Source organism: Magnolia sinica, chromosome 10 (assembly GCF_029962835.1).
Source record: "Magnolia sinica isolate HGM2019 chromosome 10, MsV1, whole genome shotgun sequence".
Taxonomy (NCBI): domain Eukaryota; kingdom Viridiplantae; phylum Streptophyta; class Magnoliopsida; order Magnoliales; family Magnoliaceae; genus Magnolia; species Magnolia sinica.
Window position 1 is genome coordinate 76389169 of NC_080582.1, and position 144179 is coordinate 76533347.

The 144179-nt window shown below is 39.3% G+C and overlaps 6 protein-coding genes and 1 pseudogene across 19 annotated transcripts; 4 read left to right on the forward strand and 3 right to left on the reverse strand.

Annotated features, from left to right (window-relative positions):
• The first annotated feature begins 21029 nt into the window (after positions 1 to 21029).
• On the forward strand, positions 21030 to 55860 carry LOC131217044 (uncharacterized). Of its 7 annotated transcripts, none has more exons than XM_058211737.1 (13): positions 21031 to 21416; positions 24306 to 24368; positions 26451 to 26894; positions 33815 to 33886; positions 35604 to 35729; positions 35825 to 36037; positions 43974 to 44021; positions 49759 to 49920; positions 50344 to 50505; positions 51550 to 51643; positions 52762 to 52880; positions 52998 to 53042; positions 53147 to 53434. In XM_058211737.1, exons 1-13 carry the CDS (start codon positions 21096 to 21098, stop codon positions 53222 to 53224), a joined length of 1947 nt encoding a protein of 648 aa, XP_058067720.1. In that variant the 5' UTR covers positions 21031 to 21095; the 3' UTR covers positions 53225 to 53434. The 7 variants fall into 7 exon arrangements, 3 of the variants coding, with proteins under 3 accessions (XP_058067720.1, XP_058067719.1, XP_058067718.1); XM_058211735.1 differs by lacking the exon at positions 53147 to 53434 and adding an exon at positions 55245 to 55860 and having other exon boundaries at positions 21035 to 21416; XR_009157167.1 differs by lacking the exon at positions 53147 to 53434 and having other exon boundaries at positions 21030 to 21416; positions 50309 to 50505; positions 51713 to 52880; positions 52998 to 53028.
• Positions 55861 to 62160: 6300 nt separating this feature from the next.
• Positions 62161 to 83758, reverse strand: LOC131217045 (uncharacterized). Of its 6 annotated transcripts, none has more exons than XM_058211741.1 (5): positions 83697 to 83758; positions 67959 to 68029; positions 64359 to 64544; positions 63577 to 63616; positions 62161 to 62423 (listed from the first exon to the last, which is right to left on the reverse strand). In XM_058211741.1, coding segments are annotated over exons 1-5 (384 nt in total). In that variant the 5' UTR covers positions 83698 to 83758; the 3' UTR covers positions 62161 to 62337. The 6 variants fall into 6 exon arrangements, with proteins under 6 accessions (XP_058067724.1, XP_058067721.1, XP_058067723.1 ...); XM_058211738.1 differs by lacking the exon at positions 83697 to 83758 and adding an exon at positions 83470 to 83500; XM_058211740.1 differs by lacking the exon at positions 83697 to 83758 and adding an exon at positions 69954 to 69978.
• Positions 83759 to 90040: 6282 nt separating this feature from the next.
• Positions 90041 to 111502, forward strand: LOC131217047 (uncharacterized). Of its 3 annotated transcripts, none has more exons than XM_058211747.1 (7): positions 90041 to 90375; positions 90454 to 90578; positions 93686 to 93782; positions 93889 to 93998; positions 105089 to 105163; positions 108669 to 108769; positions 110991 to 111502. In XM_058211747.1, the coding sequence occupies exons 1-6, from the start codon at positions 90156 to 90158 to the stop codon at positions 108726 to 108728; spliced, it is 687 nt and encodes a 228-aa protein (XP_058067730.1). In that variant the 5' UTR covers positions 90041 to 90155; the 3' UTR covers positions 108729 to 108769; positions 110991 to 111502. The 3 variants fall into 3 exon arrangements, with proteins under 3 accessions (XP_058067730.1, XP_058067731.1, XP_058067729.1); XM_058211748.1 differs by lacking the exon at positions 110991 to 111502 and adding an exon at positions 109286 to 109461; XM_058211746.1 differs by lacking the exon at positions 110991 to 111502 and having other exon boundaries at positions 90042 to 90375; positions 108669 to 109000.
• A 1210-nt stretch (positions 111503 to 112712) lies between these two features.
• On the forward strand, positions 112713 to 114487 carry LOC131217046 (uncharacterized). The gene has a single exon (XM_058211745.1). The coding sequence runs from the start codon at positions 113006 to 113008 to the stop codon at positions 114029 to 114031; it is 1026 nt and encodes a 341-aa protein (XP_058067728.1). The 5' UTR covers positions 112713 to 113005; the 3' UTR covers positions 114032 to 114487.
• Positions 114488 to 115298: 811 nt separating this feature from the next.
• Positions 115299 to 115409, reverse strand: LOC131217696 (U6 spliceosomal RNA; annotated as a pseudogene).
• A 10971-nt stretch (positions 115410 to 126380) lies between these two features.
• On the forward strand, positions 126381 to 130856 carry LOC131217048 (uncharacterized). Its single transcript, XM_058211749.1, has 3 exons — positions 126381 to 126690; positions 128064 to 129629; positions 130471 to 130856. Exons 2-3 carry the CDS (start codon positions 128127 to 128129, stop codon positions 130492 to 130494), a joined length of 1527 nt encoding a protein of 508 aa, XP_058067732.1. The 5' UTR covers positions 126381 to 126690; positions 128064 to 128126; the 3' UTR covers positions 130495 to 130856.
• Positions 130857 to 133178: 2322 nt separating this feature from the next.
• Positions 133179 to 135955, reverse strand: LOC131217049 (putative leucine-rich repeat receptor-like serine/threonine-protein kinase At2g24130). Its single transcript, XM_058211750.1, has one exon. The coding sequence runs from the start codon at positions 135935 to 135937 to the stop codon at positions 133355 to 133357; it is 2583 nt and encodes an 860-aa protein (XP_058067733.1). The 5' UTR covers positions 135938 to 135955; the 3' UTR covers positions 133179 to 133354.
• Between the last annotated feature and the right edge of the window lie 8224 nt (positions 135956 to 144179).

The following is a 144179-nucleotide window of genomic DNA, read 5'->3' on the forward strand; positions in this document are numbered from 1 at the left end:
ATATCTCTCAAGGTGCCATTGCTAGGCTCTTTATCAGTTGAATGTGGACTGTTGTTGCATTTATATTCTTCATCATTCATTTGCATGCTACAAATTCATAGGTTGGGATCAACTTATCGAGGAGATTTTTGGGGCATGGTTCATTCCTGGTGGGACCCAACAGATGAATGAATGGTGTGGATCCCCACACTGGAGTATGTGTATCCTATAGTGATCTTATAATTCTTTCTTCATCTCTATCCATCATGATTAACGGGTGTGATGAAAGATAGACGCCGTGGTGGTCCCACATACAAATCTACGGTAGGTATCCTACCACTATTGTTCCATGTGGTATGGCCCCCTGAATTGGGGATATGTCTGATTTTTATTTATTTTTTTATTTTTCCATGGTCAAGAATCAAGAATAGAATCTGATGGACGGTGTGGATGTTACATATATACAACATGGTGGCCCCACAGAGCTTGAGTGTTTTACTAAGATCGATTATAGCATTAGCCCCATCGGACGCGGATTGCGTCCTACCCCAGCCTGGACGGATGGGCAGGGCTGTGGGGCCCACCGTGATGTACGTGTTTTATCCACGCTGTTCATCATTTTTTCCAGATCATTTTAAGGTTTGATCCAAAAAATGAGGCAGGGACAGGGCTGAAGTGGACCACAAAGTGGAAATTGAACGTCCACCATTAAAAACTTCTTGGGAGCTGGAGAAGTTTCGGATCAAGCTGATATTTGCTTTTTAACTTCATCCACGTCTGCATGACCTTATGAATAGGTAGGATGGTAAAAAAACCATCACTGTGTCCCTTAGAAAGGTTTCAACGGTGGGTGTCATTATCACTGCAGCTTCCTTTGGTGTGGTACAGTGGAGCCCTGTACCTGCCTCATTTTTTGTTTCATACCTTAAAATGATCTGAGAAAAATGATTAACGGCGTGGATAAAACAGTTACATCACGGTGGGCCCCACAGAGCACTGCCCGGACGGATTACCGTCCGGGCAGGGGTAGGACGCAATCCGCGTCCCCCCACGTGTATCCCATCGTGTAATCAGACGACCCAAAAAGCAGACCAAGCCAATTGTCAGGTGGGTTACACATGAATTGGGTAGTTTACATTCTTTCTTATGGCGTGGCCCACCTGATTATTGGATTTGTCTGATTTTTCGTTGGTCTAATCTTCATAGTGGGGTGCACCTGTTAGAAGGGTTGGATGTCACACCTACCACGTGGACGCCAACTCTCAACGCTAAAGAAGGAAACGGATTGGCCACTCCCCCCTGCCACTAGCCCGGTGGCTGGTGATCGGTGATCTGTGGGCCCCACCATGATGTATGTGTTTCATTCATGCCATTCATCCATTTTTACAGATCATTTTAGACTTGACCTCAAAAAATGAGAGGGATTTAAATCTCAGGTGGATCACACGACAGGAAAACAATAGTGATTGGATATCCACCATTAAAATCCTCCTGAGGCCCACTGTTCTGTTTATTTGACATCCAATCTGTTGATTAGGTCATACAGACTTAGATGAAGGAAGAAAACAAAGATCAGCTTGATTCAAAACTTTTATGGGCCCCAAAAAGTTTTTAATGGTCAAAGTTCATTCAACACTGTTTCCTGTAATGTGGTCCACTTGATATTGGGATATAACTCATTTTTGGTATCATACCCTAAAATGATCTAGAAAAATAGATGGACGGCATGGATGAAATACATACATCATGGTGTGGCCCACAGATCACCGACCACCAGCCATTGGCTGGTGGCAGGGTGAGTAGCCAATCCGTTCCTGCTAAAGAAATGCCTCGCCCCTTTCCTGTTTTTATCTTTTCCATTGATCTTCGAGGTGGGCCCACCTTTTCAATGGCTTGGCTGTGATACCCAAGTCACACGTGCCATGACTTGTTGTAGTTTCAACCTTACGATGTTCACCTTGATTTCTGCATGACGTCAGGTCTATCCATCAACTGCATGTTAACATCTGAGCCCTAAATCATGCAAATCCAAAACTTAGGTGGGCCACACCAAATGGTAGAGCCTAAAACCTCTAAATACCAGAGGTGTGCCCCACCTGAGTTTAAAATGTCCTCGCTCTTGGTGTGCCCCTTCGTACTCGTGTCCATGCCAACCCAGTGGGCCCCACCAAACTGTCAGGAAAGTTTTAGTGCGCGTCTTCATCTCAACTTTTCCCTGTTGTATGACCACTTGAGTTTTGCATTGGATTTTAGGCCTGGAGACGCAGATGGACGGATTTGATGTAATGAACCATACCATAGCCAGATATAAATTTTTAACATTGATCAGACCCAAATCCAAATGCATCCGAAATGGTGGATTTTGCAATTCTATTTTGGGGTGTGTTCGGTTGTGAAAAATATCATGATATTTTGTACCAAATTAGATTGATTAATGGAAAATTGAAGTTGGAGTATAAATGTCAATCATCCTTGGCTTAGAAACAATATCGACAAAATGAGACTCATATATAGCTTTTGTGAAGAATATCTATTAGTTAAATTTCAGTTGATAAATGAAGAGTGTAGATGATACCGACATTATTTTTTTAAATAAAAAGATAGTCAACTTCAATATACTTGGTACACTCATGAACAATTACAATATAAATGGTAGCTTGATTAGCATGATAAAGTAGAACAAGAGAGCAAGCCTTGATATTGAGATTGGAGAGAAGTGAATTAAGCCAGAGAACCTTGCTAGTGTCATGGCCTATAGACTGGTATTCAATCTCAGTGGAAGAGCAAGCAGTAAATATTGCTTTCTACTTTTATAGGAAACAAGGTTACCACCAACAAAAGTGTGATTAGTTGTAGAGCAACGATCATTAAAAGAGCCAACTTAGTCCTTGTCATGGTATGCATGTATATTGAGATGACCATGTGCACCATAAAGACTATCCTTTCCAAGAGCAATCTTGATGTAAAAATAAAATAAAATTTGTGAAATATAGTTTCAAGGTGGTGGGAGCACGAATTCTTTAGAAATTGACTTATCACACTCACAGCGTAGGCAATGTTTAGTCGAGTGATAAACAAGGAAAGGAGTTCACCTACAAAATGACAGTACATTGTAAGATAATCTAAATGATCGCTTTACCAAGTGAATAACTAATAATTTATGTCAAAAGGGGACTCAAATAGTTGAGAGTGTAAGGGTTAGTGAGTTACAACAAGTCAATGACATACTTACGTTGAAATTTGAAGATATGCTTCGAAGAATGGATAGTGTTCAAAGTATTGGTATCACTATAAGTTTTGTTGGCCGAGGATAAAACAATATCGATATCATTGATAATCTTGTCGATAGAAAAAAAAAAAATACGAGAAATATCAAAGAAATATGGGAAAACTCATAAAAAATTTCAGTAAAACTTTTGGAGATACTAAAATATGTATATTTGCATATTTAAGAAAAAAAATTATAAAAAAAATGCATACATGATAAGTTTTCATTTAACGAGGGCCTAAAAGCACATGCTATCACGAGAAATCAGTCCAACTATCCCATTCATCCCATCTTAATATTATAATATTATTGATATCATCATCAACAATTGAATATTGCATACGACTATGAGCCCATAACAAAATTTGAAATGAAAATTTTTTAATAAACAAAATTTTAGCAATATCGATGCATTGACGACATTATCAAAATATCATCGATACACTGACAAAACAAGTGACACCAGAAATTTACACAATCGAAAATATTGACAACGCATTGGCGATATCAATACATTAGCAATACAAAAGCGACACCTAAAATTTACACAGTAAAAAATATTGGTGATATCGATACATTGGTGATACTTAACAATACATTTTCAATGCTTGAAATTTTTTATACTACTAATATTTTTAGTATCACTGCCTATAATATCGGTGTTACCGAACTAGAGATACGAATAATATTGAGAATATTTCAATAATATTGGGAATACTTTAAACAATGAGAATGGCATGACTAAGGAAATACTAACATCATTATCTCAAACAATTAGTATATCGTCAACATATACAGTTAGAATGGTAATATAATTACCATGTTTTTTTTACGAAATGATTAAGGCATACAATTATAAGAAGCAAAATTAGTTGAGGAATTAGAGTGATAACATGGGAAAGAAACAACAGTGCATTTAACATTACAAACAACAATGGGAAGATCAGATAAAGGATCAAACGGTGTAAGATCTGGAGTCAGTGACGAAGACTAATTAGTGTAAATAGTAGGCGAGTTGTTATCGTCACCACAAGCGGTAGCATCGAAACAATAAGACAAGTGGATGACCATGAGATATCAACATAAAACAAGGTCCATTAAATTTTATTTTTATTTTTTAAAAAAGGTGACATTCCAAGAAACATGACACCATTTGGTCAATGGATAGTAGCATTTGTATATCCTTTACAAGAGAATGAGCACCTAAGAAAAAGGCACCTATGCATTATAGGAGAGTTTGTCTTAGACAAGATTAATTAGGTGAACAGAGCAAGTACACCTATAAACCTTGGGTGATAATATAAAAGAATATAATCAATTTAAGGAGTCGAAAAAAGTAACATTATTTAACTGACTAGGACGGCATATATTGATCATACATGTAGCAACGGATACCGGTTCATCCTAATATGTTGAAAATAATGTCCATGATAGTCAAAATGGATTGAATGATGATTATTCTTTTCAGAAACTCCATTTTTTATATTTATATATATATATTTTTTTTTTTGGGGGGGGGGGGGGGGGATATTTGAAATTAAATACCAGGGTCTAAGAAAATATCTTATAAATTTTTTTTTACATATTTATTCTTTGACATTATTAAACCAAAATGTCCTTATAGGATGTACAAATTGAGTTCTAAGATAATTAGAGAAATTTTACGCTATAAAAATTACTTATGCCTTACTTTTTATGAGACTACCAAATCAACTTAGATTAATAATTAATAAATAATATAAAATAATGATGTCCAAGCATTAATACTACCGAAGCAGGTTCCACACATAATAATGTATTAATTGAAACAATTCCAAATACTTAGTTTCATTGAGAAATAACGAATTGCAAACATGTTTAGAAACTTAATAAAATTTGCAATGTGAATAAGTAAAAAAATAATCTAAATGTGGAAACAAACTATGAATGATACCAACCAACATGTGCCCAAGGCAAGTGTGCCATTGACGGAGACAACCTTCTCTATTCACATTAGCTATTGCTATAAATTGAAATGAGCTAATGCTTAGGTCAAAAAGACACAACCCGCCACTCTCATATCCACCACCAATCTTTTGCTTTGTTTGCAGATCCCAAGTTAAAACATAAGATGAAAAAACATGGTTGAACAATTAAGTTACTTACGTAATAACCTAATAAAAAAGTAAGAAATAAATGAATAAGTATGAAGGATTAACAGTAAAAATAAAAAATAAATTTGATGAGTTAAGCTAAAGATATCATTTCCCAAGTATACAAGAAAATAAGCTACCAGCTAATATAATGTGACAAGTGGATGGAAGATAAATAGGAAGTTATCCTCCTCGCTAGCCTTATGATCGGTGACCCTATAATTAATAATCTAAGATCCATCACAAGAGAAGATGAGTTTAATTAATAATACAAAATAAGTATATATAAAGGAATACGAGGATTGATAGTAAAGAAATCAATGAATTAAGGTAAGGGGATCATTTTTTTTAGTATACAAGAAAATGAGCCATCAATAAATATAATACAACAAGTGAATGAATTGTATGATAGGAAGTTACCTTCCTCACTGGCCTTATGGTCGATAGCCACAGAGTTAATAATCGAAGACTATTAGAATAAGAAGCATGTTTGGCTACATAATTGACAAAAAATACTCAAAGTGTCCCCAAATGAGCTATTTTTTAAGAATATAGTATAAAGATCGGTTGGCCTTTAATGAAGCACAACAACATATTTTGGGTTGGGAAGAGCGCACTCTCTTCAACTATAAGCAATGTTAGCCCATCGACAATACTTCAGTTAAAAGTGATGATGAAAAACATAACAAAAGCCTTTGGATGTATTAGTATCTACCTCAATGCATGCACACCTGACTGTCACGACTCACAGGGTGTGCCACGATCAACACACTTACTCATTTATCCTTTTAATGGAAAGCCTTCCACGTTTAACCTTTCTATATGTTATGAGGATAATGGAGCATAAGAAATACAATGATAGGCTTCTCTATGTATATAATTATAGATTAATTTATGTGAAGGTATAGACTCCCTCTCCAAGATATGAACTCCTTGAGGCTTAAAATGTTTGTTGAGTTTGTCAAAAAATTTAAAGAAAAACAAGTTTTTATGCCACTTACATAGATCTTAATAAATGGAAACTTGTGGTATGTAATGATTAAATTCCTTCTATCTTTAGTGCAAATGGGTATAATATAATTCTACAAACTAATCACCTTGTTGTATGCTAATAATTTATCTAGTAAGTTGATATTTACATGCTTGATTATTTCCATGTGAATATGTTCTAATAATTGCGGCCCATATCTCTTTTGTGGTGCTATACACCATAAGAGATTCACTAATCTTGGGCTTTATAGAGTGGAAGAGTCAACTAATAATCTAGTTGTCACATTTCCAATCCTCATAGGTCACATTGTTGGGAAAAGACTTCTTGCTCTCTGTTTTTGTTATAAAAAAAAAAAAAACTAAAAAACCATAAAATTTTCTATCCCCTCTCCTTTATTTGTAATATTTAAGAAAATTAATAAAATAATTGTAGTATAAGGTCTACCCAACACATATACCCATCCACTCTAACACTTCCCCTTAAGTAGAGGTGGGCATCGAGCCGAGTCGAGTCGAGGTGGGCCAAGCTTGGCTTGGCTTGTCCATGTTGTACTCTAGTTTGAGCTCAAGCTCAACATCAAAGCTTGGTTTGTTTGCCAAAGCTATCAAGTCGAGTTCGAGTCGAACTAGTGGTTCAAGTCGAGTCGAGTTTACCTCGAGTCGAGCTTGAGCTTGTTCATCAAAATATTTCGAGTCGAGCTCGAGCTTGTTGGGTGAGAGAATAATGGATTCTGTTCTCGATCCACCTCTATTGATGAAAAATTCAAAAATCTTAGGAGAATCAAAGCAAAACCCGATGAAAAAAGTCAAACAAAGCTTCAAATCGGATGAGGAAACCTGTAAGAACCTATCTGTTCTTGATCTTCTTCTGCCAGCAGAAATCCAAGTACTAAAAAAGAAACAGAGCAAAACACATCAGAAATCCAAGTAAAGAGCTCTAGCCAATCAGATCATTGGATTTCCTTGAAGCTCTAACAAATCTGAGAAGAACCCATCTCGAATTTCTTGGGTTTCTCGCCTAAGAAGTAGATCTCAAGAGATTGAAATCATACTATTGTGGAGCTGAAATGAAAACTAGTGGTGGTGGTCGGGGCGGGCGTACGGTTGGCTGTGGACAAAGAAAGAGAAGGGAAAGGGAAAGGGAAGGGGTGCGCGTGGTCGAGTAGAGACTCTAGGGTTTGTTTTTATTTTTTTATTTTTAAGTTTAAACTTAAAACTTATATTAATAATATATATATATATATATATATATATATATAATATAATATTTAACATTTAATATATTTATTAATCGAGCCGAGTTGAGCTCGAGTTCGAGCTTCGAGTCGAATCGAGTTCGAGCCGAGTCGAGTTGAAATACCCCCTGGTCGAACTTGGCTTGAACTCAACTCGAGCTTCAAATAATTAGCTTGGCTTGGCTTGAATCGGCCATTCAAGCCGAGTCAATCCGAGCTGACTCGAGCCGAGTCGAGCGAACATATACCCATCCACTCTAACACTTCCCCTTAAGTTAGCACATAAATATCATGGATGTCTAAATACAAGACAATCGAAATGTAGAAAGCTTTGGTAAACACATAAGCTAGTTGGTGCTTGGATGAGAGATATGGTGTGTGAATTAAATTAGCACGCAACTTTTCTTGAATAAAGTGACAATCAACCTCAATATATTTGGTACGTTCATGAAATATTAGATTAGATGCAATTGTTAATGCACATATTTGTTAATCACATGCATTTGTGTGTCAGTGAATAGGTTAAGCTTTTGAAAGCTGAAGAACAATGACATATGAATGATGGGGAACTACGGAAGCACACAGATGAATCAAGCAAAGTACTCCAATCGCACAATTAAGTTTAAACACAAACAATCTGAATTTTACATGGAAAAACCCATGCGGAAAAAAATCACGGCACAAAAGGACAGTGATGCACTATGAAAGCATAAACTTACAAGAAATAGAGATTACCCAATTCGAACAAGCCTAGAATCTTCCCAATCTATGCCCTTAAAACCCTTATGAATAAATTTTAAAAACCTATAACACATCTCTCTATTCCCAAATCCTGATTACACTTATATATATAGCCTCTATGAGAATCACAATCAAAATCGAAAACACATCCCGCACTTATGCAATTATGTGCGCGTGCTCAATGGCACCTTCAATGGCATCGACAGTCTGTCGATGCCATCGAACTCCCTCAATGACATTGAGAAATCACCAAAACATTACAACAAGAAAACATGAATTTTTTGAATTTTTTTATGGCATCGAGCACCTGTTCGATGACATTGAACTCTACTCAATGGCATCAACGGACTCTGATGCTCACATATTTAAGACATCAACAATAATCTCCACCATGTCTTCAATCTTCATTCTTCATGGCTCTTTTATCATTATTTATAATTTCGCCTTACATCATAGCTCCACCATCACTTCTCGTGCATCCTCCATCTTCCTTTTACGCCTTTGCCAAGCCTAGAGAAGTTACACTTAAACTTCTCTAAGAGAACCACCTTAATAAGCATGTTGGCTGGATTCACGCTCGTGTGAATCTTTTATAGAGTCATGCCTCTTCCTCAAGTACATGTCGGATAAAATGATGATGAGCATTAATATGTTTAATACGTGAGTGATAAACATAATTTTTAGCCAAATTGATTTCACTTTCACTGTCACAATTAACCAACACGACTTCCTTCTGAAGCCCCAATTGATTTATCATACCCCTCAACCATACACTTTCTTTGAATGCTTTTATCACCACTATATACTCAGCTTCAGCTATGGAAAGAACCATCAGAAACTGAAGCTTCGACATTCAACTGATTACTCCACCCACTAGCACAAACGAGTAATCAGAAGTCAGCCTTCTATTGTTCACACTGCCTGCATAATTAGAATCCACATAACCTATTAATTTGGCCCCTGATTTCTCAAAAGATAAGACGTGGTCTTGCGTACCTCGAATATATCGAAGTAGCCATTTTATTGATTCCTATTATTGATTACCGAGGTTAGACATGTATCTACTAACAACACCCATCGCATGTGAAATATCTGGTATAACATAGACCATGACATGCATCAAGCTATCAACTGCACTTGAATAAGGCACACGAGACGCGTCCTGCTTTTCTTCATTTGTTCTAAGACACTGTTTAGAAGAAAGCTTAAAATGAGCTGCGCGAGGAACGCTGACAGGCTTTGCCCCGTCCATCTCTTATTTTAATAATACATTTTTAAGATATTCCTTCTGAGATAATATATCAATACCGAAAACCCTCATTGTAGCCCCAAATCTTTCATCTCGAATGTCCATGATAACCGAGTCTTTAGTAAGTCGATCTCGAAAATGTTATTACTAACGATCAACATGTCATCAACATACAAAACCAAGATAACAAATTTTCTATCACTCACTGTCCTGTAATAAACATAATGATCATATTAACTTTTGGTAAACTTCCGACTCATCTTGAAAGAATCAAATTTTTTACACCACTGCCTAAGTGACTGTTTCAGGCCGTACAACGACCTCTTTAACCTGTGAACCTTGTTCTATGCCCCTTATAATTCAAATATTTCTTATTACTTCATGTAGATATGTTTTTCAAATTCTCCATGCAGGAAGACAATCTTCACATCCATCAATTCCAGATCGAGATCATATTGGACAACCAATGCCAACATGAATCTGATAGATACTTGTTTTACTATCGGTGAGAATATCTTAATGAAGTTGATACATTCTCTGAGCATATCCCTTTGCTACCAACATTGCCTTGTACCTATCATGTTTCTTCTTGAAGATATACCTGCACTCGATCGCTTTACGACCGACGAGAAGCTCCACCAGCTCACATATCTCGTTCTTGTATAAGGAGTCCATCTCATCATCCATCATTGCTTTCCACTTTACAGCATTTGGCTCATTAAGAGCCTCCTAAAAAGTAGATGGATCCCCCTCATCTATAATAATGGTAATGCGATATTTGAGTCATCCATGTATATCACCGGTAACTTGCGATCCCACAAAAGATGCCTTCTCACAAGTGGTGGCTCCACCTACTCTTGTACCTCTGTATGCATCTTTGTATCGGCTTGAGTATCATCTGTGTCCACCCGAACATCCATAACCAACTTTTCTGGTTCCTCTTGCTCATCCTTACGGCAAATGGATCCTTCATCAAATTTGGCATCACGACTAAGGATGATATTCCTTGTGACCCAGTCATACAACCTGTACCCTTTCACACTACCTCTATAGCCGACAAAGACATACTTTTTAGCTTTCTGGTCTAGCTTATCTCTCTCTACTGATGGTACATGAGAATAAACATCACAGCCAAACACACACAATCTTAAGTAGTTTGCCCGCTGACCACTCCATACTTCCTATGAAATTTTACAATTAATGGTTGTAAAAGGGGACCGATTCACCAAGTAACAAGTCGTGTTAATAGCCTTAATCCATAATTCCTTACCAAACCCAGCATTACTAATCATGCATTGGGCCATCTCCAAGAGAATCCGATTCATCCGCTCAGCTACACCGTTTTTCTCGGGTGTGTGGTGCATTGTGTTATGCCTTACAATCCTTCCATTTTTACAATATTGATTAAATTCATTTGAAGTAAATTCTCTACCATTATCTATCCTTAGTACATTCACCTTTCGTCCTAATTATTTTCTAGTCATCGCTTTTCATTGCATGAAGTCGATGAAAACATCAGATTTATTTTTCATAAAATAAATCCATACTTTTCTAAAATACTTGTCAATGAACGCGACGAACCATGACAACCCTCCACCAAAAACCACGGGCACGTAGCCCCCATACTTCTGAATGCATATAGTCAATAACACCCTTACATACATGTTTACTATACTTAAAAGATAACCTTAAATGTTTACCATATATACAATGCTTGCATATATTAAAATCAAAGCTTTTAAATACTAAAATTAAACAACAGTTAGAAAGTACCTTCTGCCCCGCTTGCTCATGTGGCCCAATCGTGCATGCCATATGCGTGTAGACGTGGAATCCGCTATAGACGTTGTAGGTTTACCTGATAAAGTGCTCCATATCAACCTATAAAAATTTATATTCCGTTGTGCCTTCATGATTACGAGTGCCCCCTTTGAAACTTTAAGGACACGATCAAAACCGGTGAATCTGCACCCAAGTGTCTTAAGTGCTCATAGAAATATCATCCTCCTCCTCAAATCAGGAATGTGTCTCACCCCGGTGAAGGTACGCTACATGTCATCAAACATCTCGATGCGCACCGATCCAACAACTACTTTACAGATATTATCATTGCCCATGAAGACCTGACCACCATCGCACTCATTGTAACAGGTGAACCAACTCTGATTAGGGGTCATGTTGTATGAAGCCCTTATATCCAAAATTCATTCTTCATCGAAGTAACCGGATTTTGATGCGGTGAGCACGTCACCACCGTTCATCTGTTCACTAGATTCCGCTATGTTAGCCTCCCTGGAAGAATTTTCTGAATTCTCTTTTCTTTCCTTAAGATTTGTACAAATCTTCTTCATGTGTCCGAACATCCCACAATTCCAACGCTTCAACTTCCTTTTGCCCTTGCCCTTGGATTTGAACCTCAATCGTAAAGATCCATTGTCCCGCTTATAATTCTACCCCTCATAACCAGTGCATCTATAGAAGCACCCATGCCACCGCTTTTCTTTCTTATCGTCTTTCCATGAAGAGCTAAGATAACGGTATCGACGCTAATGGTCGATCTACCAGTGTACAACGAGTCCTTTAATGACTTATACGAAGCTGAGAGACAATTCAATATGATGCATGCCTGATCCTCATCTTTCATCATTTCCTCCACATCCAGCGATTTGCAAATTATTTTGTTAAAGTCACTGATGTGGGCATCAACATCAGACCCCTCTGCCATCTTCAGATTAAATAATTGAAACTTCAAGTACATGCAATTCTAAAGGGATTTCTTTGCGTAGGTGTCTTCTAATTTTGCCTATGTATTTGCTGCAGTTTTCTCTCTTAAGGAATTGTAAAGGTCCTCGTCCTTTAGGCATAATTGGATATAGCTCTCTCTTTCCTATCCATCTTGTTCCATTCATCATCTGTCATATGATCTGGCCGCTTCTCAATATTTGCATCATCCAATCATTGTTGAACTAGGAGACCGGTCATCTTGACCTTCCATAGTTCATAGTTATTTTTCCTATAATATTTCTCAACATCGAACTTAGGATTAAAAGTCATTGATACTATGTTTTAAATTCAAACTACTTCCCAATGTTAACTCTAATACCACTTGTTGGGAAACTACGGGAGCACACAGAGATGAATCAAGCTGTTGTAAATATAACCGTCTAAAACAACAATTTTCGAGTAGTCCTCGATAGAGCTTTACACGAGTCGAGTTAGCTCGGTAATCTCACTTAACTCAACTTAAAAAAAGCTCGAATCGCCTGGGCTCGAAACTGGATTTGGACTGAGTTAAGCTAGTTTTTGGAGTTTAAAAAAATTTTGAGTCGAGTTCGAGCTTGCCCAAGCTTTTTGAAGTGTGTACTAACAAGCTAACCCATATATATATATATATATATAACACCTTAGATTTTCAGGGGCCGTGTAAGAACTCAGCTCCCGAATTCCCAGGTGTCATGGGTGCCCTAATGGGCTTCATATTTTAATTACATTTGGATGATCTCATAAACAATAGAGGATTTAGCAAGGCATGAAGCATAAGTACATCATAAAGCAGTATCAATTGCTACTAAATATAAAAATATCCAAACCACGAATTCAAAATCATCTAAATAGGGAACTAGTCCCACCCATACATGACCCAAAGCGACTAGGGCCCTGGTCCATATCCCGTGGTAGCTCGAACTCAAACTAAAAGGATCCGCTGAAAGTCTGAAAGTAGGGAAGCTCCTCTTCCCTATCCTTGCTCACCTCGCTCGGCTCGTCGAGCTCTGCCTCACCTGCATCTAGTAAAGGGTCTGGTTGGTATTTTAAAACATCGTCCCAGAGTGGGAGTGAGTAGCTAACTCAGTGGTTACTATTAGGCTTAAGTTACAATAAGCATCAACTATATGATGAATTTAATGAAAGACATACATTCACAGATCCCTAAATAGTCTTGTTAATGCATATTCATTTATTATGATATGATGGATGACCTCGCAACAACACCCCCTTAAGTGACTTTGTCTAACGATCGCGCATGACCAACACTCCCTCATTGCGACCTCAACTGCCGAGTCGCCAACCTAACTAGTGCGATGCGATCATGATCGTGTTAGTCGAGTTTTTAATTAATTCCGTTCATCCAGCATATTGGAAAAACTGGTACACCCCACGTATCATTGCCCTCAGCTGGTTGCGAGGTTAAGGCTCCTCAACGTGCGAGGCCAGGACCCCGTAATCCTTGATCCCATCGGGTTCCCCATCCCCGATTCAAGCACATGGGGAGTGCTGAGAAGAAGGATCGCTCGCGGTCACTACAGGGAGGCTCGTCACCCCAGCGTAGGCCGACAGTTCGGACACAGTATCCCATTTCACCATGTCCAGCTCTCGAGTCAGTGGATTGGTTTCAAATGGTTATCAATAAGCTTTAGTGGTTGAAGGGTGTTCTAGGTTTTATACAGGCGTGAATAGATATGGCTAACAAACATGATTGGTCAGTAAGTGAACTACACCGTGCGAGTTCAGGTGAGTACGTGATGGACGACATCGAGTACAAGCGACCCATGCAGTCCAACTATTGTTGCCCATTCGCATCTGCCCAAACCCACTGGTTTAGCCGCAGGATGGTCCTACCAACAGGACCACATTCTCCCACTTCAATTCTCTGATCAACCCAGGGGTTTATGACATTCAATAATATTCTAACAAATTTGGATTCGCCTTCTAACACTAGTAAAGTCATGCACTCATACATCAAACATAAAAATTCATATTTTCTACAATGCAACTACTAATAAAAAATACGAAATTAATTTGTGTGCATGTTAAGTGGGGTTACCGAAGAGATCAAGAGCTATACATTATTCATATTACAAACATACAATAAGTATTAATGCTAGCACAAACATACAATAAGGATTTATGCAAGTACCAACATACAACAAGGATTTTAAGCAATCATACATGCCACAAGGAAGGTTATACTAGAATCACATATGAGATGAACATGCCACTCCAAATCAAGCCCAATCATGCTGAAGAACAAATAACCAACACTTAACCATTTTATAGGATTTAGGGAGACCTATCATGTAGGGTCTTAGCTAGGTTCTCTCTATATTACTCAAGCACATCATTCTAACATTCATAATCATTAAACTCATAGTAAAATTGGTGCTAGGCCACCTAAGGATAATAATATGTACCTTGTGACGAACCACTCGATTCACGGCGCCCGTAGGGTTATGGTGTTAGGAAATCATCGTTGAAATGCCTAAATAAGCATACAAGCTTGTAAGAATTGAAATGAATTAAACACATGACCTAAACCTACGAACATAACTCAATACTTACCTTTAATTGTCGCCGGATCGACACCAATGAAGGACAATGTTGCTTTAGAGGAGATGAGAGGGTGAAGTTGTACAAACCCTTATGCTTCCAAGCTTTCCCTCTCTTTCTCTTCTTTTCTCCTCTTTCTCTTCTCCCTTTCTCTCTTTCTTTCTTCTAGGGTAAATTCGTATGGGGAAAGGGATGCCCAAATGAAACCTTTATATAATGTCAGATTTGGTGTAAACGGCCCCAAGGGCTACGTTTTTACTATACTAGCCCTATAAGAGGGTCTTTCTAACCTCTAGGGCCCACTATGGGGCGTACATATTGATATACACTGTAGGATAGTTGGCCTTAACGATGATCTACGTATGGATATGATCGGTCTGCCATTTGGATGCGCCGATCGATAGATATGATTAGAAGTCTGTTCAACGATCATCAATAGTCAATCGGGGCCGCGGCTATACGGATATGAGCAGGGAAATATCCTTACTCCACGTATGAAGTTTGGTCATAAATCGACGGTCCAAAATCCTCAACTTTGCATAAGAGTGGACGACCCAATTCACTTAAGTTTCAGTTTCTTCCTTTTGAGTATTTGCATTTCTCATGCACTCGTCCTTTGGCTCAAGTTGAGCGGTTCTGGACAGTACGTAGATCTGACTCCCGCGATGGACGTCAAGCCCAGTAAGATGGACATTATTTTATAGTTTTGGAACTAGTGACCCACTAACGAGCGGTTTAGAGCTTGTTCGGTAAATCAGATCGTTTCTGGAATGAATTAGGTATTGAGATTTCTTGTGGGTAATGATTAAGGTTTGAATTAACTATGTTCCTAGTGTGACCTATTTATAGTTATTGAAAGTGAAGATTTGGTCATAATTACTCTGAACCGTCGGTTGTAGGCTAAAAGAGTAACGAGGTTAATTTGATCTATTAATCAAGATCCGGGCCTTATCTGACTCGGCTTCGGTTAGATCTTTAATTTAGTTATGCTTGTCATGATTAGTTAGTGATGAGTCGGTCAAATTTAGGCCCTATGTGAGTAAATCATGGGGCTAAACTTGATGTTCAAGTAAATGGCCGGATTCGCTGGCTTCCTACGGTTGATTAATCGGACTTGTGCGGTTCTTTACTGGTTTCACCCGTGTATAAACTAGCATTGAGTTCTGAGAAGTAAATAATGTGTTATGATCGACCCATTTCTCAAGGACGTCCATTTCCAAGTTGAAAAAAAATTCAGGACGTTACAATATATATATATATATATATATATATATATATATATATATATATATATACATGAAAAGGTTCTATGCGATCGAGCTCATGGGAACTTCCCATGAGGTCAAGTTGTGTGGGCCCACTGTGATGCGTGTCGAACATCTACCTCATTAGTCAGATACACCATTCCATGGTAGGCCTATGGCTTAAAAATCAAGTCAATCCGTGACTTGTGTGGGCCACACCACATACAAAAGTTGAAAGGGGTTTCCCTCCATTAAAACATTCATAATCATTTGTTGGGCCCACCGAGGTGTGGTTCACAAATCCAGCCCATCAATTGTGTGTCCCACTTGTACGAGGGGTTAGACCAAGTTTCAGACACATCCAAAATCTAGGTGAGCCCCACCAAGTGCTTTTATATGTTTTAGGCATGTCTTTACATGATTTTAGATGGTATGACCCACCTAGTTCCTTATATGGCTGATTTTTGGGATATCCCATCATTTAAAGGGGACCCATTAAATGCACGGTGTTGATTGTCGACATGCATCATGGTGGGGCCCACACAACTCTTCCTCATGGGAAGTTCCCATGAACTCGACCACATAGAACCTTTTCCATATATATATAGGGAAAAGGTATTATGCGCTCAACCTCACGAGTCTATCCCATGAGGTCGAGCTGTGTGGGCCCCATTGTGATGCGTTTCGAACATCTACCCCATCAGTTAGATGCACCATTCCATCATGGGCCTAGGTCTCAAAAATCAAGTCAATCAGTGACTTGTGTGGGCCACACCACATACATAAGTGGGGAGGGGTCGTGCACCATTAAAACATTCATAATCATTTTTTGGGCCCACCAAGATGTGGTTTGCAAATCCAGCCCATCCATTATGTATGTCCCACTTGGATGAGGGTTCAGACCAAGTTTTAGCAGCATTCAAAGCTCAGGTGGGCCCCACCAAGTGCTTTTATATGTTTTAACGGTGTCTTCACATGATTTTAGATGGTATGACCCACTTGAGTTCCGTATACGACTGATTTTTGGGATATCACATAATTTAGAGGGGACCCATCAAATGCACGGTGTTGATGGTCGACATGCATCACGGTGGGGCCCACATAGCTCGACCTCACAGGAGCTTATTGTGAGATCGAGCGCATAGTACCTTTTCCCATATATATATATATATATATATATATATATATATATATATATATGTATGTATGTATGTGGGGTAGCTTGTTAGTACACACTCCATTGTTAGCCATCCCACAAGGGAATCGATAGAAAGACCTCGTAGTTGAAACGAGGGTGTCTTTGCTCGGAAGCGGATTGGCTGGTGTACCACACATCAGCTATATAGCTGCTGTATAGATGTCAGCAAGTTCTGTGATTCTCATCATGAGGTATTTGTTATATCCAAACCGTCTATCCATTCAATGAGCTCATTTTAAGGCTTGACATGAAAAATAAGACAGATCTAACTATCAAGTGGACCACACTGCAAAAAGCAGTGGGATATTGAACGTCTACCATTGAAACCCTTTTTGGGGTCACAGAAGTTTTGGATCAATATGAAATTTGTCTTTCCTCTTCATTCAAGTCTTTGTGGCCTTATGGATATATTGGATGGAAAATAAACATTATGGTGGGCCCTACGAATTGTTTAACGGTGAAAATCATTATCTCCGCTGCTATTCGTGTGTGGTCTAAATGATCTTTGGATATAATTCATTTTTTGGAAAATGCTCTAAAATGATCTATAAAAATAGATTAACGATTTAGATATAATAAATACATAACCGTGGGCCATGTAACTTTTATCTCCTTTGAATCGGAGTTGGTGGAGTGTCAGTGCTCGCCTTAGCGGGAACGGATTAACTACTCCCCCTGCCACCCGTCATTGGCTGGTGGTCGGTGCTATGTGGGCTGCACCATGATATATATGTTTCATCCATGCCGTCCATTTGTTTTTCTAGATCATTTTATTGTATGAGACCAAAAATGAGGTATATCCAAATCTCAAGTGGATCACATTACAGAAAACAATGTTGAATGGACGGCGACCATTAAAAACTTTTTAGGGGCCATAAAAGTTTTGGATCAAGCTGATATTTGTTTTTTCCCTTCATCTGAGTCTATATAACCTAATCAACATATTGGATGTCAAATAAACAGTACAGTGGGCCTTAGGAGCATTTAAAAGGTGGATATCCAATCATTATTGTTTTCCTGTGGTGTAGTCCACCTAAGATTTATATCCCTCTCAATTTTGGGATAAAGCCCTAAAATGATCTATAAAAATGGATGAACGGAATGGATGAAATACATACATCATGGTGGGGCCCACAGAGCACCGAACACCAGCCATGGGAAACGGATTGGCTACTCCCTAGCCACCAGCCTCGGTGGTCTGTGGGCCCCACCATGATGTATGTTTTTCATCCATGCTGTCCATATATTTTTCCATATCATTTTATGGTATGAGACCAAAAATGAGGTATATCCCAATCTCAAACGGACCACATTATAGGAAATAGTGTCGAATGAGCGTCGACCAATAAAAACCTTTTGGGGGCCATAAAAGTTTTGGATCAATCTGATATTTGTTTTTTCCCTTCATCTGGGCCTGTATGACCTAATCAACAGATTCAATGTCAAATAAACAGTACAGTGGGGCTCAGGAGGATTTTAATGGTGGACATCCAATCACTATTGTCTTCCTGTGGTGTGGTCCACCTGAAATCTATATCCCTCTCAATTTTGGGATAAGGCTCTAAAATGATCTTTAAAAATGGATGAATGGAATGGATGAAACACATACATCATTGTGGGGCCCACAAAGCACCGACCACCAGCCACAGGGCTGGTGGCAGGGGGAGTAGCCAGTCCTTTCCCGGTGGCAGGGGGAGTAGCCAATCCGTTTCTCGTCTTAGCACGGGACGTACCGACAAGGCTACAACAGCTATATAGCTGGTGTTTGGTCCACCAGCCAATCCGCTTCCTCTTCCCTCTGTCTACACAAAATAATAGGATATGATAAACCAGAGACAACCATATAAAGGTACAAATCACACCTTATGCACTAACAAATATCAGGCGAATCCTTTTATCGGGCATGCCCAACTAATGCATTCAGTTATTCTATCAGCTCTCTAGGCACTTCTACTCGATGGCCTCCTCACTGAGAGATTAGCTTGATTTTCATATCAAAAGATCATTACGGTACATCTCCCAATTTGTGCGGATACAATACTCTACAATGGCACATTGGTCGATAAAAATAAGCTATGTGTGTGGAAGAATTAGTTATATATATGATCATTTATAGCAAAAATGACATTTTTTATTAGTGTGAATTTTTGCTCGTGCTCCATTAATTTAAGGCCTGTAATTTGTGTGCTCTAATAACATCATTTCTACAATGCTAATCTTTTAAGACCATGGGATCCTTACTCTTGCTCGGGTGGTAGACTCTTAGGAGTTTCAACACCCGGTCAAAGGTTTAAGTATCCATAGGTGGTGAAATTCCACTAGCATGAGCGTGTAGGGGTGTGTTAAAGAAAAAACAAAAAAAATAAAAATTAATCTTTTAAGCCCATGTTTGGATTGGGTGAAAAACTAAACAAGAGAAAAATAAAATGTAATTGATAGCCTAAGTATAAAGTTGATTAGTATGAAAGAAAGGAAATAAACATCATCATCTGATTTTTCTAGAGAATTTGTGAGTATTTTTTCATTGTTTTGGTCGCAATTTTTTAAAGGAAATATCTTTTTGCTCTAATTTTACCATTTAGAATGTTACATCATTTTTTTTCTCCCATTAATTTAATTTTTGATAAAAAAGATGATTTTACTCCCCTACGGGGACAGTACATTAATCTCTTTGTCTTTTTATGTTTTACTGAAAACGACGTCGTATTCTCACGAGAAAATCATAAAATGATACCTTTGCTAGAATACCATGAGATTTTCAAAATCTCAATAAATAATTTTTTTTTTTCAATTTTTACCAAATAAGTATTTACAAGTTTAAATTAATTAATTTCTGCTTGTATTTTAATTTATTAAATTAATATTAATTTGTAGTAAATTTTTAATACTTTATTTCCAGTGACATTGTTCCAAAAATATTGCAAAAAAAAAAACTTAGTGGCAATCTCATTCTTGACAATATCTCAAGAGATTTAAAATTTGAGAGTTTTTTCTAAATATTATTGCAAAAAAATCATGAAAAAATCTAAAGATATTGATTCTAAATTAATAAATAAATAATTTATTTTAATGAGAATGTCGTGAGATGTTCAAAATCTCGGCAATATTTGTCACACTTGCCTGAAAATAAGCCCAATCCCAGCCCAGCCCAGCGAAATAGAGGATGTGCTTCAAAATGGAAAGTGGATTGCGTACTGAGTAAACTCTGTGGGGTCCATCATTGGATGCATGCGTATTATCCACGCCGTCCATTCGTTTTTACAGATCATTTTAGATTATTAGAAAAAAATTGAAGAATATCCACACCTCAAGTGAAACCTTACTAGGGCCCACAGTGATGTTGATTTGTCATCCAACCTATTCATAAGATAACACAGACATGGATGAAGGCAAAAACAAATATAAGCTTGATCCGAAATTTCTGTGGCCCCCAAGAAGTTTTCAACGGTAGTCGTTCAATTCACACTGTTCCTTGTGGTGTGGTCCGCTTGAGTTTTTTATATTTTCAATTTTTGGCATCAAGCTCTAAAACTATATTATAAAATGTATGGACGGAGTGGATAAAATATATAATCCACGGTGGGCCCCACAGAGTTTAATCATTACGCAATCCGCTTTCCTTAGAATCAGCCCTGCATTTACCACACCTTCCCGCCACCACTTCCCTGTGAAAAAAAAAACCTTATCTCAGAACACTCTCTCTCTCTCTCTCTCTCTCTCTCTCTCTCTCTCTCATGTCGTTCTGTCCAAACCCTCTCCATCTTTCCTCCTTCCTTCCACCTCTCTCCTCAAAACCCTCTCTCTCTCCAATCAAAACCCTAGAAACCATCCGATGCGCGAGGCGCTCTCAGAGGACTGGGAAGCAACGCTACCCTTCCGAGAAGAAGGAACAACAGCGCACCCGATTCAAAACCCTAGCCCCTGTTGAGAACAGAGAGGACGGAATTTGGAGGCTGTCGAAGCTCAATGTCCCTGTTGACAAAGATCCTGGGAAAGATAATCTTGGAGTATCTGATGGTCTTCTTGAAGCCATTGCCAAAGTCCTCGAATTCCCTGTAATTCTTCTTCTCCGGATATATTTTCTTTTTGGGATTGTTTGGCACATTGGATTTGGATTTTAACTTAACCAAATCCAGGATTGTTCAATCGCTGAGGTTTTCATATATCAGTTGCGTTTGGCGGCCTTGAAATTGTGTTTGGCAACCTGAGTTTTAAAGAAGGCCACTTCATATAGAGAAGAAGAGAGCATTTATGACAGCTGGGGAGGATTGCAAATCCCTGAGGTTTTCATTCTACCTGTTGTGTTTCACAAACTGGATTTTCAATCCTTCAGAATCTAGAAAGTGTGTTTGCAAACCTGGATTTTGGAAAAAGACTACTATAGAGGAGGAGAGAGCAGTTATGACAGTTGGAGAGGGTTGAGAATCTCTAGATTTTGCAACTCATCTTTTAGACAAGATCAGTGTTTTAAGTATCGACGACATCGGCCGATATTGCCCACGATATATCTTGTGTCCCACCTGTGTGATACAAAACGCACAAGTTGTGGGATATATCCCACATGTTCGATCTGATGAGCATTTTCGATTTTCAATCCTTTTTTTTTTTTTTTTATAAATCATGTTAAATCAGTGTCAAGTTGTTACAAATCCATGATTTTTCGTGAAAAATCATGGATTGAGGGCTTTGATTTCGAGATTTGGAGGAGATGGGCCGAGTTGCAGAAAATTGAAAAAAAATAAAATTAAATTCGCGCAAATTGGTTGCAATCTTTGTGTCTAAACATAAAATCAAACATGTATGTAACCTGATCTAGTGATTCTTCTTTTGCTTTTGAATGTATTGCTTGTGCTTCCACACTCTTCTTACATTTATAAATTATATGAACAGACTTTGAATATACTTGCATAAATTCAGATAGACAACGCATAGGTTAGGATCCCATACAAAGAAAACTTATTACGTGCACTTGTTTTTTGCAATGTTTTGATTTATAAGTGTGTATTGATGTCTTTTTTAACAATCACTGAAGTTTCTTGAAAATTTCGACCAAATTCCCAATGTTTCCAACAAAAACGATACATTATATGATACAACTGATATATCCCATGCAATAACCGATACGTATCTATATCCCAAGGGTGTGATACATTATGCAATACCGATATTTCGAACACTGGACAAGATAAAAAAGGGCCCTTTTGAGGATTTTCAGTCCTAGGTGAATTTGAAATCCACCAAAATCCAGGGTGCTAAACACGACTTGGGTTCAAAATCCAGGATTGAAAAATCTAATTGCTCAAAATCCCTACAAAGGGGTCGTTTGTAGATTGGGTGGCTATGCGAAACCAAACACGAGATTGGTTTTACATAGCCACTCAATTTTGGTGTGAGACTAGTCCAATTGCTTGGTGTTTTTGGCGTGCATGGTTGTACACAAGGAACATTACATGGCCTGAGAAATAGGCTGGCCCATTGAAAAGGTGGGACACGTGTACAAGGAAAAAGGAAAATGGATTGGTGTACAGTTACGGGTAAGTCACTTTAGGCAATCCTCTTTGGACGTAAGCTATAAGTCACTATAGGAAAGTTGGTTTTTGTGCTTGGGTAACTTGTAAGTCAATTATAGGTAAAAAGTTGTATATTCACACCATGTAGAGCTTGGAGTAGGGAATCGTTCCAAAATGTAATTGACACATAAGAAAGCTTGATACCAAGTACACCATTTTGTTAAGCCCATTTAGATGAATAGTTGAGCCGATTCTTATGCTAAACCAATCATCAGGTGGGTCATAAAAGTAGGTCCACATATTCAAAATTATATATAATGTGAAGCAGTAACTTAAGATAAACAACAAGGAAACAATTAAGTCATATTATGGATCCGACCAAACTGATTGAACTCTTAAAAAAGGCCGTTCTGAGGATCAGGTGGGTCATGCCACAAGCAACAGTTGGGATGGGGACGCTTACCAGTAAAAACTATGATTATTTGTGGCACCCACCGTGAACTGTATATGCCAGATAATCAAGTCAGGTGATTCTAGTGATCAGGATGATTGGCATGCAGCAAATCAGGGCATTCCAATACCCAGCTGGGCTGCACCACAACCATTAAAACCATCCAGATTGTTGGTGTGGCCCACTAGATTTTGATATTGGCCTGAAATTGGACCTAAGGATGGAAACAACAGGGACTTAAATATAGATGGATTGGATGGCCTACACAAATCGCAGTGGGCCCCGCAAACAACCATGTTTTTGCAACTGCATAGGTACCATACCTTTCGTTCTTCTTCTCTTCCAATTGGAGAAGGGGGGGCGAACCATTCAATGCTTTGGTAAAAAAAAAGCCTAAGATCTGTGGTCACTGGTGGTGGCCGGTGGTGCGCGAAGGGTTTTCTGGTTTCTGGAAGGAGAGAGAGAGGCCTGTAAGTGCACCACCTTTAAGTGACTTCCCGGTAAGTCACTTACATTTCACCCAACCTACAAGCATCCAAACAGGCCCTAGGAGAGAGAGAAAAGAATGGTGGTCTATATTCAATCTACAGGTGGCCAGCATGATTTTTGTGCCAGGGAATGTTCATGCTGGGGCCCTCACAATCAATAGGCTTATCATGTGTAAGTGAGCCGTGAACAATGTTAGCATTTCCTTTATCAAGACATGATGGCATGCTAATATGTAGGTCATTGCATAGAAAGTTCTTGTGATGTATCACAAATTCAGCTATCTAACTTAATGACTCCTGGTTGATTTTAGCAGTAACCACGTAGCCTTCTCTGCCGACCCAAAGTGGCCGGGTCAAGGCTATGATGATGACAAGCCATGTGTTGTTCTTTATATTGTGGAATTTTACGAGTAGTTTAAATGTAATTTGCTATTTATTTTCTTTCTGTTTGTGCTTCATATGAGCTGATTTGCAAAGTGATCTTCTTTGTCTTAGGTTGCTACTATGTTACCCCAAGAAGCTTTCTCCGTTGTTCGGAAATCCTTTGATGCAAGGAAGGTTGGTTCGAAAGGATACGTAAAAACAACATTTTCTTAGTAGAGAGATGCTCCAATGCTCTCAGAGCATTATAGGTTATAGTGCTCCTAGCTCCGTTGGAACACTTAGTCTAATCCATCAATCTAGATGTTCATTAGGTCCAATGGGCATTTCATGGGTACCATGAAAAAATCACACTAATCTGATTAATACTAACTTGATCAATGGCCTTAAATACGGCCAAGGTCGTTTAAGCAAAGGGCAATTCAATCCATCTATTTGTTAGGGACTATCGTGGATTATGTATTATTCTAAAGAATCGCTTTTGTCATGTATTCATAACCATCCCATCCATGACTTGGAAAAAATATGGCTATAGAAAATAAGACCTGTTCAAAGATAGATTGGATAATCCGATTAGTGTGATTTTTGTGCATGGTAGCCCATGAAATGTATTTTGAATTTATTGGATGGTTCAGATTGATCAATTGGACTGTCCTAGCGAATCGATGCAACTAGGAGCACTATAACTTACAGTTCTCCGAGAACACTTGAGCATTTGTCTCCATGGAATGTATATTATAATCATTTAGAAGATTGAAAGGAATGCATGAAAATGAGAGCTGCTGATTGTGGAGTGTTCCTGAAAGGAAGTTCTATCTTAGAGATTTACTTGTTGTCAAGATCATGTTTTTATGTCGTGGTGCACTAGAAAACTGTAAGATTCTGGGTCTTTTATAGGAAGGTATTGCCTTTAATCAATCATCATGCCTTTGCTAATGTGAATTATTGAAGTACTTGTTTTAACTGCCTCATCATTTCTGTACTCAACGGATATTCTTGTGTTGGTAGAAAGGATAAGATGACATCTATATTGCATCTATTCATTTTGTGATCCTTGCAAAATAAATATTGAATCATGTCCAGTTGCTATGCAAGTCACCAAGATTTCCCACTTTTCTCCTCTGCCCCACTTATAGGTAGCGGATGGTTGTACGATTACATCAGAGTGCTTATCCTCAGACTGTCTCACTTATAGTTCCTGGTTTTCAAATTGCACCCTAAATCACAATTTCACGAGCAAAATGCAACATCCAGACTTGGGAATGAAGTAGAGAAGAGCACAATCAAATAGAAAATGATGATCTTACCTCTAGATGTAATTCCATAGATTGCAAAGCACCTGAAATCCAGCAGACCAAAATGTCCACTTTTTGAGTGTATCCCCACGTACTTCTTCAACTTGCAAATGTTGGACTCTAGCGCTTGACTTGCTTCCCAAAGTTAACCAATCTGACTATGGAACTTTCAGCCAGACGTGGGACTTCCTGGTCCTAGAGGCTAGAGGAATTACGAATCCTGGGAGTGGCCAATCCTGGATTGGGGACTGCTGGATCAGTCAACCCTGGATTGTGCAGTAACACCTTTTTTAATGGGAGTTGTTAATCACAATTTCTGGAGTTTGGTGGTTGGTTCATGGACTCAGGAGTCCTAATCCCCGTAGGATCCAAACAAATGATTGACCCCATATTCCTGGATTGGCCAATCCAGGATTAACTACCGCAAGGATCCAAATGGGCTCTAAGGGCATAACATTTTCTTCCCCTTCTAGGCAGCATTTTCTGCCCATTTTGAGTCCCCTTCTGGAGCTATTGGACATGGTTTTCCTGTTGCTGATTTTGGCTTCATCACTAACTAAAGGTTGCCATATTTAATTAAGAAAATAAACATTCATAGGTTAAAAGAGAATGAAAAAGAAGACATTCGCTAGCTACATTTTTTACAAAGTGACTTCAGCCTGACTTTTATTTGGCATGCCCTGGAATCTTGTCTGCAGCTATTAATAAGTACTCATCCCAGTATATGATGCTGTATTGTTTGGTATTGAGATTGGTAACCAAGAACTTGGAGGTTATGCATGACAGTTCCCTTGTCTGTTCAACCTGTTTAATGGTTATGTCCCTGTCATTTATCATCAAATCTGCTATTACAACTTGATTGACAATGTCTGTTGAAACTGGTTACACTGATTTCTTCAAGCGATTGTGTTTAAATTTTGTTCTGGCACAGTCTAACTATTTTTCTTTCCTGATGTTTCTTCAGCTGTTGAAGGAGCCCAAGTTTGTATATACTGTGGACATGGATGTTAAAAAACTTCTGGATTTGGAGCCACGTACATGGGACTTTATTTCTCGGCTAGAGCCTAAACTTGGGCTTGTAGAATATATGCCTCATGAAAGAGTTTCAGATGATTTGATAAGCGTGATACATGGTTATAAAAGGATTCATACAGATATGGGGAAGAGGGAAAGTGTTAATGACATTCACTCTGAGAAATCATACAAATTCCCAGTTCCAAAGAAATCGAAAGTTGCAGTGGTGGGTAGTGGGCCATCAGGCTTGTTTGCTTCACTTGTGCTCGCAGAACTTGGTGCAGAGGTTACCCTGATAGAAAGGGGTCAAGCTGTTGAACAGAGAGGGCGTGATATTGGTTCATTGGTAGTTAGGCGGATTTTACAGCCGGAGAGCAATTTGTGCTTCGGGGAGGTTATCTCTTGATTCACATCCTTGGAACCTTCATTAATAGGTTGTCTTAATATCTTAATATTTTATACTGTACTCTTGTAATGATCCTTTTCATGCATCTTCAATATGTCGCATCTGGATATTCTTTGTTTTTTTTTATTTCCAGTATATGATGCACATTTTGTTGTGCATAACATTCACTACTCTGCAACTGCCTACCAGCAAGCACGTATGTGGCTTGTTGTATCTCATAAAAAATCTAACTGTTACTTTCATTGTGAGACTTGGTCCTCCACCATTCATTTGTTGTGCTGTTAAAATTTAAGAAATACGACCGGAGTTGAAGTGGATAAGTGTGAAATTTGTTCTAGAACAGGGTTACTTGTGTTTTCTAAGTCGTATTTGTATTACAGATGTCATTTCTTTATGAATAGGATCTTTGTGTTGTTTTTACTTTTTACATGGCTTTTACAACTTGTGCATTTTCAATGCTACTACCACAGATGTGTCTGTTAGCTGTTTTAGTTGATCCATGGTAGCATCTAGCACGTCACATTATGTGCCGCCAGCATTTTTTCCCCCAAGTGGATAATTGATCAAATCTGCAATCCTGGATCACTTTCCTCTTGTTGTTTTTTTTCTCTTAAACTTGTTTTGTTTGAATGGATGTATGTAGAAGTTGATTTTTGGAGGCTAAGTGTCTCATGGCATTTGCTAGTTTGGAGTGGAGTGTGCAATGGGGTCTAGCATCAAACTTTTCTGTAGCCGATCCTTATATTAATCTGAGGCAATAGAGAAAAGAAACCATGCCTGCTTATTGCTGCTACATACAAAATGTAAAACTTTTTGACTTTCAAGATCAAACTTAGATAGCAAATGTGCAGGACCATGGCAGACGAACAGCTAATTTATTTATTTATTTATTTTTTGCATATTAACAAATTGAAAAGATCAACAACCATCAGGAAACCTCCGTTTTTAATTGAAGTGCAATCAAGTTAAGCTTCAACCTTGTCTGGCATAGGAGATCAAACATAACAAGTAGGATCTCTTTATCCATTTCACAATGGCAAGAGATGTTTGGAACTTTTTCAAAACTGGATGTGGGATCTCTTGGATCTTCATTAAGTCCACTGGGGATAGGTTGCTGGATGGCAGTTGGGCCATCCAAAGGTTGAAATGAGATTCTTTGGGGTCTTATGAGGATAATGGAAGGAAAGAAGGAGAATATTTTTTTAGGATAATGCTACTTCAGAAGAAACCATACAAAGAAAAATTCTTTACATGCCATCAATTGGGGGTTGCAAGGCAGGATTCCTAGAGTGCGCAATGGTGGTCCTTTTAGGGAATTGGGTTGGGGATAATGTAGGCTGAAGCTAGCTTGGGCTATATGGGTGTGGGTCTTAGGATCCTACTTAACCTCGCCCCCTCTTCTGCAACAAATCTATACAAACAGGTGAAAATTTTCTTGAGAACAAGGAGCAAAGTTGTGTCCTGGGTTACTAGCTCAGCTGTTTGCGCTTCAAAGTTTTACAACCAACTAGCATCAAGCTCTCTTTTGCTTCAGCTTTGGTAGACAGTGTTTTACGAATTGTATGATTCAGATTGTATTGTCACTCAAATCACATTTCAATGTGAATCGTACTAATGTGTGTGGATCGTACAATCATAATCGTAAATCATATGATTCACAAGAATTGTATAATTCACATATGTGCATAAATCACCTGAAAAAACCAGTGAAAATTTGATTTTAAAAAAATTGTTATTTTTTTCTTTTTTTACCCATTTGTTTTTAAAAGACTTGTAAGGCCCACCTCCATTAAAATAAGCCCTCTTTTGTTTGTTTAGAGGGAGGGAGATTTTTCCTTTCAGCTTAAGAAACCTAGAGGAAAAAATTCAATATATCTTTTTCGTCGGTCAACTGAATCGAATGTCGCTTTCTTCATCGAGAATCTACATCAACATAGCTACAAAAATACATAAACTACTTATAGATTCTTTTCTCTTTTCCTTATTCCCCCTTTAGGATAACTAAGTTGAAGATATTCAATATATATATATATATATTTCTTTATTTTTAAGATTCTTTTGAATCTTAAAGATTTCTTTGCTTATTTTTAGGTTAAATAATTGTTTTTCCTAATATTTGTCTTTACTCTAGGGTTGTGTTGATTGTTCTTGAAGATGGTGAAGAAATCGAAGGCTGAGCATAATGACCCATGTGAGATTATTGCTCAAAAGTGGATGGGAACACTAACCTTAACCTCAAATGCTACTTTTGTGGTAAGATATATTGTGAGATATATTTTGGATGAAACATCACCTTGTTTGAACAAAGAAGAACATAATGACATGTTCACAAGTACGCGATGTTGTAGTGGAGAAGTTTAAGAAAATGCTGGAGATGAACTCTAGTGATAAGAAACAAGAAGAAGCCATGTATGATGTTGGAAGAGTCCCAGTTGTACATGACGTGGAAGAATTGGGTGATAGAGGAAAAAGGAAAAAGACTGTGGGTGACTTTGTTGGAAGAAATAATGAGGAAGAGGAAAATAACATGCCACTCAAAATAGAATTTGGACAAAGGAGATGGAGATAATGTTTATCTTTTTATTACTTGCTTTCTCTACGCAAATGCTTCACCATGCAATCTTGTGAAGAGTCTTTTTTTGCACTGATGTAGAAGCCATTGCTACATTTGGATTAGGGTTGAAGTTTTCCACTTATCATGAAGTGAGAAATAAAATTTTGAAGATGGGGTTTGAGAACATAGAGAAGGCAATTAAGGTGTACAAGAAAGAATGGGAAAAAACAGGATGCACTATTATGTTGGACAGGTGTACAAATGGAATGAATCAGTTTATTACCAAATTTTTCGGTTAATGATCCGAGTGGTACTTTAAAAAATAAAAAATAAAAAAATCTTTTAATAAATCCAACGTTTCCAAGAATGCGGACAATTTATTAGCATTACTAGAGTTTGTTATTGATGAAGTTGGTGAGGAGAGTGTGGTACAAGTTGTGGATAGTGCTTCTGCTTATCTAAAAGCTGTTCAAATGTTGGTGGAGAAAAATAAGTTATTTTGGTCACCATGTGTAACCCATTGCATAAATCTTATGCTAGCAGACATCCGTGATTGCAAGTTCATGTAGATACTGTGGCAAAGGTAAGGGCTATGTCTATGTAGATTATTAGCATTGCTGGGTTTTGAATTGAATGTGAAAGCATACAAAAGGCAAGTTGACTTGACCAGCCATGACATAATTTGCATGTTTTATTTAACACTAAAGATCATGCATGAGCATAGGATTTTTTTGAGGTCAATGCTTACCTTGAATGAATTGGAAGGGAACCATTTTTCCAAGACAACAAAGGGAAAGCACGTGCGTGATATAATCTTAGCTTGACTTCTGGCCATTTATCAAGTATTGTTTGAAGACTACTCTCCCATTGGTTTAGGTACAAGTTAGTTGATTCACATGAAAGGCAGGCCATGTGATACATTTATAAAGCTATTGATCGGGTGTAAGTGAATATAATGAAAATTTTGGGAGAAGTTAGGAAATGATATTTGGTGATTTGAGAAATAATCAACAAATGGTGGAATCTTAAGTTCCATAGGCCCTTACATGCGGTGGCCTGCTTTCTAAATCCAAGATTTCAATAGATCGAGAAGTTTCATGTGGATTTGGAAAAAAAATGTGCCCATATGATTGTATTGTAAGAATGGTTTCAAATTCAAGGTTAAGGGTCCTATCGATGAGTAGAATGGACAAGTTGAAAAGCCCTTATGGCTTGTTTAGAAGTGAAACTGCAAAGTTAACAAGAATAACAGAGCAACGGGTAACTTTTGAATTATTTTGCTAGTTAATTATTTGTTGACTTTGATTGGTTAAATGTCTATTTTGATTTTCAAGTTATTTAGTTTAATATTTGATTCTTTAATCTTTGTATTATATGATACATAGGTTTATGATGGGAGAGTCACGGAGATGAATGTCCAGAATTGCAGAAGCTGACCATTTGTATTTTAAGTCTAATATGTAGTGCCACTGGTTGTGAGCACAACTAGAACACTTTTAAGTAAGTGAAAAATTATTGAACTCATTTGATGGATTTCATTGTTAATTTTTATATACTTAATTAATAATTATATTCTATAATTAATGATAAAACCATATGTTCATGTAGATACATTCTAAAAAGAGAAATAGACTTAGCAACAGAGACTGAATGCTCCCATGTTTGTAAAATACAATCTTCAATTGGAAGTGCGTCATGCAAATGGAGAGAGAAATAAGGGCTCGATCCAATCTGCTCATCAAATATGGAATATGATGACGGGTGGATCACTGAGAAGGGGAATGCTGCCCTTATGTATGAATGTGGGTGAATGTTTTGTTGAGGCGTTAGAGGGTGATGATGGTGCAGGCTCTACCTCATAACCAGATAGGGTGACGTAGTCTGATTGCATTGCATGTTGTAATATAGTATTGTACTCTTATAGACTTACACTTGGTAGTGTCATTTAGTTATGCTAAACTGATAAGCATAAACTGTTTTGCACAAAAATTTCAATTATAAGTAAAGCAAAAGGAAAAGCGTTAGTTGGGGAAGAGGAGGAAGATGAATTTATTTCCAGATAAATTTTGAAGAAGAAGATGATAATGCTATTGCTAAAATTGATATTAATATTAATGATGATGGGGATGATGGTGACAACTCAGATGCGCAGAGTGAGGGCCAAGAATAGATTTATTGGACATTTTGAATTATAAAAATGAATGTACGTATATGGTCAAATGGTTTTTTCTTTTTGATTTATATAGATGAATACATGTAAAAGGGTAAAGGGTTAATCTATTGTACTTGATTATCACACAATGACACATTTTATACACTTATAGATGCACTGTATACAGTTGATCACATGATAATATCATGATTATTATTGTTTTTAGGGAGAGCTAATGCTTATTGGGTATTTTGGTTTAACACTGCTTCGCACTAAAAGCGGGCTACATCCGAGCTAAGCTTGAAGATGGAAGTCCTCTTTCTTTTCTTGAAGGTTAATCTTTCTTGGCTTTCCAGTCAGTTTGCTAGGACAGGTGGATCAGAGAATACATCTCTAATTTTGGTAGTCAATCTTGGTCAAGTCCTTTGCAAAGACTAGTGAAATGATTGATTGCTGAACTGAGATGATAGGTGCAGCTCAAAGAAGAGCATGACATACAATAGCCATGGCAAGGTCCACAATCACTCTCACTAGCAAGCATTGGGGGCATGCTCTCTAATGAGAGCTGTATTCACAAGAGTTTCCTTGAATGATGATTCGGTACAGGGATGTGGCTAACTCTGATCACTTGATTGTAAATGAAGTTAAGTGGGTTGATTTTAATGTTGTCATCTCTTTGAGTTTAATGCCAAGTGAGGTTAACTCCTAGGCCAATTGTTTGGCTAAAGGACTTGAGTCCTTTTGCCTTAATGGGCAGTACCCCTTTTCTCTCTTTTAATAAACTGAGTTATTTATAAAAGAAAAGAAATAAGCACAAGCACTGAAGTTGGCACCGAGGCATACAAATGTATCACCATCAAACCAGGAGTGGAAAACGGCATGCTCGAGTTGTTGGTTGCAAGGAATAGCTGGGAGCCCAAGAATACATGTTTACCAAACATTGCTAACATGCCAACTAAATCATGCCTAACGCTCCAATAGTCCAGTTTAGCCTAAATATTGTGCATTTTATCAAAAGGGAAATTTGTAAACAGTTAGAGTCTCTAGCATGCAAGGCCAGACGAGCTTGCTATCCATCATCTTCGTCATCTAAGCTCTATCCCAAATATTAGGGCTTTGCTATTCACGATTAAAAGAAAAATGACTAAATGAAAGAAATTAAATGTTAAATTGAGAGAGTTTTATAATTATTCTGATTTTTTAATGCACGTTTTTCTAAATTATGAATCAGTTTGCTTTGCTTCCTTTTAATTTTATTATTTATTTTTTGGAAAGGTTTTGTCTCATGGTTGGCACATGCCATGCCATTAACCAATCTGAAACTTGATGTGAAATGGCAAAAATATATCACTAGAAAAAACAAAAGAAAATAGACATGGCGCAAGTAACATTATAGCTCTCACCTTGTTGGAGATTTTGACTGGAAGGAAACGATACTGGAACTTAGTGAGAATCGTCTTTTTTAATTTATTGCTAGGGAAGGAAATTATGAGTTGGATGTTTTAGTGCATGAAGGGGTCCTTACATTTCTCATTGTTGGAATTTTTTTGCTCTTCCATAATAAAGCCCCCCTTTCAGCTGTCAAGAAAATAATGAAAAGAGGAGGTTAATTGATGTTAGTTTGAGAATGGCGGCAAGGTAAATAAAATTGGAAATAAGTGCTAGTTGACATTTTGAATCAAATAGGAAAAGGCAATTCTCTTGCTGAACTTGAATCTGAAATCACACCTATTTTTGGCATTGACCACGGTAACCAGGTGTGATATCAAGGAATGAAATGGATTTGGATTTTTAAATTTCAGGTGACAATGGTTTCTTCTCTTTCATCTTATGCTATGCAATTGAAGTTGATTTTGCAGCTCGAACTTTGCAGGTTCAATTAGACATGCGTATCTTAACATTTGGTAAACATTTTTCTTTATGTATTTAGCGAAAAAGGCACTGCAGAAATGCTATAATCTTAGCACAGTTGGAGGCATTATTGCTGCCGCTGTGTTATTTATTTATTTATATTCCTATTCTGTACAATCATGTCAAAATTTTCCTCTATTTCGATGGAAAATATTATTTCGGTTATTTTTCTTGCTGTGTCCGCCTAGTATGTCCTTCCACTTTTTGATTTTTATTTTTGTGCTTTTTTTTTTTCATCTGTTCTTTCAGCTTCTTTTTTGAGATAATTTATTAAGTACTTAGGTATGGCAGGGCGGTGCAGGTACGTGGAGCGATGGAAAGCTGGTAACTAGAATTGGGAGGAACAGCAACAGCGTTCAGGCAGTGAGGAACCCTTCTTTGTGAACTTCATGCTTTCCCTTATGAAAAGTTTTCAAGATCTTTTCTTGACCATATATTATGTGTGCTGGCTTGTCTTAATCATATCCCGTGTTTTAAATAGCAAATAGCATGTAGTGTTGCATCCACCCCTCTGAAGCATGAGGCGTAAGCTACTAAGCTACGTGCTACTTCTGACTAATACTGAATTTTGAATTAAAATAATATGAAAAATAGGACAAGTAGTAAATGTAAAGATTAAAAAAAAAAACAAGCAGTGCTGATTCAATACGGTTGCTCATATTATTTATGCCATCATCATCATCTAAGCCCTGTCCCAATTAATTGCGGTCAGCTAATGCCATATTGTTTGGATTCATGATGGAAGTTATGGCATAAGTTTGGATTCATGCTCAGATTTACTAAAATCATTGAAAAAATTAACTATTTTTTAGTGAAAATAGTAACGTGTAACAAATAATTGGAAACATTAATTTATGTTACTCTTTTAGTAAAAATAACATGTAGTGTCAGCTACATATTGCGTAGCATAGGCTAGGTAGCATATAGAGCATATGCTACATAGCATGTTAGCGTGTAGCGTAGGTTATGTAGCTTGTAGCTTATGATATGTAGCAGGTAACATACACTATGTTGCGTGAAGTGTAGCTTGTAGCATATGCTACATACTGTGTAGCGTATGCTATGTGCAACTTAAGCTATTTTCATGTGCTATGTAGCATGAAGTCTGGCTGCGCTGCTTGCATAAGCAATTTAAAACACTTATCATAGCTAATAATTGTGGCTCCTGACTGCTAGGTTTATAAGAGAAAAATGAAGAATGAAGATTGAGCTGAGTGGATACTTGCATGATATACCATTTTATGCTACTCACCATAACAGGCTGTCAGACATTTCCCTTCTAATGGACCTACAGATTTGATTATTTTTGGTGCCTCTTTCCTTATTTGATACTGTAAAGAAAGGACAATGGATAGGTTCTGCATGGATGCTGCATGGGTTTCCATAGAAGTCTGTTATTCTTCCCTTTCTGGATTTGTTTGAAATCTCTGTGATAAGTGAAACTTTCCCAAAATTCTAATGTCTTACAATGGTCAGTATTTATTTATTTATTTTGGGAAGCTTGTTTTGTTGAACTAACAAGTTTCTTATTCTATGACTAGAAATTGTATTTTTCCATGGGTGTCTAATGCATCCCTCTTTGGTAGTCAAGTCCTTGCTCAAATTCGCTAGCTTGTTGGCCTTGAAGAGTCATTTTCAAAAAGAATTCTCAAAGACCAATCAATAAGTTTTCACAAGCCATATCAAAACTGTTAGTGGAGACTCCAAGCATCATAAGTTTTCAACAAAACCATGTTACTTGTTTTTGTTTTCACAGGCGCTCCTTGGAAAGAAGTTGTAGGCCTTGTTTTCATAGTTTTTTGCATTTGTATTAAAATTTCATGTTCTACTGACATAAAAAAGTCCAATTTTGTCCAATGTGGTGCTATCACAACTAGGTAATGGGTTTTCCAGTACTGTTGCGTTTTAATAAAACTGTGGAACCTATGCTCTCAGTTAGCAACTCACGATGCTTCCAATGCAGCAAATTATATAGGAAGCAGGAAATATTCTCATTGCCTTATCTTGTTATGCATGCCAATTCCTCTATTATTTTCACAGTTGCTTACCCACAAGACTAACTTCAGCTATTTTCTGTTAGGTTATGAAAACTCTTGTTCACTTTGGAGCCCCACCCAATATTTTGGTTGATGGGAAACCTCATCTGGGAACAGATAGGTTGATTCCATTACTACGCAATTTTCGGCAACATCTGCAGGGGTTGGGGGTGAGTGGCATATCTTTAGCTTCAATTGTGGTGACAAAGCTTTAATTCTGGATCACTTTGATTCTCAAAGGCTCATAAGTTATAATTGCATACAGGTTAACATCAAATTCGGGACTAGGTTGGATGATCTGATCGTAGAGAAAGGACGGGTTGTGGGGGTTGAAGTTTCAGATTCCAGGAATGAATTGCATTTTAATAACCAGAAACTGACATTTGATGCTGTTCTTTTAGCAGTCGGGCATTCTGCACGTGATGTATATCAAATGCTTCTTCGGAATAATGTGGACTTGGTCCCTAAAGAGTTTGCTGTGAGTCCAAACGAATACCATTGAGCTAATACCATTTCTCATTTATTCTTTTCACTCTTCTGAACTTGAGGCCCTGTGTCTGCTGTTTTTTGAAATGGGGATTTATGCATTACAAAAGTATATCCAGTATTTGTAAAAAAAAGTTATGTCATGTGGCGCATTTTCTATGCCAGATAAGTCTAATATGGTAGAACATAGTGCATGTTTATATGTGCATATTTCTTATGGATATTTATTCTAGGAATGAGATTTTGGACACACGCACAAAAAAAATAAAAAAATCCCTCATACTGGTTGCTGCAGAATTTCTGTAAAATGCTATCTCTACTATGGTTTATGTTCCCATTGTCTCATAGCAGAAATTGGACAGATATTTTAAAGCTGATTTCGGTTGTTTTCCATTCTTCTGGACCAAACTTAATAATACAATAATAAAATAAGATGAATCTTCATGCTTTGGAAGTCCAGACATACCATAGTTGACATATCATCAATTAGAAACCTTAGCTGATAGGACCTGAATATGCCAACTATGGAGAGTTGGATATTCTTGGCAGTGTCCTGATTTTTTTTATTTTTATTTTTTTCTTTTTCCAATGTTTGTTAGACACACGTCGTAGATTCAGTACTAAAGCTTTCGTCGCCCTATCTACAAAAGTATTTGAAAACACTGTGCCTGCGTTATCTACTCTAGAAATCATGGTATAGTGAAGAGAGGGGAGAGCGAAAGAAATAACAGAGGAAGAAAATCAAGCACCATCATATGCATATATGGATAAATGGTAGTATCAACAGGTTTTGCGCCATAAAGTTCTTGAACCCCATAAAATATTTCCTTTGGAAGAAATTGATACTTTCCTCTGACATTGCCCCACTTTTATACCCAAGAAATACCTGATATGTACCAAGTACTTCTTTAGTTCTTCAATTCCCCTGTTATCACTTTCTATAACCTTAATATCATCCACATCAATGACCAAGACAATCAGACTAGTGGCAGTCCTAATAAAAATGGAATGACCAGCTTGGCTCCGTTGTGGCCCAGAGGCCATTACCACTTTGCTAAACTTATCAAACCAGACATTGGGGACTAGTTATAGCTGTGGATTGACTTTTTCTTTTTAAACCTGCATACCTTTATCAAATTTCCCCTGAGCAACAAATCTAGGAGGTTGCTCCATCTATACCTCTTTACTGAGGTTCAATGTAAAAAGTCAGGGCCAAATTTGTCAGCTACCACTGAAAACAATTACTCTGATAGCATTAAGTTTAGCAACTAGGAATAACGTCTTAAAATTAATTGGCCACAGAATTTTTTGTGTAACCTTTTGTGACCAAGTAAGCTTGTAGTAACTCAATTATGCCATCTGGTTGAAACTTGATAATGTAGACCCATCTGCACCCAACAACACATTTACCTGCTAGTAAATAGTCAACTCCCAGGTCTGATTTTGTTAGAGAGCAGTTATCTCCCGATCCATAACCTTCTTTCACCTACCATGTAACAAGGCTTCCTTATACAATTTACAAACAGACCAAGGTTTAAAGCATTGTCCAAAATTGGTATGTGTTGCTCGATATGAACCTGTACTTAACAGGTTTTGTCCACAAGTGGCGCGGCTGTATTGGCTTGATAAGGGGAAACATGTGTCGATATAACCTGGTTTGGGTAGCAACTAATATGGTACACCGAAATCGATTTTCAATCCTTTGAACAAATAAAGAAGAAACAGACAGAAACCGCAGCATTGCGAATTTGCGATAACAAGGAGATAGAAAATGAAATGAAACAAATTGAGAAATGGGTGAGTAGTGCTAAGGTGTCTGCCTTTCCTGAGAGCAACATGAAGGTCCAACTCTTCGAAGGTACCCAATGGCACAGGATGGCTAACTGGATCTATAGATTCGGATGAAGAATGATCTGTGGCACTGTATTGTGGTCCCTATTATTTGTCATCTTCCACTTTGTGTAAGTTTGGGCTTGGCTAGAGTGTTGTGAAGGCAGGGGAGGACTAGGCTCGACAAAATTTGCCCGGGCACAAGTGAAGTAAGAAGAGTCATCATGGTGACTTTGTTCCATCAATAGAAAATTAGCCTCAATAAAACTACTCTCACTAGAAAACAAGGGTTGGTCTGAAAAAAAAATATGACATCAGCAAAGACATATTCTTCCTTAATAAGACTCGGACTATAGCACATGTATCCCCTTCCCCTCTGAGTTCTTAAGTACCCAAGAAAAATACACTTTATTTCATAAGGGTCAAACTTTTCTACATCTGGTCCTAATCGGTGAAGAATGCATACCCATCTAAGACTTCTGGTGGTTAGGAAAACAAGGGAACTCCTAGGAGCATAGCTGAATGAGGAGACTGATCATTATGAACCAAGGCATCCTATTAATCAAGTAACACGGAGTTAAAACTGCATCACTTTGGTAGCTCTTTGGAACATTTATGTGGACCAATAAAGCGCGTGCAACTCTGATCAAATGCCTTCCTCTCGACAATATCATTTTACTGAGGTTTGCGAATACAAGATGCCTGGTGTAAGATCCCGTTATCAAATAAATGCGATTGAAAAGTTTGAGACATTTTGTGCATTATCTGAATGTAGATCATATTGAATTGATTCTGAATTTCCATTAAAAAAACATCTTAGGAATGGAAAATAACTCAATTATCTTGCATTAAATAAAGTCAATTAGTTCTTGAATGTTCATTGGCAAACAAAATACTTGGAATCCAGAAATGCTGGGATCTTGAACAGTTCTCCAAACATTAAAGGAACTAAAAGCAAATGAGACTGAATTACGTTATTCTACACCTGGTGGGAATGTGACTGTGTGATGCTTAGTTCACAAGTCTGACACTCTAACACTTACATAGAAGACATGACTTTGTGATGCTTAGCTCACAAGCCTCACACTCTAGCACTGACACAGAAGACAAGGATGGAATGACAGTCTTCAAATTCTTCAAGGAGCGGTGACCTAGCCGGCAATGGCACTAATGAGGGGATGTAATCTACACGATAGCTCTGACTCCTTCCCAGTCCAGATAACAGAGAACACCAATCCATGTCCTCCACCAATCCTCTTCCTCATCCTTATATTGTGAAACACACAATGGGTAGGATAAAAAAGTTATAGACAAATTGAGAGACTTTGTAAGTAAGTAATTTACTAACGTATGTAAGACTAAAAGGAAATTTAGATACATAAAGGGCAGATGAGGAAGAGATAGAAGTAGGATAAACAGTGCCCCAACCACATACTTTGGTTGATGTACCATTAGCTGAAGTAAGAAAAGAGTCGGAAACTGATTTATCAATAACAGGAAACGACTTACCCATCTTATGATCAAATGCTCTGGAGTCAAGACTCAAGACCCAAGGAGCTGATTGGAGGGAACTGAGACAAGCTGTACCTGGATTTGCGAAACTGGCAGAGGAGGAGGCAAGAGCACCAGTTGAAGGCTGAGGCTAACTCTTTAGTAACTTGCAGTATTCATCTTTGGTAGAGTGACTGAATCACCCATTGTATTTTGTTGTTATTGAATTGAGATAGAACCAGCTGATTGAGTTTTCTCTGCTCTCTCCAGAATAGGAATAGGAATCTTGGTTTGTGCATGCCGCTTTCACTCATAAGTTCCACCACCTCTCTATTGTATGATTACTACACAACGAGGGGTCCATGGCCTCTCATTGACTCACAACTGCAGGCTTATAACCTCCCCACCCCATGCGCGGCCCGTATGGCCTCCCTGACCTCCATCACCTCGGCCAGCAGAAGAAACTACGGCAGATCTTTCACGTACTTCCACTTCACCAGTGGTGGTTACAGTTCCAAGAGAAAAAACTCATTGATCATGGGCATACACCTCATTTAGAGATGTTCCACCTCCAAAAATTTGCTATGGGACTCCGACTTCCTCAGATTCATGTCGAAGACCAGATAAAAATTTTACTAGTTGGGATTTTTCATGTTGATGCCTTTGTTTCTCCAAATCACTTATTAAGCGCTGATACAAATTTAGTTCTTCCCACATACCTTTCAGATTAGAATATCACTCACCAAAGGTTTTATCACCTTGTTGTGAGGCGAATATTTCTTTGAAAAATTGGTTGATATGTGAGATATTTTTGTCTGAGGAATACTTCTCATATAAACCTCCCAGGTATCTTCGGCAGTATCCATGATCATAACATTTGAGTCTACAGATCATTCCATATTGTGCCACAACAACATCATGATTTTAGCATTCTTCTGAACCCACTCATCATTCTTACAATCATCCTCATTGGGCTGCCTTATTTGCAGTCCGCTACTTTAATGTTCGCTTTGCTGTCAGGGAGACTTGAACAGCTTTTGACAATTGGAGATAATTAGCTCCATTTAATTTGATTGAAGTTATTTAATCCTCGAGCATGTCTGACAGTATGAACATACCCGTCTTATTATCAACTTTGAATTCCATTGGACCAAAGGAAAATCAAAATCGGAAATGCAATATGATACAAAACTTATAAGAAAACAACATGACACCAGCAAACCTCTAATCACATGATCGCACACCTGGCACAATTGATGGAATGAGAGTTTGCTCTGCGTACTTCGAGAACAAATCACATTTCCAACCCAGATTTGCACACATCCAAACCCTGGTCACATTTCAGTCCAGATCTGCACACGGTCCAACTTGGGTCTGCACACCTCTAGCCCAAATCGTACATCCAGTTCAGATCGACACATGTTTGGCTCAGATTACGCTTCTGGATCTACAATCATTCAGCTCAGTTCACATGTCCAGGTTCGATTCCACACTTACAATGCAAATGACCAATTTAGTTTCTGCACACCAAGAAGAGGAACATACATTCCCTAAATGGAAATGAGCTCTCAAGATTTAGGAATTCACAAAAAACGGCAAAAGCCCGAGAGAAGAAAAATAGAGAAAGGAAGTGAGAGAAAATCGGGTCTGGATCGATATGTCAGCCTTGTAGAAATCATGGCATAGTGAGGAGAAGAGGGAAAAAAGAGGAGACAGAGAAAAGGAATGAAAAATAAGGGACTGTGTCCACATATCACATATCCCCATTCCCTTGCTTTTATTAATGGAGTTTTCATCAATGAAGAAAGTGCCTCCGCTAGCACAATGTCCATGTAGACATACTGTGTCTCATGCGTCCCACATTATGTACTATAATGAATCCAAAAGTGGAGCGACATACATGGACACAAATTTGATGGAGCATAAAGTTGTGTGGCCCACAATACGGGCCATTCAGCTGTACAACCCACAACACATCAACATCAACCATGCCCATGGATGGAGCCATTCATCCAATCATTTATGGTGAGGTACCACATAGAATGCATGACTGGGCTCACATATTTATATCATCTCACTGTCAGCAAAGCTAACTTGAAAACACCATGCCTGTGTTGTCCACAATCCCCATGCATGGAACCGTTTGATTAATCATCCTTGAGGTGCCACATTGCAAAACTAACTTGAAAACATTACACCTACATCGTCCGCAATCCCATGCATGGAACCATTCGACCAACCATCTATTTTGAGGTGCCACATTTCAAAACTAACTAGAAAACACGTTGCCTACATTTTCCACAATCCCCCTTCATGGAACCATTCATCTAATCATCCATTTTGACACTTGGTGCTATATAATGCATCACGAGGTTCGTATATTTTTCCAAGTATGCTTGCCAGTAATATATGTATAGAGTATAAAGAAGTGGTTGCTTTTCTTTTCAGCACTCTTTGCATCCTTCTGCACACACCGAGACCATCTCAATAGTCAGTGGATCATGTAGCTAGGATGCTTTGGATTGATTTATTACCTCATGCTCGCTTTGGTAAGGTTCTCCTCGTATCTCAAGAATTTCTAGTGCTAGTTCATTGTCGTTTGGAACTGCTGACACCAGAACATACCTGTAGCTTCTTTCTTGCTCATTAATAGCAACGTTTTAAAAATAGAGTAGATTGGTTTGGCCTGGAACCAGTCGCAAAAATGGCGGAGGTCATGTAAAACTCGAGTCAACTGCTGGGCATGATGTTTTTGCTTAGAAGGTTTATAGCTTGAACCCACAACCACGAAAGGTGACACAATTAGAAAAGGCCTTATCCACTATAGGAGAAGTGTATTGCTTGTTTATTGTTTTTAGTTGTATTGCATGTATTTTAAGAAGTGTGCAAGGTCGAATGGGTCGACTGGTGGTTGGACCAAACTGGCTGTCGGATAGAAACTGGTCGGGCCCATGTTAGGGTTTTAGAGCCTTTTTCTTTTGTATATCTTGACTTGATGCATGGAAGATTGTGAAGGGATGATGAGAAAGATCACTGTCTTCCTCAAGTGATTAAAACCTTGAATCCACAAGGATATTTTCTTGAATCCACAAGAAAAAAGAAGAAGAAAATTTGGAATTTTATTAATCAATAATTGTCTAATGTGTATGTCTCAATTAGGCCATTAATAAAGAAAAAAATAAACCAAAATTCGTGATGATAAAAAATAATAAAATTCTAACTCTAATAAAAGTCCTAATTCTAGTAAAACTCTTTTAAAGCCTAGTTTCTAAAAATAAAAATTCCAAATAAACTTTTGCTAGAAGAGTCGTACCATGATTACAAGCTATTTCTTTAAAAAAAAAAAAAAAAAGAAGAAGAAAATCTAAAACTTTAAAAATAAGAAAATACTACAAAAATCGGAATTACTAAAAATAGTAATTTTCCCTAAAATTCCGTTTATGAGCTAAAAGCACGCGTTTTCTTGTGAAACGGACAGACACGACCCACTTTGTGGGTCGGTTCACCCTGGATGGCCCGTTACAATAAAGATTGATAGGTTGTGCCTCCTGTAACGATACCCGGATAAAAAGTTATGGCCCATTTATGGTTCACCTTCTTTTGATCCAACCATGCTAGGAATGTATCTATGCCACGTCCTACATCAGATTAAAACACTAATGTCAAGATTAATAAGAGATTATTTTCACAAGTAGTATTAAACTTTTCTCTCTTCAATTATAATTAATTTTTAAAGTTCTAAAAAGTTGATCGGTTTGTGACGCAGGGAAGAGCACGAAGGGATAATGAGAAAGATCACCGTCTTCTTCAAGTGATTAAAACATTGAATCCACAAGGGTATTTTCTTGAATCCACAGGAAAAGAAAAGAAAATTTCAGAAATTTATTAATCAATAATTGTCTAATGTTTATGTATCTCAATTACACCATTAACAAAGAAAAAATAAACCAAAATTCATAATCATCGAAAATTGCAAAATTCTAACTCTACTAAAAGTCCTAATTCTAGTAAAACTCTTCTAAAGCCTAATTGTTAAACATAAAAATTCCAAATAAACTTTTGCTAGAATAGTCTTATCATGATTACATGCTATTTCTATAAAAAAAATAAAATCTAAAACTCTAAAAATAAGGAAATACCACAAAAATCGGAATTACTAAAAATAGATTTTTTTTTCTAAAATTTCATTTTTGAGCTAAAAGCGCACATTTTCTTGTGGAACAGACAGACACGACCCACTTTGTGGGTCGGTTCACCCCGGATGGCCCGTTACATTAAAGATTGATAGGTTGTGCGTCCTATAACAATACCCGGATCAAAAGTTATGATTAATTTATAGTTCACCTTCTTTTAGTCCAACCATGCTAGGAATGTATCCGTGCCATGTCCTACATCATGGCTTTATCCTGGATCACTCTGAAATGCATCATGTAGCTTTCTTTAAGTCCCTAAACTGTATGGATTTCATTAATTTGTGTTGGACAATTGTATCAAGAACATCAAATCCAACATCTATGAGACCAATGAGATGCGGTTAACTTTTTTGATGCATACTTGTTATCTAGTCTTTCTAATGTTTTGTTATGTTTCTATACATGGTTGAACAGCTTGGTTTGCGAATTGAGCATCCTCAGGAACTCATAAACAATATACAGGTAAGATCTATATCCAATTTTCTTTTGAAAAAGATCTAGTAGTTTTTGGTTAAGTGTGATTATTTTTTTTTCCTCTCTTTTTTGAAAGCTAAGAATGAAGTTTATTAAGAGGATCACCAAACGGCTTGAAAAAGCAAAAAACAACTGTAGCCCACACACCAAAGATCAATCACTTAGCCACCCTATAACATCCAACTTAACCCTCTTATAAACATTTGACTCCAACCTACTTTTGTCCCAAATTGCCCAAATCATAGCCAATAGAAGCTAGGAAGAGACCTTCAATGGATCCTGGCATCACCCAAGGCCATCTTAAGAAAACAAAGAATTTCTCTCAAACCATCTAAGTAAACGGACAATGGATGAACAAATGATCAACTGTCTTAGCCATCTCTCAAACACATTACGCAACAATTGGGAATCACCATTGGTCTTTTATGAAGGTTGTCAATTGTGAGAATCCTATTTCTACCCATGACCCAAGCGAAAGTTGCTACCTTGGGAGGAGCTCAATAGGACCAAGTGAAGGACAAAAGACTTTTCACTCTTTTCAAGAAGGGGCACACAACATCTTGTAGGAGTGGACCAAGAAGTGACTAGACTTCTCCAAAGACCACACCATCGAGTCCCTCTCTTTGAATGTTGGCTTGAAGTGCTTAAGCCATTCTGGCAGTTGAATGAAGTCCTCAACTTCATTAGATAGATTCCTTTGGTAGGGAGGAGACCCAACAATCGCATTGTTGAAGATAGAATAGCAAAGATCAATGGCAATATCCAAATTTGTAGCAAGTTTGGCTAACCTTGGAAAATCTATTTGGAGCGCGGACTCCTCAATCCATAAATCAACCCAGAACTGGATCCCTCTGCTCATCACCACAAGAGAATTGGGCCCCTCCTCCTTAAACCTATTATCCAAGGTGAGAAACCCCCCTTCACAATTCGAATGCCTTGTAAAGAGATAAGGCCTTCCACTACCAACCCCCTACCAAAATGCCATATTTGCTAACAATCATCACTCCCCACAACCTTTCTTCCATCTCGAACCTCCATATCCATTTGCCAAGCAATGCCTTATTCATCTGCTTAAGGTTCCTTATTCCAGCTCACCCTTTCCTGTAAGGTTTGAATACCTCATCCCACCGCAGAAGGTGAGACTTATGCTTCTCTTCAATGCTACGCTATAGGAAATCCCGACTCAACCTTTACAACCTCCTTAATGCTGATGTTGAACATTTGCAAAGAGACATGGAGTAGATTGGGAGATTTGATATAAAAGCTTTGATCAACGTAATCCTTCCTCCTAATGAGAGGTGCCAACTTTTCCACTTAAATAGCTTCCTTTTGATCCTTTCAAAAACCTTATTCCACGGGTGTTTGGCAGGCTTGCCAATACATAAGGGGAACCCAAGATACATTGAAGGGAGTGACCCAGCTCGACACCCAAAAATATCCACCAAACTTATGACTTTCTCGCTATGAATGCAAACACCCAACATTTTGCTCTTGAATATGTTCACTTTTAACCCGAATACTACTTCAAAGCATCTTACCAACTTCCTCAAATTATCCACCATTGCAACCTTTGCATCGTAGAATAGATTGGTATAATCATTCATTGGTGAACTGAAGATGCGAAATCAAAAGTGATGTTCCCCATCCCGAATCCTCTAATTAGCCCACGGCTTGGCTTCTATCCAACATCTTGCTCAACGCTTCAACGATCATCATGAAGAGAAACAGGGAGAGGATCCCTCTGCCTAAGGCCTCTTGATGCTTGAAAAAAAAAAACGAACCGAGCTTGCTCGGTCAACTCACTCGACTCGGCTCGAAAAAGCTCAAATCGGCTCGGTTTGAAGCTGAGTTCGATCCGAGTCGAGCTGTGTTTTAGAGCTCGAAAATGATTTCGAGCTGGCCCCAACTCGACTCGACTCAGTTCGATATATAGCTCGAACCCGGCTCGACTCGATTAGGTAGTATAAGTAAAAGAACATAAAAAGAAGAAGAAATGGGTATTCTCTGATGTTTCAGCAGGAATTCCAGAAATGAATGTGTAATTGAAGTAAATGCAAAACAGAAAACAAAGCAATGGATATTCCCTGATGTTGCTCACCAAGTGTTTGATGAAATGACTCAACGAAGTGTCGGCTGGTGGCAAGGAAGGTATGTTTCATTAAACAAATCCCCTTTTTTCTTGATTTTGATGTTGCTTACAAGGTGTTTGATGAAATAGCTGTAAAACCACTGCTGGTGTTTTACTTCAGTGAGAATTTGAAGGTGCAGCCCATGTGTTTGTGAAAAACTGAGTTGAGCTGGCCAGTCAGGCTCGAGGACCGAGCCGAGCCGAGTTCGAGCTAAGGTCAGCTAGTGGCCGAGCCAAGTTGAGCTGAGGCCAGCTTAACTCGGTTCGACTTGATGTACAACCCTAGTCAAATGCGATCACATATGCGCATATATGTGAAGAAATCGCATATGCCATGATGGCATATGTGATTCTGGCAAGTATGCCATGACATTCTTTATTATGGGATGAAAACTATACCTTCCTCTTTTCCTTATGCCTCAAATCAAGGCACTTGTGGGCGATTAGCGCATTGTCCAACAACGTTGTCAAATGCTATCGCATATGTGCATGTATGTGAAGAAATCGCATATCCCATGATGGAATATGTGATCCTGGCGAGTATGCCATGTCATTCTTTATTATGGGATGAATATGCGATTGCATATGCGAGTATGCAATCGCATATTGCATATGTGATCGCATATTGCCCAATGGGACTTTATTTTTTTATTTTGCAATTTCAATCACTTTTGCCTATAAATAAGCACTCAAATCCCCTCCATTTTCACTATTCCCTACTTTAAAGCTTAAAATCTCTCACTCTCTCCTTTATTCTTCTCTCTGACGATAACCGATCCCTTTCCTAGAATTTGGTAAGAAAGCTTTTTAAGTTGCCTTTCACCAAATCCCAAAAGACCTGGAAGAAAGCCAAAGGGAAGCCTTTCAACCTTTGAGCCTTGTCCCTACCTAACGAAGCCACTATTGCTTTAATCTTCTCCATAGAGAATGGTGTTTTTGAATGTTTGTACAACTCTGTAATCAATTGATGAGTCAGTTTTTTTTTTTTTTTTTAAATTTTTTATTAATGTTATTTTGCTTTGATATTATTGTACATGGGCAAGTATTCAATAACAGTAACAGTGGCCGTAACAGCTACTGCTATAACCGTTACAGTATGGGCCATTATGGCCTTTAAAAAAAAAAAAAAACAACATTGGCCTATTATGGGGCCTTTACGGGCCATTTTTCCATAATGACCGTTATGGCCCTGCAACGTCTATCAGTGCCCACCGTTATCTACTATGCTATTACATAACCGTTTTTTGCATACCTTGTACATGGGTTTTTTGGCCCATTATTGTCATGGTATTGTGTCAGTATATTAGGGTCAGTCCAGAAATTTACATCTTTCCCAAAAATCTCAATTGTGGATGTGTGTGTGTGTGAGTTTGCTAAGCCCAAACACCCCTCTAGAGGCAACTACATGGAAATTTGGCATGCTTGTGGGACATTGGAGTCATTAGCCATACATCAGGTGCGCCTTGGTGTGTTAATGACCCGACTTCTTTATCACTCTTGTCAACTCACAGGTAGGTAGCAAATTCTTGTGAATGATCTGGCCTTATAATCGGATCATTGTGACAAAGAATGTTGAGACTTTGAATTCTTGTGAAAATTTTGGAAAAGAATTAATCAAATGATAGATTGTGTTAATTAAGCGAGATATTCCAAATCTTGTCAATTTTAAAATTTGTGGTTTTATCATAAAGTGATAGTGATTCTACATCAAAAATGGTTTAGAAGTTAAAATAATTCATTTTATACCTATATATACATTTAAAGTTTTAAAACTATTTATTAATTTATTAAATATTTCTATGTTTTTATTTTTAGTGAGATTTTCCTAATACAATGAGTAAACCTATCTCTTGAGAAATTCATAGTGGATTTATTCAGGTGCTACCACTCACGTTTCAAGTTTCTTATAAGGGCTTATAAGGAGCCACCAACTTACTAATGCATAATGCCACATCATTATGAGCAACAACACTCGAGCAGGGGTTAAAGCCATAAGGGTTTATAGATTCTTCTATTAGAAAACATTAAAGAATCCCTTCTAACTTCAGATTTGGCCAAAAAGTCTTCTTCCGAGTTTGCCTCATTAGGGGTTGACACATCAGGTGTGACACATGTACAAACACAATATATGGGTTAAAATTTTTGCCAAATCAATGTACACGTGGCCCACCTGCTCACAAAGCAGCCTGATTTTGGGCTAGGTCATCTGGATCGTGGAGCCTGCATGATCTATGGCTTGGATGTTCCAATACCTACATGTGAAGATAACTCTAGGCTTGCAAAACCCTATAAATCATCATTATCATCATCTAAGCCTTATCCCAACTAATTGGGGTCAGCTACGCGAATCTTATTCTGCCCCTGCAAAACCTTGTAAATATCATCATCATTTGAGCCTTATCCCAACTATTTGGGGTTGGCTACATGAATCCTTTTCCACCCTTCCACTCTATCAAGGGCCATAACTTCAGTTAGGCCATAGGTCATCAATTCATTTCATACTACCTCCACCCATATCCCTTTGGGCCTTCCCGTGCTCTTTAGAGCCGTCGAGTTGTACCAACTCACTCTTACTGGCACAATTCTTGGTCTCCGGTGCACATGATCAAACCATCAAATCTACATTCCTTCATTAACATTTGGTGCTACTCCTAAGTTCCCTCGAGTGCATTCATTTCTAATTCTATCCTTGTCTTGCCACACATGAATTATTGACCCAAGGTATCAAAAGTGGTCTTTTTGGCAACTTCTTGGTCAACAATCTTAACTATTTCCTTTTTCTCACTCCTATCATTACTAAAACTGCACTTCGTATACTCTGTTTTACTCCGACTAATTTTAAATCCTTTAGATCTAAAGCACCTCTCCATAAATCTAGCCTTTGTGTTAACATCCGCCCTTTTGTCAATCAAAACCCGATAAATATATGGGAAAATTCTATGTAGTGAGATCCCTATACATCAATGAAGCGGTAGCAATACTAGAAGACGGAGGGTAATGCCATTAGACATAAAGCTATGCTTCTGTGGTTGATAATGTAACCTTTTTTTGCCCTAAGTGTTTCTATGGCATTGTTAAAGCATATTAACTCACATCATAAGCATGGTATCCCAAATTGGTTACATAATGGCCGTAACGGTAATAACTGTTATGCGTTATGGGGCCGAAATGACCATTACAGAAAAAATGAGCCGTAATGAACCCCTAATGGTCCGAAAAACAGTTTTTTGTTTTCAAAAAAAAAAAGAAAAGAAAAGGAAAAAGAAGAAGAAGAGCCGTAACGGTGGCCATACCACTTTGATCGTAAGACAAACACACACACACACACACCCCAAATGCACTCTCACTTAACTCATGCTGTAAACCAGCCTTATGGAACTCATCTAAGGACACTTCAGAATTACTGCGTATAGTTCCTGTAGGAAAGCTATTTCTGTAATGAACTCTTATGCCCCGAACCATGAGAAAGGCCATTTCCTAAGACAAATGATCAAATATAATTATTTCTTTATTTTTTTATCGTGTCATGTTTGATACAGATTACTTGATAGTGTTGTTATTATGAAATTTCTAAACTCAGTCTGCATAAATCTGCAGTATTCTGCATTGACCTCTGAAGTTCGTGATGGACGTGGAAAGGTGCCTGTTGCAGATTACAAGGTTGTGAAGTATGTCGATGAAGAGAACAATGGTGCAGCCACCAGCTTAAGGGAAACAAGTCGCAGTTGCTATTCCTTCTGCATGTGCCCAGGAGGGCAGGTATCCTTTGTTCACTGAGCTCCGAAACATGTTTTCCAGACAGACCTTTACACATGCACCTCTACACATTGCTGCATGTGCCAATCTGTGGGGTGCTCCTTTCAGTACTTGCCTACATTTGGCACATGTGTACAACATCCAAACTGTGGACTAGGTGGCCGGTGGCTGCCACCATTTGGATGACCTGGCCCAAATATTTGGTCATTAAATTCATCAGGTAGGTTACACCTTACATGGACAGAAATAATGTTGGGTTTAAAACTTGACAACTGGTCAGCTCACCTGCATGGTGAGGCTCAAGTGTCCCACTTCTGTCCCAGGTCAGCGTGTGTGTGGATATGTGCAGTTGTTCATGCGGGCTTAGCAAAACTTATTTCATTTGTAGTAGGAAATGAATGGATTTGTGGAAGTGCATGCTGGCAGGTTGTTCTTACTAGCACGAATCCAGCGGAACTCTGTATCAATGGCATGTCGTTTTCTCGAAGAGCATCCAGATGGGCAAATGCAGCACTTGTTGTCACTGTGTCATCAAAGGATTTTGAGGCTTTGCAGTGCAATGGTCCTCTTGCTGGCGTCGAGTTCCAGGTACCTTTTCTAGTACTCTTCTTTACTATCTGTGCATTGAACATTCAAATTTCTTGATTGTTGCATTGGTCTCTTGTTGAGAGAACTTTGATACTTGGGCAGTGTGTGATGGATGATAAGATACGCGGGCACTTAGAAATTACTTAGAAACTGCATATGTGGTGTTCATATAATTCAAGTGAGTAATGGGGGATACAGTGCTGATACATATTATTCCTTTGATTTTTTATTTTTTATTTTAATTTTTAATTTTTATTTTTACCATTACAGGACCATAACGGCTGTTACAATCCGTATCGTAATTGCCATAAGGCTTTACTGCTACTGAAGAAAATTACTTTTATTTGGTTATATGACTATCGTATTGGTGGAGATTATAAAATTAAAAATGAAAGTTATCCAGTGGTCCTATTTCAAAAACAAGTGTCCATGAATCAGAGGTTAGGATTGCTCAACCAATCTGATTTTATAGCTGTGACTTAGCAATAATGGGTTCAACAGAGGGTTCCACCATGCAATCAGTTTAATTCGAGTTAATGTATATTATGCATACAATATATGACTGCCAGAGTATTAAGCGTCATACTCAGCCAGAGTATCGAATAGATCCCCTTTCTTACTATACTTTTCTATTCATCTTTGCTATATGTGCATTGGGCATCGGTGTTCTTGATTGCCCTAATGCATTGGTTTCTTATTATCTTCCTAGTTCTTTTTTTCTTTTTTCTTTTTCATGGGTAGTACAGTTGCACTGGTCATGAATTTTCTTTTTTGAAAAGAATTTTTAAACAGAGAGGGCACTCTGCGGTGGCCCTTGTCCAAAAACCCTATTTCCCTTCTAGTATCTAGATATCTGATGTTTGACAGCTGAAAATATGTACATGTCATATTCTGCATTAGGTCTTTGCTTCATGTTCTCTTAGGTTGAATTTAAAAGAAAAAAGAAAAAAAGAAAGAAAAAGAGAGAGCAAGTAATAGATTTCTGGCATATTTTTTTGATAAAAAGTTCATTTTGAGGTTTTATTGGCTTTTCCTGATTACCAGAGAGAATTCGAACGAAGAGCCGCTACAATGGGAGGTGGAAATTTTGTTGTCCCTGTGCAGACTGTTGCTGATTTTCTGGATAACAAGCTATCAGGTAGATACTGTAGAATCACCTTACATTCCAACAATGATTTTTGCAGCTGAGCATCTGTATGTGCCCCAGATGTGCCGATGTACAGGCATGTGAGAGATCCAAGATCATCAAGTGGGGGAGGGACCTTTAGAAATGCTAACTATTTGTTCACATTCAACCTGTTTAGGCTAGGAACATGTTGGGTGAACGGCGGAATCACAAAGAGATGAATCTAGGATAGCGATCCAAAATTACCAAGCAAAAGGAAGAAGAACACAACGATTTAATGTGGAAAACCCTTTCAGGAAAAACACCACGGCACAAAGCGACAAAAATTCACTATGAAAGCAGAAATTACAAAGAGAGAAGGCTTACCCGATTCGAAAAACCTTGAATCTCACCCTTGCTCCACCCCTTTGAAACCCTAGAAATATTTAGAAACCCTTGGAATACATCCCAATCCCGTTTACACCCATATTTATAGCCTATGGGAGAATCCCAAACAAAATCGGAAACAAGTTTCGCAAATCCGGCGGATCCACAAAATTTTGCGCAAAACGTTCGATGTCATCGAAACTTATCCTTTGATGGCATCGAAGCCTGGTCGATGACATCGAACTAACACCCAAACTGCCCAGAGACAACCCAATTTTCCGTAAAATCTTGATTGCATCGATCTATGTTCGATGTCATCGAAGGTTCAATCAAACATCCATTGATGGCATCGGAAAAAGTGCCCAGATGGGTCAGCGACCAACTGGAGAAAATCCGGAAAATCTCGATGGGATCGAGCACTGTTCGATGCCATTGAAGGTGGCATCGAACAGACTGTCGACGGCATCGACAGACCTTGTATCTGACTTGATTTAAGACATCAAATACAATAGAACATTCCCAGAGGTATCATTTGATGAATGTTCCTGATTACACATTGTCCATGTTAGCGCATGTGGGGTGCTTTTGTTTGGCACATACAGATTTCGTGGGTTGAAAATGCCTTTTGGATGACATCGTAAATCCCTCTGGTGATTCAATTTGATTTGCAAAGGATCCCATCTGCTGTAAAGTCTGCATGTGCCTTTGGTGATCCGATTTGATTCCAAATCTGCAATTAACATTTCTTACCTGTGTATTCCCAGTAACATCTGTACCAAAATCAAGTTATCGTTTGGGAGTTAGGGCAGCAAATCTCCACGAGTTGTTCCCCATTCATGTAACACAGTCTTTACAGCAATCAATTTCAATGTTTGACAAAGAGGTAATTTTCATCATTTCATGTGGCCTCCCCTTTAAATGAATAAAGCGCTGAGCCTTTTTTTTAAATTTGAAAAATTATACAGTTTCTTGCTAATTCATACCTTCTGGAAACTTTCAGCTGCCTGGATTTATCTCCAAGGATGCTCTTCTTCATGGAGTAGAGGTAACATACACCACCTTTTTTGTCAACTTGTATGTTTCTTGCATGAATGAAATTCAGGAACTGATCACACGCTTGTATGTTGCCATTGCTATCTTTTCCGGAAGAGGTGCAAACTGAACTTGCATGAGACTCTCACACTTGCCAACTGGAAAACACGTGCAGCTCCCCAAGCTGCTCATTAGGAGGTCCCACTGTGTGAATGAATCCCTTGCCCAAAAGGTGCTGCCAGTTTGGGTGGGCTCCACATAACCGATTTTGTTATTTATCAAGGATTGTGATTCCTGAGGGTTTGTTGTGTTTGTTCAGTGTGGGAGTCTTTTGAGCCGTGTTGTATTTTGTTTTTCTTTTTGTTTTGTCTTTCTTTTTCTTTTTTGTCTGTTGCTGCTTTCCTGCTTTTTGGGTCAGTGAGTTAAGTTTTCAGGTTTTTAAAAGAAACTATATATATATATATATATATATATATATATATATATATATATATATATATATATCCAATCTTCCATCCCATAAATGGACTGGCACGACTTTTGGGTCAGGAAATCTACATTGTGCAGTCTGACTGATGAAGGGCTTTGATCTTGCACGCACGTATCACTTTGGCATGTTTGAGCTGGGAATCCTGTGGGATTGCACTCATGCGAGGCCCGATTAGCTATTTCTGGAAAGATGGAAGCCCAACTCCCAATTTCTCAAATATATTGAATTGCTCTTCCCACCTTAGGGTAGTATCTGCCGATTACATTAATGAATTAGCAGTTCCTAAAATTTTGGTGCCATCCTGATATTTTGATCCGTTTGTGTAGAGGTGTTAGAAAAACTAGACCCCAAATACGCCTTTTCTTCTTCTTCTTCGTTTTCTTTTTTTCTTCATTTTTTTTTTCTCAAAAGGAACTCACTGATTTCAACTTTCTCATCACTCCCTACGTTTGTACGAAAAACCGGCTTTCTTGCAAATGGGTATTTTGATTTTCATGAGATTCCAGCATTCATGTCCATTTTCAGAACTGTAGAGGGCGCATCCACTCTATTCACATTGGCTGCCGAAAAAGCATCCTGAGTACTCGGTTTATAGTTTCCTAGATCTTCCCATTATAATTCCATGGGTCATTTTACCCTGGAGGTATCATATGCTGCTCCATCGGAAAGAAACATCAGTTTCTATTCAACCCAGCAATTTTGTGGGTGGGGCACACCTTCCAGTAAACTGATCCTTTGATCTGGTGGGCCCCACACAGGATATTACTTTCCCTAATATTTCCTCCATCAAATGATCTACCCCATCCTTTCTTGGAGTGCTCTGAAACCTTTTTTTTAAAGATGTACCCAATGCTGCACATGTGAAGGGCCCAATCAGACAGTTAAGATCATCAAATTGGGGAGATTATTGAGGCATCTCCCATCAGTAGGGTCCACCATATGAACCTTCTGGGTCACCAAAAGGCAAGGCTCAGTGTACATCCAATTGAACCGAGCAGATGCTTGGTCAAACACCGTCTGTTCTAGGGTTGGGTCGGGTTGGTTCTCAACCCTAGCCCATCCCAAGGTTCTTGTACCTCAACCCTAACCCAACCCAACCCAACCTCGGGTTGGGAATTCTCAACCCAAGCCCAACCCAAGCGGGTTCGGTCGGGTTGGTCGGGTGGATACATGCTAATATTTTAATGATTGCATTAGTTTATTATATTTCGATACATGTCTTATTTTTATATCTATTATTTTATTAATTATATATGTAGTTCTAAACAAACGAGCTAAAATATAGGACAACTACTCATTTAAAAGTCGTGTTGTGTAGCACACAATCTATTTGGGAGAGAGAAATCGAGCATATCTTGTTAGCTTGAGTCATCGGAAATGATGTGAACCAATGAGACCCGACAACACAGAAATTTCCTGTGTCTTCAACACATATGATCCACACTCAATTATAATTTATAAGTAACTTATATATTGATCGGGTTCGGGTTGGGTCGGGCAACCCAAGACCTCAACCCGAGCCCAACCCAAGTTTTATCGGGTTGGTGTTTGTATAGCCCAAGCCCAAGATCGGACTCAATACATCCTGCCCAAGCCCAACCCAATGTCAGGTCGGTCACAGGTCATTCAGGTTCAACCTGCCCAACTTTCAGCCCTAGTCTGTTCCTCAAGGAGAATTCTGTGAAAAGCTTCTCATCGTTTATTTATTTATTTTAATACCTTCAGACAAGGACAAGCTCTCCAGTTCAAATTACACGAGACAGCGATACCTACGAAAGCACATCACTGAAAGGGCTTTACCCTATTGGAGAAGGCGCAGGGTATGCTGGTGGTATCGTAAGTGCTGCTGTCGATGGCTTGTATGCTGGTTTTGCTGTTGCCAAAGATCTCAATCTCTATCAGGGCAGCATACAGTCGATCCTGGGTGAGGCTCAAAAGAACACTGGTTTCGTCAAGTACTGAGGAGTTTACTTTGTGGTGTTTGCTCCATTTGCTCTTAGCTCTTAATTCTGGCCCAAGCTTGGAGTTGAAGATTTTAGCTGGAACAGCTTCGTTGGTGCAACGGCTCACTGAGGGAAATGTATATTAATTTCCTACTCTGTCACCAATTTTGTAGGGCTAAGGGACATGGTTCAGATATTCAAGAAAGAGCGGTTCAATGCGGGGTTAAAAAAAAAAAAAAAATCTTTTTCTTGATTTTATTTTTATTTTTTTCCCATTTTGAATGAGCTGTAAAGGGAACTGCTTGTTTTATGAAGATGCTACTACAGAAAATGTGTAACTGTATCTGATTAGTGAGAAGCTGGCAAGTATTCTATGAGTAGGGCCTACCTTTCAGGGATGCATAACAATCATCTGATGTCCCCACATTGGATATGGCAATTCTACAAAATGATCCCCTATGAGATTATCCTTGCCATCTTATTGCCGGTGGATCAAATGACATGAAGTTTTGATTGATAAGATGAGGGAGGGTGTGAAAACAGCTAGATTTATGAAGAGATGCTTTAGAACCTGAAGGATTTTAAATTAGTTGGACTAAAACAGAGTATATGGAGTGCAATTTTAGTGATGGTCAGGGCCGTGGTCATGGCTTCAAGTACCTATTGTGGTGAAAATCTCACTGTGGTGTGAGTACGTGGGTGTGTGGGGTGTGAATGCGTGCATAAAAAAAGAGAGTGAAAATAAGGAATTAATTAAGACTGTTGATCAAGAAGTTTTCTAAAATGATCACTTTTGGTGCTTTGGGTCAATAATTCATTGGTGTAGAGATTAAGAAGGATGATGCATATAGAATTCAAGATGGGTGGAAGAAATGGTGATATGGTGATGTGCTTTTGAAGTATTTTGTAATCATTCATCATCATGTTCTACTCGAATGGATAGCTATAATAAGACCAGCCATGCTTATGGGACAAAATATTGAAAGAAGAAGAAGAAGAAGATGACTAGCCATGCTTATGGGACAAAATATTAGGCAGTTAAAGAATAACATATTCATAGGATGAGCGTAGCTTAAATGAGGATGTTAAGACATGAAGCAAGATTGTGTCCTGTCCCCACTTCATCCATCCAGGGGCTCTGTGCATCAAAATTTTCAGATCATTTTAGCATATGAGCCCAAAATTAAGGCACATGTGGACCAGACAGTGGGGATTGAATGCCCACCATTAAAAACTTCATGGGAGCGCAGGTTTTGGATCAAGCTGAGATTTATTTTTTTCCTTTCATCCAGGTCTATGTGACCGTATGAACAGTTTGGATGGCAAATAAACATTGGTAGGCCCTAGGAAGGTTTCAACAGTGGACGTCATCACCATCATTGCTTCCTATGGTGCGGCTCACTTGAGCCTTAGATCTGCCTCATTTTTGGGCTCAACCTAAAATGATATCGAAAAATGGATGAACGGTGCAGATAAAATCCATACATCAAGGTGGGCCCCTGCTTGACCATTAACCATAGAGGTTAGGAGTAAATTGGTACAACTTAGAAGAATAAAAAGGAAAAGGAGAAGGTTCAAAAGGATGTGAATGAAGGTAGTAGGAAAATACTTGATGGCCAATGTTTTAATTGAAGGTTTGACCCTTGATAGAATGGAATGGCCAAACATGATTCATGTAGCTGACCTCAATTAACTGGGATAAGGCTTAGATGATCATGATCCTATTGCTGGTGAATGAGGGGTGGGGATTGTCCAGTTGAGATCTATGGTCCATTGCTAATCAGTGGTGGGGCTCACTAGATGAATGATCTGGATTATTTAACAGGCAGCTTGACACTGTCAGGAAAGTGGCTAAAGCTAGCTCATGGGAGGGATGTTAGGGAAGCTTCTTGGAGGTCACTCCAGTGAAATCTTAACCATGGATCTGGTGGGCCACTATGGAAGGAGCTGTAGATCAAAAGTTGGAGAGAGACCGAACCATCTTAGCCATTACATCTTGGCAGTCCAGGAAAAGGCATTCAACAGATGAAAATTACACCCCACAAGACTTGCTTATTTTCATCACATGCAGATGGTGGCTCTTTATCAACAGTTCTTGAGCGCCAGTGAAATGCATGTACGGTGGAGATGGCCGGTGATAGGTGCATCTTTAGCTCTCTTTTAAATAAACTCAATCCCTCTGAAAAATCAATTCGCATTTCAGTAACATAGGATATGGAAACTGATACAACAAGGGCGTTTGGATGGCAAGTTATTTTAGATAGGCTACTTATGCCATAAGTAGCTAATCTTGATTTCTACTTAATCAACATATAAGTATGTTTGGTAAACAACATGCTTATCATTCAAAAAGTAGAAAAGCATATTTAGTTTCCAACATCATGAGTAATTATCTCGAAAATCTGTTTAGTCCCCCTCACATCCACTGTCCATCATGTGGGGCTAACCTTTGATGTGGATCATTCATTGCGTGGGCCCCACCTTTGAAGTGGGCCATCCATCATACAGGACCCGCCTTGGTTTTGGCCATTCATCATTAGGGACCGACCTTTAATGTGCAGTGTTCATTAGGTAAGGCCCAACTTTGATGTAAGTCGTCCATCATGTAGGGCCCACCATCAATGTAATTGTCCGTCATGTGAAGCCTACTTCAATATCTACTACCCATCATGTTGAACCCAACTTTGATGTGGACTGTCCATCACGTAGGCCCACATCCGATTTGGGCTACCCACCATGCAGAACCCGCCTTGGATACAGGCCACTCATTATTAGGCCTACGTTTGATGTGGACTGTCCATCGGGGCCCACCTTGATGTGGACTGTCCATCGGGGCCCACCTTGATGTGGATCATCCATCCTGTTGGGCCCACCATTATTAATAGCACATCATGTGGAGCCCACCTTTGATGTGGGTTGCCCATCATGCGAGGCTCACCTTGGATGTGGGTCATTCATCATTAGGGGTAGACCTTTGATGTGGATCATCCATCATGTGGGGTCACCTCGATACGGGCCATAATCATGTGGGGCCTACTAGATCTTCTACCCATTCATTAGATGATTTTCCATTCTCATGAACTTAGGAGGGGTTCATGGCCATTAGAGTTGTACACGAGCATAACCGAATCGAGCTCGGCCCAATTCAGCTCAGCCAACATGCTAACCCAACTCGAACTCAACTTGGTCATTGAGCTCGATTGGCCAGCTTGGCTCGACTAGGTCAATCGCTTAGGCCAGCTTGAGCTAAGCTTGAGCTCGATCTTTTAAGTTGAGTTCAAGTTCGAGCCTACGAGCTGAGTTCGAGTTTAGGTTTTAGAGTTTTTAATATAAATATAGTGTATAATATATAATTTATTTAAATATATAAATATTTATATTAAGTGAACCCAATCCGAGTCGAACTGAGTCAAGTGAGTTAACCGAGCTAACTCAATTCATGTACAACTCTAATAGCGATAGAGAGTATATTATCTTAAATACTCTATTGTGTCACCAATGGAAATAAAGGAAATAAGTTACAGTTTTTTAAGTTGAAAAGCAATGAGAAATAACTGATAAAAATAAGTTGCTTTTTCTAAAAAGCTACTTATTTAAGTTTAATAACCAAACTATCTTTTCGAGCTAAAAAAATCAACTCAACTCAACTTGAACCCAATTTCAAGCCGAGTCGAGTCGAGCAAATTAACTAAGCTAACTTAGTGTACTACCCTAATGGCCATAGAGAACATATTCTCTTAAATAATTTTCAATTGTTGTATCACCAATAAAAATGAAGGAAATAAGTTACACTTATGGAAATTGAAAAGCAATAAAAAATAACAGATAAAAATAAATTATTTTTTCTAAAAAGTTATTTGTTTAAGTTTAATAACCAAATTAACTTTTTTAAGAAAAGTAACTCATTAAATTAAAAAAGCTACTTATTTGGTAGCATCCAAACAGGCCCTAAGCAACTAAGCATCATCTGATCAAACAATTGTTTTAACTCAACAAACAAATTACGACCATCTGATCGAAGTTAGTCAGTGGAAAGTGGACCCCACAAGCCAGTAACGAGGATGGGGTCCAGTAAGCAGTCCTATATCACTGGCAGGTCCTTCTACTGATACAATGATCCGAGAGGAGATAAATCCAAAACTCAGCCGGGCCACATGGCGCCAACTTAGAGGCTGAGGATCAAAATTAGATTGTCCCCGTTGGTCTATTGACTATTGCAGTTTTCCAATCGAGCTGATATTTCGTATCTACGTTTCAAATAAGGGTCCTCACCAGATGGACGGTGTCGATTTACAGTACAACATGGTGGGCCCTAAACAACCTCAGTGTTTTACGCGCTGGGTAAAATACATAGCCGCCAACGGGAGGTGTGAGTTTGCTATCCCAAGGAAGCATTAGCACGACATCCACTGTACACGTCGCATGCATCTATGCCACTTCAGCCCCATCGAAATCGTGACCCACCGATCTGGATGGACATAGAAAAAGAAAAAAGAGAAAGATCAGACCATCCTCACCGTCCAATCCGTGGCCATCAAACGAACAGTTTCAAGGACAATGGTGGATGGTTGAACAGGCACAGTTGGGCGCCTGAGAACGCTAATCAGATCGATTTTCAGAGACAACAGGGCCCAGAAAATTGGATGGTTGAAATTGATATGCATGCATGCCACATGCACTGTCAATGAATTGTTAACACATCCTTACGGTGTGGTGAACTCTCAACATGTGTAGCCCATTGAGAACACATGATCACAACCGATAATTTCCATAGTAGTGAGAAAAAAAAAAACTAAACTGTCATAGTTCAAACGACATAACGTGGAAAATGCCGTCTTTTCCGATGTCCATGTTGGGAACTAGAATCCTATGATAGTTCACCACCATTTTAAAAGTGGTGGTGAGCCGTTCCCGACGCCCGTGCCCACATGGTATGGTTGCACACCAATCCAGACGGTCTGAAATTCGTTGAATCCAATGTGGAGGGAGCAGAAACCAAATATCACATTGAGCGGATGATAGTAACCATCAGATTTTTTTTTTTCTCCTTAAATCCAGACCGCTCACAAATTTACTTTCATTGCATATTTGTTTTGCCAATTACCTTAGTAATGTTAAAAAAAAAAAAAATAATTCTTCCTTTCAATTTTACCACCGCCAAACCAAGCATGCGAATCATCAATCAAATAAATATGTATTTAGAAGACGGGAATTTGTAATCATTGCACTTTTCATGAAATCACATTGAAAATCTTGAATCCAACCAGCAACATCAATATATTTTGGTGATGATTTGACATTAGAATAATATAAAAATGTCATGACACATGAATCAACAATCAAATGCAAATGTTGTCATGAGACTGGGAAAGTAATTTATAATCATTGTACATTTACTTTACATTATTATGGTAACCGATGAAACAAATGGACCCTTAACCATCCAATTCACAGCACCTTATTGGATGGTTAGGATTACTCAATCAATGTTACTTTCACGCTATGCTCCCATCCCTGTTTACTTTTATCACCTATTTGTTTCGCCAATTACCTCAACAATGTAAAGGAAAAGTCTCTTCATTTCAATTTTACCTCCAACCAACCAAATGTGAGAATCATCAGTCAAATATGCCAGTGCAGACAAAGGAATATGTAATCATTGCACTTTTCATGAAATTCCAACTAGCAACATTGAATTTATTGTATTTTGGTGATATTTGACATTAATGTAAAAATGCGATAACGTACAAATCGGTAGTCAAATACAGAAGTTGTCACTGGTAAAGTGATTTATAATCCTTGCACATTCCCTTTACTAATGTAATTGGTAAAACAAACAGACCCTTAATCATCCAATTCAGAGCACCTTATTGGATGGTTAGGATTGCTCGATCTATGTTACTTTCATGCTATGCTTCATCCATGTGTCCCATAATTTAGATGGCCACATGTAAGGACCATGTGAAAAATCTCGTTCTCGGCAATTTCTTTTCTTGATAATTTTGGCAATTTCTCCGATTGGGAATTTCAAAGGAGAATTTAAAAAATCATGTTTTGCGATTTTGTCATAACATCTCACTCAAAATATAAAAAATATATTTATTGTAAATTAAGAAATGATTTTAAAATGATTTATTTTAACTTCCAAACAAAGTTTCCTATAAATTCCCGATGACACCGTTTGATCAAAATTTCAAAATAATATTATGATATTTACAAAATCTTGGCAATATTTGTCACGCAGCTAAGAAAGCTGAATCGCCACCATTTTGAAAATCGTCATATTTTTCTTGTTCAGACCACTCAATTTTGACCAGTTCATATGGGCAGGTAAAGGACTGCCAAACTCAGATGCATGGGTCCCACAACATGCTGGAACCAATCGGTTTGTGGGTCGCCATTCATGGATGTGTGAGATTCATCTACCACACTTGGAAAAGAAAGCATTCCATACTAACGATTCGGGTCCATGACCATGGTTCCAATGCACCAGATCTTGTAACACTTATCAATAAGGCCCTATCAATTAGTATGATAGAAAGAAATCAATGACAGACACTAACACTAATACAATTAAATCAGCTCTCCACAGACAAACTTGGGATTTGCAGATCCCCGGTGAGATCGGCTCATGTGTGGCCCGAGCTGAAAACATGCAATGAAGGAACACTTTCTTCTTCTGGACAAGACACACCACCTTCATTTCTCAAGTTCCAACAGTACGATTTTCATGGAAGTAATCGTCGTTTATAGTACATAGGAAGCTACAATGTGGTGAGATTAACAGACTGTCGCCGATTCTCAGCTTAATTCTCACACATTACACATCAAAGTAATATTTCATAGCCCATGTTCATTTTGACTGAGTTTGGAGCTTACCAGCTTAGACTGGCATCTGCATCACGTGAATGATACAAATCATCTGGCCGCACAATGTTCACATCCTCAAACTCATTGTCATCTGGAGAGGAAAAAAGAGAAACGTTGGAAACGTAACAGATTTAAGAAAATCACAAGCATGATAGGAAGATCCGTTCTGCCTATTGGTTAAAACGATTGATATTCTCAACGTGGTTGAAGTTCATTTCCCTTTAATTTGTTGTGGTGATGCCACGTTTGCTAGAAGCAGAAAAATATCTCGAAAATGCGGTGTGGTTTTCTTCTCGAGTCCAACACCCCACGTGTTGGTAACAAAAAGAGTAGGGAGTACACAAATGCACGTCCTGTTATGTTCAGGCAGGTCTGACTTTTCATTGATCCAGACCATTCGCCTGCACAAAGATAGTTGAAAAGAAAAGGCCGATCATCCATATGTGCTGTCAAGAAACGGATGGCAGGGATTGTTTGATGAAGAAGATTTTTGGTCCATTGCCATCCAAGTGATCCCACCAGAAGAACAATCTAGATCATTGAATGACGGACCCCACCCATAGAGAACGCTTGGCTTAGATGGGCATAGTAGGTTTTAAGGGATTGAAATGCAGAAAATTTGAGTCATCTCTCAGAAAGCAATGGCAGCGAAATATAGCCAGCCACATATCTCATTGACAGACTAGCATGAGAGTGGGACGTCAAAGTCATGGCCCCCATCATGTAAATGTCCTGGCCCAAGAATCAGGCTGGTCAAACTCATTAGATGGCCACATGTGCACATTTGGATGTGAACTGTCTGCAAATCTTATTTTCCTTTTAGGGTGCCACTTGGTTGCCCCAAATATCATGAAATATCATGATTAATCAATCTAATTTGGTGCAAAATATAATGATATTTATGAAATTTGGTGCAACCAAACACACCTTTAATCTTAAAAAAGACATCGCAAATTTCTTTTTTAAAGTCGTCCATTGTCTTCTTACATATGACCCACACAATTAGCTGACTGGCCTAATTTTTGTGGCAGCCGATACTGTGGGGGCTCGCCTGATGTACAGCTCAGATTCCTTGGCAGGTGCTGAGGTGTCTGTGGAGAGGTGCGCGTGGCGCTGTGGGTTTACCAAAGGTCCCGCAGATAAAGTTGAGACAGTAGAATTGCATATACAACTACTTTTAACTATAACTATCCACAACTGCAAGATCAAAGAGATGAAAGAAGAAAATGCGTTAAGGAAACAACCTTTTCTCAGTGTCAGCACCACAATAGCATCATTTTCGACCTGTAATAGGAAGCATCGAAGTTAATTAGACCCGAATAAAGAATTAACACACCCATAAGGCCCTGACACTCTTTTATAAATAAATAATCTATGTATCCAACCTAGGGCTACAACTTGGGTTCTAGTCAAGCTCAACTCGCTTGACCCAAAAGTTCGGGTCAGGTTTGTCAAAGTCCAGAGGTCGAGTTTGGGTTGGAAAGACCCAACCTGAGTTCAGGTCGGGTTTGTAAAGGTCCTCAGGTCAAGTTCAGGTTGCTAGGATTTCTTCATTAGTCAACGAGTGGGTGGGTTGTGTTAAGACAGCCCCGGCTGCTCCTCTCCTCCAACATTTCGTCTGGCTATTTTGGGCTTTGTATTCTTTTCTCGCTTTGCAAGTTCTTTCAATAAAATTTGTTATCGCTCAAAAAAAAAAAAAGTGTGGAAAAATGCCAACCTGATTCGGAATCAGGTTGGTTTCAGGTGGAGCAATTTCGGATCGGGTTAGGTTGGGTTGTGAATAATCACATCTATTTGGGTCGGGCTGGGTCTGGCGGGTTGGTTCGGGTATAGAGGAATTCGGGTTGGGTTCGGATTAGAATTCAGGTCGGAAAATGTTGGTTTGGGTAAGAATTTCCAATTCTGGAGAGTCATGATTCATGTAGCCAAACCCCAAATAGCTGGGACTTAAGCTATGATGATGATGATATAGAATCACACCCAAAAAAAAAAGGAATACAAGAAAGAAATCACTTGATACGGGCACCTTCTGCTCTGCCAATGTCTTTGAATCATCCAATACTTCACTGGTAGCATTCAGAATTAGACGCTGATTGTTGACTGCCTGGTCAATGAGAGAATGCAGCTTCTGCTTGATGTCTAAAACTGTTTCGGTTGGATCGCATTGCACAAAGTAGGTTGTCTTATTCCGCTTGACACGGATGTACATAGCCTTCACCATTGATACAGATAAATGTCCTTGTGAACATGGGAAATGCAGGAAAGAACAAAGGCATAGCAAGCTAAAGCCAACAAAGAGCAGTAAATAGCACCAAAGTTTTCGAGGGCCAACAACAACAAGCTTAAACAATTTCAACCCTACATGTACCTTAACCACATACTCGGACATGTGCTACATTTGATGGTACATGGATTCTTCTACATGGGAGATGCATTTCAGGCCAGAATACAGCAATGACGAGCATACGGATGCTTACGTGAGACTCCATAGAATCGAGTTGCATGTACCCATCTGTGGCACAGTTGGCATATATGCCTAAATCATAAAAGCACAACTCTACATGTGGAATAACCCACATATCACAAAAATTCCTTGGTAAAAGGACAAATTTGTTAGTGAGAAATTAAACCATGTTCTACTGGACAGGGACCTTTTTTCGGTTTTATTTTTTATTTATAAAGTTATTATTTTAAGAATCAATTAAAATTTTATATCAAATCCACAATTCTTTTTCCCTCATCTTATTATCTATTGGTGCGACTCTTGAGTTCCCTCGAAGGTATTAATTGCTAATTCTATACTTGTCTTGCCACTCATCCATCTAACATCCTCATTTCCGCTACGCTCATCCTATGAACATGATGTTCCTTGACTAGACGACATTCTATCCTGTAAAACATAGCTGGTCTTATGGTTGCCTAATAAAATTTCCCCTTCAGTTTTATTAGTATGCAGCAAGCACATAAAACTCCAAGGGCACATCTATACTTCGGCCACATAGCTCTAACTCTACAATCAACATCCTTCTCAATCTCTCAGCTCTCTTGAATTATCGACCCCAGATATCGAAAATGGTCATTTTGGGGCATCTCTTGGTCAACAATCTTAACTAATCCATCATTTGCACTCCTATTGTTACTAAAATCGTATTCCATATAGTCTATTTTTGTTTGACTAATTTAAAAGCTTTAAATTCTAAAGCATCCCTCCAGTTCTAGCTTTGCATTGACCCCCTCCCTCGTCTTGTCAATCAAAAATATGTCACTTGCAAACAATATACACCACAGGATCTCTTCTTGTAAATGCCTCAGTAGTGTGTTCATAACCAATGCAAATGGGTATAGGCTTAATGTGATGGGGACATCATGTGCACGCCCCCCACCCTACGCACGTATTCGAGGAGGAGGTGGGCCCCAATTTCGATTTGGATCAACGACGATATCTTTGGAGGGCCTTACAGTTAGGGGCTGTGTTATGGAGCATTGGAGTGGACCCGATTATCATATAGATTCTACCATCGGATCTTATGATCGTGGCCCACTACCTTAGATGATCTAGGATTTTGAGTTTTGACTATTCTCATTATTAGAAACATCATGAACGACTTCGATTGCTTACATTAGTTATTATTTTATTTACTTCAACTTTAAGTATTAGTGTGCGCACATGGCGCAAGGGTAAAATTATCTTTTGGGGTTTAGGGTTTTCTTATAAATAAGCAACCCAATGTAGTTATTCTCAATGAAGTTTATGAATAAAAAAAATTGTGCGTTTTCTTCTTCTCTATCTTTTTAGGTTGAAGAATCGAATTGAGTGCGAAACGCTCCATTCCTCGAAGGGCTAACTACCGTGGTGCGAAGCCACAACCATCCCAAATCATCCCTACTTCATTACGCCCCACATCCATCATCCTCTACATCCCTTCCACCTTTAGATTCACCCTCTTTCGTATCCAACTTTTATCCTATAACAGTGCACAAACATATTTTCAGATTCTGGCCCATCAGAGGGGCTGAAACTTTGGCGGAGCACCACACACAAACCGTACATCGGATCGACACGAAATTTGGCATGGAGGCAATCCTACCTTGGCTGATCCTAGCCTAGGAGTCGGTTTCCGACTTTGTGGGCCCCACACACGTGTGGACAAGTGGTGAGCCCAGGGCCAGCTGCTGTCCACGCACGTGGCTCATCTCAGGTTCTATCTTTCCTCTATTTTCCTCCTCTTTAGCCTTAAATCCAGATCCTTAACCCTAAAGAATCTCAAATCCCAATTATCCCCAAATTTGCAAACCCTAGAGTTTTCCCCGAATTGAAACATGGTGAATCTCTTGAATTGGGGAACAATCCTTTGCAAGAATGGATGAATCTTACACTCCTTTGGGCTTGTTTGGTTTATAATTTTATTTGATCCAGCCCTAAACTTGTGTAGGCTTGGACCCCCATAGATTCCCCTTTTTGAATGTGTGATAGTATGTAGGATGTGGAATTTTGTGACTGTTTAAATTGGTATAATCATGAGCTTGATTTCTTGCATTCTACATTTAATTTCATGTCCTGCATTATAATGCTAACCCCTCGTGCAACCCTATAGTAATTGGAAACTCACTTGTCTCTTCACTAGTAGTTCTCACATTTGTGTTACCTCGCCCTCATAAATATCCTTGATCATGTCAATATATGCTCTTGAAACTCCTTTCTTTTCCAACAACCACCATATTAATTCTCTGGGAACCCTATTGTATGCCTTCCCTAAGACAATAAAGACCATGTTCTTGGACATTCATGATTTCTTGACATCTTTAAGTAAAATTTTCAAATCACTAGAATCTAGCTCTAATATAAATTATGAAACCCAATCAAATGACAAAAAAAAAAAATTCAAATAAAAACCCCACCATATGGAAATCAAATGACAAAAAAATCCGATTCAAATAAAAACCCCAGCGTATGGAAAAAGAATCCCAATTGAAATTCTACAAACCACATTGGAATTCTGGAAGATTTTGAATTCAAAATATAGTGCAAGCAATCTATTAGTATTATATTTGAGCACGATCTCCACTTCGACCTGCACCAGGAAGGTGATGCTCTAGCCTTTGGTTTGCGATGGGAGATGGCATATCCAATTGGCTTGAATTCAGGTACAGTGACAAAATCTTGGCATGGTTTCTGCTTGCCATTTTCGCTAGATAGCTAAGGAGAAACATGCAAGGTAGCGTATTACTTAAAGAGGAGGAATGTTGAGGTTTTGTTCAATGTAAAAACACCACCAGTCTCATGGGAAGAGCCCTGGAAGGATTTTGATTCAACAACAGGCTGGTGACATGACAGTTTGTGTTAGAGCCCTCCAGTACATCTTCAGTTCTATTTCAACAGTACCCATAAACCATATCTCAATGACTTTCATCCCACCTCTTCTCAATTCTACAAAAGATTGATTTCCTAGCAGTTAATGAGATTTACAAGAACAGCCACTGTAAATTTAGAAGAGGCTCCAAGAACAACCGCTGTAAATTTAGAAGAGGCAGCACCTCTTTCCTTAAGGCGCTTGATATCAGTTTGGAAGATGAGTGTTTTCATGGAGAAAAGGCAAACCAAGAACAAATGAAAGCAGTTACGTACCATTTTATGCAGTATGCAGTTGACAATCAATTGCAGAAGAGACTGATGCTGGTACTTGTCTGCCTTAAGCACTGTCAAACAATCACAGTAATAAAAATAAAAAATAAAATAAAATAAATAAATAAAGAAGAAGGAAAAAAAAAACTTGGTCAAGCCAATCTTTTCCAAGGCTCCAATCTGAAATGATGGCAAGTAATGCATCGCAAAATAGGAGCACGTTGGGTTGCACTATTGGAGTGAATTGCAATTTTAGTGTACAAATTAAAATTAATAGAAGTATAATTTCCTTTCCCAGCATTCATATTCATGATCTCGGCTCCGAATTGCAAATTGGTACATTCGAGTTGGACTTGAAAGAAACATAACCACGGATTTAAGTACCAGTTTCAGTTGGAGTGTGACTCTCCTGCAGACTGAAACTGGTACAACTGCCCAACTTGGTTCGACTCCGTCCTGTTTTTGTCTCGTATCAGTGTGGTGATTCGTGTTGTTCCAGACCAAAACCGATACGACTCAGACTATAGCAAATCATGACAGACGATATTTAAAACCATGAACGTAATTAAACTAGGAACCACATTGATCTTTGTTACTTCCTCCCAATTAAACTGAATTTCCCCAATTCAATTCACATGGCATTCAAACATAGGCTAGGGAGCAGTGAGCGAACTCCATGGAACCAATAGATGTTCTCTGCAGAATCGCATCAGCCTAAAAGATGCACTGTATAATTGGGTTTTGCACAACAACTTAGTGATTCAGACCATTGATCAGTTGCCCCTCCTCCCTGATGGTACATTGCCCTGAAAATCTCCTTGATGGAGCAATCCTGACCTTTCAATTTGTGACCAACAAATAGATGGTTAAGGAGGAGTACATAGAGACGGTTCACATTCAATCAGAAAAAGGGCCCAAAATTGGTCTGAAGGATCTTTCCGTCTAGGAGAATTTGCGTGATGGTCCATCCACAGTGGGTCACACGATACTAAGGGTCTGGACCTCTCAAACATGCCCCATTTGTACAAACAAAAAACCCGAGGATACTGTGCATATTCTTAGGTCAAGGATCACATAAGTCTTGTCTTGAAAACACTGAGTATCTGAGAAAGTTATAGAAAGGGTAAGTTCATGTTCAGACTCTTCTGAAGTACAAGAAACTCTAACCGGCTACACAGATATATAAGACACATGCTGATACTTTTATGCATGTATGAGCAGGTAACATATGGTCAGAATGTTTAATATGTGTTGGAAGATAAGAATAATGACTCCCTAGCATTAACCCAAATTAGTTATTCTTCAAGAAATTGCATGTGAAATGAATATTGAAGCCCAAGTAAGATAACATTCACATTCATTAAAAGGTCCTAGATCGAAATGCATTGAGAAACTAAGGTAGTTCCATAAAAAAGATGTGTCATCCCAATCAAAACCGGATAATGCAATCTTCAACCAAGACATAGACTAACAGTTCTAAGGATAGGAAATCCATGTCATCGACTTCATCTGAAAATGTAAAGACAAATCTATAGATGGGGTAGAGCAAAAGACCCGTTGACACAGCCCTCTCCTTTCCTCTTTCAACTTTTCTCCCATTCTGAATTACTCTTAATGTTGATAAAGAAGTCCATTAGTAACGGCTTGGGGTGCGCGTAACATATTTCGAAGTATCCAATGTATTACTCAATGGAAGGTATCACATGAGGTCAATGACCACCTGATGAGTGAGCTTTATTAATGTTTGGGCTAGTGCATCTTAAGACTTGAGAGTGGGTTCCACCTATGAGGTGCCCCAAATCCTATATAAGTGCAATGATTTAGTGTACATGCAAAATGCTCCCTTCTTAACATGAACAAATGCTGTTAGCATTCCTCTTTCATACAAGTATGGACAACAATGGATCATCTTGACACTGGGTCACAACACATCCATGGTGGGGGACACATGTCAAACAACTTGGATTTTCTAAAAACTTTTGTGCATGTGTTGGATACCTTTTTGCATGCGCACCCGCTCACTGCACAATTCCCTCCTAGTTCCTTGAAAAGATAGAATCCCAGAATATAATTAGGCTTGAATTCAAATTGGGGATACCCGAGATTTCTTTGAAAGAAATCAATGTAGAAAACTCAGACTTCCATTTGCATTTGAGAGATCGAATGTGACTGTTCAAGTCAATTAAGTTTCGAGACAAAAGAGAATACATTGAGCAAGCTAAGGAAGATAAACCCCTTTGAATAGGAAGAGCAAGGCTGACCAAAACAGGATTCTAATGTGGCCTCCAACGCAATTAAATTGATGCACACAACACATTGCTCCCACCTCTTCAAAATCGCCAAAAAAACCTTGAAATAGAAGATGAGCTGCCACAAAAAGGTCCATCACTCGAAAACCACACTTATAAGATGATCATTTACAGTACAATCCGATAATTTGCTTAACAATTGTGTCATCATAATCACATCATCCCAGCCTTGTCCCAACTAATTGGGGCTAGTTACACACAAATCATGTTCTACCACTCCACGCAATCATAGACCATATCCTTAGTTACACCACAGGTCCTCAACTCTTTTCTTACTACTTCCACCCACATCCTTTTGGGCCTTCCCTTGCCCTTCTAGAGCCTTAAACTAAAACCAACGCACTCCTAACCAATGTAGTTCTCATTCTCCGTTGCACATAGCCAAACCATCGAAGTCTACTTTCCCTCATCTTATTACCTATTGACACTACTCCTAAGTTCCCTCCAATGCTTTCAATTTTGATTTTATGCTTCCTTGTCTTGGAACTCATCTATCTCAACATCCTCATTTCACCCATATTCATCCTATGAACTTGTTCCTTAATTGCCCAACATTTTGTCCCATAAAGCATGGATGCTCTTGTAGTTGTCTTATAAAACTTTCCCCTTCAGTTTGATTAGCATGTGACGATCATATAAAACTCCGAAGGCACATCTCCACTTCTTTCACCAAGCTTGAATTCTATGAGCAACATGTTTCTTAAATCTCTTTGCTCTCATGAATTATCAATCCAAGATATGACAGTGATCTTTTTGCGGTACTTCTCAGTTATCAATCTTAACTATTCCTCATTTCAAGTCTTATTGTTAATAAAATTGCATTCCACATACCCTGTTTTACTTTAACTAATTTTTAAAACCTTTAGATTCTAAGACATCCTTCCATAGTTCTAGCTTCGTGTTTACCCCCTTCCTGTCTTGTCAATCAAAATTGTGCCATCTACAAACCGCATACAACACAAGACCTCTTCTTGTAAATGGCAATCCAATATGTAAGATTGCTTATTATTCCTCACATAGAGCCAGTGCCATTTCTAGGCCATGGATGGACAGATGAGATGGTTCAATCCATTTGATTTTGAGCTACAGACCCTACGATCCATTGAATGAACAGTCTGGATCTCATCAAATATACTGCCTGTACAGTTTTCCATTTGCAAGGACACCTACGCAGCTATCAAGGACAAGACTTTTTAAAAAAATAACTCATACCCATAACAAATTGAATTCTACGACAACCAAAAACCGATTCATGCTCAGTTCAGCAACCATACAAACAATCAAACTCATGGTCCCTCAACTTCATCACCCATACACCAAACCCATATATTTCAAAGTTCATTAGATTCAGATTCATACATATATGTGATGAGATTTCTCCAAAAGAACTTCACATAACAAGAAATGATATTTTCTTCTCCCTGAGACCACATATTGCAGCAGTCAATTCAGCAAACATACAATCAGAATTGTTGTGGGGAAAACCAAACTGGTTTATTGCACGGAAGATACAGTAAGTAACTCTCCCGATAGAGGGATGGCCCCTGAGCCGACCCTGAGTTGCGCTGCTTAAGGGCAAAGCTCAGTGAGGGCAATCATCTCCCGAGCTGACCAAGTCAATCCCAACCAAAGGCGGGTCCGAAAGCGAATCTCACCTCGAACCAAGAAAGGAAAGATTTAGTACAATTCTACTCGAAGATCACGCTGACCAAGGCGGGCTTGACGATACTTTCAGAAGAAGAGTCCTATCCAAATAAGGACCCTCCAGCAAATCTAGTGTATCCCACCAGGATACGCAAGTCTTGAAGCCGTCTAAACATCCTATAAATACACCCATTTCAATTGGAGAAAAGTAAGTACCAAAAAAACCCTAACGCAAGTCCCACTTCTACTTTCAGTCCGCCCGCCTGACTTGGGCATCGAAGGGTCCCTGGCCACAATCGGTACCCCTGTTGTCATTTAAATATTGTTGATGCAAGTATACGTGCGTCTGCGGGCGACTACACCTAACCAGTCAGATTTGAGTGATAACAGATTGGCGTTGTCTGTGGGAACGACAACAAAGCCATTAAGTTCCCATCAACATCAACACGAATCGCGATTCTTCCCCCTTCCCCCTCAATGGCTAAAAAGAAGAGAAGGGCACTGGCCGCGACTGAGCATGTGCATGGGGAGCAGCCTGAGGACCCCCAAGCTTCGCAGTCGGCCCCCCGGTCTCAGCCACCATCACCAATAATAGCGCAAAGATCTCGAAACTGGGGAAGCCGACTTAACTCCCTCAAAAACCAGGTAGGAACTTTGACTGACAACATCGATCGCAGCATGAGACTACTAGAAAGGCAGCACATGCTCCCCGTTGATCAACACGAAGAGTTGGAAACAATGATTGAACAATCCGCCTAGTACCTGTGCCCCCTGAGCAGCACACCGTGAAGGCCCAATTAGGAGGAAGCATGCATGTCCCAACACAAACCCTGGAAACCACCGAGCTCGCCGAGTCCGATCTGCGACATACACTAGACAATAGAAGGCGAGCTCGAGGAAAGACCCTAGAAATCATAGCTGAAAATGAGGTCTCCTGGCAGGCAGAAATTAAAGAAATTCGAGATCAGCTCGATGATATTCAGCAAGCCTACCAAGAAAAGGCCCCAGCATCCGTCGACGCCCTTCTCGAACAGACAGAACCACCGTTTACGGACGACATTATGCAAGCCCAACTGTCGTCCAGATTCCGAATGCCTTAAATATCACCATATTCAGGCTCGGGAGATCCAGCTGAAAACTCGAAATCTTTCAGAGCATGGATGGAGCTCCATGGTGCCTCTAGACCTGTGATGTTCATGACATTCTCCTAACACTGACTGAAGTAGCTCGGAAGTGGCACAGACACTTGAAGCCAAAATCCATTAGTTCATTCACCCAGCTCAGTAAGGCGTTCGCCACCCAATTCATAGGGGGTAAAGACATAAGGAAACTTTCGACCCACCTCCTCACAATAACACAAAGGGATGACGAATTACTGAAGGATTATATAGTCCGACTCAACGCTAAGGCTGTCGAGGTAGACAACTATTCTGACCAGGTCGCTTTTACGGCCATGATGGCCGGTTTCTAGCAAGGAAAGTTCATTTTTTTGATTGGAAAGAATTCCCCAACAACTCTTGCCGATCTCCTCAACTGGGCTCAAAAGTATTCTAACCCTAAGGATTTATTTAGCGCGCGCAGAACCACTCGTGGTGAGAGTAGCTCGGCAAGAGACGGGGAAAGGGAGGAAAGGAGGCACCTGATGCAAGCTCTAAAAGGAGAAAGGACGACAACTAGAGCAAAATCCCCTGATCTAACCAGCCCCCGAAGAGCCAGTTTCGCAAATACACCCCATTGAATACTACGCCAAAACAGGTACTCATGGAGGTCAGAGATAAGAGGATTCTAAGGTGGCCAAAGAAGATGAGGGTTGACCAGGAAACGAGGGACGGGAAGAAATATTGTCATTTTCACTGGGATCACGGTAATAATACAACTGAATGTTTCGACCTCAAAGAGCAGATCGAATCCCTCATCTAGAGGGGATACCTGCACGAGCCTGTCGATGGCAACAGAGAGAATTAACCAGCTAGGTAGCAAGAACGACGCAACGAGCAAGCCGATAACGGAGCCATATGGGAAATACGCACCATCTTTCGAGGGCCCGCCGGGTTTGGCAATTCAAACCATGCGCATTGAGCCCACGCGCAAAATACGAACGGTGTTGGAGAGGAGCATCAGGTAAACCTCGTTGGGCAACCTAGGAATGAAACAAGGATAGACTCATGCAATGTCACCTTCATTGAAGAAGACGCACGAGGGATTCAACACCCCCATGACGACGCACTAGTGGTTGCCATGACCATTGGTAACCATACGGTACGTCGGATATTGGTCAACATCGGAAGCTCTGTGGACATTCTATTCACAGTCACCTTTGATAAAATGGGAGTTGGAATGTCAAGATTACGACTTGTGCAAACCCCTCTGCTCGGCTTTGTAGGGGAAAAGGTGACCTCAGAATGGAGTGTTGTTCTGCCAGTAACAGCTGGAGAGGGTAACAACCAGGTCAGCACCATGGTCGACTTTCTGGTGGTAGACTACCCCTCAGTGTACAACATGATCCTAGATAGGTCGTCCTTAAACACCGTGCGAGCTGTAGTCTCCACCTACCACCTCACTTTGAAATTTCTAACCGAGAATGGGACCAGCAAGGTCCGAAGTGACCAGCACGAAGCCCTGCAATGCTATTCAACAGCCCTCCGACGGAGGGCACAGTGGCACCGGCAATGCAAATTACTGCACCGGACCCTCGAGAAGATATCATCAAGAGAGGATCGTCGGTGGAAGATCTTGTTGCAGTACAACTCTCCAAGGCCGACCCATCCCGCAAAGTCCAAGTCGGGTCCCTACTTGAACCGCAACTCCAGGCAAAGATGGTTGACCTGTTGAAACAGCACGCCGATGTGTTTGATTGGTCACACTAGGATATGCCCGAAATAGATCCGTGAGTTGCGGTCCATCGATTGAACGTAGACCCTGACCATAAGCCCGTAAGACAAAAAAGCGAGCATTTGACCCAAAAAGATACGTAACGAATAATGAAGAAGTCAGGAAGCTCCTCGAAGCCGGCTTTATTGAGGAGGTACATTATCCTGACTCGTTGGCCAATGTCGTATTGGTTAAAAAGGTTAGTGGAAAGTGGCGAGTTTGCGTTGATTATACTTATTTCAATAAAGTTAGCCTAAAAGATAGCTTCCCTCTCCCAAGGATCGACCAACTGGTAGATGGCACTGTCGGACACACACTCCTTGGTTTCATGAATGCAGAATGTGTATTCAGGGTACAATCAGATTGCCATACACGAACATGACAAGCAAAAAACAGCCTTCATCACTGATAGGGGATTATACTATTACCGAATGATGTCGTTTGGGCTGAAGAACGCTGGAGCAACGTATCAACGCTTGGTGAACAAAATGTTCGCCAAGCAAATCAGGAACATAATGGAAGTCTATGTGGACGACATGCTCGTTAAGAGCTCCATGGCAGAGGATCACGTAGCGGACATAAAGGAGATGTTCAGATCCTAAAAAATACACCGAATAAAGCTAAATACAAGCAAATGCGCCTTCGGTGTCAGCTCGGAAAAATTCCTAGGCTTCATGGTCCACCAAAGGGAGATAGAAGCGAATCCTGACAAAAGTCGAACTCTCCTATAAATGAGTTCTCTCAACAAGATAAAGGAAATTCAACGACTCACGGGCAGGGTGGCGGCTCTAAACAGGTTCGTCTCCCCGGCCACAGATAAATGTCTGCCCTTTTTCAAGCAAATGAAGGGAAGCAAGAAACTGACCTGGACGAAAGAATGTGAGCAAACATTCTAACAACTTGAGACTTACTTGCGGTCCCCATCATTACTCTCCAAGCCAGAACCTAGAGAAGAGTTGATGTTATATTTAGCTGGATTGCCAACAACAATCAGCTCGGCCTTAGTCTGAGAAGGTGTCTAACGACCGGTCTATTATGTGATCAAAGCCATGGTTGATGCAAAAACACGCTACCCAGAGATAGAAACGATAGCTCTGCCATTGATCGTATCTGACCTTACTTCCAGGCTCACACCATCGTGATTCCGACCAATTAGCCACTTTGTAAAACACTGCAGAAACCTAAGGGGTCGGGACGGCTCACCAAATGGGTGATCGAGCTAGGCGAATTCAACATTGTATACCGACAAAGCAACAATCAAATGGTAAGTCGTCGCCGACTTTATTGCAAAATTCACTCACCTCGCGCCCTAGCAACAGACAAAAGTTGAGCAAACGCAGGATATGAAGCATGGACCCTCCACGTAGACGGGTCGTCGAACACTTAGGGAAGTGGAGCGGGATAGATCCTGATTTAACCGGACCAGGCGAAGGTCAAGCATGCCTTACGATTTGGCTTCCAAGCCTCTAACAATGAGACGGAGTATGAAGCACTCCTCGCTGGCTTAAGATTAGCCAATGCGATGGAAGCTAGGACATTAAAAATCTACAGTGATTCCCAGCTAGTGGTAAACTAAGTTACCACAAAGTACCAGGCCAGAGGAGAGAACATGATTGCTTATCTAACTAATGCTCGGGAACTTGCTTGAAGGATTCGACAAGTACGAGATCATTCTAGTCCCCAGATCGAAGAACACTAATGTCGATTCTCTAGCTAGGCTGGCCTCAGCCATCAACGACGACCTCGCCAAGACTGTACCAATCAATTTCTTACCTGAGCCGAGTATCAGCAAGCCCGACCAAAAAGAAGCCCTCCTGATCGACCATCCACCGAGATGGATGGACCCAATCAGGTGTTACCTACAATAGGGTGAGTTACCTAAGGACAAATTGGAGGCTCGGAAGATCAGACATTGATCTACTTGATACACAATACTGGGAGACGTCCCGTAAAAAAAGGGATTCTCACTGCAATAACTAAGATGTCTACGGCCGGACGAAGTCGAATATGTATTAAGGGAGATCCACGAGGGCATCTGCAAGAATCATTCAAGCGGAAGAGCCCTAGCCCATAAAGTAGTCCAACAAGGATAATACTGGCCCACAATGCATGAAGATGAAAAGCAGTTCACGAAGAAGTCTGACAAGTACCAATGCTTCACAACAGTACCGCGACAACCACTCGAGCAAATGACCCCAATAAGCGAGCCCTGGCTTTTTGTACAGTAGGGGTTGACATCTTAGGACCCCTATTAATGGGTAAGGGACAGACTAAGTTCGCTATTATCGTTGTCGACTATTTCACCAAGTGGGCCAAGGCCATGCCCTTAGCTCGGATTACTGAACAGAAAACGACCGACTTCATTTGGAAAAACATTGTTTGCAAGTTTGGCATTCCTCACACCATCATTACCGACAATGGTAGGCAGTTCGACAACGCCCGATTCCGAGGATTGTGCGAAAAGCTAGGCATTCGCAACGCTTTCACCTCACCTCGACAACCCCAAGCCAACGGCCAAGTAGAGGCAGTCAATAAGATCATAAAAACCACCTCAAAACCAAGCTCGAAAGATTCAAATGAGCTTGGGCGGAGGAACTGCCGCACATTTTGTGGGCATATCTGACCACTGCTCGCTCAACCACCGAGGAGACCCCCTTTTCTCTAGCCATTGGTGTAGAAGCAGTAGTCCTAGTGGAAATTAAAATCCCCTCAAGGCGAACCGAGCTATTCAACTTAGGGGAAAACACTGCACAAGTGATGTTAAATCTCGACTTGCTCGAAGAACTTAAGGAAAAAAACGCAAGTGAGAGTCACCGCCTACCAACAGAGAGTTGCTCGATATTATAACCCAAAGGTTAAAGTACGAAGATTCAGAACAGGAGACTTGGTGTTCCGAGAGATCTTTCAGAGTACCAAGGAGCCTAGCTTAGGAGCCTTAGGACCAAGCTAGGAAGGGCCCTACAAGGTCACTGGTATAGTCTGACCAGGAACATACCGGTTGGAAGACACGTAGGGGCAAGCCTTACCTCATCCATTGAATGTCGAGCACCTAAAGATCTAATATCGATAGGAACAGACCCAAGGAATTCTACAAAGACATCTCAACATACCAGGCCAACAATGTACCTCAGGTGCCTGCTACTTGTAAACCTCCCTCTATGAATAAAAGGAAAAGGTTTTTTTTAGGACCACCGATCTACTGCCCCTAAGGGACTAACACAAATAAAGACATGCAAGCTACACTACACATGAGGTAACAAAAAAAGATCTGAGAAAAAAAATTCCCTTTTTATTAATAGAAGAAATGTTACAGGGCTATTCCTTACAAAAGAATAATAATCAAAATACAAGAGAGTGAAAGCCTAAGGCTGTGAGGGCTCTTCGGCCTCAGAAGCGGCAGCTTTAGGGACTTCAGCAGCATCCTCATCTAGATAACTCAAGTCTAGCTCGAGATATCGACATTGAACCTCTTCTCGGCAATTCTGGAAGCCAGCGCTGAATGTCTCCTCCAACTCTGCCAAGTGCCCCTTAGAGGCCTTGTAAGCATCCACGGTATCCGCTTCTCTCACGGGAATCTCGACTTTGATCCCCGCCACCTTGGCCTCGGCCTCCCCAGAGCGTGTCTCTGCCTCGACTGCCCGAACTTTCGCCTCAGCCAGATGAGCCTCCGCCTCATTGGCCCTTGTCTCTAGCTTGGCGGCCTTGGCTAACGGGTCAATCTTCTCGCGTTGTTTAGTGGCTAGACGAGAAGCGTTTGCCTCGCGGTCCTCCAGGGATACCCTTAAGGCCTCCTGGAGGACTTCGACTTTTGCGTGAGTCGCCGCCTAGGCCTCTGTGGCAGTCTCCAAGTCCGAAGCTTTTGCCTGCAGCTCGGCTCTGGCGGCTCCGAGCTTCCTATTTGCATAATCCACTTGAGCCTTCAAATCAAGCGAGAACTGGCAGAGAGCAAGGGCCCCGAGTGTGCCCTGTAAAAATAAAGAGAGTATGTCAGGACAACATCCAAAAAGAAAAAGAAAAGGAAATGAGGAAGGCGAAATGCCTGGTCCTCACTACAACAACCAAATGCTCACCTTAATGTTCAAGGCCGCCATGGTTGAGAGGAGGTTGGGGCGTAGAGATAGCATTAGATTCACGTCCTCCTCGGGGATGTATCCTCGTCCCCAATTCACCAACATGGCCATATGCCTCAGGAGGGAAGTAGACGAAGCCCCCGTTGTTGTCACCCCTCGAGAGCTGAGCTATGGTGCTTAGACGGACCCTCCAGAGCCCTAGCTATCTTAGCCCAGGTTTCCTCGGCGTGGGCGGGGGACATGTCCAGATCAACAACCTCCCTTGAAGGCATGCTCGGAGAGGAGGAGCCCAGCGCAAATGCCATCTGAGTTGCCACCTGGCACTCCATGGGGGTGGCTACGACCTCAACCTCCACCTAAGCAGATGGTGGAGGAACCACGGGAGCAACCCCAGTTACCACCCTCTTTGCCGCATGTGTGACAGATCTGCACGCGAAAGGACCCACCGCAAAATGCCTAGCTAAAGCTAGCGAGCAAGGTGTCCCATATCGGTATTGGTTGGCGTAACGGTGACCTCCAAAACCGATACGGATACGGGGTCGTAACGGCGATACGAGGGCGTAACAGCGTAAAAAAAAATTTTGCCAAAAAAATATAAAAAAATATGTATTAAATCCGGAATATTCTAAGCATTCCAAATATGCATTCATTTATAAATTGGAACATGTTTATGGTGGTGTAACGGTCCACTCTTTGGTGAGAAGTTGTATCGGACTGTCTGATTAATTTTTGAACCAAGTAACCTGAATTTGACTACAAAATGTATATATTTAATTTTCTAAATATCTAATTTATATACTTAACAATTTAATATCTTTCTCCTAGTAGTTCTTTAAAAAAATGAAATTAAATTCAGGTAGATGGCGTTGCCAATTTCGGGCTGACTTGGAGGACCAATCTATGCCCCAAATTAGCCTCAAATTCATGCAATTTATTGTCATTATCCCACTTATGTATTAGTGGACATTTATTGGATAGTGAATCATGAAAAAAACCAAAAGGCCCTATTTTGAAAAATAAGAGTACACCAAATAACAATTTAAAACTATTCACATAATTTGATTTTGGCATTGTGAGTTAGCAATTGCAGTTTATAATTTAATTAGTAAATTTTAAGTTAATATGTCTTTGGTACAATTTTTTATGGCCCCAAATTAGGTGAGACTTGGATTGTGAAGTGTAGCACACATGTCAAAGTTTTTTGGGCCCCACGCATGATGAATGTGTTATATCTAAACCGTCCATTCATTTGACGAGATTGTCTTAAGACTTGACACGAAAAATAATACAGATCTAATTATCAAGTGGACCACACTGCAAAAAGCAATGGGGGATTGAACGTCTACCATTGAAAACTTTTTTGGGATCACATGACTTTTAGATCAATATGAAATTTGTTTTTCCTCTTCATTCGGTCTTTTTGACCTTATGAACAGATTGGATGGAAAATAAATGTTACGGTGGGCCTATGAATTGTTTAACGGTGAAAATCATCACCTCCGCTGCTATTTTTGGTGTGGTCCAGACGATCTTTGGATACGATTCATTTTTTAGGTAATGCTCTAAAATAATATTTAAAAATAGATGAACGGTGTGGATATAATAAATACATCACTGTGGAGCCTATAAAACTTTGATCTCCTTTGAACGCTCGTAAACTGAGCTCGAGGAGTTCCGCTCGTCTCGGCTCATGTGACATGTACCGCAGACTTACGCCCCAAAAATTTTTAAAAAAGGTAGGTGAGGGGGAAACCGAAAATAAAAAAGAGGGAAAGAAGAGAAGAAAAATGAGGGAAAGAGGGATAGAACAGAGAGAAGAAGGAGGAGGAGGAGGAGGAGGAGGCCGTAGCCGCAGCCGCAGTCGCAGCAGGACCGCAGCCGCAGCCGCAGCCGCAGCAGGGCCGTAGCAGGCCGAGAAGAGGAAGAAGAAGAAGAAGAAGAAGAAGAAGAAGAGAGAGAAGAAGAAGAGGAAAAAGGTAAGGGTTTTTTATTTATTTTATTTTTTCTTCTTTTTCCAAGGCTCGTAACAGCCGTTATGGGTCAGTAACAGCCGTTATCGCGTAACGGGTACCACCGTTACCGTTATGTATCGGCCGTTATGGCCGATACGTAACCATTTTGGGACACCCTGCTAGCGAGGCTATCCTCCTGGCAGCAGCCTTTAGCCGGTCCATCTTGATGGTGGATGGCAACTTCCTTTTCTTTACCTGTGATCGATCAGACATCTCTGCAAAGTACAAAAGTCAGAATGAGTCAACGCTGCAGTATTCATAAAGACCTAACTGAAAAGGAAGGAAATCGTATCTACACGCTAAGCCTACCAAAGAGAGGTCGACTTGCTATAAGAGCTGAGTGATTAACCTCCTACAATCTCTCTAGGTCGCAGGTCGCTCTCTGGCGATCCTGATCTGACGTAAAAAGAAAGTAGAGAGACTGAGTTGGGACTTAGGGAAAGCTACAAAGAGAAGAAACGGGAAGACGAGTCAGATATCTACAAAAGTAATAATACAAAAAGAGCTAACTGAGTATAATAGCTCAGCATATGTTCCGAGTTGTGAGGGCAAAGGAGGTAAGGACTCGAGCTCGTAATCCATCAAGCTCCACCGCAAGGGCCTCCCACTCTCTAATCGCAAAAACCACATGTCCTTCTAGCCTTTGTTGGAGGACGGGTTATTAGTAATGATGGCATGACCCTTGCCCGACCACAAAGAAAAATAGTACTAGCCTCGAGAGTCAGGACTGCTCTTAGCTTGGTACAAGTAGAAGAGTTCGTCCATAGAGAGCTCAGAATTGCAAACCTGCTGCCACAGGATGTAGCAGCCAAAGACAATTATCCACACGTTGGGATTTAGTTGTCCTATAGCGACCCTAAGACGGTGGATCATCTCTCTCACCACCAAATGAAAGGGTAACCACAAGCCGCAAAAAAAGAAAATCGAATACAAGGCAACCTCCCCCACAGGAGGTTGACTTGGAAGCTCTCCCTCCCGAGGAAGCCGGAGCCCCACCAAGCTCGGGATCCCGTACTTTGACCAAAGGGCCTTTAGGTCCCCCGTTCTCAACCTAGACACAAAGATGTTGGCCATAAGGGCCACATCCCTGGAAGACAAGGAGGTCGGCTCCACTTAAGGCGAAGATGCCTCCACTGTTCGAGGTACCATCTCTATTGATAGTTCCTTAAGAGGAAAGGTAGGCCCCTGGGGCCTAGACCTCGAAGACAGGGCATACCGAGAGTTTGTACTATTACTCACTGATTCCCTATGGAAGGCCCCGGAGATGGAGGCAGCCCCGGAGTTCTCCCCATAAGACCAAAAAAAAAGGGGGGGGGGGGGGGGGGGGGGGGGGGCGCAAAACGGAAGGAAGGAGAAAAGGGTAGAAAAGAATGGAAGAAATGAGAAGGTCTAGGCGTACCGGAAGAAAGCCTTGCACAAAGATCTCCGGCTAAGGAATGCCAGAGGAAAGGAGACTTAGAAGACGGAGATTAAAGGAACGACATGACTAGCAGAGCTCGAGCTTCGTAGAAACGAACTATTGAGCTGCTCAAGGCAACGCTTCGACTGACGTACCCCTCCACGTGGCAACACGAGGTTAGCCCGGGCAAGACCGTGATGACGTGAGCGACAATTGTCCGTTTGTGATTTGTCTGGGGGCTGAACAACGTTGCCAATTAATGGACGTCCCCTCGTACCTCGCAATCACTATCATATCTTTTTCGAATCTTGCAACAGGTGCTACCTTTTTTGTTTTATTCTTGCCCTCGTCATTAGACGACAAATCTAAGTACGACTTGAAATTTCAAGAAAAATAAAAAGACCGGGCTACTTGCAATTTGGAATTTAGTTCTCGCGCTTCTAGACTAGTTTAGGCTCCTACTTCCCAAGCTCGTGCATGACAAGCTCGGAAGTGGGGGACAACTGTTGTGAGAAAAACCGAACTGATCTGTTGCATGGAAGATATAGTAAGTAACTCTCCCCACAAAGGGACGGCCCCCGAGCCGACCCTGAGCTACGCTACTTAAGGGCAGAGCTCAGTGAGGGGAATCGTCTCCCGAGCTGACCAAGTCAACCCCGACCAAAGGCGGGACCAAAAGCTCGGAAAGAATCTCGCCTCGAACCAAGAAAGGAAAGATTCGGTACGATTCTACCCAAAAATCACGCGGGCTCGGCGATACTTTCGGAAGAACATTCTCATCTAAATAAGGACCCTCCAGCAAATCCAGCGTATCCCACCAGGATACGCAAGTCTTGAAGTCGCCTAAACAGCCTATAAGTACACCCATTGCAATTGGAGAAAGGTAAGCAACAAAAAAACCCTAACTCAAGTCCCACTTCTACTCCACCCGCCAAACTTAGGCATCCAGGCCACATTCGGCACCCCTGCTGTCCTTTACATATTGTTGATGCAGGTATACGTGTATCTGCAGGCGACTACACCTAACCAGCCAGATTCGAGCAGTAACAAGAATTATGGGCACCTAAGAATTCATCTGCATCATCTATATCAAATAAAAAGGAAAAACCAAATGCTTCAAAAGATCATTTAGATTTGAAATTTTGAATCATGGGTACCAAAAGATTCTCAAAGAAATAACTCCAAACCCCTGACAAATCGATCATTTACCGTCCAATTCGACCATTATACAGAATTTGGAGAATGGGTATTTAAGATTCATCACTTTCAACAAACCCCTCATAAAAACATAAAAAAAAAAGATTAAAATCAATTGAATTTGAGAAATTTCTAGAAGAAACTGTACTAAGAACGCTCTCTCCAAAAAAAAAAAAAAAACAGAAATAAATAGCTCAAGCATTTCTATTTTTAGAAAAAATGAAATGAAATTTCATTACTTAGTTTGGTATTGACACCAGATAAGGATGAAAGATTTGAATTCGAACCTGGAAAAAGAAAAAAAAAAAAAAATCGGTTGCCAATCTGTCCGCAACTTTCAATTCTGCTGTAGAATCGATTGGGCTTTTGTTCTCAGAGGAATTATATGATGTACGTGGCCTGCATTTTCCAACGGTATACACGCGTTGATAGTTTTAATGAGTGGGCCCATATTTCGAAGATCCAGGCCATTGGTTGTTGAATCTCAGCAAGGATGGACCATGACCAGAATATTTTACGGAATTTATCGGGCCCACTTGTAAAAAATGAAAACCAGATCCCCTTGTAGAAACTCTCGGTCTATCTCTCCGCGGACTTGGAATGGGTAGTGACCCCCAACTACCCAAGTCATAGTGGAAAATATCTATGATCCTATCCAAGCCGTCCATCAGTTTTTCCATCTCATTTTAATGCATTTTCCCAAAAATGAGGGAGATCCAAAGCTCAGGTGGACCACACCAGAGGAAAAATCCAGGATTTAACTCCTACCACTCAAAACTTCTTGGGAACCACGGAAGTTTTGGATCAAGCTGATATTTGGGTTTTCCCTTCATCCAGAGATTTACGTGGCTTTATGAACAGATTGGATGGAAAATAAACATTTCCATGGGCCCTAGGAAGTTTTCAATGGTAGGCATTTTATCTCCATGGTTTCTTATGGTGTGGTTCACTTGGGCTTTCAATTTGCCTAATTTTTGTTAGAATGTCCTAAAAGGAGCTGAAAAATATAAATGGACAGTATAGATGAAACACATAAAATCATTATGTGCTCACAGAACTTTTCCGCCACCGACGTGAGTAGTTGAGGTGTCACTCTCCGATCCAAGTCCCCTCTCGACCTCGGAAGCGGATTGGCTGGTGTATGGTACACCAGCCATGTATTTGGTGGATTCACATCAGCAAGTTATGTGAGTACCATTATATCCAAATTTTCCATCTAATTTGTAAGCTCGTCTTAAGGTTTGAGCCGAAAAATAAGACATATCTAAAGATCAATTGGACCCATTGCAAAAGGCAATGGGAGATTGAACATACACCATTGAATTCTTTTAGGTGTCATCCGAGTTTCGGAACAATATTAAATTTATCCCATGTAATCCCACCGCCCAAACAGGCGAGGGTACTGAGTTACTCGGTACGCAGTCCGCTACTCCAGCCAAGGACGCGGATTAACTACCGGTAGGTTGAGTAGCGAGTCTAGCTACGTCACCAAGTTCCGTGGCCCCCACGATGATGTATCTTTGTATCCACGCCGTACATCTATTTGGAGAGACCATTTTATGGTAAGATTCAAAGAATGAGTTAACTCCAAAGTTCCAGTGGACCCCAGCACAGAAAACAGTAGGGACAGTAACGCCCACCATTAAAAACTTCTAAAGGACACAAAAGTTTTTGATCAAGCTGATATATTTTTTTTCCCTTCTTTTATGTCTTTTGTAACTTTTGAACAGGTTGGATTTCAAATAAAAATCATGGTGGGCCTTAGGATAGTTTCAACGGTGGCAATCACTCTCCCCACTATTTTGTGTGGTGGGGTCCGTAAAGCTTTTTATCTCTCTCATTCTTTGGCTCATGCCATACAATGATATCTCAAAATGGATGGACAGTGTGGATACAACACATACATCATAGTGGGCCCCACAGAACTTGCTTACGTCACTTCAGTAGGAGTCTCGCTGCTCAACGGCTAATCCGCGTCCCCCAGCTAAAGCTTCCGGTGGTGCAAGTCCTGCATTGGGCTGAATCTACGTCCAAGCTTTGGTTTTTGCAAGTAGGACTCATTTTTCAACGATCCAAACCGTTGATTTGGTGCATCTCAACTCAGATGGACGTATAAATCAAATTGTTTAACATCTTAAAATCTCACCCTAGGAAGTACAACCTTTCTTTGATTGAATGTGAACCGTAACTTGACTTTGTTTCTTGGCCGTCTAGCTATTGGCCACTTATTGATAAGTCAGGGAACTTCCAATCTGGAACATAGATCGTCCATAATGAGGCCCATCATGTGAACGGTTTGAAATGACTGATCTATTGGCCCACATGCAGAAAATGAAAGCCCGAACGGTGATGTACAAGCTACACACGTTCACTCCGAGCATTATAAAACGCCTCCTTGGTCCATGCCACCTCGCTGCCCGTCGGTGCTGCCGGCTGCGTGGGCCTTACCACGATGTGTGTGTTTTTATCTAAGCCGTCCATCCATTTTTTCAGCTGGGGCATGAGCCAAAAATGAATTAGATCCAAACCTCAGGTAGACCATACCAAAAGCAAATCGTGGTGATTGAACACTCACCGTTAAAAACTTTCTACCGTCCACTGCAATGTTATTTTCCATCACGCTTGATGATTAGATCGCGCGGCATGGATGAAGGGAAATCACAAATATCAATTTGATCCAAAACTTTTGTGGTCCGTAAAAAGTTTTTCATGTGATGTGGTCCACCTGAGATTTGAATCTAGTTCATTTTTGGGGCCGTGCTTTAAAGTGAACTAAAAAAATAGATGGCTACAAGAAGTTTTTAATGGTGGGTGTTCAATCACCACTATTTTGTGGTGTGGTCCACCTGATATTTGGACCTTACTCACTTTGGACTTTTGCGCCCATGCCAAAGTAAGCTAAAAAATAGATGGTCTTAATAAGTTTTTAATAGTTGGTGTTATCCATTTGTTACATGTGATGTAATACACTTGAGATTTAAATCTGCCTTATTCTTGGGCCATGCTCTAAAGTGAGCTAAAATATAAATGCACCCAGGAAGATTTTAATAGTCCGTGTTCAATTACCACAGTTTCATATGACGTGGTCCTATTGAGATTTGGACCTACCTTATTTTTGGGCTTATGCATTAAAATAAGCTAAAAATTAGATGGCTCCCAAAAAGCTTTTAATAGTGGGTGTTCAATCACCATTATTTCATATGGTGTGGTCGGCTCGTGATTTAGATTTGCCTCATTAGAAAATTTTTAATAGTGCTCAATCAAAGCTATTTCATATGGTGTGGTCCATTTGAGATTTGGATTTACCTTGTTTGGGGGCCATGCCCCAAAAGTGAGCTAAGAAACGAAGGTGAGCACTGACCAGTAGTGATGGCTAATGCTCGCTGGGTTGGTATGTAATCTGCATTGGGTGGTGTCACGTGGGTTCAATAGTGTGTGTTTGCCATCCATTCATTTTGAATCATTATTTTAAGACATGATTTAAAAAAAAAAAAGTAGATTCAAATCTAGGTGGACCACACCACCGAAAAACAATGGTGAGATTAAATGCCTACCATTAAAATCTTCAAAACTTTTTAAGGTGCATTGTAACGTTTAGTTTTCATTTAAGCAGTTGATTATGTCATATAGACCCGATGAAAGGGAAAGCACAAGTAACAACTTAACTAGTCGCTTAGAAGAAGTTTTAAAGAGTAGGCATTCATTTACCATCGTTTCTTTCATAGGGAAGGTTCATTTTGAGCTTTTGATCTGCCTCATTTTCTTATCCCGCAGGATACAAACCGGTGAAATACATAGGCCGCGTAAATAAAACACATGCATCATCCTGAGGCTCACAAAGCACCGTACAGTTGTGAGACGCGGATTGCGTACTGACAATGCTCTGTTGGCCCCGCATGGTGTATATGTATTTTATCCAATCCGTCCATCTATTTTTCCAGATCATTACAGAGCACTATCCAAAAATAAAGGGATATCAAAATCTCCATTGGACCACACCATAACAAAACAGTGTAGATTAATGCCTGCCATTAAAAACTTTCTAGCGTTCACTGTAATGTTTATTTGTCCTCCAACCTGTTGGTTAGGTCATGAAAACCTGGATGAAGAGAAAAAACAAATATAATCTTAATCTAAAACTTTTGTCGCCCTTAAAAAAAGTTTTTAACTGTAAACGTTCAATCACCACTCTTTTCTTTGGTGTGGTATATATGAGATTTTTATTGTCTCATTTATGGCCTTATGCAATAAAATAGTCCACCTCACTGCTGACGCTGTCAGTACGCAATTCGCGTCCAGCTTTGTGTGGCCCATCTGGAGGATAACTACCAATCATGCACCCCCGGCGTTGGACCAGATCCCAAAATTCTGCCTGATGCATGACTCAGGTGGGCCACACCAAAGGAACCAATAGAGATACACGGACGCCGTTTGGCCAGCGACCCCAACACCATCCAGCTAACTGGTGTCAAAGCTATGCTGGCCCCACCATGATGTATGTTTTATCCACTCTTTCCATCCATTTTAACAACTTATCCTAAGGAAAGAGCTAAAAATTGAGTAGATCCGAATCTCAGGTGGACCACACCACAGGTAAACATTGTTGATTGAATATAGTTGAAAACTTTCTAATGCCCACTTTAATAATTATATGTCATCCAACTTGCCTACAATTACGTTGACCTAGATGAAGGCAAAATACAAATATAATTTTATCTAAAACTTCTGTGGCCCCAAAAAGTATTTGATGGTAGGCGTTCTAATCCCAGTATAATTCATGTGATGTGGTCCATCTCAAACTTAGAGTTGTCTCATTCTTGAGATCATGTTCTAAAATGAACTGTCAAGATGTATGAAGCATATGTAAAATATACACATCATGGTGTGTTTGCAGAGCTTTTGACACCATCTAGGTGGCTGGTTTTTGGAGTCGGTAGCCAACCACGAGACAGGCACGGAGGGGCATACTCGGAGTGGGCACCACTCATCTATGTAGTGGAAAAGCTCTACGAGCCTATCAATGTATGTATTTTTTATTACACTGTTTGTTCATTTTATTTTTTTTTAAGGACCAATTTATGTCATTTGCTACCCAAAAAAAACAGAGAGTATATCCGAAGCTAAGCAAACCACACAGTAAGAAATAGGGAGGATTAGACGCCTACTATTGAAAACTTCCAGGAAGCCACAAAAGTTTCGGATCAAAGCAATATCTATGTTTTCCCTTCATACAAGTTTACACGACATTATGAGCATGTTGGATGTCAAATAAATATTATAGTGGGCCTTTAGTAAATTTTCAACAATAAGCATTCAATCCATACTATTTCTTTTGGTGTGTTCCACTTAAGCTTTATATTTTCCCTATACATTAGACTCATGCCATAAAAGGAGCTGACAAAATGGATCAACGATTTGAATAAAACACATGCATTATAATGACTTGGGTTGAAGAAGGTCCCAAAGGTTTGGTTGTTCATCAATTCAAGTGATATGTGAGTTGGCCCATGGAGACTTCTTACAAATTCACACGATTGAGCCAAAAATAGATGTAAACACTATCCAATCATTTTACAAGTTAATTCTTATCTATACCATCCCTTTTTACAACCCATTTTAGTTAAAAATTGAAGCATATCCAAAGCTCAAATGGACCACGCCAAAGTTAAAAGTGGGTAGGGCTATACATCGAGCTGAGTTGAGTCCAGGTGGGCCAAGCTCGGCTTGACTCGTCCATGTTATACTCAAGTTCAAACTCAGCCTCGAGCTTAATATTGAAAATTTACTTGTTTGCCAAAGCTGTTGAGTTGAGTTGAGTTAAGCTTGTTCATATGTTAATTTATTTTATTTATGGCTAAAAAATACAAATTAAATGTTTAAATGGGACGGCTATGGTCAAGTAGAGGTTTTTAACTTTTTAACTTGTAACTTTTTTTAAAATTTAAATTTATATAATATATATAATATTAAACTTTTAAGATATATTACAAGAGCCATGTCAAGTCTGATTGAAATGCATTATGCTCGAACTCGACTCAACTCGAGTTTTAGAAAATGAGCTTGACTGGCCAACAAGTCAACCTTTCAAGACGAGTCAATCTAAGCTGACTCGAGCCAGGTCACGCAAGCTTTTCGAGCTAGCTCGACTCATGTACAACCCTAAACGTGAGTATAATGATGTCTACAAACCTTCCTACCTGATTTTATTAGTCATCACAATTGTCAACTTGATCCAACACTTCTCTATCAGTTTTTAGCTTATGCCCGACAATGAACTGGAAAACGGATGCGAGGTTTGGACTGGACACATACATCACAGTGGACTTCTCAGTTACTCATTGCGCAATCCACGTCGTTGATTAGGTCATATAGAGACTTGGCTAAACGCAAATATCAACTTGATTCAAAACTTTTGCACCGCCAAAATTCTTTTAACGGTGGGTGTTCAATCACCACCTTTTTCTATGTTGTGGTCCACCTGTGATTTAATTTGCCCCATTTTCGGATCCATGTCCCGAACTTAGATGGAAATTTAGATGGACGGCGTGGATAAAACACATACATCACGGTGACCTGCACCACGCAATCCTACTCCCGTGCTCTAGGATATTCGCGTTCGAAGCAAGCGCATAGCCTTCTGCGCAGTGGGCCCCACCACATGCAAACGGCATTCCCCAACCTTCCGATCTCAAGCTTTAATGGTGGAATTCAGGGCTTGTCCAGAACATTTCATCCCAATCGAATTCCTCTCCCCTTTGCCCTTTTTTCCCATAAAGCCCCTGCAAATACCTACAGTTTTCCATTCTCCAGTGAAGGACGGAACAGTAATAAGAGGAAAGGAGGAGAAAATGGGAAACACGTCGTCGATGCTTACTCAATACGACATTGAAGAAGTTCAAGAGCACTGCAATCACACTTGTACGTTTCTGCCCTAGCATTTTCTCCATTTCTCATTTTTCCCACTTATAACTCTACTGTGATTTTATTCGGCATCAGTTACGCAGCAAGAGATTGTATCGCTGTACCAGAGGTTCTGCCAGCTCGATCGGAATGGCGGCGGATTCATCTCGGCCGACGAGTTTTTGTCCGTACCGGAATTCGCTGTCAATCCTCTCTCTCAGGTCATTATTGTTGTTGTTGTTGATATGGTGGTGGTTGTTGGAGAACGAATTGCCTGCCTCTGGAGTGCAGCATTTTCGTGCATCCAAATTGTGTCCCTTACATGTGTGTGATGATTGTTATCTGAATAGCGAAATAAGTGGATTGCCTATGCATGAGTAATGGAGATTGCAAACTGAAATCTTAATTGCATACCCATTTGGGAAGACATTCCCGATGCCCGAAGTCGTTGAGAGAGGATGCTCGATGTTTCGCACCTTACACCTTTATAAAAACCTCTGAGTGGGACTAGGGTTTTATGTCTATGTTGGTGAGGGGGCCAAGATATCTATTTATAGAAAAAGAGGGCTGGAGAAGGTTACCTATCACAATTCTCCCCTCTCAAGTCTATACATTGTAGTTTTTCATATTTGTTTGAATAACCGTGTATAGAGACCATGGTTCGAGCGTCCTCCCTTAAACCTATATGTATCAATCACAACTGTAGTGAGGGCCACCGGATCGCTCAATCTGAATAATCCAATGGTCAGATCAAAACCGATGATCATGTGTGGTCACCTAATAGAAATCTTACTTTTTCCCACTTGGATCATACTGATCTAAAAAAAGAAAAAATGTTTTATTTATTTTATGAACCAGACATCCTATGGACTGAGCTGTTGATTAACCGTAAACCAAAAAATATTCTTTGATTAGGCTATCTTCACCATATGATAAATGGGCCTTTTCTCACTTTATAGGAGCTGTTGCTGGTTTTTGTCTCTTGGTATCCATGTGTATGCCAACAAGGGCTAGAATTGTCTTGGGCATCGTTTGGATGCCTGCAAGATCTGTAAGTGGTAAGTGACAAGTAAGTCATTTGCAGGTGGTGTTTGGGGAGGAAATTCAGCTGTAAGTCACAACATGTAAGTCACTTATAGGCAAAACTGCTAGGAAACTTCATGGGGCTGGGGGTTAAGAAGTCACTTCCTTGTAAGTGACTCACAGCTCTCTTACGACTTAAAAACTTACAGAGTTACAGGCATCCAAACAACCCCTTAACACTTTGATTTTTGGACAATGGCACAGTCACTATTGGAAGCACGGAATAGACAGTTCCGATCTTTTCCTCATATGCCATGTATTCAGAATGACCTGCCTCGAAAGGCATGGAATCTACTCTCTTGCTGCTGCTGTTGTTAATGTTGTTTTAGTTATTTTCATTGTAGCTGTGGTAAGTATTGTATTTGTTGTTGTTCTCTGTCTCAAAAAAAAAAGAGAGAAGAAGTTGTTGTTGATGATGCAAATGTGTCCTTGAAAATCGATGGTATTATTATCTGTTGATCAATTGTAGTATGGGACCAAGAATTGCACCAGTTAGGAGCAAGGTGTTCCGTAACGGTAACGGTGGCCGTAACAGCCACCACCGTTACCTTTATGATACAGGGCATAACGGCTGTTACAGCCCCATAACGGCCATTACTGTCTCTCTTTTTAATTTATTGAAAAACCCCCCAAAAAACTTGTATCTGCCCCGTAATCTTAATTAAAAAGTATGAAAAACCTATATATGTCCCGTAATAGACCATTACAGGGCTATTATGGCTTTTATAGGGGACGTAACGTGCCGTTAATGGTAATTACGGGTCATTTTTTCCATAACGGATGTTGCGGCCATTACGACCCTGTAACGTGTAATGGTTGCCACCGTTACCTTTAGGTAACGGCCTTTACGGCCCCGTAACGGCCTTTTTGGCACACCATGGTTAGGAGTGAGATGGTACAAATTGAAGGATCTAAAAAAGGGCAAGGGAAAGGACCAAGAGGATGTGGATGGGGGTAGTAAGAAAGACTTGATGACCTATGGTCTAATTGAAGTTATGACCCTTGATAGACTGGAATGACAGAAAAGGATTCATGTAGTCGACCCCAATTAGTTGGGATAAGGCCTAGATGATGATGATGATGATTATGTGTGATCGGTTGTAGCATGGGTCCCACCTTTCATTGATCTAGACCACCTATCTGGTGGGCGCTGTTGTTGATGGGACACATTTGTGAAAATCTTGTACGGTAGGTCATCTTTAGTGTTAGATTGGGGAATTAAATGGATGGTTTACCCAGTCATACATATACTATGGGAAAAAGTTCCTGAATTGTGGGGCTAACATTCTATTATGGGGATTTTCATGATGTGGCCCGCTAGAGGAATGATCTGGGTGATGGAAAGGTGGAGCCCGCCTGCTTACCCACCATAAAGTGTTGTTTTTTGTGTTCTAATACTAACTTCCATACAATGGGCTCCTCCGCTGATCGGTCAGGGCCAAAACCACGTTGACTACACAATCCTAACTTCCTATCAGTAAAAGTGCTAATGGTGGTCGTAGGTGAAAAGGGCAAGGGTGTGCACATTTAATAGGCAAGAAGTCCATTGGTTGATGCTCATGATCATCTGATCAATGTGACTTTTGGGCCATGATGTAAAGAATATAGCCCAGGAAAACCTAGGAAGGTGAGTGAGCACACTAGTATTCGGTGAATCACCATAGAGATGAGGGAGATACCATTAGGCTATGGATCATGGGGTGGGGTTGGATTTCTCAACAAACTTTGTGAATGGATGTTTTGATCTTTCTGTTTCCTCTCTTGATTTTTATGCTTTCATTGGTTGCAATACATAGGCATCAACGAGTTTGATTCCCCTCCCCGTGGATTACCCGATGCACATGGTTGGCAGGTGATTTCGTGCATCCGCAGGGAATAGTCTCACCTTAAAAGGAGTGGGGACACCTTGTTGTCCTATAAAAAGAAAAAAAGAAAAAAAAGAAAAATCAACGTTCGAATTTTTCCATTCCACAAACCAGGAGAAACCACCCTTAAATCTCTGATTTTTTGGTCTCATGATGCCTGGTGGTATCCTTATCTCATTCGATGGTTTTGGGGTGTGTGAACAAACAACCAGGAGGGAATTTCTAAGGCCATATGGGCCACACGTGCACACACAGACCAACATATGACCTATTAGATGGACGTTCTAGATTGTGATGCATGTTGGTCCCCTTATATCATTGCCACTGAAAAAAGTTACAGCTGCTGTCACTGAGTTTGGTGATTATTGTTGTATTCGCAGAGATTGCTAAGGATGCTTGATGGGTTGAACTTCAAGGAATTTGTGGCATTCTTGTCTGCATTCAGTTCTCATGCGAGTCTTCAGCAGAAAATTGAACGTAACTGTCTATTTACTTAAAACTTGTGTTCAAAGAGTTTCACATCTAATTCTCTTCACTTGCATTTTTTTTTCCCATTTTAATGTTTGATGTTTGTTTTTTGTAGTCATCTTCAAGGTTTATGATTCAGACTGCAATGGGAAGGTTACCTTCAATGATGTGTTAGATGTATTGAGGGATTTGACGGGATCCTTCATCTCTGAACAGCAGAGGCAGGTTGGTCTCATTTCAATTGGCCTAATTCATCTCTTTTCCTCTGCTTTTATTTTGTGGCTTCTTTGAATTAGTAAGCATAGAAGGTTTGGAAAATGGAGTTATGATCACATATTAACTGACTGGCATTACCACGTGTAATGGTCATTGTGAGACCAAAAAATGGGCAAAATGGAAAATGTCCAGCCCCATGTGAAATAACAACTGATTTTTTTACCGATAACAGCATTATAATTGTAACATAATGCTATTATGGTTTCAAAAATGGCTTTTACTCACAATGGATTATTCCATTATATAACAATTGTTAATAAGAAAATAACAGCTGTTATTAGGAAAAAAAAATGGCAGTAACTCAACAGACGTTTTTTGTTACCTAATATGATGGAGATTGACTGCTATTATTATAATAGTTGTTGCGATGTTTTTTGACCTTGCCATGGGATCTTTTCAAGGTTGCCAACTCACAACCCATTATTTTGTATTCCCTCTATTACGCATTATCTTGTTTAGCTTAGATAATTCTAATCTCTACTACATAACGTGTGTCGTTGGGGAAAAAAAAATGTGCCCAACTAATTTTTGAGATGGCTAAAACTTTGCATTTTTTGAGAATGTGGGAAGGTATTTTAGCCAAGGTAAAGGGTATTTTTGTAATTTAAAGTAAGTCCAAATGTGCATTTCACAACTTGTGGTTTGGATTTTGTCTGCTCCCTATAGGACGAGAGGATGTTGGAGATTTTACCTGCCCACTGAAACCCACCGAACATGGGCCAAGTTCATCCTCATATATACCTCCCAACTTATTATTGTTATTATTTGAGAGATCCTCCTGACTTACTGCCATTATTTACTTAAAGACTGTAGCACTTGGATCCAGAGCCATTTTGCAATTATCCATATTCCATACTATTTGTTTGACGGGCCATGCAATGCATGGTTGATAACCAAAGCAATCTTCAAGATTGGAAGACCCTATGGATGGCCCGATGGCCCACAAAAGAATGTTTAAAGGAGACGGTCCATATTCACAAATGAAAAGAGTTAACTGATCTAAGGGTTGACATATTATAATGTGAGTTTTTATTTATTTATTATTATTTTTACCTACTCCACAATGAGGCCAATCATATATATGGATTGGATCATTGAGACATGGTCTCATATTCAATAACTAGTCTCAATGTAAAAATAACAATATGTCAAGATGTACTGTAGCAAGCCCCCCCCATCAAAGAGACATTTCACAACCATTTTCCTCTCCTTTCTACCACACTTGCAAATCACTTCCTCTCTCTCTCTCTCTCTCTCTCTCTCTCTTGTTATCTCGATGCAAAGAAATCAATATGATAAATAGAGAAATATAAATTAAATACCAAATAATGTAATAAGAAATTTTAAGATTAAGTTGGAAGGAAGGCACCTGGATTGAAAGTCTGAAAGAACATTTAAATCAAAATCACATGCAATATATTTAGTGCAGGCGCGGATCCATGTTGCTTTCTTAAAGACTATTCGACCCGTTGGATGGTCTGAACGTACTATCCAAATCTCCTGCAATGAAAGTCTTTTGGATACAACCACTTCTCGGTGGTTGATGCTCAAAATATTCTCTTTTTATTATAGGAATTTTCGTTTTAAAAAAACTTTCTTTTAAAACCAATTGCCTTTTTTTCCCCCTCCGATTTTCTTGGTTTTTCCACATTACCATTTATAGGAAATTTAGACGGTGATGTGGCGGACACCTGGCGCAGAGGTCTCGGCCAATGTATACTTTCGTTGGGCCAAATATTTGGCTAAACCATAATCTCCGGAAAACTCGATCAAACAAATAAACTCCGGAAGACTCGGTCAAAAGCTTTGAGGTTAAGCTAAAGGAAAAATAAAAATAAAAGATATATAATTTTAAAATCTAGCTAAAACTACCAATCCCCCACCATTTTTAAATCAACAAAAGATATGCGAGCATCTGATCTTCCATGCATAAACAAAGGTGTCTCATGGACTTGAACCTTGCTTTAGTGAGAGGTTATCCTTTACCACAGACTTAGTGGACCAAGCTTTTCAAAACTAAGCTGTTTATTGGTAAGATTAAAACCTCACACACACGTTTGATCACCACCTCTCTGGTGAAAATAATGTGAAGCACTTTTAAAGCCATGTTCTCATCCCACTTTCATGAGTGGGGTATCCCAAATCGGTTACAATACGGCCGTATCGGCCGTTACGTAATGGTAACGGTGGTTACCGTTACGCGATACGGGGTCGAAACGGGCACCTCCCCGATTTTGTGACCATAACGGCCGTTACGGCCCATAACGGCTGTTACGGCTAAAGAAAATAGGGGAAAAAAAAAAACATACCTTTATTCTTTATTCTTTTTTCTTTCTTTTCTTCTTCTTCTTCCTCTTCCTCTGGACTGCTGCGGCTGCGGCTGCGCCTTCTTCTTCTTCTTCTTCTTCTCTCTCTCTCTCTCTCTCTCTCTCTCCCTCCCTCTCCCTCTCCCTCTTCTTTCCCTCCTTTTCTTTTCGGTTTCCCTCTTCTTTCCCTCTTTTTTCTTCTCGTATCGGAGAAGCGGATTTGCTGGTGTACCACACACCAGCTGTATAGCTGCTGTAGGTACGTGTCAAGCTAAGACGAGCGCTAACACTTCTCGAGCTCCGAGTTGTACGAACGGTTCAAAGGAGATCAAAGTTACATGGGCTTCACAGTGATGTATTTATTATATCGACACCATTCATCTATTTTTAGAGATCATTTCAGATCGTTACCCATATCCAAAGATCGTCTGGACCACACCAAAAATAACAGTGGAGATAATGATTTTCACCGTTAGACAATTCGTAGGCTCACCATAACGTTTATTTTCCATCCAATCTGTTCGTAAGGTTAAAAAGACCAGAATGAAGAGGAAAAACAAATTTCATATTGATCCAAAACTTTTGTGATCCCAAAAAGGGTTTCAACGGTAGACGTTCAATCCCCCATTGCTTTTTGTAGTGTGGTCCACTTGATAATTAGATCTATACTATTTTTCGTGTCAAGCCTTAAGACGAGCTCGTCAAATGAATGGACAGTTTAGATATAACACATACCTCATAATTAGACCCACAGGAATTATTGACGTCAAATGAATGGACTGGGTACACAGTGCGCTTTTATCACACAAGTTCATAAATGGTACACGTGCCATGTGGGCCCCACCATGATATATGTATTTTATTCATGCCGTCCATCTATTTTGCCACATCATTTTAGGTCATGATCCAAAAAATTAGTAAGATCCAAATCTCAGGTGGACCACAACATAGGAAACAGTGGTTATAGAATGCTCATCATTAAAAATTTCTGAGAGTCCACTGTAATGTTTATTTTCCATCTAACCTGTTAATAGGGTCACACTGACGTGGATGAAGGGAAAACACACATGTCAGCTTGATCTAAAACTTTTGTAGCCCCCAATAAATTTTTAATGGTGGACGTTTAATTATTGTTGTTTCTTATGGTGCAGTCCACCTGAGCTTTGGATCTGCCTCATTTTTGGGCTTGTGCCTAAAATTATTTGGTAAAATGGATGGACGGTGTGGATATAACACATTCATCACGGGTGGGGCCCAAAAAACTTTGACACTAGTGTACTACACTTCACAATCCAAGTCCCACTTAATTCGGGCCCTTAAAAAATTATTCACAAGACATGTATTAACTTAAAATTTACCAATTAAATTATGGAATGTAATTGCTAACTCACAGTGCCAAAATCAATTTGTTTGAATAATTTTAATTGTTAATTTGTGGACACTTATTTTTTAAAATAGGGCATTTTGATTTTTTTCTTGATTCACTATCCAATAAATGTCCACCAATTCATTAGTGAGATAATGCCAATAAATTGCATGAATTTGAGGCTGATTTGGGGCATGGATTGGTCCTCCAAGTCAGCCTCAAATTGGCAGCGCCATCAACCTGAATTTAATTTCATTTTTTTAAAGAACTATTGGGAGAAATGGTATCAAATTGTTAAGTATATCAATTAGATATTTAGAAAATTAAATATATGAATTTTGTAGTCAAATTCAGGTTATCTGGTTTATAAATTCATCAGACAGTCCGATACAACTTCTCACCAAAGAGTGGACTGTTACACCACCATAAACTTGTTCTAATTTATAAATGAATGCATATTTGGAATGCTTAGAATATTCCGGATTTAATCCATATTTTTTCATATTTTTTTGGCAAAAAAAATAAAATTGCACTGTTACGGGCTGTTACACCCCCGTATCGCCGTTACACCCCCGTATCCATATCGGTGTCGGAGGGCACCGTTACGCCAACCGATACCGATACGGGATACCTTGTTCATTAGTGCTCTAGAGAGTTAGCCAGATTCTCATAGAAGGCGGCCAAACCTTCACACTCATGTCGGTGAGTCTATTAAGGACGCATTTGTGACCATGCGTCCCATCCATAAGGAGTATAGAACTCGTTAAGAGGTCTAACCTCATCCTCTAAATATTCACAAGTAGTACTGATTCTTAATAAGAATGGGTCAAGAAACTCAGTTTCTTCAATTTAGTACCTCTGAGAACTACTATGTAACTCGTTTTTCCCATTGAACCTGTTTTCTGGAGTCTCCAGTCATAAATGTTGGGTAACAATTACATGCAATTCACTCAATTGGCTTGAGAACTATTCCTCTCGCAGTGTTGTAGATTTTTTCTCTTGCAAGGCCTTTAGTTAAAGGATCCACCAAATTGTCTGGCAATCTGATTTCGTTTATAGAGATTACTCCTTTGAGTAATTCTCTAATCCTGCTATGTTTTCGACTTATGAGTCTTCTTTTCTCATTATATTATGTATTATTTGCTCGTCTGATAGTTGCATTACTATCACAATTTAGTTTTACCGAAGCTATGGGTTTACTCCAAAACAAAATATCATACAATATATTTCTCAACCACTCGGCTTCTTCTGCAGCGGAGGTTAAAGCTATAAGTTCAGACTCCATGGTAGAGTCAGAAATAATAAATTGGTTCTTAGATTTCCATGTTACGGCTCCTCCAATTACGAAGATGTATCCACTGGTTGCTTTACAACCATCAGAAATAGAATTCCAATCAACATCAGAATATCCTTCTAATACTGCTGGATGTCTACCGTAATGTAAACCATAGTGCTGAGTTTTTTTCAAGTATTTCAAGACTCTTCGTATGGCTTCCCAATGATCATTGTTGGGATTACTAGTAAACGTACTTAGTTTCCGTACAACATAAGCTATATCCGGTCCAGTACAAATCAAACTACCAATGACACTAGCATATTCATTTTGATTTACACTTGTTCCTTTATTGGGATATTAGCATACACTAGGATCATAAGGAGTACAAACGGGTTTGCAATCTGACATGTTATACTTTTTTAGAATGAATTCAATATAATGAGCTTGAGAAAGAAGTATTTCATTGTTCTTTCTAATAATTGTGATCTCAAGGATCACATTAGCCTCTCGTAGGTCTTTCATTTCAAACGATAAGCATATTTTGGTTTGATTTGTGATGGTGTAGTTTGATCCAAATATTAGAAGATCATCAACATATAAACATATAATGACACTTAATGCTTCATTGTTCTTATAATATATACATTTATCTACTTCATTTATTTTAAAACCGTCATCTCTTAAAATAGAGTCAAATTTAGCATGCCACTGTTTAGGAGTCTGCTTCAAACCATACAGGGATTTTCCGTGTAAAAATGCAGTTTTAATATCTATTTGATGTATGATTAAGTTATGTAAAGATGCTATTGCGATTAACACTCTGATAGATGTAATTCTAGAAACGGGTGAATAGGTATCAAAGAAATCTATTCCTTCCTTCTGTCTATAACCCTTGGCTACTAACCTGGCCTTATACTTATCTATGGATCCATCAAGTCAAAGTTTCTTTCTAAAAATCCACTTACAACCGAGAGGTTTAAAACCATCGGGTAAGTCAACTAGATTTCAAGTATGATTAGCTAATATGGAGTCCATCTCTAAATCTACAGCCTCCTTCCAAAAGGAAGCATCGTGAGATGACAAAGCCTCCCGGAATGATACGGTGTCACTCTCTACGTTGTAATAATAAAAATCAGGTCCAAAATCCTTAGATACCCTTGGTCTTTTACTTACCCTAGGTAAAGCATTAGGATCTATGGATTTTGCTGGACTTGACCATTCAACCAATCTAGTCTTTGGATCTAGAGGTTCACCCCCACTAATTTCTAATTTAAAAGGAAATGTTCCCTTAAAGAAGTCTGCATCTCTAGATTCTATAATCGTAAAGTCACCTAAAGTTAAAAATCTATAAGCTTTACTGTTTATTGCATATCCAACAAATACGCAACTCAACATGTCTTGTAGCTCCTGAGTCGAGCCACCATCCTTCTTTCACATCGACAACGTATGTTTCCGTGATCATAGCCACCAGTTCCTCTTCATTAGCTTTATCAACTTTATTTGCTTCCACTATATAAGCTTTAACTTTTCCTTTACGATGTCTGTAGTTCCTAGCTAAATGGCCTGGAATACCACACACAAAACATCCCAATTTAGCCCTAGTTTTTTTGAAATTTGTGTAGGGTTTTTTCAGGTCATGATTTGATTTGTTGTTAGGATTATTAGGTCTTTTTGGATGTTGAATTTTGGTATCAACGTTGTAGACTTTAGGACGACTATCATCTTTATGATCTTGAAGACGAGCCTCTTCTTCAATACGTATGTCCACAATAAGTTTCTCCATCGTAAAACTATCAGTTTTCCTTCTAAGGTCCTTCTGAAATTCCTTCCAAAGGGGTGGTAACTTATCTATAATTGATGCTATCAAGTATTGTTGATCGACTTTAATGCCTTCTTGTAATACCTCATTAAAGAGAAGTTGGATTTCTTTTGTTTGCGCTACAATAGATTTTCCGTCAACCATCATGTATCGGTTAAAACGATTTATCGCATATTTTTTAGATCCAACCTCTTCATTGCGGTATTTTTTTGTGAGAGCATTCTAGAGATCCTTAGATGATTTGTGATCACAGTAAAGATCAAACATAGGGTTTGTCATGCAATTTAAAATATAATCTTTATAAAGATCATCATCTTCTTTCCATTTCTTAATTTTCCAAGATCGATAGGGTTCCATTAGGTTGGTATTCGGTTCCTCCTTTAAGATATATAGAAGTTTCTCTTTTCTCAATAGAAATTCATTTCTCTTCTCCCACCTTTTAAAGTTTGATCCATCAAACAGATCAATTGTCACAGAGGATAGGGAGTGACTCTTAGAGGCGGACATTAGATACAAAGAAGGATTCCTTCTCTCTCTCTCTCTCTCTCTCTCTCTCTCTCTCTTTGAAGATTAATTAATTTCTTGGTCCAAATCAGTAATTGCAGAATAATAGTGAAAATCCAATTAGGTGAAATTAGTTCCTATTAGATTTATCAGATCGAATAAATTGATTGAATCTTGACAGATTAATGAATACGTAAAAGGGCTTGAAAAATATGTATAACTGGTTAATCTTGAAATAATATAAAGGAATGGATCTGCATAATTAGAATCTGAAATAAAGGATCTTCAGATTTATAATCTAAAATAAAGGATATTAATCTAAAATAAAGGATATGTAGATTTATAATATGAAATAAAGAATCCGCAGGTTATAAATCTGAATTAAAGGATCTGCAAATTTATAATTTGAAATAAAGAATTCAGAGGTTATAAAAGTGCTTGACATTATTTTCACCAGAGAGGTGGTGATCAAACGTGTGTGTAAGGTTCTAATCTTACTAATAAACGGCTTAGTTTTGAAAACTTGGTCCACTAAGTCTGTGGTAAAGGATAACCTCTCACTAAAGCAAGGTTCAAGTCCATGAGACACCTTTGTTTATGCACGGAAGATCAGATGCTCGCATATTTTTTGTTGATTTAAAATTAATGGGGAATTGTTGGTTTTAGCTAGATTTTTAAATTATATATCTTTTATTTTTATTTTTCCTTTAGCTTAACCTCAAGCTTTTGACCCAGTTTTCCGGAGTTATCTGTTTGACCAAGTTTTTCGGAGAGTATGGTTTGGTCGAATATTTGGCCCAACGAAAGTATATGTTGGCCGACACCTCTGCGCCAGGTGTCTGCCACGTCACCGTTTGAATTTCCTATAAATGGTAATGCGGAAAAACCAAAAAAAAAGGAGGAAAAAAAAGGCAATTGGTTTTAAAAGAAAGTTTTTTTTTTTTAATTTACTTTTTATTTTTTATTTTTAAAATGAAAATTCCTATAATAAAAAAGGGATATTCTGAGCATAAACCACCGAGAAGTGGTTCTATCCCAAAGACTTTCGTTGCTGGAGGTTTGGATAGTACGTTCAAACCATCCAACGGGTCGTTAGTCTTCAGGAAAGCGACATGGATCCACGCCTCCACTAAATATATTGCATGTGATTTTGATTTAAACATTCTTTCAGACTTTCGATCCAGGTGCATGCCTTCCAACCTATTCTTAAAATTTCTTATCGCATTATCTGGTATTTAATTTATATTTCTCTATTTATCATATTAATTTCTTTGCATCGAGATAACATCTCTCTCTCTCTCGCTCTCTCTCTCTCTCTCCCCTCCATTTGCATTGCATGTGCCATGTCGACTAGTACATTGAAAATCAGAATGCAAAATGCAATGTATATATTTGGAATTTTATTTTCATTACTTGGATTATTTTGCATAGCAAAGGTGAAGTGGTTGTGTAGTCCATTAAATTATAGAAGTCACCAGTTATAAACAATAATGACGGTGTGTTTGGATATGCTATCAGTTGAATTACAATTATTAGTCTAATAAATTGGAACTAGTCCAATTGTAATTTCCTTTTGTATCGTTTGTACTAAAGCATGAGTTCCAAATTGACATTACATTACTTTCAAGCTGGAATTTGAATGAAACTGCAATTTGAGGGCTATTCCTTATTGTTAATGCTATGAATTGTTGTTAGTTTTGTTCATTTCCTCTTTTTTGTTTATGTGTGCATCAGAATGCAACCAAAGCGTCTGGTAGTGAGTAAAGCTTCAATCGTGGAACAATGTTGTTGTTGTGTGTGTGTGTTTTTTTTTTTAAGAAAAAAGAAAACAAAAAGAGGCGAGATGAGGAATTGATGACTACATCATTACAAAACATCAATCCAAAAGGAGTAAAAGGGAAGAAGAAGAAGAAGAAGCAAAACACTCAGAAGAGTGACATTCGAAAGTCTTAAGCGACTTGGCCCATGCAATGGATTTTATTATCCGAGGGATTTTGAAGAAAGTTTGTTGAAGGTACTGATTTCAAATTTGAAATGATCCATGGGATTTTTAGTCAAGTTATTTAGTGGAGCTCTTGGACCCGACTGATCTTATTGAGGAAGCTCGGACCATGTTTTGTTCAGGATGTCCTTGACTCATGTCATGTGCCTAGAGAGGCCAACTCAGAAGTGGACAACCTCACAAAATCTGGACCTGCAGGCCTGCGCTGGTCATTTATGATAGAAGATGGTGCATTATTTATTTATTTATTTTTTTCTTTTTGGTAGTGTGTTTCAGCACCTTGCTGATAGGCATCCCCCCCCCCCCCCCCCCCCAAGTGTGGATGTCGTTGTTTCCTATTTCAGGGTCTTGTATTTTTTCCGTTTGGAGGGTTTTCTTTTGAATATAAGTAGAATATTCATAAAAAAAAGTTATCTAGTGAAGCCTTTTGCTTCAAAGTTCGATGTGCTTTTGGGTTCCAACCCATGGCTCGGTGGTAGACAGTGTATTTCAACACTGAGGTCATGAGTTCGAGTGCCCATGTGTTGTGTGCGTGTGAGGGTGTGTATGCAAAAAAAAAAGAAGAAGAGTTATGTGCTTTGGACCTTACTAAAATGCTTGTTAGTTGAACCTCCATTAGTATCAAAACGATGTAAAAAAGTCTGCATGGTAGGAGCAGACCTGGTTTAAATTTTCTAGGTATGATCACAGGTACAGATGAGGTGTTTCAAAGAAACATGGGATTCAAAATACATTATGGCTATTTATGGGTGCTGGATATATGCATACAAATGCTGCATGCATTTATTGCCAAGAGTCTTCTAAATTAGAGAGGACTGCTAATTTATCTGGCAATTGAGATAACTAATAGCATGCTCAAATATCTATGGGGAACCATAAAGTCTCAACCCTAGGGAGACCAACGGCTCTAACCTTGGAGAAGAAACTTGGTTTTGTATTGCAATAACCAAAATATAATAGCCGCCTTCAAAGAGTCACACACACAACCCTTTTATAAACTCCCCATAAAGTAGTAACTACCCCTAAACAAGCAGTGACTCCTAACAAAGTAGTAACTTACCCCTAAAACAAGCAAAACTCCTCATAAAGGGTGCATCAATATCTATTTCTTATTTGGGTTCCAGTCCTTGCCTGAGTGGTAGACTCTGAAGAGTTTCAACACGAGGTCTTGGGTTCATAACCCATAGGTGCTGAAATCCCACTACGGCGTGTGTGGGTGTGTGGCGGGTGCGTGTGTAAAAAAAAATAAAAAAATAAAATCTATTTCTTATCACAAGAATCAGGTGGTCAGGTGGGCCCCAATTAGCTGAACAAAAGTACAGTCATGAAAAAATTGGCCAAAGTTTTCTAGCTCTCCCACTTATTTCCAATATCATCGCACTCTTATCAAGTGGGCCACCTTCATCTCTCGGTAGTAGCATCTACATGGTGAGGTCCACATGATGGATGGCTTGGATATTCCACCGGAATTCCAAGCTGGCATATGCGATGGTGTGCTTATTAGCTGACTTGTACATGCGTGTGGGCTTACCAAAGCTCAAAATTCCATTCCTTTCTTTTGAAATTGTAACTCCCATTGAGTTTGTTTTCTTGAAAATCTAGATTTCGCGAAGTTTATCTTAGCATGGTTTTGTTGTTTTGCTTGAATTGTGTGCTGATATTTCACACACGTATCTGGAATGCAAATAATATATTGGGTTCAAGTAATTCTACCATTCTTGATTTCAGGTCTCAATACTAATGATTTATTTTTGTACTTGACTCAGCAAGTTCTGACCCATGTCCTAGAAGAAGCTGGCTACACAAAGGATTCTTTGCTGGTTTTAGCTGACTTTATGAAGGTACTGTTGTACGTCTGTTATGACCACTTCTTTTCTTTTCTTTTATTAAAAAAAAAAAAAGATTAATAAAATTTATTAAAACCACAAAACAAGCTATGAAACTAAGGGAGTGACCCACTTGTTACAAGGGAATCGATTACAATTACATCATTCACAATCTTCAAAGTATCACTGAATGCAAGTCTCCTAATAGATATAGAGAGCCCTAATTTCTGAAATAGTAAAATTTATTTCTAGAAGCCTGGGATTAAGGCCTTTCCCACTTAATAGCTCTACGAGAATCCGGTTTGATGATAAAGTTACTCAAGATGGAATTCAAGTAGATACACAGACCGTCCCGAAGTGCCTAGTTTCTGCCTTGATAGATCCCACCAACTCCACAGGGATCAGAGAAAGCCATTCACTATCTCACCCTTTTCATTTTTCATAATTCCACCAATCATGGACGGACACAGTAGAATAGTGAATGGTGAAAACCCATCAAAATTAAGCTTTAAAAATCCCTACCGTGGTGGCTTCCACCAAGGCTTAGTTTTTTTTTTTTTTTTTTCCCCTTAATCTGTCCACACTGATTGTCTTCCAATTGATGGCTAGGGCAGTCCTAGAAACATCTTTGAATTCCAGCTTCACCATCACCCAACATTCGGGCGTCACCTTTTTCTTGTTTTTAACACATTCCATGGATGCCACCTTATTTTCAAATACTCTTAAATTTTTTTTTGAATGATAACTGAAAATATTATTGTAAAAAAACAGAAACAGTGATGAGTAATCATCTCGAATTCAAAGAGCCAAAAAAGAAAAAAGAAGAAAAAAAGAGGAGAGCCAGAAACAAAAACAAGGAGGCAGCTCTAATTGAACAGAATTCCCCCAAATACAAAAAGACTCGCAAGAGGAAAGACCCAACTGGAAACTCTACCCGTTGAAGATAGGACTAAGCACAGCCCATTTAAAAACCATGACTTGAATCATACGTTTCCTTCTTTCCACAAACCCCACATGATCGTGAAAGCATCTCACCCCTAGCGCTGCAGAATAGAGAGAAGAATCACCTCCACACCTCTAAACCATAAGTTTAAAACTCACCGACTTGACTTGAAACTTGGCTGACTCAATACAACAAGATTTCGAGCTGATTCACTGGAACCTCAATACCGTAAGGGACTCGGTCTCAATTTGGAAATACCCATTGAGTTGACTCGAATTGGATCACTCACCTTGACCAATAATTGTTTTCTTAAGAAAAATATGTGGGGTGTGAGAGTCGAACCCCCAAACTCCATGAATTGATGTAATGCTCTTAACTAGCACATCAATTGCTATGTTGTTGCTTGTTTTGCTGTTTATAGTTGCTAGCTTGGCTCTCCCTTTCTTTAATAAAACTCCTGTTATCTTTTAAAAAAAGGTTTAAGATATTACCCTTCTAATGTAGGACAATTAACCACTTGCTCTAAAAGCTCGACCTGTTAGAGCATGACGAATCAATCCCTTTATTTTATAGCCCAGGCCCCACATTGCATGAGTTAGGACCTCGGCCGAACCCTCCTCGTGGGCCCCAAATCACATGGGTACCGCCTCACACGTGCCACCTGCCTCACATGGGCCACCCACCCCGAGTGTGTCCCCGCATCTCACAGGCTACCTCACTCGAGCCTGGTGTGAAAATGCCTCTGCATTTATCACTCCCGGTGAGGAGTCTCGAACTTGAGACCTCCCGCTCTGATATCACTTTGATGCAGGACAATTAACCACTTGCTCTAAAAGCTTGAACTGTTAGAGCATGACGAATCAATCCCTTTATCTTATAGCCTAGGTCCCACATCGCATGGGTTAGGACCTCGGCCGAACCCCCCTTGTGGGCCCCAAATCACATGAGTATCGCCTCACACGAGCCACCCGCCTCACACGGGTGGGGCCTGCCTCTCACGAGTCACCTACCTCACACGGGCCGCCCACCCGAGTGTGTCGCCGCATCCCACAAGCTACCCACTCGAGCTTAGCGTGAAAATGCCCCTGCATTACCTTCCTAATACACACACCCACACCCACTTGCAAACAAGCGGGGAAAGAATACAGCGGAAGGAGGGCAACTAGCAATTTACAGCCCGACAAGTGACTTAACAAAAAGTAAGTCAATTTTCAAGTTATAAGCCCATTCAAGAACATTAACTTTAATAGATAACAAAGTCGCGTCGAGAGAACATGCAAGATCCCGGAAATGACGTCTATTTCACTTGCCTCAAATTGCCCACCAGATTGCTAGCAAAAGAAGGTTCGAAATGGGCCGCACCTTCTTTACCACACCTCTGCCTTGCCAAGCCCAAAGGAGAGGGCTGAAACTGATTGCGGCATTACCCAAGCCATCTGCAATTTGGAAAGAAAATGCTTCCAAATCTTGGCAGAGAATGGGCAGGTCATGAACAGGTGGTCGATTGATTCCGACTCTCTCATGCAAAGGCAACACTTATTCGGAATGACCATGGCTTGTTTTTGGAGATTATCAATCGTCAACACCCTCTTCCTTCCCACAAGCCAAGTGAAAGCGGCCTCTTTCTTTTCTTTTTTGGAGAGATCCTTCTTAATATTTTAATTTAATAATAATTAAACATTGAATTTATTCAGGTTAAGTCTTCAATTTGACCGCATAAGAGGAATTATATGATCCTCGATCTGAGGATGTGCACAATATACTTGTTTTCAGTTCGGGAAGTGAGGTCCATGGTTCAGTAATCCAGACCATTGGTTTGTCGAACTTGAGCCCCACAATGGATGGGCCATGCCCCAAAAATATCCCAGATTGGAAGACTGTAGCTGCCTATGTTTGGCTTTTTTCAGTTAAATGTGAGGCTTTTTGCAGCATCTCTTCTTAACCACCTATTTGCTGGCCACAATTGAAATGTTATGGTTATCCTATTCCTATCAAAGTGATGCTCTAGGTGTGGCCCTTCCATCTCTAGGGCCCAACAAACCAATGGTCTGGATCATTGAATATGGGCACACTTATACGAAATGAAAATCTGTGTACACTGCATTTTCTTCAGTCTGAGTAATGTAAAAATTCTTGGTACATGTATGAAGTTAAGCACACCTTGAACTTTTCGGAGTCATATTTTCGAGTAATATCCTTTTTAATATTGCAAACGAGACCAAAGTATTCTGTAACGGTAACGGTGGCCGTAACGGCCACCACCGTTACCTTTATGATACAGGGTTTAACGGCCGTCATTTTTTTTAAATTGAAAAAAAATCCAAAAAACCTATAGGCTCCGTAATGGACTGTTATAGGGCTGTTACGGCCTTTACAGGTGGTGTAATGGGCTGTCACGGGGACTGTAACGGCCTTCATGGGTCATTTTTTCTGTTACGGCCGTTATGGCCTTTACGACCCCATTACATGTAATGGTTGCCACTGTTACCTTTACTGCACCCATGAATGAGACTGCGCATTAATATGTAAAATTCATGATCGTGCTACAAAATAAACTCCATCACATGTCATTTGCAGAATCTCGAAAGCTCTGGTTTGAAGAGTTTGAAGATGGAGGTTGAAGTTCCAGTTGATTAGAGAACGTTCTGACCATCCATTGCAGTTAAGGGAGCGACAGGGTATGATTCTTTCATTTATCCTCCTTGTGTTCTGTTTTCATGAAATGTGACGGTCTAAAAGGAAACATTGTAGGATAGACCTTGTTATCTTCTGATGAGGAATGATCATATACATTCGAACAAATGGTATCGGTGTAGGGCCCACTGCATGTGTGAGTGCCATCCGACCTGTCCAGTGGTCGTGCCTCCCCTAGGTGTATATCCCAAAACCCAGCTTGATCTTTAAACTCAGAGGGGCCACCACACCAAAGGGAATAATGGTAGACATTGGGGAGGGTGACTCCTACCATAGAAACTTTCAGATGGAATATGGGGTCCACCATGTAGCGCGCATGCCACCCAACCCATTTCTTACGAAGAGCCGTACCACGATATAAAGCGACAAATCAGGAACCACAGGTCATTGGAAAAAATGCAGGTGGACCAAAACCTGGGAACAAATAGGTTTTAGGCATGATTGCGGCTCTTGTGTGTCCCACATAAATTTTGGATCATCAGCATCATTTGGATGTACAGTGAATTTGAGCAGACTCAATTGATTAACGGTTTGGATTCTACATATGCATCATGGGTGGACCCCATGCTGGCTCGAATCATAAGGTAATTTCAAAATTCACATCCTTGTTATAAAAAATCCTTCTCATGTCCATCAAATGACATAAAGAGTTACATGATATTATGAAGATTATTCACTACCTCTCTCTATATGTTCTTTACAAGCAGGCCTCTGACTGAGGCTAAAGTTTCTTATTGTGTACAAGCATCCACCACATACCAGGTGGCCCCCACCATTATGCACGAGGTGCTAAAAAAGTCTCTGCTGATCAGATAATCCTAACCATCCATCAGATGCCTGAAAATGAGAGAAGGGTTCAGGACCAAAAACTGTCCGGTTGCAACAGCTCATGTTACAACAAGAACCCAAAAATTAGACAGATCCAAAGCTCAAGTGGGCCACACCAGAGGGAACAGTGAGGATGTAAACCTCCACCATTAAAACCTTTGACTTAGGAAGGTTCTGGTGGTGTGGCTCACTTGAGATTTAGATTGAATTGATTTTTGGGCTCATGTCCTAACATAACTGATGGACGGCGTGGATGCCTTACACATCATGGTGGCCCGGTAGCTTTTTGTTGCACGGGCTCCCTGCGACATCCGGTGTCAACCAAAGGGACACAACATTATGCAGCTGGTGGAACCGTAGGATGGCAGATCTCTCTTTCTACAGTAACTGTGGTAGAGAGAGATGTATTGGGACCCATCAAGTGGGCCCTATCACAGATGACCCATGTTTCGAATGTTGGGGAACCGTAGAAGCACACAGAGATGAATCAAGCAAATCAAGCAAAGTACTATCAATCACAGAACAAGTTCAAACATAAACAATTCAAATTTTAAGTGAAAAAACCCTTTTAGAAAAAAACCACCGTACAAAGTTCTGAGTAATGCACTATGAAAGTAGAAATTACAAGAAATAGTGTTATTGGTTCGACTAAGTCTTGAATTCACTTCACAAGCCCTAGCTATGCCCTTGAAGCCCTGATGAATGAATTAGAAAGCTTTAGAACTCTTCTCATCTCTCCCAAATTTCGATTACACCTTATATATATAACACCATATAGTATCACAATCGGAATAGGAAACAAATCCCGCACTTACATAATTTTGCACGCACTTGATGGGACCATGATATGTTGATGGCATCGACGATCTATCGATGGCATTGAACACCTTCGATAACGTCAAGTGTGACATCAAGTGGTCTCTTGATTGCAGTGATAAACCCTCTTGTTTACAGATTTAAGACATCAACAACGTCAAAACCATATCTTTTTAGCAACACTTCTCTCTTAACTCTTCAACTCTGAACATTGGTGTTTTAACTCTTTCATTTTCCTCTGTCGGTTCATCCCATCCATATATTTTAAACCACTTGCCTTCAGTAGGGGTGACTAGATGGATGGACCCGATTCATATCAGCAGTTTGCACCTCGCTGGATGCTGCAAACCGTCCAACGTACACGTGGCATACATTCACACCGATCTTGATCATCCAGGGTTGTCGCCCCCACTATGGATTAAGCTTAGCCCGAAAATCACACTGATTGCAAAGTTCTAATCAATGAAATTTCATTCTGGTCCATCCATACTAGAGCCCATGATTTGGATGGTTCAGATAAGGCGTGCTGTAAGATCTCATTGTTCATTAATGTTTCCACAGGCCAATGCTGGTGGAGTACTCAATAAGTATACAGGGGAGATGTGTCCACCGTTGGAGTTCTGTAGAGATGTATCAATCAGGGCTGTCCATCAAGTGGACCCTAACATGGATGGCTTATATTTCAAGAAATCCCCTCAATAGACAATCATATCCATCTTCATCTTCCACAGCGCTAGGTTGTAGGGCAATCTTTCTGATATTTTACTTCTATTTTGGACCACACATTATTTTATTTCAACCATCCATCTATCATGGTCAACATAATCGGATCATCATCATGCTGGGGAAATAATGTTAATCATCTATATATTATTATTATTTTAATTTTTTCCATTCGAATTTGGGCCACTGGCTATTATACTTTTAACCATCCATTTGTGAGTCATTAATTGTATGGTTAGGATTGCTCGAACAGTGTAACACTAAGGATATACTCCATCCACAATGGAACCCACAATTTGGATGGTTCGGATAGCTTTAAATCAGTGTTATAGGGGAGGAGATGGTCATCACATTTTATTTTTTTTAAGAAGGTGCAAACCTAGCACGAGCCTAGCTAGCCATCTAAATCAGTGTAATTTCATCCGTTTTGAAGCCGGAGGATTTTGTGCAAATGCCGCCATGGTTTGGTGATATGCGTCTGTCTGACGGGCCCCACCATGGATGAGCCATTCTCTAGAGGTCAACTTGATAGGATTATCTTAAAATTTGAGGTGAAATTTGCGGTGATCGGGTGGATGGGATCTTCCGGTCAGTGCAATTTGTCTTTATGAACGGTGGATGCCCACCAGGTCAACGGTGGATATGCCATGGAGATGAAAATTGCAATGGTCACAGATTGGTTATTCCAATTTGCAAGTTAACGAATTATTATTGGTGCGGATCATGCGATCAATGCAACTGTTGGGCTTGGCTATTTGAAAATCAACGGTGAGATTGGACCAATCCGCGTACGCCACCTGTCACATTGACCGCATTAACGCATAGGTGAGCTGGTGATCCCTACACCCGCCTTCTAGCCGGGAACGGATTGGCTACTCCCCCTGCCGGTGCTCTGTGGGCCCCACAATGATATATGTGTTTCATCCCTGCCGTCCATCTATTTTTTCAGATCATTTTATGAGACGAGAATAAAAATGAGGTATATCCCAATCTAAGTGGACCACATTACAGGAAACAGTGTTGAATGAGCGTCTACCATTAAAAACCTTTTGGGGGCCATAAAAGTTTTGGATCAAGCTGATCTTTGTTTTTTACCTTCATCTGGGCATGCATGACCTAACCAACAGATTGGATGTCAAATAACCAGTACAGTGAGCCTCAGGAGGATTTTAATGGTGGATATGCAATCACTATTATTTTCCTGTTGTGTGGTCCACCTGAGATTTCTATCCGTCTCATTTTTGGGATTAAACTTAAAATGATCTCTAAAAATAGATTAACGGAATGGATGAAACATATACATCATGGTGGGGCCCACAGAGGACCGACCACCAGCCCCCGGGCTGGTGGCAGGGGGAGTAGCCAATCCGTTTCCCTTCTAGCCTGTGAAAAAGATCTGTGGGCCATACCATGATGTATTTGTACAATCCTTGCCGTTCATCCATTTTGCCAAATCCTTTCAGGGATTAGGCTAAAAACGAGGCACATGAGCTCAAGTGGACCACACCATAGGAAACAGTGGGGATTGAAATCAAGCTGATATTTGTGTTTTCCCAAGGGTTATTGTGACTTTATGAGCAGGATGGACGGCAAATAAACATTGCTGTGGGCCCCAGGAAGTTTCGAATGGTGAATGTGGTCCACTTGAGCTTATGATCTTTCTCATTTTTGAGATCATGCCCTAAAATCATTTCGAAAAATGGATGGACGGTGTAGATAAAACATATCCATTATGGTGGGGCCCACAGAGCTTTTCCATCAGCTAGCTGCTGATGTAGGGTCACCAGCCAATCCGCCTCCGCAGTTCGCATTAAAGTTCAAAGAGTTCAAACGCAAAAGACATCATCTCTGCAATGGCCGCCTCCACCTTCAACATTTCCCTTTTCTCCACGCTCTCCAAACCATCCCTTCCCTTCAATCCCTCCCTCAAAACCCTAAAACCCCATTTCCACACCAAGCCCAATTTCCCCAACCCCCTCAGAATCCAATCTCCACCCTTCAATCCCTGCTCCCCCAAATCCTCACCGACCGATCTCCTCCCTTCCGACCCCACCACTTCCTCCCTCCCTCAAACCCTCAAAACGCGCCTCTCCTCCGGCGAGACTCTCTACGGCATCTTCCTCCTCGGTTTCTCCCCCACCCTCGCCGAGATCGCCGGCCACGCCGGCTACGACTTCGCCGTCGTCGACATGGAGCACGGCCCCGGCGGCATCTCGGACGCCCTTGCCTGCCTGCGTGCTCTCGCTGCCACCCAAACCCCTGCGATCCTCCGCATTCCGGAATCTTCCGATGTCTGGGCCAAGAAGGCCCTTGATCTCGGCCCCCAGGGGATCATGTTCCCCATGATCGACGGCCCAAAATCCGCCAAGAAAGCAGTCTCCTACTGCAGATTCCCGCCCGAGGGCGTCCGCGGGTCTGCGCACACGGTCGTCCGGGCGTCCAAGTACGGGATCGACGACGGGTACTTGCAGAATTACCAGGATGAGCTGCTGATCATGTGCCAGGTGGAGACGGAGGAAGCGGTGAAGAAGATCGAGGAGATCGCGGCCGTTGATGGGGTGGACTGCATCCAGATGGGGCCGTTGGATCTGAGCGCGAGCCTGGGGTATCTGTGGGACCCAGGGCATAAGAAGGTGAGGGAGGTATTACATGGGGCGGAGAAGAAGGTGCTGAAGACGAAGGGCGCATTCTTGGCCGGTTTCGCCATGGCGCACGATAGCCCAGAAGAGCTTAGGGTGCGCGGCTATCACATGGTGTCTGGTGCGGTGGATTTGGGGCTCTTCCGTGCCGCGGCGGTTGATGACGTGGCAAGGTTTAAGAAGGGTTTGAAGGAGGCTCAGAAAGAGGAGGACAAAGATGAGAAGTACTGGAGCGAGTGAGGTGATTCGCGCGTGTAAAATTTTATGTGGATACTCGCGCGACGTGGTAACACGTGCGAGAGATGAGATCTGGGCCGTTTTTGGGTGGTGACCACAGACGACTAGCAACCCGTCCTCGTTCGTTCATGAAGTGTGCCATGCGTTTAGTTGAATTTTAGTTGTGGTTTTTTTTTTTTTTTTTGTCAACCGTTGATTTTTCTGATGACTAGCCGGAATCTCGAACACGTGTGCCATATAGGTACATGTGCGGGGACCTCAATCTTTTATCTTCAGTGTTTTGATGCAACCAACCTTATGGGTAGTCCAAAAGGGTATGGCAACATATGCACCTGCATTTTGGATCAGTGCAATACTTAGTGATAGGCATGTAAAGTGTCACGGGTCTTTTATCTCTTAAGGTTAATAAGGAAATGTCATGTGTCAAAAATTAATAAATTACGTTCATAGGTAAGCTTATATCCATGTTGAAGATGGATTGTTGGATGATTTTATTAAAATGTTTAAATCTTTTTATAAATGTTTGACATGGATCATTACTCTCGCCTCAGCGGTGGAATCATGGGACTTTCAACACGAGGTCATGGGTTCGAGTATCAATTGTGGTGAAATTCCATTATGGTGTGAGACTGGGTAAAATAAATAAATAAATAAATAAATGTTTGACATGCCTATTGATAAGGCTATCTTTGATGGACACTACCAATATGATGTATATGTTGGATGCACATCTGTTTTTCCAAATCATTGTAGGACATGAGCGCAATAATAAGACAGATACAAATCTTTAGCAGACCTCACTGCAAGACTCACCATTAAAAACTTCCTAAGGCTCATTGTAATATTTATTTGCCATCTAACTTGTCCATTAGGTCACACACGGATCTTGAAGAAGGGAAAAAACAAACATTGCTTCATCCAAAACTTGTGGCCCTCAAGAAATTTTTAATGGCATGGGTTCAATCACCACGGTCTCCTATAGTGTGGTCCACGTGCATTTTATCTAACTCATTTTTGTGCTCCTGCTCTAAAGCAGAGCTGTAAAAATGGATGGATGGTGTGGATAAAATACATCCTGGTGGGGCCAACCGAGCACCATCCAGTAGCATCAGTAGGCAATTTGCCTCTATCTTTGATGGCTTGGGTGGAGTAACGCATGGGAGCCAAGCTTTATTTTTTATTTTTTTAACCCCCACACCCACACCACATGGGCACTCGATCATATGATCTTTGAAACAGCCTGTCTACCATTGGGCCATGAAGCTGGACTTAAAATTTGGACAATTTCTTGATTTGTTCATGTCATTCTTGTGCAGTGGCCATGCTAATCTTCTTTGTATCCTTCAATATTTGACTTGAAAGGGAGCAGGTGGTGGCCTATGGGATTTGAAAAAAAGGATACTTACTCCCGGCTTAGGCTGAATCACTTGATAGGTAGCTCTTTATATATATCATGATCCAGAACCTCTTTCAGATAATTATGTAACATTTAATGGCTTTTTTTTTTTTTTTTTCCTTCTTACTTTATAATGCTTTTATAAAGATAACCAATCTAAATATGGTTATTAACTATTGAGTTTACTGAGTCATCCTCAAAAAAAAGTTTATTGAGTCGAATCAGGTCGAGTCTGCCAGTTGACCCAACCCAAATGAAAATTGAGTCTAGAGTTGGAGTTTTCAAGTTTTTAAAACCATCCAATGGGTCAAACTATAGGGCCCACGCTTGGGCTAGTAAATAGGGCCGGAGTGCGAGACTGGGCTTAAAATTAGGCCCGTTTGCCCAGGCTAGGATCGATGCAGACCAATAATGAATGGTCCAGCTTGGTCTGTCAGCCCAGTCGAATGATTTAATGGGCCATAGTTATACCGAAAAAAGAATGACGGTTTAAAGGAACTTGTGAGAATGGCCAGCTGGTGATGGCCATGGTTGGGTTCGTACTCATGGCTCGTGAGTTTCAACACTGAGGTCATGGGTTTGAGTGCCCATTGTGGGGTGTGTGGGTGTGAGCACGTCTAAAAAAAAGAAAGAAAGAAAGAAAGAAAAAAAGTGCCCTTAGATTTACTTTTTATTATTTGTTATATAAATCATATCCTTAGATTCATGTTTCAATTGTCAAAATCGTTTATACAATGGGATTCTTTTGTGGACTGAGGGAATACCTCCAAAAATTTCTTAGATTGGACTCATTCAGACAATCGATCATTTCAGCTAAGCCCAGGGCCAAGCCCTTCTCCAGCCTGATTAAGTCGCAGGTGGGACAAAGGCCAGGGCTTAGTGGACCCATTGCCACCCCCCACCGAGAGCATCTCCCTGTTCAGATGGGTTAAGTTTTCATGGAATGAAGTAGGTGAGGAGGAGAAAGGTTTTGTAGAAAGTTCAACAGGATGCTTCAGGGATAGTTTGGAGAAGTTGTATTTGGACTCCAATCTACAGCTTAAAAATCTCCTGCCTCATCATCTTATTGAAAACTCATTGTATGGCCCTATTCCTGACCGGTTCAGGCAGAGCTTCCAAATCTCCAATTTCTTGCTCTTTGTCAAAACTTACTGTATGGACCAATTCTTGATTGGTTGAGTTAGCTTACAGGTTTTCAATATCCTGATCTTTTAGTATAAACTTTGTTGTCTTTTTGTAATAAAAATAAATTTCAAAAATAAAAATTATTTTTAGAAAGTAAATAAATATATTTAATTATTTAAACTTTTCATAAATAGTGTGTATAGCTGGTTGGTAAGAAAAGGAGTTTTTCCTTCTGCAACAAAGTTTCAAATCTCTTCAAAGACAGTACAAAGCATCGTCTGTACGTGCGACCTAGGCTACTTAGGTGCACTTCGCATGGAGACAAAAGAGCTTTAATCTTTTTGGCACGTGGTTCGATGCAACTTGACTACCTTGAAGTATTATTAACCTTGGTGTTGATTGAGAGTGACTGTGACATGGTTGTACATGTGACACATATGCCACGTGTCACACATGTGGCAACAATTTTAAACTATTGGATGACATTTTTCTATCTAAAAAGGTACAAAAACAATTGCTATAGGACAAAGGGTCATGTCCTTTCATGAAAGGATGTTGTTTGCTATGAATGGGTGTGGATGTCTTGAGGAGACACTTTGGTATCTCTAGGGGAAGAACTCCATGACTATTCAATTGCTATAAATTCTGGATATTATAATCTAGAAAAGTATTCTTCTCTCTCTATTGTGCAGTACTCTCGAATATGATATTATACTGTGTTTTTCAAATACATTAAAAAGGCATATCGGTGTCAAAACTAGAGATCAGTTCAACACCTAAATGTGCAAAGTTTCTTCTTGAAATTTAAATTAAGAGTTCATTATATCCTGAAGACAATTTGCAGATTTCCTTTGTTTGCACTTGCTAGGACTACCAGAAAAAGAGCAGCAAATTTGTCTTGAGAAATTAACTATTCAAGTCAAGCCTTGAACCCGATATATCTGATTGTCTCATTATATTTTTCTATATCCTCTTTGTGTTCTAGATTGTTACTTATCCAACATTCAAGACAAATTTTAACTCTAGTCATAATGGAGATAATTCATTCCATTCAAGTTATGAATCATGATTTTGTTCGACTGGATCGTTTCAACGGTCAATTCTTCTTAAGATGGCAATAGAAGATGTTTTTTTTTTGGATAACTCTTAAATTATCCTATATTCTTAACGATGAACCGACTTCTCTGCCTGAGCCAAAAGACGATGACTCAGAACAAGTGAAGGCGAAACGGAGGAAAATGAAGGAGGATGATTTTCTGTGCAAAGGTCATATCCTAAACGCACTCTCTAACTCCATTTATAACTCATATCGTAAAATATCCTCTACCAAAGAACTTTGGACAAAATTAGATCAAAAATATAAAATTGAAGATGTCAGTACTCAAAAATTTATGATTGACAATTATGTCCACTTCAAGTTTAAAAATGATCAACCACTTCTCTCCCGAGTAATAGAACTTTAGAACTTGGCTGAAGAATTGAAGATTGGTAGTATAGATCTTCCTGAAGAATTCTTGATCGGTGCAGTAATAACAAAATTACCCCTATCATGGTTTGATTATAGAAAGAAACTGAAACATGATGAGAAGAAGTTCACTCTTGAAGGGCTTCAACGACATCTTCATATAGAAGAAGAGTCCAGAAACCGAGACGAGAAAAAATGCTTCGGAAAATCATTCCAAAGCACATATAGTAGAAGAGGACAAGCCAAAATTTCAAAACTCTAAATCCATTCCTGCAAAGAAGGATACAATGTTTAAGAAAAATGAAAAGAAAAAGAGCAAGTGTCACTTTTGCAATAAGCCAGGACGCTACATAAATGAATGTTGACATAGGAAGAAGCAATTGAAAGCTCAGGCTAATATTGCAGAAGACTAACTTGTAGCAATGGTTAGTGAAGCCAACATAGTAATATCTGATGGTGGATGGTGGCTAGATACTGGTGCAATCATTCACATATTAATGGACTGAAACGTCTTCAAGACCTATGAAGGTATTGCAAATGGACAAGAAGTGAAGATGAGTAACAATGTTCGTACGAATGTTGTTGGAAAAGGAACAATGGAGTTTCAGTTTACATAAGACAAAAGACTGATACTAACAAATGTATTACATGTACCTGACATATCTAAAAATCTATTGTTAGGCAATCTTTTCAATAAGAGAGGATTTAAAATAGTGTTTGAGTCTGATAAGTTGGTTATCACCAAGAATGGTATGTTTGTAGGTAAATGATATTCATGTAATGGTATGATTAAATTGAATATCAATAATAATAATGATGTTTCCATTTATATAGTGGATTTTATTTCTTTATGGCATGCTAGACTAGGTTATGTTAATTATCATGCAATGAAAAGAATGATGATCCTGAGACTTATACCAAAATATGGAATAAAACAAGAAGAGAAATGTGATGTGTGTGCCCATTATAAAATAATCAGAAAACCCTTTACAAGTAGTATTAGAAAATTACAACTCTTGGAATTAATTCATCCCGATATTTGTGATTAAAATAGCACCTTAACTCGTGGTGGAAAAAGATATTTTATCACATTTATCGATGATTTCACTAGATTTTCCTATGTAGACTTAATAAAATCTAAAGATGAAGCCTTTGAAATGTTTAAAATTTGTAAGGTTGAAGAAAATCAGTTAAATACAAAAATCAAAGCCCTCAGACGTGATAGAGGGGGTAGGTACTCTTTCAATGAATTCAATTGCTTCTGTGAATCAAATGATATAATCCATGAATTTACCGCTCCTTACACACCTCAACAAAATGGCCTAATAGAATGCAAAAATAGGACATTAATCGAGATGATCAACTGTATGATATTAAATTATGGATTATAACTGAATTTGTGGGGGGAAGCATTGTTAACAACAAACCGTATTCTAGATGCTATCTTACAAAAAAATTGGATGTATCCCTATATGAATTGTGGAAAAAGAAGAAACCTGGTATTCATTACTATAACGTATGAGGAAGTATAGTAGAAGTCAAGATAATTAATTCTAAAAGAGTAAAAGTAGGTTCTAGAGGAATCAGGTGTACCTTTGTGGGTTATGGGATTAATAGTCCCGTATATAGATTTTTTGTTTTGGAACAATCTACTTATGCTGACAAAAACATGATTATAGAGTCTAGGGATGTTATATTTTTTAAAAATACAGTATACAAAGACTATACAAATAATCATACAAAAAGGGAGGTTGATGAAATTATAATAGAACCAATGAATGAAGAACCTAATAACATTTATGATCAATTTAACACTCATTCAGAAGAAAATGAACCAAAGAGATTGAAAAGGGTAAAAAAGGAACATTTTTTAGTCCGGATTTTTATATGTTCCTTATAGAAGGGGATATAAATGAAATAAGAAAAGAGATTACTCTACTACTAAGTATTGAAGGTGATCCTTTAACACTTAGTGAAGCTCTCTCATCTCCTAATGTACAGTTTTGGAGGGAATCTATCGACGATGGAATGGATTCCATAGTCTCAAATAACACTTGGTGTTTGGTTGATCTTCTACCAGGTTTAAAGCCTATAGGACATAAGTGGATTTTCAAAAGAAAGTTCAATTCTAATGGGACTATAAATAAATTTAAAGCTCGATTGGTAGCCAAAGGATTTAAACAAAAGGAATGTATTGATTTTTTCGATACATATGCTCATGTTGCTCGCATATCTACTATTAAGACTTTAATTGCTCTTGCAGCAATTCACCACCTAGTAGCCAAATGATGTAGACAAAATGAATGTATTGATTTTTTTGATACATATGCTCATGTTGCTCGTATATATACTATTAGGACTTTAATTGTTCTTCTAGCAATTCACCACCTAGTAATCCATCAAATGGATATCAAAATGACATTCTTAAATGGTGATATAGATGAGAAAGTCTATATGAAACAACCATATTTTTTCTATATCCTCTGTGTTCTAGATTGTTACTTATCCAACAAACTCATTGTATGACTTGATTCCTGAATCTCTTGGGAGGATTTTTATCTTTGAGATAATTGTTTCTCGATTGCGACAACTTGACAACTTGGGCACTAGAACCTATTATCTCAGTGTTGAAACGCACTCTCTATCTACCACTGAGCCATGGGTTGAAACCAATCTTGAATGGGACTTCTTTTATTAATTATTATTATTTTTTTTCACACAGACCTCACATTTATTTTTTATTTTATTTAACACACACCTTACATGGGCACTAGAACCCATGACCTTGGTATTGAAACACCCTCTGTTTATTATTGAGCCATGGGTTGAAACCCAACTTGAATGGGACTTTTTTTTTTTTACACACACCTCACATGGGTACTCAAACCTATGACTTTAGTGTTAAAACACACTTTGTCTATCACAGAGCCATGGGTTGGAACCTAACTTGAATGGGACACACTCTCTCTCTCTCTCTCTCTCTCTCTCTCTCTCCACACACACACCTCACATGGGTACTTGAACCTATGACCCATGGGTTGGAACCCAACTTGAATGGAACTCTTACTCTCTCTCTCTCTCACACACACACACAAACTTCATGTAGGCACTCGATCTCATGACCTCAGTGTCAAATGCACCCTGTCTACCACTAAGCCATGGGCTGGAACCCAACTTGAATGATACTTTACCCCTTTGTCTCGGACAACTTGGAGCTGATAAGTTTGGAAATATCTTTTAATTCGTTGGTAGGTAGAGTATCTTTAGTACACTTTGCCAATATAATGAAATAAGAATCGTTAGACCTGTCTTCAAATTCCTTTGTTCTTGATGTTAGCTCCAATTGGGTTCTTCCTCCTTTTCAACTCAAACTTATCAGAATCAGATCTCGCTGGTGGGGCTCCATTTTCCTGCATGGCTTCGCAAGCAAAGAGATTGTTTGTACTCGACCTCTCCAATGCTCAAATTTTAGAATCCATACCGGACTGGTTTTGGAACATGTCTTCTCCAGTCTCTTACTTGAATCTTTCTCACAACGAGATCAAAGTTGAGATCCTGAATTCATTGCAATTCAGTAGAAAGACTTACTTCAGCACAAATTATTTGAGTTCCAGCAAAAGCGAGGGTCCATTGCCACATTATGTTACTCATTCGAGAGTTTTGGAACTATTCAATATTTTATTTTCTGGACCCCTTCTCATGAGCATGGTTGAAATATGCACATTTCTCATTGCCACCTATGTACTTATCACTTTCTCATAATTGTTTAAATTGTAGCATTTCCATCTTTATGTAAAATGGAAGCCTTAGGACCGTGGATCTTGTTGTGTCGGTGGAAATGTCTCCAAAAGGAAAACGTGTTTCCTTTTCTATCTTTGACCATTCGTATGTTTGTATTGCTAGGCTCTCTCTGGCGTGGTCTATATAAGGAGATGTACCGTGTAGAGTGATATATTCCATTATTTCATCTTTTAGGGTATTCTTTTGTGAAAGATTTCTTGTACAAAGGAAGAGTGAAGAGAGGTGACTCTTGTAATTTTATTTTATTTTTTCTCTTTCTTTCATTTCTAGTAAAGAAGAAAGCTTTATGTTTCTGCCCTATGAAGTATGTATATTGCCGAACCACGTAAATCCTTATGCCTCGTCTTGTTTTGGTTTGACCATTTTCTTTTATGGTTTTGGCTTAGTTTACATTGATCTTGTGTGTGAGTTTTTTTGCAACAGATCTCTTATGCTATCAATTAACAGAACTTTCTTGATGTTTGGGTGACTTGACTCAATTTAGAATGATGAATTTGGTAAAAAATAATCTCTATGGAAACATAATTGGATGTTTCAATTTTATACTTATGCTTAAATGGTTGCACTTGACTCAATTGAAAACTATGAAGTTAGTAAAAAATAATATCTATGGAAATATACTTGGATGTTTCAGTTTTATGTGTATGCTTACCTGTGCAATAATAATTTTTCAGGTAACTTCCCTGCATCCATGAGAAACAGCCCTTCTTTGATAACTGTTGGTCTCAGCTGGAACAAATTCTCTGGAAACATACCAACACGGATAGCAGAAAGCTTATCAATTCTCTGGATTCTCAACCTTCGGTCCTTACTTCTCTACAACTATCCCATCTTACTTCTCTTCAGATCTTGGACCTCGCACACAATAATCTGAGCCATACCAAGGTGTTTTGGTAAATTCAGTGCCATGCAGCGTGGACATATTTTGAAATATACTTTATGCTATGATGATGATCAGTTTGTAGCATACAAGAAGAACATAATTAACAGTCCTTATGAAAGGGTCCTTGATTATGCTAAGATACTTTCCTTTGTGATGGTTATAGACCTTACAAGCAATTGTTATGATGCCCAATGTCATGGGTTAGTTTTCTTAAATTTGCTTAGTTGTTAATAATAATCTTTATATATGGAGAGATTCCTTAAATAGAGTCTAAATTATGTTTGGCGAGTTGTTGGATAAGAGTCTCATGTTAATAATAATCTTTATATATGGAGAGATTCTTAAATAGAGTCTAAATTATGTTCAGCGAGTTGTTGGATAGAAGTCTTATATAGATCCTTATTATTTTAGATAGAGTCCCAAGCTATATTAGGAGAGTTGTTCGATAAGAGTACTATATAAATTTATATTACCTTAGAGTCTAAGATATAGAGTCTGAGTATGAGATGAGAGTTGTCAGCTAAGAGTCTCACACACACACACGTGTGTATTTGTTTGGTTGGAAATAAAGAAGGATGATAACTTTTCTTTACTACTCTTGTAGTTGGATGTCTAAATAGTTAGATAGCAGATAGAAATAACTTTTAGTCAGACTTTCTATTAGAGTCTCTTCATTCTGCTGCTATGTCTTCTTTTGAAGGATATAACATTCATATCAACAATGAGCTTGATTACATTCATAATAATTTTCACTTTATCTATGAAAGTGTCATCAATTTACATGCCCAAGTCACTGAACCAAAGCTGTTTTAAATATCTAGGAGACCCTAGCTACAAAGTTACAAGTGCCACCACCTTTGGGTTCCTCCTGACCTCTATCTCATCCATTGTCCACTGATCACACCTCACTTGTGCTATCATCCAACCTCCCACTTCCAACACTAGAATGGGACCCACAATTTGGATGGTCCGGATAGCTATAAACCAGTGTTACAGGGGAGGAGATGAGTCACCACTTTTTTAGATGGTGCAAAACTAACATGAGTCTAGATAGGCATCTAAAATATATTCATAGAAGAACTTCTAGCAAGACACTTTATGTTTGATGGGCCCCACCAAGGATGGGCCATGTCCCAAAGATCAACTTGATCGATAATCTTAACTCTTTGGGTGGTGGCCCGGAAATAGACGGTTCAGAAACAAACCATGATAGCAATCCACGCTCAGCTGAAAAAAAAAGGCCAAAAATTCATGAATTGATTGTACAACGAAATTTGCGATGATTGGATGGATGGGATCTTCCCGTAAGTGCAAGTTTTGTCTTTATGGACGGTCCACATTGAGGCCCACCTGGTTAACGGTGGATGTGCCAAGGTCCTGAAAATTGCAATGATCAGATGTTGGTTATTTCAATTTGCAACTCAATGAGGGACTATTGGTCCGGATCATCTGATCAATGCAACTGTTGGGTTTGGTCACTCAAAATCAACGGTGGGATCGGACCGATCAGCGTACGCCAGGTGTTACCATTGACCGTATTAGCCGTTGCCAGCGCATTAAGTAGCAGGTCAAAGGCACAAGACACGTCCTAAGGCTTATTTTATCAACTGACACCATCCTTCCTTGTTGCTTGAATCATGTGCTGCCACGTGGGGTCGCTTTAGAAACGGATTGGCTATTCCCCCTGCCACTAGCCCGGTGGCTAGTGGTCGGTGCTCTGCGGGCCCCACTATGAAGTATGTATTTTATCCATGCCGTTCATCCATTTTTACAGATCATTTTAGCACTTGATGCCAAAAATGAGAGGGATATAAATCTCATTTGGACCACACCATAGGAAAACAATATCGATTGGATATCCACCATTAAAATCCTCCTAAAGCCCACTGTACTGTTTATTTGACATCCAATCTGTTGATTAGGTTATACAGACTTAGATGAAGGGAAAAAATAAAGATCAGTTCGATTCAAAACTTTTATGGTCCCCAATTTTTTTTTAATGGTGGACGTTCAATAAACACTGTTTCCTGTAATGTGGTCCACTTGAGATTAGGATGTATCTCATTTTTGGGCTCATAACATTAAATGATCTAGAAAAATAGATGGACGGCATGGATGAAACACCTACATCATGGTGGGTCCCACAGAGCACCGACCACTAGCCATTGGCTAGTGGCAGGGGGAGTAGCCAATCCGTTCTCGCTTTAGTAGGCGGTGGACCCCACTACGCGCCAAAAAAACTGTTTTTATAGCCGTTTGTAAAAGGCAGCAAACGAGGCTTGTGAATTCCACACGCGTGTGGGAGCCCTCTCCATCTCCCTCCAGCACACGTTCCTATATGAAACAAGTGTGTGAGATCTGAGCTTTTCATCAGGCGGGTTACACTCTTTAGATCTTCTGGATTGAATATCAGGCCACTTTACGAATCAGGTGGGCAATGGCGTGCAAAACAAATGGACGGCCACTAACATTGTTTTAACCGTCAGTTGAATTTGTATGCTGTGGCCCACCTAAAGAGTCAACGGTCTGATTTTTGTGTCAGAAGATCTAAGATGTACGGATTTTTCACACGTGTTTCATATTGGCACGTGTTAAATGGTAGGGTTCAGCGCGCGCGAAATTAGCCAGCAAGTCTCGCTGCTAAGAGGGTTACGCTTTGGAGTACGCAATAGGAGCACTGAATCTGTGCTCTACTGTATCTTGTTTCACTCGTAAGTAAGCAGATGAAAGGTGGGCCCACCGTGGATGGACTGAAAGTCAGAACCATTCCCAGTTATCATAACCATTTACAATGGTCGGACTCGTTCTTGTTGCATTTGAGCCGTTGATTTTTATTATTATTTAACCATCTATTTTAAAACAGTTAGGATCATCCAGTTGGTTTGATTCTTATCCCACGACGTATACATGCGTCTCCTTCGATTTGAACGATCCCGATCACTTTACATGTATCCAAAGATCTCATGGAGCACAGTTTCTCTTGCTCCCGAGGTGTATGTTACGAAAATGTCGTTTTAATATACAGTTAGAAATCTAACCGTTGTATTCTTCCATTAAAAGGACCCAAGATGCAATAATACAAAATCGGTGGCCCTTTTTCTCAACTAGACGTTTGACTTTCAAAATTTTTAAAATTTTAATATTTGAGAAATGCTTGAGTGCTCCCAATGGGACTCTTAGACAGTCCAATCAACCGATCTGAACTGTCCATTAAATCTAGGATACCCTTCATGGGCTACAGTGCAAAAATCACATGGATGGGATGATCCAATCTCACCTTGATTTGCTCTTATTTTCTATACCCATCCTTTTTCCAAGGCATGGATGGGGTACTGGTTAAACAACTGCCTAACAAAATGTGATTCTTTAGAATTATAAGCATCCATGATGATTGATGGGTCCCAACGTATGGATGGGTAAATGGTTGGTTGATCTATTTTTTGTGTAAATGATCTAGGCCGTCCATATTAAAAGCTATTGATCAAATGGTATTTTTCAGATTAGTTGATGTTTACATGGTAGCCCATGAAATTTTCCATGGACCTAATGAACAGTCTAGATCAATGGATTGGACTGTCCAAGTATCTAAATGCAACCAGGAGCACTAGAAGTTAGAGTGCTTTGAGAGCATTGGAGCATTTCTCTTTAATATATATATATTTTTTGAAAGATGGGGAATCTTCTTTCGATACAAATATAGGAAGTTGGTTTTCATTTACAAAGATCATGGGTTCTTTCTCCACTGTCTGCTTCTATTTTCTTCCTCTTTATGCAAATCTAACAAGTGGGTCTTGTTTATTGTTAGCTGTATTTGTGTGTTTGTTGGGCCTTTTCGAGTAGAATTCATTTGTTCAATTGATTTTGGCAATCGGTTCGAAGTAAATTCTGTTTTGAGGTTGTGCTTAAAAAAGATTTCTTGATTTTGATAGGCATTCTTTTCGATCCAATTCTCATTTCAAACGCCAATTCCGAATCTGTCGAGACATTATCAGGTAATGCTTCATCATCTTTATCTTTGCACTTCTTAGAATTTATCAACTTTGTATTTCTTTTAGTTAGAATCATCATCATCATCATCTAAGCCTTATACTAACAAACTGGGTTGGCTACATGAATCCTTTTCTGCCGTTCCACTCTATCAAGAGCCATAGTTCAGACCATAGGCCGTCATGTCTTTTCTTACTATCTCCACCCATGTTGTTTTGGAATGCAATATTGTTTGAATTCATGTTACCTGATGCAACCCTCCTATATCCGGGCTGGGGACCGTTACGACCTCATTGGCAAATGCAAGAATTACAGATCTTAGGCAAGGGGAAATGATCATAATCTATGGAGTTAAGAGTATTTTTTTTATTGGGTCCTTACTCTTGCCCGGTTGGTAGACTCTCAGGAGTTTCAACTCCCGGTCAAGGGTTTGAGTACCCATAGGTGGTGAGATTCCACCAGCGTGAGTGTGTGGGGTGTGTGTGCGTGTGTTAAAAAAAAAAAAAAAGAGTATTTTTTATTTGAGTTTAATTTCTATTTTATTATGTTATCTTTTTTGGGTGGACCAGCTAATTTCTATTTTATTAAATTACCATCTTTAGGAAAACCGTTACATAGTAGATTTTTATAAACAAGTGTAATCCCTTCTTACAAAGTAATGAATATCTATTGGCTTCTTCTTAGAAGTTTGGAGGTTCTGAGCTCTCCCTTATATAGAGATCCAGAGGTACATATCTCCCTCTAATGAGATGTATCATCCGTTTTAATTCAGTTAAATCATCTTGCAACGATTAGCATTGTTACAGGGACCGGCAATGAGAGCATAAAACTCCCATGGGTGCAATGTAATAGACTATTGCATAGGTTGCTTACAATCAAGCATTATCTAATATTCTAGTACATAGGTTGATAACAATCAACGAGTTTTTAGTTAGAATTACGCATGCACTAATTAGTAGCATGTTCTTCAGCTACATTCTCACTTGCAATTTTTTAAAAATCTAATTTCTGGGAAACTCGCTTTTGGGAATTGGGTTTTCACATTTTCAGCTCAAGATGCTGTGTTTTGGATTTATTTTTTTAAAATTTTGTTTTTTTTTTGTTCTAAATTTTCACTGGATTTCTCCTCTATATTTGATCCATGCTTTGCTTTTGTGATATCTTTGAGTAATGGGAATCTCAAATTGTGTGATGACTATGAAGAAGGGAAATGGAAGTTTGATTAGTGCTCATTCCATTTTTTCACGAAGTCCCAAACAAAATCACTCAAACCATTATTTAGCACTACATCCAAATGCTACCTAAAATTTTGTGACATATTAGGAATTTTGTTTGTGCGATTTTAATGCATTCATTTTTTGTTATGCTTTTGATACAGATTGATAGGACTTGTTCTTCAACTCGTGATCTTAAGATCTAGAACTTCGTTTTGTTTGTAAACATGAGTGAATGTTTTGTGGCAGAAAATAGTATTTGTTCTGCAATGGCTGAAACTGAGGTGGCTGCTCTAAAAGAAGCCCTTCGAGCCCAACATCACATTTTGCCAAAACTCGATGTTGATCTAGAAGAGGAGAGAGAAGCTTCCGCAACGGCGGCAAGTGAAGCACTATCCATGATCTTGCGCCTGCAGGAAGAGAAGGCCGCGGAGAAGATGGAAGCGTGCCAATACAAGAGAATGGCAGAGGAAAAGTTGAGACACGTTGAGGAATCTTTGGCAGTTTTTGAAGAAATCATGCTTAGGAAGGAAATGGAGATCGTTTCTCTCAAATTCCAAGTTCAGGCTTATAGGCACAAATTGTTGAGTATCGGTTTTCCGGATCTCGATGTTGGAGAAATGGGATTTTTAGAAAACAGGTTTCTTCACAACAAGGATGTTTACTCAGATAATGTGATCGTTCATGGAACTGTGAGAAGGTACACATCTCTGCCTGCAATGAGATCTAGAGGCTTGAATCGTGAGAAGTGGGGCTTTGAAAGAAGGCCTTCATTTTCACTGAGGCGAGAAAATGACAATGGCATGGGCTGTAAGTTTGATGTCCGATGTGTAACTGGATCCTCCTTTAATCATGAAAATTCCAGTCGGGCTTATGAACCGTTGCAAAATGTGTCTGAAGAATCTGTGATTGAAGACTGCATTTCTCCTTCAGAAGAAATTGTGAAAGATCCATCATTGCACAACAAACCCATTGATGGAGAAAACCAATTAGAATGTGTTTCAGAAAATAAGGAGCCTCAAGCGACGATATCGGCAAATACCCTGTGTTTGGGGATTGGACTGATGTCTTGTTCACATGGGCCATTCTACAATTTAACAGGAGGAAGAATTATTAAATTGGACAGTGAAGGTTCTTGCTTGTGTTCACATTCTCAAGCTGAAGATCTGTTGAATTTTTCAGACTTTGATGTGAACATGGATAGTGAAGTAAATGGAAATTCAATCCAGTCCATAAGCATTCAAGATATCTTTGAAATCCCACAAAACCATGAATGTTGTGAATTTCTTAAACCAAAGAAGGAAGTCATGCAAAAGTTGATATTGGAAGCTGAGAATCGGCTTGGGATGCAGGATTTAGCATTGAAGGGAACTCTGGAATACTATTTCGAAGATGAAAAGCAGCAGACGAAGAAGGCGTTGATATGTGCACCTCATCTCAGCGAATTGTGTATGAAACGAAATGGGATTACAGTAGATTGGGCTCTTGTGGATTCTGGAATTATGCTTTCTCCATCTCAAGTTGAATTTCAGCAGCTCAATAAACGGTTGCAGCTACTCGAGGACGACAGCCAGATTCTGAAGCAGGAAGCTTCCGATAGACGGAATGAAGAATTGAAGTTGTTGGGGAAGATATGTGAACAGCTCCAATCGATAGAATTCCAGATAAGAAGTAAAGAAGCTAAAAAGAGGTCTTTAATGGATGACTTTGCAATGGCCTCTGTCATGAATGTATGTCTACGTTGCATCATGACTTGAATTTTGCTTTGTTTGAATGGTTACCAACAGATGCCATGATTTTATTCCTAGATGCCCATCTTATCAATCTTTCTCTTCTGTTCTAAAGAGGAATTATTGGGTTGTGAGAGTGGGACTGGGACCCATGCTCCATGAATTGAGACCATTGATCTCATAGCCCCATTATCCCCATTATGATGGTGATGCCCCGGAAATCTCCCAGAATGGAAGATCTTAACCCTTTGGTCATCAGCCTACAAAAAGAAGGTTAAGTAAAAAAAAAAAAAAAACACATCAAGAGTCCACATTCAATGGAAAATATGCCAAATATTGAAGGGTCTGGATATTCCAATGATGTTCTGAGGCATCCCCACTTTCACAGGTGGGCCCATCAGAACAGTGATCTCGATTACATGTACATAGTCCACTGTGGTACATCAAGAAAAAAAGAGCCAACTTCCTCTTCTCTGGCTAACCATTTTCTCTAGAATTTGTTTTACTATAACATTACAAGAGATATAGGAGAACATGATCTGATTGTGTTGTGGATATTTACAGAGTGTTTGAATGCACCATTGAATCAAATTACTCTCCAAATTGCAATTATGTTAAATTCAAGTTGTAGTTGGGAAGAATGTAACTGCAATTTGAGGGCCACTTCCTAGTTGTGAATATCAGTGTAATCAAAGAGTCAGTCCTCTCCTCTCTATTGAACTAATTATCGTAATTCAATCCAATAGTGCATCCAAACACAGCCTTAGTGGATTTCTTAAATGGGTTGTAATTTCACTAAACAAGTACACATGTCTCATGGTAGAGTTTATTGTGTGAACAGGCAATGCTACGTTATATGCTTTAGATGATGGAAATAGTTACTATATCAGTCAGCAGCCATTGACCTCCACACATCATGAATTTTCAGATATGATTCTATCTCCGCCATGCTTCTCGACTAATCAGAAATTGTGGAAGGGCTCTTTCGGTTTGTGTTGCATAGCAGGCGAATCGATTGTTGTATTAGATTTTGTATCTCTGAGATGAAATATGTACAACGTGTGAATTCCTTACTGTAGATTGGTTTTTGTATCTTTCTGGTGCAAAATATATACCGTGAATGTAAACTACATACTTTAGAAAGTAAACTTGTAATTGTGTATTCCTGTTACCGAAATGTTGGGAGATTTATATTGGATTCATGATTGAAACATTCTTTTACATCAATTGTCATGCTTTTAAGGTTTGTATATATTTCCGTCTTATGTTTGTTATTTCGAATAGGGGCGCGTTTGGATGCAGTATAAATAATTGCATTTGTTAGTCTAAGAAAGTGGAAATAACCAAATCGTAATTTCCTTCCTTAGCATTCATATTAATTGTCTGGGCCCCAAGTTGCATCTATGCTAGTTTCAACATGGCCATGAAGGAAAATAATGCAATTTTGGAGCTGCTTCCTCGTTACGAATACTAGAAAAACATGGCCTAGATTCTTTTCTTTTACTTGATTATGTACGCATTTTTCATGTTCACTTTACATGGGCTCCTGCATTACATTTCATTAGACATTGATGTGATGTGGCACCCAAAAAAAAAAAAAAAGAAGAAAAGAAAAGAAGAAGAAGAAGAGGAGAGAGAAATGCAACATTATGTTGATTGAGTATACCAAAAACAAAAGTAAATAGCAGAAGTTGCTTAAATGTTTTTCCAACAGTCCCTCAATCAGAAGACTCTGAGAATCTTAAAAAATTGAATTCATCACAGTAACCAGTTTCTTCAGTGCAAATTTATGCTCTTTTCATCAATCTGGCGGATGATTTGATACCTCTCTTCAACAAGATTCTATTTAAATAGAATCATCTATACATGGAAAGACTCCATCTATAGCTATCAGTAGCGAGCAGCAACGGCCATGCTAGATTTGAAAGAATTGGGGGAGAATTGGCAGTCTGTCCCAATCTCTGCGATACAGATGGTCCATGGTCAGTGACCAGAGCTGCTCATCTAGTAGTTCCCATCTTGGATGGAGCACAGGCCACAGTTTTCCCCAAATGAATGATACTAACCATCAGATCTATGGGCACTTTCCTGATATGTGTGAAGTGTTGATAGTTTTCATTTTAACCATCCTCTTGCGGGCCACTGATTGAGCATTTAAGATCATCAGACAGGTAAAAGTTCTGGGTTGTGGTCCATCCATATGAGGGACCCATGTTATGAATGATTCTGATCACAGCTAATTTGTGAGCTAACAAATGACCCACTAAACTCAAAACCAAGCCATCATCACTACTGCAATCTAACAGCGAATAGACTTTGTCTGTCCCTGTTAAACAGGCTCATTGCAACATCGATCACGATCTTGAGAAGCCCAAAGCAATTGAACTCAAAATCTGAAATGTGACTCATGTCTCCAACAGACTACCCATCATAACCTCCAGTTATAGTAGAAGATGATATCCCAAGTGATGATGTGAATGTTGCAGTTGTGTCGCCGGCAAGATACTTTTTCAGCCGTTCCAAGTCATCGGCAGCGTCGATCATGCTAGGCCTGGTCGAGGGGGCCTCCTGGGTGCAAAGAAGTCCCAGTTCAATCAGCTCAGAGACGGCGACCTCCCACATCCTCCTAACTTCAGAGCTCTGATCTCCCAACTCTCTTATAAGAGAGGAGTCAATAACCTTCTCCAACTGACCATGATAATGGCGCTTAACCCATTTCGGCAAGCTTAGACCACCAATGAAAATCTCATCCATTGGTCTCTTTCTCGTCACCATTTCGAGCACTAAAATGCCGAAGCTGTATACATCTCCCTTTGTTGATGCACTTATTCCCAATCCATACTCTGTTGAAGTATTGTCACATTTCCAACAGATATCTGAAATAAGACTTAGCTTTCGAGTATTTTGTCTATGCAAAAAACCTTGAACCAAAGATACTGTAACCATACACCATATAACAACTGGTCTGATGCCTAGCATTCCTCCACATTGTTTGCAATACATGGATGCATCAAAGACATCCGGCCAAACATTCTGATTGGAAAATCCTAACCATTTAATCGGTGGTGTACAAATGCACACAGAAAGATTATAGCAATTGGATGGTTATGATTGGCCTAGCAATGCAATTTTTGGTTAGTGGCCAACCACTTATGGGGAACAATCAATGAGCAGTCCACATTTCATACACATACGGCATTTGTATGGCAAATGATGTGGAGGAACGATACATCCCGTGCTTCCAGTAGCGTTAGATCAACATCCGTATTTACATATGCGCATACATACATGAAGCTGCGTTTGGACACTATTGAAGCGAATTGCAATAGTGTTCAATAGAGAGGAAATGACCACATTATAGTTGCCTCCCTTAGAGCTTGTTTGGGTGCCACCTAAAAATGATTTCATTTCATTTTGGTTAGTCGTTATCACGTAGTAGAGATTGTATTTCTTTTTGATAAGGATTAAAAACAATATTGATAACCAACAATCACGATCTCTGATACATAACTACGATTAACTAAAATGAGAAGAACTCATTTTTAAGTGACACCCAAACAAGCCTTTGGTATCTACATTGGAAAAGTAGCACATGGCAGTTACTTTCCTTGCAAGGCATTTGGATCTAAGTCCCTCAACATGAATAATAAGGCAACTGCAATTTTTTCATACTGGATGATTATTGCAATTCAATTAGATAGTGGACCAAACACAGCCAAAGCTGGTCACACTTTCAAAGACAAGCAATTCGAAAGCCTGTTGAAATTGGTACCTGGGGCAATGTATCCAATAGATCCACAAACCAGGTTTGCTGTTGAATTCGTCGTGTTCTCATCTATCCCATTTCCTTCAATCTTCATGATCAATCTAGAAATTCCAAAGTCCGATACAAGGGCGGTCATGTCATTGTTAAGGAGGATGTTGCTTGGCTTCAAATCACAATGGATGACTTGGACCGGAGAATGGTGGTGTAAGTAGGCCATCCCCTCAGCTACATCGTTACAGATATTCACTCGTTCGATCAAACCCAAGTCTGAATATCCTGGATTCTGTGTCTGCGGGTAGAGATGGCTTTCGAGGCTTCCATTAGCCATGAATGGAAGAACCAATGCCTTGAAGTCTGGAAGACTGCAGGCCGTTACAATCCTCATCAGGTTCCTGTGCCTAATTTGCTTCAAAATCTGGCATTCTCGATTGAAAGTCTTTACAGAATTTCCAGCTTGCAGCTGTAGAACTTTGACAGCAATGATTGAACCATCTCTCAGCACACCCTTGAAAACACGTCCAAAGCTGCCGGATCCAATCATGCGGCTCTGCTCGAATCCTTCTGTTGCCTCGACGAGTTCTCTATATGTGATTCTTGGGTAACTCAATTTCAAGGAGAGAGCGATCCTACTTGAACCCCTGTTTCTTATAAATGAAGGCTGTTTGATCTTTCTAAAACTGACCACACAACAGATTGTGATCAGAAAAGCGGACGCAGACACAAGGCCAACAAGCAAGTACACGGATTTGCGAGAATGGAAGGAAGTTTCCTTGGAATTGCAACTTTGAAGCCCGGGTAATGACCCACATAGACGCGGATTTCCTTGAACTGATTCGATGGTTAAAGAATCAAAGAGATTGCCACTCGGTATCGATCCGTTGAAGTCGTTGAATGAAAGATTGAGTTGGGCGAGAGTCTTACAATTCTGCAGTGATGCTGGTATCTCTCCAGACAAGAGATTGCATGAGAGATCCAAGGACTGGATGCTGATCAGATTGCCCAAGGATTTGGGAAGTGGGCCTTGAAGAGAATTGTGAGAGAAGTTGATCAGCTCAGCTTCCTGGCAGCCATCCAAATTGGGTGGGATGTTGCCGCTGAAACTGTTTGATGACAAATCAATTGCACGAGCAGTGTACATTTTACCGAGCTGCAGTGGCAATCTTCCTTCGAGGAAATTGCTAGACAGATTGAAGTATATTGTAATGCCCCTCAAGCCAGCGACTTCTGCCGGCACATTTCCTGTTAGCCTGTTGTGAGACAAATCTAAGATCTCTAAGCTTGTACAGCTTCCAAGGCTTGTTGGGATGCTGCCCGAGAGCAAGTTTTCGTTGAGGATGAGTTTCCTCAGTTGATTGAGGCTTCCTAGAGAGGAAGGGATGGCTCCAGAAAGTCTATTTCTCGACAGGTCTAAAAGTCCCAAGTGAGTTAGAACACCTGGAGGAGATGGAATTGCTCCATCTAGTGAATTGTTAGATAAGCAGAGTCTTTCTAGATTTGTTAGAAGCCATATCTGTGATGGTATGCTTCCGTTCAGACGGTTATTTGATAGATTCAACAGAGTTAGATTCGAAAGGTGGGATATACTTGGTGGGATTGGACCATAGATGAGATTATCTTGAAGAAGTATTTCTGAAAGATTGACGTGCAGCTGGCCCATTACCGATGGAAGTTCACCTCCAAGATCGTTACCGTCCAGCTGAAGCTCCCGCAGGTGGGTCAAATTCGAAATGGCAGTGAAGAATGAGGTGAGATTTGTATTGCCGTCGTCACTCGATAGATTGTTATAAGAAAGATGCAATGTTTCCAACTGGTACATATGCCTTACAATCTCCGACGGCAAGCTGTCCGTCAGGAAATTGAACTCCAAATCGAGATCGACCATCTTAGAGGAATTGGAGAGAGATGCTGGAATGCTACCACTCAGTTGGTTCTGATAAAGAAAGAGAGCTTCCAAATGAGTCAGATGGTTTCCAATCTTCGAAGGAATGAAACCAATGAAGGAATTGTCAGAATGGTCGATATACATCAGCTCGGTGCAGTTGTAGAAGAGTGAGGGCGGGAGATGGCCTTGTAGCTGGTTATTGCTGAGGTCGATGTAACGAAGTCCTGTAAGTTGACTGAAGCTTTCGGGAATTTCACATTGAATCTGGTTCGAATGTAGGCTCAATCCCTCTAATCTAGTTAGAGTTCTGAGCTCATCAGGCAGGCATCCTTGAAGTGAATTTTCTGAAAGATCGAGCCGTTCAAGGTGAGTGAGGTTAGATAGAAATGGCGAAATAGTTCCTTGGAGATGTCCACCAGAGAGTATGAGCTCGGTCACTCTTCTGCTGTTAGGACTACACGTAACTCCGTTCCATTTGCAAACATGGCTCGAGCTATTCCAATTTCCAATTGTATTTTGAGGATCGACGACTATGGTTTTCTTGAAAGCCAGGAGGGCCGATCTGTCTACGCTTATATCGTCGAATTGGCGGTTTTGGAGGGGAAGAACGAATGGGAAGGTGAGTAGGAGTTGGGTTATGGCTACAGTGAGAAGACCCATTTGGTAAGTCTGCTTGCTACTGTGAGTAATGGGAATGTTTCTCAGTATGATGCAAGAAAGACAATAGCAAAAGGGAGAGAGAGAGAGAGAGGTAGTGGAGAAGGTGACCAATCAAACACCTTGTTTGAAGATGATTGGAAACCAGAAAACTAGTATGAGCTGGAGACCTAGAGCCATTGGGCTAGTGGGATGTAAATGTGCTGGATTTGTTTTCAGATGTGGTGGCCCATGATACATTTCTCAAGTGCAAGTATAGTTTGATGAGGCCTCCAGTTCTATCAATGTGGGGTCCATGGTTTAATATCTTGACCCTTGATCCGATTGGGCAGGCCATGGATGGGGGATGCTGCAAAAATTTCTTCGAGTGGAAGATCCTAACCATTCGATCGGTGGCGTACAAATAGACAGTTTAGAAAAAAGCAGACCATTAGTCCATTTTCACTAGAGAAATGGTCAATGATCAAAGGGTTATTAGGATTTTCCTATCTGGGATTTTTTAGTTCTCCCCATCCACTGTGGGGTTAATCAGATAAATGGCTTAGATCACCCAGAACTGTAGGCCCCACATTTCCTCAGGGCTCAATAATGGCAACCCATGGCCTCCAGTATAAAACCCACCACTCTATTATCTTTTGAATTTAGGAAAAGTGAAAAGACATTTGGTTACTATGAAGAAAAAGGAAAATCCTTCTCATTTGAGAACTAAGCTGTCTATGAAAAACAGCTGACGTGGTTTCCTCTTTGGTGGGCCATGTATAGACAAGCCATCATTAGATGCACGGTTTGATTTTAAGTAGGTGGGCCATCTTGGTTTAGTCTTTTTGTTTTGAGATGCGATCTTGGCAATAGAGATAAATCAATCAGTCTGCCCTTTTCCTGGTAAAGATGATGAATTATGGGGCCCTTATCATAGCTCTAAAATTTGATGCTTGACTCAGAACTTGGCCGAGTCAACTCGACTCGATGGTTAGATTTTAAGTAGGTGGGCCATCTTGGTTTAGTCTTTTGTTTTGAGATGTGATTTTGGCAATAGAGATAAATCAATCAGTCTGGCCTTTTCCTGGTAATGATGATGAATTATGGGCCCCTTATCATAGTTCTAAAATTTGATGACTTGACTCAGAAGTTGGCTGAGTCAACTCAACTCGATGGTTCGATTTTAAGTAGGTGGGCCATCTTGGTTTAGTCTTTTGTTTTGAGATTTGATCTTGGCAATAGAGATAAATCAATCAGTCTGCCCTTTTCCTGGTAATGATGATGAATTATGGGGCCCTTATCATAGTTCTAAAATTCGATGGCTTGACTCAGAACTTGGCCGAGTCAAACCGACTTGAGGGTTTGATTTTAAGTAGGTGGGTCATCTTGGTTGTCTTTTGTTTTGAGATGTAATCTTGGCAATAGAGATAAATCAATCAGTCTGCCCTTCTTCCGGTGATGCCGATGAATTATGCTGCCCTGATCATAGCTCTAAATTTTGATGGCTTGACTCAGAACTTGGTCGAGTCAACTTGACTCGGCTGGTTTTTGGGCCTGAGTTGTGTGGACTTGTAATATATTAGACTCGGTCAACTCGATCTCAACTCAGTCTATTTGAATTAGAATGGTGATGAATTATGGGGTCTTGGATCCTCATGAAGACATCCTGGTGTGTATGTATGTCTCGTGCAGCAATGAATGTGATGAGGTCGATCACCGTCTTCCTCAAGGATAACTACTCCGAATCAATGGAGCTTCTCTAGACTCCTTACAGAGACTTCTGGAATCCACGAGGAAAAAAGCAAGGAAAATAGAAAATAAATTCTATAAAAATTGTAATTTGATTGATATATAATAAAAAGGAATTTACAACCCTTTAACTAGTGATACCAAACCTTAGAAGTTTTAGTATCAGACTCCAACTCAAACTCCCTAAAATTCAAAACTTACTACAAATAGTAAATTTACTATTTATAGTAAGGGTCCTATGTGGCTTAACCACATTTTTTTCTAATTACTTTTCATGTTGGACACAAGTCCTAAAGCCCAACGGATGAAGAGTGACAATCAAACCAAAACTTACTATAAATAGTAAAAACGGAAATAAAATTGATTTTCGACCATCGATCTGATGGAATCTTGCAAATTCGGCTTGGGAAACCCCGCATAGCCGGGTTGGTGCTAAAATAGCTTCTCCTACCTCAAAATCAAATATGGTACGTCGAGTAACTCATTCCAGTTTGTGAGATATGCATGTTTTAAGGTTCGGACGGTCTCGATGAGTTCCACCTCCGATCTAGCCTTCTCTGATCCATCTTGGACATGAAAAGTGTTCATGACCTGCTCTACATCAATGTTCTAATCACGTCATCTATGCAAGTGGGGCCCAAAGTCCTGTGATACATGATGTTGATTCGATGGGCCTCACCATGGAAGGGAATCCCTGGAATTCATCCAGATTGGAAGATTCTAGCCATCCTAACGTGTCTTTAAAGTCTGATGATGTATTTTTTTTTAAAAAAATCTTAGTCATCTATTTGTAGCAAACTCATTGAGGGGTTAGGATGCTCCAGTCATGGAGATTTCCCATATTTGCTGTGGGGCCCATCAGATCGACAACCTGGATTACCAAACCATGGGACCCACTTAATTAGTACACATTGTTTTACCTGCATGGATTACCTTGGCATTTTCTCCCGTATTTTTGTTTGCCATAATGGTTTGGGTTTTTACCCCAAGTACACCCATTGTTTCAACGAGCACAACAATAGCATCACTTTTCAAAACACTATCTTTCTACACAGGAAGAGACTGTTTACCTTTTTTATTTTTATTTTTATTTTTTAATTAAAAGGCTCCTAATCACAATTTTCAATTTTCAATGCACCTATACATTCTTTCATCATTACTCTCCAGCAAACTCTTTAATAGAAACTCCCACCTCAGAAAAAACAATATTTTTTTCTTTTACTTTTACTTATTACGTTGAACTACGCTTGTTTAGGGAAAAAAAATAAGAGGAGATTAAATTTTAAAAAAATTATACATACTCCATTTTTAAAAGATTAGTTCTTATTTTTTCAAAAGATTTTACTTAGATGAGTCTTTTGTCAAGAAAAAGAAAAAAAGAAAAAAATAGATTAAAAGAAAATTTTATAAGATGGGTTCTTCTCCTTACAACAAAGATTATATTCAGATTAGTTTGCTGAGAAGAAACTGATATAAAAAGAAGAGAGATATTAAAAACTCTAGTTTTAAAAGATAGGTTCTTCTTCATTCTTTAAAATATTAGGCATATATTGGTCTTTTACCAAGAACTGAACTTTAGGCTCACTTTTAAAATGTCAAATGATGTCCAATAAGATAATTCGAAATCCATTTGAAAGTTTATCGAATTATCTTTCCAATGAGCTTAAGATCGCCTCATCCGACCTGTAATGAGAGAGTTATGAGCATTTTTTGTGGGACTGCGTGATGTATTAGTTAAACCATGATTACTATTTTGAACCCACTTTTGAAATGTCAAATGGTCTCCAAATAATATGACTCTAAAACCATTTAAAATATCATTGAATTATCTTTCCAACAAGCATAAGATTACTTTGATCTAACCTGTAACAAGTGAGTTATGACCATTTCCATGGGACCACGCGATGTATAGTCCAAACTGCAAACTAGACATTGTCAAAATCATAATTTAGACTAGGGATTTTTTAAAGAACAGACAATGTTTAAATGAGATGATACAAAAGCTATTTGAAAGTTTCTTATATTACCTTTCCAACCAAAATAAGATTATCCTGATCCAACCTATAATGAAAGAGTTACTGTTGAGTATCAAATATTGCATATTTCTCCCTATTTATATCTTGGTTTTATGAACATGATAATGCTTAATGGGTATATTTTATACATGTTTGTATTGCGAGGTGAATCTAAGAGCTTGGATTGAAAAGAATGTTAAAAGTATGGATTTGATGCTCAAGAATCACCAAGGCAAGGGATAAATCTTAGGAGACCAAGATTGAAGATTTCAAAACTCCGAGATTCAAGAAAATCAAGTATAGAAGGAAGTCGAAAGTGCAAAGTACAAAAATTTAGAGAATCTGAACTTCACTGTCTATGACATCGACCACCGGTCAATGACATCGAGAATTACATGAAAATCGAGTTTGGTTGCTAGACAAATTGGATGCATTTTTTGATGACATCGAATCCATGTTCGATGACATCGAGATTTTTGGAGCAACTCGCTGGAACATTTTAGACACATTTTGATCACTCGAGCACCCTTCGATGACATCGAAAGTATGTTGGATGATATGAAGAGTTACGCAGCGTGAAAAGGCGAGACTTCCATATTCGATTTACATTCGATGACATTGAAGGCGTTACGTGGAGTGTGTAAATTTGAGGCGGTTTCTAAAGATGGTTGGACAAAGGCTATAAATATGGATTCTTTCAAGAGTTCTAAATACGAATTAGGTTTCAAGAAGCAGAGCAAAAGGGTGGATCAACCTCCCAAGAGTTTTTCTTCTTCCTTAATTTATTTTTAATATTTTGTTTAAGGGTTTTAGTCTTAATCATGTCTATGGTTAACTAAACCTCTTAACTATGGCTAAAAGGTGAAGCTTGTAGTGTGTTGAGATGTTTATCTTGCTTTGATTCTTATTTATGTTGAACTTCATTGATTTCTAATTTGAATTTAATGAATATTTTCAGTTTTTTATGATTTATTGTGACTCAAATTACAATACATGCTGTGATAGCTTTGAATATCTATATGTTTTGAGATTATGAGATTGGTAAAATTCGTGATTCACCATTGTTTCCTAGGCATGGTGGATGGATGAATTTCATACCAATCATCATAATACCCTTTCATGTATAAACTAATTCAATGAAAAGTTTAGATTTGATTTAATTGCTTCATCTTCCAATTGGATAGGATAAGACTTTGATTCCAGTTATGTTTATTGAATCAAGTAAGGTAACATCTTGATAGTTACAAGTAGATTCTTTGCACTCTAGTTTCCTTTTAGATTGTTGATACTTTATTCACAATTACTCTCATTTATTTTAGATATTGTTCGAGTTCTAGTTTTAGTTATTTTTAGAATATGTACAAGTTTAGTCCCCGTGGATTCGACCTCGGTCTCACCGAGTTATTACTACATCGCGACCCTGCACTTGGGGTTGTGAACAGTTATGACCATTTTCATTTGATTGTGTGATGTATTGTCCAAATCATGATTATTATTTGGTTCAAATTGTAATGTAAACTTCAGACCCACTTTTAATGGTATACAAATGAGGTGATTTTAAAATCATTTGAAAGCTTGTTGAATTACTTTTCCAACGAGTACAAAATCACCTCATTCTGACCTATAATGAGTGGGTTATGCCCGTTTCCATGGGACCCTGCGATGCATAGTATAAACCGCGATATGGGAATTACCTAAATCACGATTTTTGAATTTGAGCATACTTTTGAAAGGTCAAATGATCTCTAAATGAGCTAATTCTAAAGATATTTGAAAGTTTGTAGAATTATCTTTCCAAAGAGTACAAGAGCACTCCAATCCGACTTGTTACTAGGGAGTTATGACCATTTTCGTGGTACCGCAAGATGCATCGTTCCAACCACGATATAGGTTTTACCCAAATCGTGACCTGACCTTTGGGCTCACTGTTAAAAAATATGAATGGTTTGTAAATAAGATGATTTTAAAGTCATCAAAAGTTCATCGCTTCTCTTTCCAACAAGCATAAGATCACCCTGATCTGACCTGTAATGAAGGAGTTATAACTATTTTTGTGGGACTACGTGATACATTATCTCAACTGTGATGTGAGTTTTACCAAAATCCTAATTTGTACTTTGGGCTTACATTTGAATGGTCAAATGATTTCTAAATGACATAATTCAAAAGTCATTTGAAAATTCGTCGAATTATCTTTCCAGTGAGCATAAGATCATCCCAATCCAACCTATAACGAGGGAGTTATGATTGTTTTTGTGGGACTGCGCCATGTTAGAAAAACTGCAATCATAACGCAATTTGCAGTTTAGACAAATTGTGATCGCGGTTTGGCATGGTCTCATGGAAACAGACATAACTCCCTCATTACTAGTTAGAGTGGGGTAATCTTGTGTTCGTTGGAAAAATAATTTGATGAACTTTCAAATGTATTTAGATCTCATTTGAATACCATTTGACTTTTCAAAAGTGAGCCCAAAGTATAAATTATAATTTGGACAAAATAACAATCATTGTTTAAACAATACATCTCACAATCCCATGAAAATGGTTATAACTTCCTTGTTACTAGTTAGATTGGGTGATTTTATACTCATTGGAAAGATAATTCAACAAACTTTGAAATAGCTTTGGAATCATCCCGTTTGGAGACTATTTGACCTTTTAAAAGTAAGCTCAAAGTCAATATTGCGATTTGGACAATGAATAGAGTGCGGTTTAGACTGTGCATCGCGTAGTTTCATGAAAATAGTCATAACTCACTTGTTACAGGTCAGATCAAGGTGATCTTATGCTTGTTGAAAGATAATTCAACAAAATTTCAAATAGATTTGGAATTACTTCATTTGGACATTGTTTGAAAAGGTAAGCCCAAAGTCTACATTACAATTTCGACAAAATAGTGATTGCACTTTGGACAATGTATTACATGGTCCCACGAAAATGATCATAACTCCCTCGTCACGGGTCAGATTGGGGTAATCTTATACACGTTGGAAAGATTATTTGATAAAATTTCAAATGACTTCATAATCAACTCATTTGGAGATTGATTGACATTTTAAAAGTGGGACCAAACTCGTAATCACGATTTGGACAATGCCCAAATTGCGGTTTGGACCATGTATCGCACAGTCCCACTAAAACGATAATAACCCTCCTATTATTGGACATATTACGGTGATCTTGTACTCATTGGAAAGATAATTCGATGACATTTTAAATGGCTTTAGAATGATCTCAGGTGGAGATCATTTGACTATTCATAAGTTCGCCTAAAAGAAGGATCATGGTTTAAGCAATGTATCACACCATCCTAAAAAATACTCATAACTCTCTCATTATAGGTCAGATCGGGATGATTTTAGGCTCATTAGAAAGATACTATCGATAAAATTTTAAATGACTTTGAAATCATCTTATTTGAACAATATTTAGCACTTCAAATGTGGGCTCATAGCTCAACTCTTAATAAAAAGGCTAATTTAAACCTAATCTTTTGAAGAAAGAAGAAGAATTTATCTTCTAAAAGTAGAGTTTTTTTTTTTAATTATTTAATTTTCTTTTAATTCTCTCATCTTAGTTTCTTCTCAAGCTAACCCGTCTTGGCATGAACTTTGTAGAAAGAAGAAAAACCCATCTTCTAAAAGTGGAATCTCTCTCTCTCTCTCTCTCTCTCTCTCTCCCTTCTATTTGTTGTTTACTAAAAGACCCATTTAAGTAAAATCTTTTGAAAAAAAAAGAATAATATATATTTTAAAAGTAAAGTATTTGTACTTTTTAATCTAATTTTCTTTTCAAATAAGTCCAATTCAACAGGATAAGTAAAAAGAATAAAAGTCCATTTTTATGAGTTTATAGTTTCTATAAAAAGTTTGCCAAAGAGTAATGATACAAGAAAGTAAAAGTGCATGGAAATTTTTTTTTAAAAAATGATTATATAAAAAAAAAAGATACTTATAGGCGTTTTGATATGAAAAAGGTAACCAATACTCTTCCAAGGTAGAAAAATAATGATTGAAAAACAATGCTAATCCTATAGATTTCTAAAAAAAAAATGACTAGTTTGTGAAGGCCCAAAATGATTTTTTTTTTTTTTTTTTGGAAGGACAAACCAAAAAAGAATTATTAATGGTGGACCACACCATTTCTTCACAGGTCCACTGCTTGCGTGCCGATCCAAACCATCCAAATTGTAGGCCCCACGGTCGATTTAGCATGACCCCCCAAATCACACATATTGAACTCCTCTAATCGTCACATCGATGGATGAATTTTCCATTAAAACTAGACATCTAACCAGTGCCTTTTTAACCGTCGGTTTGATGGACACCAATCAAATTTAGGGTCGTTTGGTTAGTTCCATTTCTTGCGCTATGATCACCCAAATAACCAATCTGGGCTGTCCATTATGTCCAACAACATCTTTCACAGGCTACCATGTAAAAATCATCACTACCAAAAAATTGCAACCATCTTGATTATCAATAACCTATAAAATGGAC

Bases quoted from the DNA above. Each gene is read 5' to 3' on its own strand.
- LOC131217044 (XM_058211735.1), top strand. From the start codon at position 21,096: ATGTCGTTCTGTCCAAACCCTCTCCATCTTTCCTCCTTCCTTCCACCT. The intron at 21,417-24,305 runs GTAATTCTTCTT...TCTTTGTCTTAG, and splicing joins CCAAAGTCCTCGAATTCCCT to GTTGCTACTATGTTACCCCA. The intron at 51,644-52,761 runs GTAGATACTGTA...GTGTATTCCCAG, and splicing joins TCTGGATAACAAGCTATCAG to TAACATCTGTACCAAAATCA.
- LOC131217045 (XM_058211739.1), bottom strand. From the start codon at position 68,923: ATGGACCATCACGCAAATTCTCCTAGACGGAAAGATCCTTCAGACCAA. The intron at 68,030-68,835 runs GTACTCCTCCTT...ATTGTTTGACAG, and splicing joins TGAATGTGAACCGTCTCTAT to TGCTTAAGGCAGACAAGTAC. The intron at 64,545-67,958 runs GTACGTAACTGC...TCAATGGTGAAG, and splicing joins ACTGCATACTGCATAAAATG to GCTATGTACATCCGTGTCAA.
- LOC131217047 (XM_058211747.1), top strand. From the start codon at position 90,156: ATGGTGGAATTCAGGGCTTGTCCAGAACATTTCATCCCAATCGAATTC. The intron at 90,579-93,685 runs GTCATTATTGTT...TTGTATTCGCAG, and splicing joins CTGTCAATCCTCTCTCTCAG to AGATTGCTAAGGATGCTTGA. The intron at 105,164-108,668 runs GTACTGTTGTAC...TGTCATTTGCAG, and splicing joins TTTTAGCTGACTTTATGAAG to AATCTCGAAAGCTCTGGTTT.
- LOC131217046 (XM_058211745.1), top strand. From the start codon at position 113,006: ATGGCCGCCTCCACCTTCAACATTTCCCTTTTCTCCACGCTCTCCAAA.
- LOC131217048 (XM_058211749.1), top strand. From the start codon at position 128,127: ATGAGTGAATGTTTTGTGGCAGAAAATAGTATTTGTTCTGCAATGGCT. The intron at 129,630-130,470 runs GTATGTCTACGT...TTGTGTGAACAG, and splicing joins CAATGGCCTCTGTCATGAAT to GCAATGCTACGTTATATGCT.
- LOC131217049 (XM_058211750.1), bottom strand. From the start codon at position 135,937: ATGGGTCTTCTCACTGTAGCCATAACCCAACTCCTACTCACCTTCCCA.